Source organism: Kogia breviceps, unplaced genomic scaffold, assembly GCF_026419965.1.
Source record: "Kogia breviceps isolate mKogBre1 unplaced genomic scaffold, mKogBre1 haplotype 1 scaffold_89, whole genome shotgun sequence".
Lineage (NCBI taxonomy): Eukaryota > Metazoa > Chordata > Mammalia > Artiodactyla > Physeteridae > Kogia > Kogia breviceps.
The window spans coordinates 6,155-150,333 of NW_026712108.1; the positions used below are offsets into that span (position 1 = coordinate 6,155).

Sequence of the window (144,179 nt, forward strand, 5' to 3'; positions counted from 1 at the left end):
GAGCCTCCGTGGAAGTCGTATTCTAGGTTGTCAATTAGAATGGACTGTGCCAGGAAAAAGCCCCTTATGTTTGTGCCTCACGACTGACTTGTTCGTTTTTTAATTCAATGTTTATTGTTTCTCACAGCAAGTTTGATTACAATGTTTTGCTTGTTGTAGGTGTGAAAGATGTGGCTCTTTTACACATAAACATGTATCTAGTCTTCTTTGGATCCTTTTCCCATGTAGCTTATGACACAATGTTGAGTACTCTTCTCTTGGTATTCCGTAGGCCTTTGGTGATTTTGTATTTCACCTGTGTTTGTATCTCTGTCTTAAACCCAATTTCCTAATGTACACAATTCTCACACCTGTCCATGGGTGAACCATAAATCTGTTTATTGCATCTGTGATTGCCTTTCTCTGTGGAAATATCTTCAGTGATATCAATTTTTAGGGAACACCTATAACTGATATCGTAGGCTATGTATCTTTCGCTCTGTGACTTACTGCAAGGTGCGTGATGAACTCTAGCCTCACCGATGGTGCCGTTGATGGCATTGTTTCCTTTTGTTCCTTGGCTAATATTCCATCTGTTCAGGTCCCTGTTCTTCTTTGTCCACTCATCTGTTGATGGACTTTCTGCTTGCTTCCATGTCCTGGCTATTGTAATACTCCTGCAATGCAGATTTGCCTGCCTGTGTCTTTCCACTTCTGTCTTCTTTCTTAGGTTATAGGCCCACGAGTGGGCCTGCTGGATCATATCGTAACTCAGTGTTTACCTTGTAAAGGCACCTCCATTCTGTTCCCATTAGTGCCTCTTACCAGGTGAAGTCCTGTGGCGAGCATTGCCCTCTGAGGAAGGCGCCACTAAGACCCTCCTAAGCCTCAGGGCCCGACTGTACTCTCCTTGGTATGCATCCTGGACTTTATGGTATGAACATACAAAAGGAGATGGCCTTTGGCCAAATCGCTCCAGGGACCTGCTCAGTTACTGGGAGTCCCTGGTTGTTCCCTAAAGCTAGGAAAAGCAACCCTGGAGGGGAAATTGGTGCCTTTGAGGGAGAAGCCGAGCAGCCAACCAACCAGCTGATGCTGATAAGGTGTGACTAAGCCGAGAAGCCAACCAACCAGATGATGCCGATAAGGCGTGACGAAGCAAAGTCCCTGCTTTAGGGGTATATATACGGCTAGGCTTTGTTATTAAACTTGCCTTGCAAGCGTCAGTTGCTTGTGCTCTTCTGATCCCATACCTTGGTGCGTGCAGTTCCCTACCCCGTCTCGTCGGTTGTTGCTACACTTTGAGGACCCGCCGCGGCTGGCGGCAAAGTCCCACTTAACCTAGAGGGTATGCACTTCTCCACAACCCCTTCAGCATGAATTGTTGGTAGTCTTGTTGCTGATGTTTCTTCTGACTGGTGTGAGCCGATACCTCTGTGGTTGGATTTGCATGCGTCTCATAAAGCCTTGAAATTGAGCTTTCAGGGATGTCCTTTTTTTCTTCAAACTGTGTGTGTAGCTTACCTCATCACATTCTTTTCTTGAACTATGGGCCGCCTTTTGAAATATTTTGGCCACTACCTCCCTCAAGACATTTTGAGGGCAGGTTTCATTGACAGCCCTCCAGGACTTGTGCACACGAAGTGACCATTAGCACGGGTTTTCAAGCTGCCGTTGCAGGTAACGGCCAGAGGGCTGCAGCATTTCTGCGTTTGCCACTCTGGTAACTAGTGAAACAGACCTTCCTGCCAGTGGTGTTCCTCGGTTATCAATGACGGTGGGATGTGTCTGGAGAAACCCCCCAAAGCTGATGTCTCCTTACTTATATCTGTTTTTAAAATGGAATTGCTACTTTTCACTGGAGTACTCTTCCATTGTGTCCATGGACCACTGCTCCTTTCTGCATTCCTCTGTGGCTGGGCATTTTCATTGCTTCCAAGTGTTGGCTATGGTAAACATTGCTGGATTGCAGGATTGCCAGCCCGTGTCTTTTTGATTCTCATCCTCTCAGGTGATAGACCCAGCAGTGGCTATGCTTGATTGAACGGTCGCTCAATGTTGACCCTTTCCAGGCAACTCCACTGTGTTTTCCTTAGGGGCTCTTACCACGTCCCACTTAGAACCGAGGGTACGCATTTCTTCACCACCCCGTCAGCATTTCTTGTTTGCAGAAGTTTTGCTGCTGGCCATGCTGAGTCGTGTGACATGATAGGTTTTTGTAACGTGTATTTTCGTGTCTAATAATTCCTAAGGTTCAGCATTTTTCCACGCCTTTTTTTATTCTGTTAAACAAAAACAGAAAAAAAAAAAAAAAAAAACCGTGAGTACAATAAACCTCTCGAAATTGTCTTCTTGGAAGGTTGCCCTCTTTCGACTTTTTTGGTCGATTTCTGACCCCAGGATTTTGTTTTGGAGGGCAGGTGTCATTTACAAGCCTGCAATGGGTGTGAATATTGAGTGACCATTAGCACTGACTTTAAAGCTGCTGCTGTGGGAAACGGCCACAAGGCGTCAGCATTGCTACATTCCCACATCTGGTTACTAGGGCAGCAGAGCCTTCTGGAAGTCCTGTTCCCAGGTTGTCAATTAGAATGGAATGTGCCAGAAAAAAACCCCAGAAGTGTATGTCACATTACTTCTTGTTCGCTCTTTTAATTTGTTTAAATCGGGGTAATGATTAGAATACTGTTGGTCCTATATGTACAGAATCTGGTTCATTTGTACGTTTTATATATATATATATATTCTTGTACAGATCCTCTTCCCATGTAAATTATTGCAGAGTGTTCTGGTGACCTCCCTTGCTATATGGTCGGTCTGTTTGATATATATATTTAATACGTATTTGTACACATATGGTGACACTAATCTTAATTTATCCATTCCCCCCACCTTTCATTTTACTTAAGCTTAGTTTGTTTTCTAAGTGTGTGAGTGTCTTTCTTTGTGGAAATATGTTCATTTGTGTCAGCTGTTAGATAACGCCTATAGGTGATGTCATACGGTATGCCTTTTGCTTTCCGACTTAACTCATGTTCTGTGATGATCTCTAGGCTCATCTCGGGTGCCTCAAAGAGCAGTGTTTCCTTGTTTTCCATGGCTAATACTCCACTCTGTCCACGGACCAGCTCTTCTTATCCATTCATCTGTTGATGGACATTTGGGTTGCTTCGGTGTCTTGGCTACTGTGAAAACTCGTGGAGTGCAGCTCTTGCAGCCCGTCTTCTCAGGTGAGAGGCTCGGCTGTGGGTGTTCTGGATGGAAGGGTGGCTCAATTTTTAATTGAAAACGCAGCTCCTTTCGGTTCTCATTATTGGCTGTTACAACTAGACATGTCCTCCGCAGACAGAGGGAACAGAGTTCTCTAAAACCCCTTCAGCATTTATTGTTTGTAGTCTTTTGGCTGACGGTAGTTAACTTGGGTGAGCTGAAAGCTTTTTGTAGCTTAGAGGAGTCTGATCATTCCTGAGGTTGAGCTTTTCTCCATTTTGCTTTTTTTGATAAAGAGTGAGTAAAACTTACCTCTATCATACTATCTCTTTGACACATTTGCCTGCTTTGAAATTTTTTGGCCACGGCCGAGCTCAGGACATTTTTTTTTTTTGAGGGCAGGTGTCTTTTAGAGGCCTGAGTCCTTGTGAATGTTAAGTGACCCATAGCTATGCGTTTGAAGCCGCTCTTGCGGGCAACGGCCACAAGGCGGCAGCATTTCTCCATTTCCAACTCTGGGTTTTCCTGCAACAGAGGCTTCCTGGAAATTGTGTTAGTAGGCTGCAAATGAGAGTGCAGTGTGTCAGGGCAAACCCCCAAGAGCTTATATCTCCTTACTTCTTGTGTGTTTTTTAAAATTTAATTGTTATCTAGTATCACAGCCAATTGGATAAAAATGTGGTGTGTGTTCTAGGTGTACTGCATCTGGTTCATCATATGTATGTATCAATCTATTCATCTTTGGATCCTTTCCCGTGTAGGTTATTACAGAGTGTTGAGTCGACCTCTCTTGGTATTCCTTAGGTATTTTGTGATTATATATTTCATATGTATCAGTACATGTCTGTAAACCCCCATATCCAAATTCATACATTCCTTACACCTTTCCACTTGGTTAAGCATAGTTGGTTTTCTGCATCTATGCACGGCCTTGTCTTGGAAATGCCTTCATGGGTATCAATGTTGAAGTAACAGCTATAAGTGATGTCATAGGATATTTCTATTTCGGTTTCTTTCGTACTTCCTTTTGGGTGGGTATCTCTAGATCCTTCTACGGTGGTGCCAGCGGCACTGTTGCATGCTCTTCCGTGGCTCATGTTCCATTGTGCACATGGGCCCCTTTCTTCTTGGTGCATTGTTCTGTTGATGGACATTTGGGTTTCTTCCAAGTCTTGGCTATGGTACATGTTGCTGCAGTGCAGGATGGCCAGCCTGTGTCTTTTTGATTTTGGTCTACTCGGGAGATAGGCCCATCAGTGGGCCTACCCGATTACAGGTTAGCGCAATTTTTACCTTTCAACGCACCTCCACGGTGTTCTCACTACTAGCTGTTCCCAGGTTACGTCCCAGCGGCCGCTAGAGGGCACAGAGTTCTCTAAAACACCTTGAGCATTTATTCTTTGTAGACTCTGTGGCTGATGATCATTCTGACGACGGTGGGTGAACGTTTCTGTCGACTGGATTTGCATGGCTTTATTAATTCCTGATGTTGAGCATTTTTCCATGCCCTTTTATTTATCACAAGAGAAAGAAAGAAAGAGAAGACAAAATGTGCACAAAATATGCCTCTTGAGATTGTCGTTTTGAAATGTGCACGTCTTTTGAGTTGTTTTCCTCGATGGACGACCCAAGAATCGTTTTTGAGGGCAGGTGTCATTTATAGGCCTGCAATGATTTTGAATATCAAGTGACCATTAGCACTGGGTTTAAAGCTGCTGTTTTGAGAAACGGCCACAAGGCGGCAGCAGGTCTCCTTTACCAAACCTGGTTACTCGGGCAACAGAGCCTCCGTGGAAGTCGTATTCTAGGTTGTCAATTAGAATGGACTGTGCCAGGAAAAAGCCCCTTATGTTTGTGCCTCACGACTGACTTGTTCGTTTTTTAATTCAATGTTTATTGTTTCTCACAGCAAGTTTGATTACAATGTTTTGCTTGTTGTAGGTGTGAAAGATGTGGCTCTTTTACACATAAACATGTATCTAGTCTTCTTTGGATCCTTTTCCCATGTAGCTTATGACACAATGTTGAGTACTCTTCTCTTGGTATTCCGTAGGCCTTTGGTGATTTTGTATTTCACCTGTGTTTGTATCTCTGTCTTAAACCCAATTTCCTAATGTACACAATTCTCACACCTGTCCATGGGTGAACCATAAATCTGTTTATTGCATCTGTGATTGCCTTTCTCTGTGGAAATATCTTCAGTGATATCAATTTTTAGGGAACACCTATAACTGATATCGTAGGCTATGTATCTTTCGCTCTGTGACTTACTGCAAGGTGCGTGATGAACTCTAGCCTCACCGATGGTGCCGTTGATGGCATTGTTTCCTTTTGTTCCTTGGCTAATATTCCATCTGTTCAGGTCCCTGTTCTTCTTTGTCCACTCATCTGTTGATGGACTTTCTGCTTGCTTCCATGTCCTGGCTATTGTAATACTCCTGCAATGCAGATTTGCCTGCCTGTGTCTTTCCACTTCTGTCTTCTTTCTTAGGTTATAGGCCCACGAGTGGGCCTGCTGGATCATATCGTAACTCAGTGTTTACCTTGTAAAGGCACCTCCATTCTGTTCCCATTAGTGCCTCTTACCAGGTGAAGTCCTGTGGCGAGCATTGCCCTCTGAGGAAGGCGCCACTAAGACCCTCCTAAGCCTCAGGGCCCGACTGTACTCTCCTTGGTATGCATCCTGGACTTTATGGTATGAACATACAAAAGGAGATGGCCTTTGGCCAAATCGCTCCAGGGACCTGCTCAGTTACTGGGAGTCCCTGGTTGTTCCCTAAAGCTAGGAAAAGCAACCCTGGAGGGGAAATTGGTGCCTTTGAGGGAGAAGCCGAGCAGCCAACCAACCAGCTGATGCTGATAAGGTGTGACTAAGCCGAGAAGCCAACCAACCAGATGATGCCGATAAGGCGTGACGAAGCAAAGTCCCTGCTTTAGGGGTATATATACGGCTAGGCTTTGTTATTAAACTTGCCTTGCAAGCGTCAGTTGCTTGTGCTCTTCTGATCCCATACCTTGGTGCGTGCAGTTCCCTACCCCGTCTCGTCGGTTGTTGCTACACTTTGAGGACCCGCCGCGGCTGGCGGCAAAGTCCCACTTAACCTAGAGGGTATGCACTTCTCCACAACCCCTTCAGCATGAATTGTTGGTAGTCTTGTTGCTGATGTTTCTTCTGACTGGTGTGAGCCGATACCTCTGTGGTTGGATTTGCATGCGTCTCATAAAGCCTTGAAATTGAGCTTTCAGGGATGTCCTTTTTTTCTTCAAACTGTGTGTGTAGCTTACCTCATCACATTCTTTTCTTGAACTATGGGCCGCCTTTTGAAATATTTTGGCCACTACCTCCCTCAAGACATTTTGAGGGCAGGTTTCATTGACAGCCCTCCAGGACTTGTGCACACGAAGTGACCATTAGCACGGGTTTTCAAGCTGCCGTTGCAGGTAACGGCCAGAGGGCTGCAGCATTTCTGCGTTTGCCACTCTGGTAACTAGTGAAACAGACCTTCCTGCCAGTGGTGTTCCTCGGTTATCAATGACGGTGGGATGTGTCTGGAGAAACCCCCCAAAGCTGATGTCTCCTTACTTATATCTGTTTTTAAAATGGAATTGCTACTTTTCACTGGAGTACTCTTCCATTGTGTCCATGGACCACTGCTCCTTTCTGCATTCCTCTGTGGCTGGGCATTTTCATTGCTTCCAAGTGTTGGCTATGGTAAACATTGCTGGATTGCAGGATTGCCAGCCCGTGTCTTTTTGATTCTCATCCTCTCAGGTGATAGACCCAGCAGTGGCTATGCTTGATTGAACGGTCGCTCAATGTTGACCCTTTCCAGGCAACTCCACTGTGTTTTCCTTAGGGGCTCTTACCACGTCCCACTTAGAACCGAGGGTACGCATTTCTTCACCACCCCGTCAGCATTTCTTGTTTGCAGAAGTTTTGCTGCTGGCCATGCTGAGTCGTGTGACATGATAGGTTTTTGTAACGTGTATTTTCGTGTCTAATAATTCCTAAGGTTCAGCATTTTTCCACGCCTTTTTTTATTCTGTTAAACAAAAACAGAAAAAAAAAAAAAAAAACCGTGAGTACAATAAACCTCTCGAAATTGTCTTCTTGGAAGGTTGCCCTCTTTCGACTTTTTTGGTCGATTTCTGACCCCAGGATTTTGTTTTGGAGGGCAGGTGTCATTTACAAGCCTGCAATGGGTGTGAATATTGAGTGACCATTAGCACTGACTTTAAAGCTGCTGCTGTGGGAAACGGCCACAAGGCGTCAGCATTGCTACATTCCCACATCTGGTTACTAGGGCAGCAGAGCCTTCTGGAAGTCCTGTTCCCAGGTTGTCAATTAGAATGGAATGTGCCAGAAAAAAACCCCAGAAGTGTATGTCACATTACTTCTTGTTCGCTCTTTTAATTTGTTTAAATCGGGGTAATGATTAGAATACTGTTGGTCCTATATGTACAGAATCTGGTTCATTTGTACGTTTTATATATATATATATATTCTTGTACAGATCCTCTTCCCATGTAAATTATTGCAGAGTGTTCTGGTGACCTCCCTTGCTATATGGTCGGTCTGTTTGATATATATATTTAATACGTATTTGTACACATATGGTGACACTAATCTTAATTTATCCATTCCCCCCACCTTTCATTTTACTTAAGCTTAGTTTGTTTTCTAAGTGTGTGAGTGTCTTTCTTTGTGGAAATATGTTCATTTGTGTCAGCTGTTAGATAACGCCTATACGTGATGTCATACGGTATGCCTTTTGCTTTCCGACTTAACTCATGTTCTGTGATGATCTCTAGGCTCATCTCGGGTGCCTCAAAGAGCAGTGTTTCCTTGTTTTCCATGGCTAATACTCCACTCTGTCCACGGACCAGCTCTTCTTATCCATTCATCTGTTGATGGACATTTGGGTTGCTTCGGTGTCTTGGCTACTGTGAAAACTCGTGGAGTGCAGCTCTTGCAGCCCGTCTTCTCAGGTGAGAGGCTCGGCTGTGGGTGTTCTGGATGGAAGGGTGGCTCAATTTTTAATTGAAAACGCAGCTCCTTTCGGTTCTCATTATTGGCTGTTACAACTAGACATGTCCTCCGCAGACAGAGGGAACAGAGTTCTCTAAAACCCCTTCAGCATTTATTGTTTGTAGTCTTTTGGCTGACGGTAGTTAACTTGGGTGAGCTGAAAGCTTTTTGTAGCTTAGAGGAGTCTGATCATTCCTGAGGTTGAGCTTTTCTCCATTTTGCTTTTTTTGATAAAGAGTGAGTAAAACTTACCTCTATCATACTATCTCTTTGACACATTTGCCTGCTTTGAAATTTTTTGGCCACGGCCGAGCTCAGGACATTTTTTTTTTTTGAGGGCAGGTGTCTTTTAGAGGCCTGAGTCCTTGTGAATGTTAAGTGACCCATAGCTATGCGTTTGAAGCCGCTCTTGCGGGCAACGGCCACAAGGCGGCAGCATTTCTCCATTTCCAACTCTGGGTTTTCCTGCAACAGAGGCTTCCTGGAAATTGTGTTAGTAGGCTGCAAATGAGAGTGCAGTGTGTCAGGGCAAACCCCCAAGAGCTTATATCTCCTTACTTCTTGTGTGTTTTTTAAAATTTAATTGTTATCTAGTATCACAGCCAATTGGATAAAAATGTGGTGTGTGTTCTAGGTGTACTGCATCTGGTTCATCATATGTATGTATCAATCTATTCATCTTTGGATCCTTTCCCGTGTAGGTTATTACAGAGTGTTGAGTAGACCTCTCTCTGTATTCCTTAGGTGTTTTTTGATTATGTCTTTCATATGTATCAGTACTTATCTGTTAACCCCCATATCCTAATTCATGCATTCCTTACAGATGAAATGAGAATTCTCCACATTATACTAGTCATTTCAGAGAGTGGGAAAGGATGGCAAGTGGTAAAATATTATCTTTTCCCTTAATCTTTTTAAATTTCCCTTGTTACAACATAGGATTATTATCCCTGAATCATAATTCTGTCAGTACACCAGTATAGAGATTATTTCTTAATAGTTAGGTGAGAACCATTTCCTTCTGTTTTTGAGAAAAATTCTGCTACCTCCTTTCAGTAATGGCACTCTTCCCCAAATCAACGGTTTAACAAGGGAGATGGAAGCAGAATAATCATGCAAATACAAAACAATACAACAGCAAGAGAAAATGTCTAACTTCCAATAAGAGCTCAATTTAGAAGAGGGTTTATATCTTCAGAACAAAAGCATGCCTCCTTGACTTGCTAACCAGTCAAAATCTGTGTATTCTACAGAAAATCTGTGATGTTATTCCCATAAAACTACCCTTTACTGCTTCTGCCTCCAATAGATTTCCTAAGCACTAGTGTTTTAATGTACAGGTTACAAACAAAATCCTAATGAGATTTATTTATAATGTGTGTGTTATTTGTCTTATCCTAGCGTCTATATTCTTCTCCATTCCTGGAGTCGAAATAATATTACTTTACCTGCTAAGTGATATCGGGAGAGTGGGAGAGGTTTCATAAATACCCCAACCCTAAAGCATACCCTAAACCTAACCCATACACTAACGCTAACCCATAGACATACCTTAAACTATACCCTAATCCTAACCCGTGCCCTAACCCTAAACTTAACTCTAACCTGTACGCTAATCCTAACTCGTACACTAACACGTATCCATACCCCAATCTTTACCCTAATCCTAACCTGTGCCCTAACCCTAACCCAAATGCTTAAACCTAAGCCATACCCTAATCCTAAACCGTGCCCTAACCCTAACTGACCCTTTCCCTAAGTAAGCCCTGACACTGTCCCGAAGTGAGGCCCTGAGGTTGTCCCTAACTCACATCCTCATGCTAGGCCTAACCCTGGCCTTGTCATTGTCCCTAACAAAGGCCCTGACCCTAGTCTTAGCCTAGGCCTTGATATTTGGTCTATCTCAGGTTCTGATGCTGTCCCTAACTAAGGCCCTAAAGCTGTCCCTAACATCAGCCTTGCTGCCGCCAATAACTAACGTGCTGACACTATCCTGAGCTAATATCTTGATCCATCTCTTACCATGGTCCTGACACTGTCCTTACTAAAGTCCTGATGCCATCCCAAAGTGTGCATCCCCTTAGGAATTCAGCAGAATAAGCCTGAAACCTGGTCTGGAACTGGCACTTCAGAGAGATTTCGTAGCAAGTTGTCTAATTCTACCTAAGTAGGTTTTAACTTCTGATGTAGTATTGACATATCCATAACAGGAGCTACTGAACACTACACATATGTCTCATCTTTCTAATAGTATCTGATCTAAAGTCACTGTTTGAAATTTAATAGTTAAGATAGGAGTCCTTGAAAACGTACGGTTGCAGCTACCAGCAGACATTGTTTTCAGAATGGCTAGTGGCATCCTGAGTCTGATGTAGCTCAGAAATTCAATTTCAACAATACAGTTATGCGGGGACTTACCTGGTGGCTCAATGGTTAAGACTTCGCCTTCTAACACAGAGGGTGCCAGTTTGAGCCCTGGGCAGGGAGCTAAGATCTCACATGCCTCGTGGCCTAAAAACCAAAACATGAAACAATATTGTAACAAATTCAATAGACTTAAAAAATGGTCCACATCCAAAAAAAACTTAAAAAGAAAACAGAAAAAGAATTCAGGAATGCATCTAAATCACATCTACAAAGGTCACTTAGGTTTATCTTGGATGTCTGAACCATAGTTACTACTCCTTTTTGACTGTAAAATGCATTCCCTTCCTCAATGCCAAAGCAGATGTACAATTCGTATCTAAAAGGCCACAAAACAGGCCACTCTGGTCAGTATAATTTAAGTTAAACCATGTATAAGCCAGAGAGATTTCCTCACACCTCAATACGTGAAGTTTTTTTCCTTTTGATTCCAAGTCTTTCAATAGAAAGCACTGATGATCAAAATGTCAATCCCTCAGTGCCAGAATGATTCAGCTGTTTGGCCCTGGTGTAGATCATGTCCCTCAGTGCTAGGCCTCCTTGTTATTTGCCTAGTTAATCCACTTTGGGGGAATACTGATCAGGTATCGTGAACATGCTCAGAGGTATGTTAATGACAAAACGCTTTCTATAGGCCATACATTTTATTATTCATACCCAATTGTCACACAAGCATTGTACATGTGCTTTTAGCAGTAGACCTAAAGCAAACAGTGATACATCATGAGTCATTACATTCTGATAACTTCACTATGTAATTTTCCTTTCCTCTTAAACATCGGGGCAAAATGAAGCCAACACAGTAACTTTCATAAATACACACTTCAATACAGAGGTGTCATTTATCCAATTGCTCCAAGTCCTAAGTAGCTTGAGGGGAAGGACTTCCAATTTTACCAGGACATACTAGATTTTTAGGAATTCCATGTAATTTAATATACTAATCAAACATTTCTCTCTGAGATAGCTCAAGGGCCTTCTAAAGCATCCCAAAGTTAGCTGGAGATCAAAAGAACGGTTAGAATTGGCCAAAAAACACTTATTCACTGAACCAAAGTAAAGAGATTTCAAACAAAAATACAGATCACAGACACAGGCAAAGGAACTCACCAGCTGTTCACAATCAAAAGCAGCATTCTAAGAAAACTTTGGAGGGAGAAACAAAATGCAGGCTTGCCCTAACCCACTTCCAACAAAATCCATCTTAGAATATCGTGGTCAGGCACAACTCTTCCCTCCATGTTCCCTTTTCACAAATGTTCACCACCTTCTGTATCCATCTTATGTTGTCCCTTATTTTTTTCTGCATTCAGACACAACGAGCTCTAGTACAAAGTGACTTTCTTTTCTCTTTGTACCATCAGCCTGTTACCTAGCCGCTCACCTTCTTTATTACGTAGTTTCATAAATGCTTGAACGTATGGAATTTCTTTTGTCTTTCTCCTCCTGTGACAAAATAACTCTAGCTGAAGGATAGTATAGTCATTTAGGCTATCATTCAAAGACCACCTTTCCTCATTTTTCAAGAATGTATCCATACATTGGCCAGACAAAATTACAATAGAATTTCATTCTTTTCTTACTCTTAGGTTTACAACTATAGGTTGACCAGTCTGCCAGGATTTTGCCCATTGGCTCTCAGATGGAACTGAAGAAGAAGCACTTCTTACGTTTGAACCATGGAACACTCACACCACGGACTAAGAACACAACAAAATCCTAAACACCAATGGAAGCCTCACACCAAAGGAACCAGAAACCAAAGAGAAACCAACAACCAAACAGCACAAGACTCAAATCAGCTTCCAAGTCTCAACTTAGCCTGTGACCTCTGTCCAAGTGGTTCACCTTCCAAATGAGATTTCCTGGAATGAAAAGTCACCCAAATGGGAACCAAGGTTCCCCCAAATGTACAGGGCTAAAAGGACCTCAGACTGCTTGCCAGGGGAGTTACCACACACTGGCTGAGGTGCTGCAACATCCCAAATGCTATTTTTCTGGTTCCCCAAAATAATCCCTTGGAGTAGGACATTCAGGGCAGTCCAGGCAGGAGGAACAGAGGAACGTCCTCAAGGCAAAGACGGCCTCGGCAGCTGCTAGGGTGGTTCCTCTTCCACCATCTACTCCTGCCCTAGAGTTCTAACTGCTGGGATGACTGGGGCTTGGCCTTTCCAGGCAAGGGTCCCAGGTGGTTTGGCCTCTAAAGGAATTCTCCAACCTTACACTCTCTCGAAAGAGACTAGTGTGGAGAAAATCTCAGTGTCCGATCAAGTCAGGGGACCCACAGGGGGATCCCCAAGTCAGCCCCACATTGGGTACTAAATTTGATGTCGAAAACTCAACCTCTGTGCACCAGTGCCAAATCAAATCTCAGAGAGAGAGGTTTGCAGGAAGTAGAGAAGAATAGCTTTACTCCTTTGGCAGCCAAAGGGGGACACAGAAAACTCCGACCCTCAAAAACCGTGTGTCCCAATGCAGGAGGATCTGGTGAGGAGTTTTACAGCAATGGTTTAAGGAGACAGGTATCCTAAGGATTACTGTGTGTACAGGGCCTTAACTAAATATAACCTGACCTCAGATGGTCTCTTGAGGACCTTCTCTGGAATGAAGACTAAAATCTTCTATTTTGTGGGGGGGTTTAGGTTGCTAAAGAGCCCAAAGATGCTCTTAACTGTATCCCTTGAGGCAAAACCAGAATCTTGGCCCAAGGCTGCACTGTTCATTCTATTCTGTTCTTCTTTGGTCTGTGCAGTCCCTCCTTTCCATGATTAGCAACTGTTCGAATCAGCCCTTTAGAACTCAGGGAAGGTCTTGGAGTCTCTAGCATAACTAAGGCCCTGAAATTCTCCCTAACTCAGTCCCTGACGCTGTCTCTAACTAAGGCCCAGATGCCAACAATATCTAAAGCCCTGACATTATCCTGAGCTAATATCCTGACCCAGGTCTTACCAAGCTCCTGAAACTGACCCAAAGTAAGCCTTGATGCTGTCCATAAATGGGGGCATGAGGCTATCCCTAAAAGAATCCCTGATAATGTCTTCAAAGATCCTCACATTGATCCCACAGAGGCCCTTATGCTGCTCCTAAGACATGTCCTGACAGTGGCACTAACTCAGGCCCTAAAGACAGGCCTCACTTAGGCCCTTTAGCTGTACTTTAGATAGGCTCTGACGCTATCTGTATACAAAACGCTGGAAGACGTCCGGATTTAGGGCCCTGTCACTGGGCCTAACTAAGGTCCTGATGCTCTCAATAATTTTTTGGCACTATGCCTGGAACGGACCTAACTCTGTCCCAAGCTAATGTCGGGCATCTTTTCCTAACTGAAACCCTAATACACTCCATGACAAAGGCACAGACTAATCCTAACTAAGGCCTTAACACTATATCTCACTACGGCCCAGAATCTGTCCCTAATGGTCCCTGCTGCAAACAATAACTAAAATGCGGACACTGTCCTGAGATAATTTCCTGACACATTTCTATGAACCATCCTGACTGTCCCAAAAAAAGCCCTGTCGGTATCCTTAAGTGAAGACCTGAGGCTGTGCCTAACTCAGGCCCTGAAGCTTTCCTTAACCGAGGCCTTGATTCTGTGACTCACTCAAGCCCTGCTCATGTCTCACTATAACCTTTCGCTGACCCAACCAAGGCCCTGATGCTGCTCCTAAGTCATGCCCTGACAGTGTCTGCAGCTAGGGGGCTGACGCTAGGCCTCACTCAGGCCTTGACGTTCTACATAAGTCAGGACTGAATCGGTCCCTACCCAAAACACTGACCCAGATCCTAAATTAGGCCTTGATTCTCTAAGTAATTAAGGTCGTGACACCAAATCTAGGTCATTAAATGACACTACCCCTAGACCTTAATCTAATCTTGACTTTAGCTAATGTCAAGTTTAGAAAAAGAGATTCTTTACGATGAAATTCTTTCATCATATGAATATTGCTTTCTTAAAACAATAATTTTTAAACTCTTGTTAACCTTAAACAAAGTGTACTCAACTGCTGTGGAATATTCCTTCATAGCAGCGTGCATGGTTCACTTTTACATTCTTGTGTGTTGGCCTTCAGGGTTCTTGCAGGAATGGCTCCTCTTATGCTAACTAAATCATCCCTGATGCTGAACATAAATAAGGCGCTGAAATTACTCCCGATGCTGTGAACCGCTCCCTAACTACGGCCTGGAGACTCGTGCTAACCCAGGCGCTGACACTGTCCCTAACCAAGACCCTGACATTACACGTAACTCGGACCCTGACACTACTCCTAGCTCACTCCCTGACACTATACCTAACAAAGGCCATAATGATATTCCTAACTCAGACCCTGACACTGACTCTAACTAAGGCCCTACTGCCGCCAATATCTAAAGTCCTGATGCTATCCTGAGTTAATATCCTGACCCAGGTCTTACCAAGGTCCTGAAACTGACCCAAAGTAAGCCTTGATGCTGTCCGAAAATGAGGTCCTGAGGCTCTCCCTAACAGAGGCCCTGATAATGTCTTTAATGAAGACCCTCAGGCTGATCCCACAGAGGCCCTTCTGCTGCTCCTAAGTCATGCCCTGACACTTTCCCTAACTCAGATCCTAAAGATAGGCCTCACTTAGGCACTTGGGCTGTACCTTACTTAGGCTCTGATGCTGTCCTTATATGAAGCCAGGGCAGTGGTCGTGATTTAGGGCCTGACTCTGGTCCTAAGTCAGGCCCCGATGCTCTCAATAACTAAGGTTTTAACGCTTTCTCTTGGTCGTTTCCTGACACTATCCCTGGCCCGGAACCTGACTCTGTCCCAAGCTCATGTCCTGCATCTTATCCTAAATGAAACCCTAACACTCTCCGTAACTAGGGCCCTGAATAATCCTGCCTAAGGCCTTGACACGACTTCTCACTAAGGCCCGGAACCTGACATTGTCCCTAGAAAAGGCCCTGACTATACCTAACAAAGGCTATAATGCTAGTCCTAACTCAGGCCCTGACACTGTTTCTAACTAAAGCCCAGCTGCCGCCAATATCTAAAATCCTGATATTATCCTGAGTTAATATCCTGACCCAGGTCTTACTAAGGTCCTGAAACTGACCCAAAGTAAGCCTTGATGCTGTCTGAAAATGAGGCCCTGAGGCTCTCCCTAACAGAGGCCCTGAGAATGTCTTTAGTGAAGACCCTCACGCTGATGCCACAGAGGCCCTTCTGCTGCTCCTAAGTCATGCCCTGACAGTGTCCCGAACTCAGGCCCTAAAGATAAGCCTCACTTAGGCCCTTTGGCTGTACCTTCCTTATGCTCTGACGCTGTCTGTATAGGAAGCCCTGGCAGTGGTCCTGATTTAGGCCCTCACGCTGGTTCTAAGTAAGGCCCTGAGGCTCTCAATAACGAAGGTCTTCACGCTTTTCCTGGGTCATTTCGTGACGCTATCCCTGGCCCGGAACCTGACTCTGTCCCAAGCTCATGTCCTGCATCTTATCCTAAATGAAACCCTAATACTCTCCCTAACTAAGCCCTGACGAAACCTAACAAAGGCCTTCACACTATCTCTCACGAGCGCCCGGAATCTGTCCCTAATGGTCCCTGCTGCAATTAATAGCTAAAAAAAGGACACTGTCCTGAGCTAATATCCTGACACATTTCTAGCCACTGTCCTGATACTTTCCAAAAGAAAGCCTGTTGCCGTCCTTAAGTGAAGACCTGAGGCTGTTCCTAACTCAGGCCCTGAAGCTTTCCCTAACTGAGGCCTTGATTCTGTGACTAACACAGGCCCTGTTCATGTCTTTCACTATGACCTGCATGCTGACCCCACAAAGGCCCTGATGCTGTTCCTACGTCATGCCCTGACTGTGTCTCCAGCAGGTGGGCTGGCACTAGGCCTCACTCAGGCCTAGACGTTCTCCCTAAGTCAGGCTCTGACGATGTCCCTACCCGAAGCCCTGACACAGGTCCTAAATTAGGCCCTGTTTCTCTAAATAACTAAGGTCTTGACACCAACCCAGGTCATTTTCTGACACTATCCCTGGCTCGGATCATGAGTCTGTCCCAAGCTCATGTCCTGCATCTTATCCTAAATGAAACCCTAATAGTATCCCTAACTAAGCCCTGACTAATCCGAACAAAGGCCTTGACACTATCTCTCACTAAAGCCCGGAATCTGTCCCTAACATGGCACCTGTTGCAATCAATAACTAAAATCCGGACACTGTCCTGAGGTAATTTCCTGACACATTTCTATGCACGATCCTGACACTGTCCCAAACCGGTCGGTGTCTGTAAGTGAAGACCTGACACTGTGCCTAACTCAGGCCCTGAAGCTTTCCCTAAGTGAGGCCTTGATTCTGTGACTCACTCAAGGCCTGCTTATGTCTTTCACTATGACCTTTCGCTGACCCAACCAAGGTGTTTATGCTGCTCCTAAGTCGTACCCTGACTGTGTCTGCAGCTAGGGGGCTGACGCTAGGCCTCACTCAGGCCCTGACGTTCTCCATAAGTCAGGTCTGACGCTGTCCCTACCGAAAATCTTGACGCAGGTCCTAAATTTTAGGCCTTGATTCTCTAAGTAACTAAGGTCTTGACACCAAATCTAGGTCATTAACTGACACTACCCCTAGACCTTAATCTAATCTTGACTTTAGCTAATGTCAAGTTTAGGGAAAGAGATTCTTTACGATGAAATTCTTTCATCATATGAATATTGGTTTCTTAAAACAATAATTTTTAAACTCTTGTTAACCTTAAACAAAGTGTACTCAACTGCTGTGGAATATTCCTTCATAGCAGCGTGCATGGTTTACTTTTACATTCTTGTGTGTTGGCCTTCAGTGTTCTTGCAGGAATGGCTCCTCTTATGCTAACTAAATCATCCCTGATGCTGAACATAAATAAGGCGCTGAAATTACTCCCGATGCTCTGAACCTGTCCCTAACTACGGCCTGGAGACTCGTGCTAAACCAGGCCCTGACACTGTCCCAAACCAAGACCCTGACATTACACGTAACTCGGACCCTGACACTACTCCTAGCTCAGTCCCTGACACTATTACCTAACAAAGCCCATAATGATATTCCTAACTCAGACCCTGACACTGACTCTAACTAAGGCCCTACTGCCGCCAATATCTAAAGTCCTGATGCTATCCTGAGTTAATATCCTGACCCAGGTCTTACCAAGGTCTTGAAACTGACCCAAAGTAAGCCTTGATGCTGTCTGAAAATGAGGCCCTGAGGCTCTCCCTAACAGAGGCCCTGATAATGTCTTTAGTGAAGACCCTCACGCTGATGCCACAGAGGCCCTTCTGCTGCTCCTATGTCATTCCCTGACAGTGTCCCGAACTCAGGCCCTAAACATAAGCCTCACTTAGGCCCTTTGGCTGTACCTTCCTTATGCTCTGACGCTGTCTGTATAGGAAGCCCTGGCAGTGGTCCTGATTTAGGCCCTCACGCTGGTCCTAAGTAAGGCCCTGAGGCCCTCAATAACGAAGGTCTTCACGCTTTTCCTGGGTCATTTCGTGACGCTATCCCTGGCCCGGAACCTGACTCTGTCCCAAGCTCATGTCCTGCATCTTATCCTAAATGAAACCCTAATACTCTCCCTAACTAAGCCCTGACGAAACCTAACAAAGGCCTTCACACTATCTCTCACGAGCGCCCGGAATCTGTCCCTAATGGTCCCTGCTGCAATTAATAACTAAAAAAAGGACACTGTCCTGAGCTAATATCCTGACACATTTCTAGCCACTGTCCTGATACTTTCCAAAAGAAAGCCTGTTGCCGTCCTTAAGTGAAGACCTGAGGCTGTTCCTAACTCAGGCCCTGAAGCTTTCCCTAACTGAGGCCTTGATTCTGTGACTAACACAGGCCCTGTTCATGTCTTTCACTATGACCTGCATGCTGACCCCACAAAGGCCCTGATGCTGTTCCTACGTCATGCCCTGACTGTGTCTCCAGCAGGTGGGCTGGCACTAGGCCTCACTCAGGCCTAGACGTTCTCCCTAAGTCAGGCTCTGACGATGTCCCTACCCGAAGCCCTGACACAGGTCCTAAATTAGGCCCTGATTCTCTAAATAACTAAGGTCTTGACACCAACCCAGGTCATTTTCTGACACTATCCCTGGCTCGGATCATGACTCTCTCCCAAGGTAATGTCCTGCATCTTATCCTAATTGAAACCCTAATACTCTCCCTAACTAAGGCCCGGACTAATCCTAATTAAGGCATTGACCCTATCTCTCACTAAGGCCCAGAATCTATCCCTAACATGGGCCCTGCTGCAATCAATAATGAAAATCCGGACACTATCCTGAGCTAATATGCTGACACATTTCTTTTTTTTTTTTTTTTTTTTCGGTATGCGGGCCTCTCACTGTTGTGGCCTCTCCCGTTGCGGAGCACAGGCTCCGGATGCGCAGGCCTAGCGGCCATGGCTCACGGGCTTAGTTGCTCCGCGGCATGTGGGATCTTCCCGGACCAGGGCACGAACCCGTGTCTCCTGCATCGGCAGGCGGACTCTCAACCACTGCGCCACCAGGGAAGCCCATGCTGACACATTTCTATCCACGGACCTGACACAGTCCCAAAGAAAGGCCTGTCGCTGTCCTTAAATGAAGACCTGAGGCTGTGCCTAACTCAGGCCCTGAAGCTTTCCCTAACGGAGGCCTCGATTCTCTGACTCACTCAGGCCCTGCTCATGTCCTTAACTATGACCCGAATGCTGACCCAACAAAGGCCCGGATGCTGCTTCGACGTCATGCCCTGACACTGTCTCCAGCTAGGGGCCTGAAGCTGGGCCTCACTCAGGCCCTGTTTCTTGCCCAATTCCGGCCCTGATGCTGGTCCTAAATAAGGCCCTCAGGTTCTCAGTAACTAAGGTCTTGACACTATCCCGAGGTCATTTGCTGACACAATCCCTAGACTTTACCCTAACCCTGTCCCTAGCTAATGTCCTGCCTCTTATGCTAACTGAAGCCCTTATGCTGTGCCCATGTCAGGACCTGAATTGAGTCCCCATGCCGTGACACTGTCCCTAACTAAGGCCTGGATGTTAGGCCTAACTCAAGGCCTGACACTGTCCCTAACTAAGGCCCTGATGCCATCAATATCTAAAGTCCTCACACTATCCTCAGCTAATTTACTATCCCATCTCTTACTAAGGTCCTGAAAATATCGCTAAGTAAGCCGTGACGCTGTCCCTAACAGAAGGCCTGCTCATGTCTTTAACGAAGACCATAATGCTGATCCAACAATGGCACTGATGCTGCTCCTGTGTCACGCCCTGACAGTGTCCCCACCTACAGGAATGACGCTAGGCCTCACTCAGGCCCTGTCGCTCACCCCAAGCCAGTCCGGGATGCGATTTTTACATGAAGCCCTAACATTGCTTCTAAAGAAGGCCCTGATGCTCTCAGTAACTAAGGTCTTGACACTATCTCTCACTAAGGCCTGGAATCTGTCCCTAACATGGGTCCTGCTGCAATCAATAACTAAAATCCGGACACTATCCTGAGCTAATATGCTGACACATTTCTATCCAAGGTTCTGACACTGTCGCAAAGAGAGCCCTGTCGCTCTCCTTAACTGAAGACGTGAGGCTGTGCCTAACTCAGGCCCTGAAGCTTTCCTTAACCCAGGCCTTGATTCTGTGACTCACTCAAGCCCTGCTCATGTCTTTCACTATGACCCGAATGCTGACTCCACAAACGCCCTGATGCTGCTCCTAAGTCATGCCCTGACAGTGTCTGCATCTAGGGGCCTGATGCTAGGCCTCACTCAGGCCCTCACTTTCTCCCTATACCAGGCTCTGACACTGTCCCTACCCGAAGCCCTGGCACAGATCCTAAATTAGGCCCTGATTCTATAAGTAACTAAGGGCTTGATTCCAAACCTAGGTCATTACCTGACACTAGCCCTAGACCTGAACGTAAACTTCTCTTTTGCTAATGTTAAATTTAGCTAGGATGAAATTCTTTCATCTTCTGAATAGAGTTTTCTGAAAAAAATAATGTTTAAACTCTTACTGAACTTAAACAAAATGTACTCAACTTCTGTGGAATATTCCTTTATACCAGCCTGCCTGGTTTACTTCTGCATTTGCCTGTGTTGGCTTTCAGGGTGCTTGTAGGAATACCTCCTCTTATGCTAACGAACTAACTCTTATTATGCTAAATCCCTGATGTTTTCCCTAGTTAAATTCAGGAAACTCCTCCCAAGGCTGTGAACCCCTCCCAAACTGAGGCCTGGAGGCTCATCCTAGCTCAGGCCCTGACAAAACTCCTAGCTCAGTCCCTGACACTATACCTAACAAAGGCTATAATGCTAGTCCTAACTCAGGCCCTGACACTGTTTCTAACTACAGCCCAGCTGCCGCCAATATCTAAAATCCTGATACTATCCTGAGTTAATATCCTGACCCAGGTCTTACCAAGGTCCTGAAACTGACCCAAAGTAAGCCTTGATGCTGTCCATAAATGAGGCCCTGAGGCTCTCCCTAACAGAGGCCCTGATAATGTCTTTAATGAAGAACCTGACGCTGATCCCACAGAGGCCCTTCTGCTGCTCCTAAGTCATGCCCTGACAGTGTCCCGAACTCAGGCCCTAAAGATAAGCCTCACTTAGGCCCTTTGGCTGTACCTTCCTTATGCTCTGACGCTGTCTGTATAGGAAGCGCTGGCAGTGGTCCTGATTTAGGCCCTCACGCTGGTCCTAAGTAAGGCCCTGAGGCTCTCAATAACGAAGGTCTTCACGCTTTTCCTGGGTCATTTCGTGACGCTATCCCTGGCCCGGAACCTGACTCTGTCCCAAGCTCATGTCCTGCATCTTATCCTAAATGAAACCCTAATACTCTCCCTAACTAAGCCCTGACCAATCCGAACAAAGGCCTTGACACTATCTCTCACTAAAGCCCGGAATCTGTCCCTAACATGGCACCTGTTGCAATCAATAACTAAAATCCGGACACTGTCCTGAGATAATTTCCTGACACATTTCTATGCACGATCCTGACACTGTCCCAAACCTGTCGGTGTCTTTAAGTGAAGACTTGACACTGTGCCTAACTCAGGCCCTGAAGCTTTCCCTAAGTGAGGCCTTGATTCTGTGACTCACTCAAGGCCTGCTCATGTCTTTCACTATGACCTTTCGCTGACCCAACCAAGGTGTTTATGCTGCTCCTAAGTCGTACCCTGACTGTGTCTGCAGCTAGGGGGCTGACGCTAGGCCTCACTCAGGCCTTGACGTTCTCCATAAGTCAGGTCTGAATCTGTCCCTACCGAAAATCTTGACGCAGGTCCTAAATTTTAGGCCTTGATTCTCTAAGTAACTAAGGTCTTGACACCAAATCTAGGTCATTAACTGACACTACCCCTAGACCTTAATCTAATCTTGACTTTAGCTAATGTCAAGTTTAGGGAAAGAGATTCTTTACGATGAAATTCTTTCATCATATGAATATTGGTTTCTTAAAACAATAATTTTTAAACTCTTGTTAACCTTAAACAAAGTGTACTCAACTGCTGTGGAATATTCCTTCATAGCAGCGTGCATGGTTCACTTTTACATTCTTGTGTGTTGGCCTTCAGGGTTCTTGCAGGAATGGCTCCTCTTATGCTAACTAAATCATCCCTGATGCTGAACATAAATAAGGCGCTGAAATTACTCCCGATGCTGTGAACCGCTCCCTAACTACGGCCTGGAGACTCGTGCTAACCCAGGCGCTGACACTGTCCCTAACCAAGACCCTGACATTACACGTAACTCGGACCCTGACACTACTCCTAGCTCACTCCCTGACACTATACCTAACAAAGGCCATAATGATATTCCTAACTCAGACCCTGACACTGACTCTAACTAAGGCCCTACTGCCGCCAATATCTAAAGTCCTGATGCTATCCTGAGTTAATATCCTGACCCAGGTCTTACCAAGGTCCTGAAACTGACCCAAAGTAAGCCTTGATGCTGTCCGAAAATGAGGTCCTGAGGCTCTCCCTAACAGAGGCCCTGATAATGTCTTTAATGAAGACCCTCAGGCTGATCCCACAGAGGCCCTTCTGCTGCTCCTAAGTCATGCCCTGACACTTTCCCTAACTCAGATCCTAAAGATAGGCCTCACTTAGGCACTTGGGCTGTACCTTACTTAGGCTCTGATGCTGTCCTTATATGAAGCCAGGGCAGTGGTCGTGATTTAGGGCCTGACTCTGGTCCTAAGTCAGGCCCCGATGCTCTCAATAACTAAGGTTTTAACGCTTTCTCTTGGTCGTTTCCTGACACTATCCCTGGCCCGGAACCTGACTCTGTCCCAAGCTCATGTCCTGCATCTTATCCTAAATGAAACCCTAACACTCTCCGTAACTAGGGCCCTGAATAATCCTGCCTAAGGCCTTGACACGACTTCTCACTAAGGCCCGGAACCTGACATTGTCCCTAGAAAAGGCCCTGACTATACCTAACAAAGGCTATAATGCTAGTCCTAACTCAGGCCCTGACACTGTTTCTAACTAAAGCCCAGCTGCCGCCAATATCTAAAATCCTGATATTATCCTGAGTTAATATCCTGACCCAGGTCTTACTAAGGTCCTGAAACTGACCCAAAGTAAGCCTTGATGCTGTCTGAAAATGAGGCCCTGAGGCTCTCCCTAACAGAGGCCCTGAGAATGTCTTTAGTGAAGACCCTCACGCTGATGCCACAGAGGCCCTTCTGCTGCTCCTAAGTCATGCCCTGACAGTGTCCCGAACTCAGGCCCTAAAGATAAGCCTCACTTAGGCCCTTTGGCTGTACCTTCCTTATGCTCTGACGCTGTCTGTATAGGAAGCCCTGGCAGTGGTCCTGATTTAGGCCCTCACGCTGGTTCTAAGTAAGGCCCTGAGGCTCGCAATAACGAAGGTCTTCACGCTTTTCCTGGGTCATTTCGTGACGCTATCCCTGGCCCGGAACCTAACTCTGTCCCAAGCTCATGTCCTGCATCTTATCCTAAATGAAACCCTAATACTCTCCCTAACTAAGCCCTGACGAAACCTAACAAAGGCCTTCACACTATCTCTCACGAGCGCCCGGAATCTGTCCCTAATGGTCCCTGCTGCAATTAATAGCTACAAAAAGGACACTGTCCTGAGCTAATATCCTGACACATTTCTAGCCACTGTCCTGATACTTTCCAAAAGAAAGCCTGTTGCCGTCCTTAAGTGAAGACCTGAGGCTGTTCCTAACTCAGGCCCTGAAGCTTTCCCTAACTGATGCCTTGATTCTGTGACTAACACAGGCCCTGTTCATGTCTTTCACTATGACCTGCATGCTGACCCCACAAAGGCCCTGATGCTGTTCCTACGTCATGCCCTGACTGTGTCTCCAGCAGGTGGGCTGGCACTAGGCCTCACTCAGGCCTAGACGTTCTCCCTAAGTCAGGCTCTGACGATGTCCCTACACGAAGCCCTGACACAGGTCCTAAATTAGGCCCTGATTCTCTAAATAACTAAGGTCTTGACACCAACCCAGGTCATTTTCTGACACTATCCCTGGCTCGGATCATGAGTCTGTCCCAAGCTCATGTCCTGCATCTTATCCTAAATGAAACCCTAATAGTATCCCTAACTAAGCCCTGACTAATCCGAACAAAGGCCTTGACACTATCTCTCACTAAAGCCCGGAATCTGTCCCTAACATGGCACCTGTTGCAATCAATAAGTAAAATCCGGACACTGTCCTGAGGTAATTTCCTGACACATTTCTATGCACGATCCTGACACTGTCCCAAACCGGTCGGTGTCTGTAAGTGAAGACCTGACACTGTGCCTAACTCAGGCCCTGAAGCTTTCCCTAAGTGAGGCCTTGATTCTGTGACTCACTCAAGGCCTGCTTATGTCTTTCACTATGACCTTTCGCTGACCCAACCAAGGTGTTTATGCTGCTCCTAAGTCGTACCCTGACTGTGTCTGCAGCTAGGGGGCTGACGCTAGGCCTCACTCAGGCCCTGACGTTCTCCATAAGTCAGGTCTGACGCTGTCCCTACCGAAAATCTTGACGCAGGTCCTAAATTTTAGGCCTTGATTCTCTAAGTAACTAAGGTCTTGACACCAAATCTAGGTCATTAACTGACACTACCCCTAGACCTTAATCTAATCTTGACTTTAGCTAATGTCAAGTTTAGGGAAAGAGATTCTTTACGATGAAATTCTTTCATCATATGAATATTGGTTTCTTAAAACAATAATTTTTAAACTCTTGTTAACCTTAAACAAAGTGTACTCAACTGCTGTGGAATATTCCTTCATAGCAGCGTGCATGGTTTACTTTTACATTCTTGTGTGTTGGCCTTCAGTGTTCTTGCAGGAATGGCTCCTCTTATGCTAACTAAATCATCCCTGATGCTGAACATAAATAAGGCGCTGAAATTACTCCCGATGCTCTGAACCTGTCCCTAACTACGGCCTGGAGACTCGTGCTAAACCAGGCCCTGACACTGTCCCAAACCAAGACCCTGACATTACACGTAACTCGGACCCTGACACTACTCCTAGCTCAGTCCCTGACACTATTACCTAACAAAGCCCATAATGATATTCCTAACTCAGACCCTGACACTGACTCTAACTAAGGCCCTACTGCCGCCAATATCTAAAGTCCTGATGCTCTCCTGAGTTAATATCCTGACCCAGGTCTTACCAAGGTCCTGAAACTGACCCAAAGTAAGCCTTGATGCTGTCTGAAAATGAGGCCCTGAGGCTCTCCCTAACAGAGGCCCTGAGAATGTCTTTAGTGAAGACCCTCACGCTGATGCCACAGAGGCCCTTCTGCTGCTCCTATGTCATGCCCTGACAGTGTCCCGAACTCAGGCCCTAAACATAAGCCTCACTTAGGCCCTTTGGCTGTACCTTCCTTATGCTCTGACGCTGTCTGTATAGGAAGCCCTGGCAGTGGTCCTGATTTAGGCCCTCACGCTGGTCCTAAGTAAGGCCCTGAGGCCCTCAATAACGAAGGTCTTCACGCTTTTCCTGGGTCATTTCGTGACGCTATCCCTGGCCCGGAACCTGACTCTGTCCCAAGCTCATGTCCTGCATCTTATCCTAAATGAAACCCTAATACTCTCCCTAACTAAGCCCTGACGAAACCTAACAAAGGCCTTCACACTATCTCTCACGAGCGCCCGGAATCTGTCCCTAATGGTCCCTGCTGCAATTAATAACTAAAAAAAGGACACTGTCCTGAGCTAATATCCTGACACATTTCTAGCCACTGTCCTGATACTTTCCAAAAGAAAGCCTGTTGCCGTCCTTAAGTGAAGACCTGAGGCTGTTCCTAACTCAGGCCCTGAAGCTTTCCCTAACTGAGGCCTTGATTCTGTGACTAACACAGGCCCTGTTCATGTCTTTCACTATGACCTGCATGCTGACCTCACAAAGGCCCTGATGCTGTTCCTACGTCATGCCCTGACTGTGTCTCCAGCAGGTGGGCTGGCACTAGGCCTCACTCAGGCCTAGACGTTCTCCCTAAGTCAGGCTCTGACGATGTCCCTACCCGAAGCCCTGACACAGGTCCTAAATTAGGCCCTGATTCTCTAAATAACTAAGGTCTTGACACCAACCCAGGTCATTTTCTGACACTATCCCTGGCTCGGATCATGACTCTCTCCCAAGGTAATGTCCTGCATCTTATCCTAATTGAAACCCTAATACTCTCCCTAACTAAGGCCCGGACTAATCCTAATTAAGGCATTGACCCTATCTCTCACTAAGGCCCAGAATCTATCCCTAACATGGGCCCTGCTGCAATCAATAATGAAAATCCGGACACTATCCTGAGCTAATATGCTGACACATTTCTTTTTTTTTTTTTTTTTTTTCGGTATGCGGGCCTCTCACTGTTGTGGCCTCTCCCGTTGCGGAGCACAGGCTCCGGATGCGCAGGCCTAGCGGCCATGGCTCACGGGCTTAGTTGCTCCGCGGCATGTGGGATCTTCCCGGACCAGGGCACGAACCCGTGTCTCCTGCATCGGCAGGCGGACTCTCAACCACTGCGCCACCAGGGAAGCCCATGCTGACACATTTCTATCCACGGACCTGACACAGTCCCAAAGAAAGGCCTGTCGCTGTCCTTAAATGAAGACCTGAGGCTGTGCCTAACTCAGGCCCTGAAGCTTTCCCTAACGGAGGCCTCGATTCTCTGACTCACTCAGGCCCTGCTCATGTCCTTAACTATGACCCGAATGCTGACCCAACAAAGGCCCGGATGCTGCTTCGACGTCATGCCCTGACACTGTCTCCAGCTAGGGGCCTGAAGCTGGGCCTCACTCAGGCCCTGTTTCTTGCCCAATTCCGGCCCTGATGCTGGTCCTAAATAAGGCCCTCAGGTTCTCAGTAACTAAGGTCTTGACACTATCCCGAGGTCATTTGCTGACACAATCCCTAGACTTTACCCTAACCCTGTCCCTAGCTAATGTCCTGCCTCTTATGCTAACTGAAGCCCTTATGCTGTGCCCATGTCAGGACCTGAATTGAGTCCCCATGCCGTGACACTGTCCCTAACTAAGGCCTGGATGTTAGGTCTAAGTCAAGGCCTGACACTGTCGCTAACTAAGGCCCTGATGCCATCAATATCTAAAGTCCTCACACTATCCTCAGCTAATTTACTATCCCATCTCTTACTAAGGTCCTGAAAATATCGCTAAGTAAGCCGTGACGCTGTCCCTAACAGAAGGCCTGCTCATGTCTTTAACGAAGACCATAATGCTGATCCAACAACGGCACTGATGCTGCTCCTGTGTCACGCCCTGACAGTGTCCCCACCTACAGGAATGACGCTAGGCCTCACTCAGGCCCTGTCGCTCACCCCAAGCCAGTCCGGGATGCGATTTTTACATGAAGCCCTAACATTGCTTCTAAAGAAGGCCCTGATGCTCTCATTAACTAAGGTCTTGACACTATCTCTCACTAAGGCCTGGAATCTGTCCCTAACATGGGTCCTGCTGCAATCAATAACTAAAATCCGGACACTATCCTGAGCTAATATGCTGACACATTTCTATCCAAGGTTCTGACACTGTCCCAAAGAGAGCCCTGTCGCTCTCCTTAACTGAAGACGTGAGGCTGTGCCTAACTCAGGCCCTGAAGCTTTCCTTAACCCAGGCCTTGATTCTGTGACTCACTCAAGCCCTGCTCATGTCTTTCACTATGACCCGAATGCTGACTCCACAAAAGCCCTGATGCTGCTCCTAAGTCATGCCCTGACAGTGTCTGCATCTAGGGGCCTGATGCTAGGCCTCACTCAGGCCCTCACTTTCTCCCTATACCAGGCTCTGACACTGTCCCTACCCGAAGCCCTGGCACAGATCCTAAATTAGGCCCTGATTCTATAAGTAACTAAGGGCTTGATTCCAAACCTAGGTCATTACCTGACACTAGCCCTAGACCTGAACGTAAACTTCTCTTTTGCTAATGTTAAATTTAGCTAGGATGAAATTCTTTCATCTTCTGAATAGAGTTTTCTGAAAAAAATAATGTTTAAACTCTTACTGAACTTAAACAAAATGTACTCAACTTCTGTGGAATATTCCTTTATACCAGCCTGCCTGGTTTACTTCTGCATTTGCCTGTGTTGGCTTTCAGGGTGCTTGTAGGAATACCTCCTCTTATGCTAACGAACTAACTCTTATTATGCTAAATCCCTGATGTTTTCCCTAGTTAAATTCAGGAAACTCCTCCCAAGGCTGTGAACCCCTCCCAAACTGAGGCCTGGAGGCTCATCCTAGCTCAGGCCCTGACAAAACTCCTAGCTCAGTCCCTGACACTATACCTAACAAAGGCTATAATGCTAGTCCTAACTCAGGCCCTGACACTGTTTCTAACTACAGCCCAGCTGCCGCCAATATCTAAAATCCTGATACTATCCTGAGTTAATATCCTGACCCAGGTCTTACCAAGGTCCTGAAACTGACCCAAAGTAAGCCTTGATGCTGTCCATAAATGAGGCCCTGAGGCTCTCCCTAACAGAGGCCCTGATAATGTCTTTAATGAAGAACCTGACGCTGATCCCACAGAGGCCCTTCTGCTGCTCCTAAGTCATGCCCTGACAGTGTCCCGAACTCAGGCCCTAAAGATAAGCCTCACTTAGGCCCTTTGGCTGTACCTTCCTTATGCTCTGACGCTGTCTGTATAGGAAGCGCTGGCAGTGGTCCTGATTTAGGCCCTCACGCTGGTCCTAAGTAAGGCCCTGAGGCTCTCAATAACGAAGGTCTTCACGCTTTTCCTGGGTCATTTCGTGACGCTATCCCTGGCCCGGAACCTGACTCTGTCCCAAGCTCATGTCCTGCATCTTATCCTAAATGAAACCCTAATACTCTCCCTAACTAAGCCCTGACCAATCCGAACAAAGGCCTTGACACTATCTCTCACTAAAGCCCGGAATCTGTCCCTAACATGGCACCTGTTGCAATCAATAACTAAAATCCGGACACTGTCCTGAGATAATTTCCTGACACATTTCTATGCACGATCCTGACACTGTCCCAAACCTGTCGGTGTCTTTAAGTGAAGACTTGACACTGTGCCTAACTCAGGCCCTGAAGCTTTCCCTAAGTGAGGCCTTGATTCTGTGACTCACTCAAGGCCTGCTCATGTCTTTCACTATGACCTTTCGCTGACCCAACCAAGGTGTTTATGCTGCTCCTAAGTCGTACCCTGACTGTGTCTGCAGCTAGGGGGCTGACGCTAGGCCTCACTCAGGCCTTGACGTTCTCCATAAGTCAGGTCTGAATCTGTCCCTACCGAAAATCTTGACGCAGGTCCTAAATTTTAGGCCTTGATTCTCTAAGTAACTAAGGTCTTGACACCAAATCTAGGTCATTAACTGACACTACCCCTAGACCTTAATCTAATCTTGACTTTAGCTAATGTCAAGTTTAGGGAAAGAGATTCTTTACGATGAAATTCTTTCATCATATGAATATTGGTTTCTTAAAACAATAATTTTTAAACTCTTGTTAACCTTAAACAAAGTGTACTCAACTGCTGTGGAATATTCCTTCATAGCAGCGTGCATGGTTCACTTTTACATTCTTGTGTGTTGGCCTTCAGTGTTCTTGCAGGAATGGCTCCTCTTATGCTAACTAAATCATCCCTGATGCTGAACATAAATAAGGCGCTGAAATTACTCCCGATGCTGTGAACCGCTCCCTAACTACGGCCTGGAGACTCGTGCTAACCCAGGCGCTGACACTGTCCCTAACCAAGACCCTGACATTACACGTAACTCGGACCCTGACACTACTCCTAGCTCACTCCCTGACACTATACCTAACAAAGGCCATAATGATATTCCTAACTCAGACCCTGACACTGACTCTAACTAAGGCCCTACTGCCGCCAATATCTAAAGTCCTGATGCTATCCTGAGTTAATATCCTGACCCAGGTCTTACCAAGGTCCTGAAACTGACCCAAAGTAAGCCTTGATGCTGTCCGAAAATGAGGTCCTGAGGCTCTCCCTAACAGAGGCCCTGATAATGTCTTTAATGAAGACCCTCAGGCTGATCCCACAGAGGCCCTTCTGCTGCTCCTAAGTCATGCCCTGACACTTTCCCTAACTCAGATCCTAAAGATAGGCCTCACTTAGGCACTTGGGCTGTACCTTACTTAGGCTCTGATGCTGTCCTTATATGAAGCCAGGGCAGTGGTCGTGATTTAGGGCCTGACTCTGGTCCTAAGTCAGGCCCCGATGCTCTCAATAACTAAGGTTTTAACGCTTTCTCTTGGTCGTTTCCTGACACTATCCCTGGCCCGGAACCTGACTCTGTCCCAAGCTCATGTCCTGCATCTTATCCTAAATGAAACCCTAACACTCTCCGTAACTAGGGCCCTGAATAATCCTGCCTAAGGCCTTGACACGACTTCTCACTAAGGCCCGGAACCTGACATTGTCCCTAGAAAAGGCCCTGACTATACCTAACAAAGGCTATAATGCTAGTCCTAACTCAGGCCCTGACACTGTTTCTAACTAAAGCCCAGCTGCCGCCAATATCTAAAATCCTGATATTATCCTGAGTTAATATCCTGACCCAGGTCTTACTAAGGTCCTGAAACTGACCCAAAGTAAGCCTTGATGCTGTCTGAAAATGAGGCCCTGAGGCTCTCCCTAACAGAGGCCCTGAGAATGTCTTTAGTGAAGACCCTCACGCTGATGCCACAGAGGCCCTTCTGCTGCTCCTAAGTCATGCCCTGACAGTGTCCCGAACTCAGGCCCTAAAGATAAGCCTCACTTAGGCCCTTTGGCTGTACCTTCCTTATGCTCTGACGCTGTCTGTATAGGAAGCCCTGGCAGTGGTCCTGATTTAGGCCCTCACGCTGGTTCTAAGTAAGGCCCTGAGGCTCGCAATAACGAAGGTCTTCACGCTTTTCCTGGGTCATTTCGTGACGCTATCCCTGGCCCGGAACCTGACTCTGTCCCAAGCTCATGTCCTGCATCTTATCCTAAATGAAACCCTAATACTCTCCCTAACTAAGCCCTGACGAAACCTAACAAAGGCCTTCACACTATCTCTCACGAGCGCCCGGAATCTGTCCCTAATGGTCCCTGCTGCAATTAATAGCTAAAAAAAGGACACTGTCCTGAGCTAATATCCTGACACATTTCTAGCCACTGTCCTGATACTTTCCAAAAGAAAGCCTGTTGCCGTCCTTAAGTGAAGACCTGAGGCTGTTCCTAACTCAGGCCCTGAAGCTTTCCCTAACTGAGGCCTTGATTCTGTGACTAACACAGGCCCTGTTCATGTCTTTCACTATGACCTGCATGCTGACCCCACAAAGGCCCTGATGCTGTTCCTACGTCATGCCCTGACTGTGTCTCCAGCAGGTGGGCTGGCACTAGGCCTCACTCAGGCCTAGACGTTCTCCCTAAGTCAGGCTCTGACGATGTCCCTACCCGAAGCCCTGACACAGGTCCTAAATTAGGCCCTGATTCTCTAAATAACTAAGGTCTTGACACCAACCCAGGTCATTTTCTGACACTATCCCTGGCTCGGATCATGAGTCTGTCCCAAGCTCATGTCCTGCATCTTATCCTAAATGAAACCCTAATAGTATCCCTAACTAAGCCCTGACCAATCCGAACAAAGGCCTTGACACTATCTCTCACTAAAGCCCGGAATCTGTCCCTAACATGGCACCTGTTGCAATCAATAACTAAAATCCGGAAACTGTCCTGAGGTAATTTCCTGACACATTTCTATGCACGATCCTGACACTGTCCCAAACCGGTCGGTGTCTGTAAGTGAAGACCTGACACTGTGCCTAACTCAGGCCCTGAAGCTTTCCCTAAGTGAGGCCTTGATTCTGTGACTCACTCAAGGCCTGCTCATGTCTTTCACTATGACCTTTCGCTGACCCAACCAAGGTGTTTATGCTGCTCCTAAGTCGTACCCTGACTGTGTGTGCAGCTAGGGGGCTGACGCTAGGCCTCACTCAGGCCCTGACGTTCTCCATAAGTCAGGTCTGACGCTGTCCCTACCGAAAATCTTGACGCAGGTCCTAAATTTTAGGCCTTGATTCTCTAAGTAACTAAGGTCTTGACACCAAATCTAGGTCATTAACTGACACTACCCCTAGACCTTAATCTAATCTTGACTTTAGCTAATGTCAAGTTTAGGGAAAGAGATTCTTTACGATGAAATTCTTTCATCATATGAATATTGGTTTCTTAAAACAATAATTTTTAAACTCTTGTTAACCTTAAACAAAGTGTACTCAACTGCTGTGGAATATTCCTTCATAGCAGCGTGCATGGTTTACTTTTACATTCTTGTGTGTTGGCCTTCAGTGTTCTTGCAGGAATGGCTCCTCTTATGCTAACTAAATCATCCCTGATGCTGAACATAAATAAGGCGCTGAAATTACTCCCGATGCTCTGAACCTGTCCCTAACTACGGCCTGGAGACTCGTGCTAAACCAGGCCCTGACACTGTCCCAAACCAAGACCCTGACATTACACGTAACTCGGACCCTGACACTACTCCTAGCTCAGTCCCTGACACTATTACCTAACAAAGCCCATAATGATATTCCTAACTCAGACCCTGACACTGACTCTAACTAAGGCCCTACTGCCGCCAATATCTAAAGTCCTGATGCTCTCCTGAGTTAATATCCTGACCCAGGTCTTACCAAGGTCCTGAAACTGACCCAAAGTAAGCCTTGATGCTGTCTGAAAATGAGGCCCTGAGGCTCTCCCTAACAGAGGCCCTGAGAATGTCTTTAGTGAAGACCCTCACGCTGATGCCACAGAGGCCCTTCTGCTGCTCCTATGTCATGCCCTGACAGTGTCCCGAACTCAGGCCCTAAACATAAGCCTCACTTAGGCCCTTTGGCTGTACCTTCCTTATGCTCTGACGCTGTCTGTATAGGAAGCCCTGGCAGTGGTCCTGATTTAGGCCCTCACGCTGGTCCTAAGTAAGGCCCTGAGGCCCTCAATAACGAAGGTCTTCACGCTTTTCCTGGGTCATTTCGTGACGCTATCCCTGGCCCGGAACCTGACTCTGTCCCAAGCTCATGTCCTGCATCTTATCCTAAATGAAACCCTAATACTCTCCCTAACTAAGCCCTGACGAAACCTAACAAAGGCCTTCACACTATCTCTCACGAGCGCCCGGAATCTGTCCCTAATGGTCCCTGCTGCAATTAATAACTAAAAAAAGGACACTGTCCTGAGCTAATATCCTGACACATTTCTAGCCACTGTCCTGATACTTTCCAAAAGAAAGCCTGTTGCCGTCCTTAAGTGAAGACCTGAGGCTGTTCCTAACTCAGGCCCTGAAGCTTTCCCTAACTGAGGCCTTGATTCTGTGACTAACACAGGCCCTGTTCATGTCTTTCACTATGACCTGCATGCTGACCTCACAAAGGCCCTGATGCTGTTCCTACGTCATGCCCTGACTGTGTCTCCAGCAGGTGGGCTGGCACTAGGCCTCACTCAGGCCTAGACGTTCTCCCTAAGTCAGGCTCTGACGATGTCCCTACCCGAAGCCCTGACACAGGTCCTAAATTAGGCCCTGATTCTCTAAATAACTAAGGTCTTGACACCAACCCAGGTCATTTTCTGACACTATCCCTGGCTCGGATCATGACTCTCTCCCAAGGTAATGTCCTGCATCTTATCCTAATTGAAACCCTAATACTCTCCCTAACTAAGGCCCGGACTAATCCTAATTAAGGCATTGACCCTATCTCTCACTAAGGCCCAGAATCTATCCCTAACATGGGCCCTGCTGCAATCAATAATGAAAATCCGGACACTATCCTGAGCTAATATGCTGACACATTTCTTTTTTTTTTTTTTTTTTTTCGGTATGCGGGCCTCTCACTGTTGTGGCCTCTCCCGTTGCGGAGCACAGGCTCCGGATGCGCAGGCCTAGCGGCCATGGCTCACGGGCTTAGTTGCTCCGCGGCATGTGGGATCTTCCCGGACCAGGGCACGAACCCGTGTCTCCTGCATCGGCAGGCGGACTCTCAACCACTGCGCCACCAGGGAAGCCCATGCTGACACATTTCTATCCACGGACCTGACACAGTCCCAAAGAAAGGCCTGTCGCTGTCCTTAAATGAAGACCTGAGGCTGTGCCTAACTCAGGCCCTGAAGCTTTCCCTAACGGAGGCCTCGATTCTCTGACTCACTCAGGCCCTGCTCATGTCCTTAACTATGACCCGAATGCTGACCCAACAAAGGCCCGGATGCTGCTTCGACGTCATGCCCTGACACTGTCTCCAGCTAGGGGCCTGAAGCTGGGCCTCACTCAGGCCCTGTTTCTTGCCCAATTCCGGCCCTGATGCTGGTCCTAAATAAGGCCCTCAGGTTCTCAGTAACTAAGGTCTTGACACTATCCCGAGGTCATTTGCTGACACAATCCCTAGACTTTACCCTAACCCTGTCCCTAGCTAATGTCCTGCCTCTTATGCTAACTGAAGCCCTTATGCTGTGCCCATGTCAGGACCTGAATTGAGTCCCCATGCCGTGACACTGTCCCTAACTAAGGCCTGGATGTTAGGTCTAAGTCAAGGCCTGACACTGTCGCTAACTAAGGCCCTGATGCCATCAATATCTAAAGTCCTCACACTATCCTCAGCTAATTTACTATCCCATCTCTTACTAAGGTCCTGAAAATATCGCTAAGTAAGCCGTGACGCTGTCCCTAACAGAAGGCCTGCTCATGTCTTTAACGAAGACCATAATGCTGATCCAACAACGGCACTGATGCTGCTCCTGTGTCACGCCCTGACAGTGTCCCCACCTACAGGAATGACGCTAGGCCTCACTCAGGCCCTGTCGCTCACCCCAAGCCAGTCCGGGATGCGATTTTTACATGAAGCCCTAACATTGCTTCTAAAGAAGGCCCTGATGCTCTCATTAACTAAGGTCTTGACACTATCTCTCACTAAGGCCTGGAATCTGTCCCTAACATGGGTCCTGCTGCAATCAATAACTAAAATCCGGACACTATCCTGAGCTAATATGCTGACACATTTCTATCCAAGGTTCTGACACTGTCCCAAAGAGAGCCCTGTCGCTCTCCTTAACTGAAGACGTGAGGCTGTGCCTAACTCAGGCCCTGAAGCTTTCCTTAACCCAGGCCTTGATTCTGTGACTCACTCAAGCCCTGCTCATGTCTTTCACTATGACCCGAATGCTGACTCCACAAAAGCCCTGATGCTGCTCCTAAGTCATGCCCTGACAGTGTCTGCATCTAGGGGCCTGATGCTAGGCCTCACTCAGGCCCTCACTTTCTCCCTATACCAGGCTCTGACACTGTCCCTACCCGAAGCCCTGGCACAGATCCTAAATTAGGCCCTGATTCTATAAGTAACTAAGGGCTTGATTCCAAACCTAGGTCATTACCTGACACTAGCCCTAGACCTGAACGTAAACTTCTCTTTTGCTAATGTTAAATTTAGCTAGGATGAAATTCTTTCATCTTCTGAATAGAGTTTTCTGAAAAAAATAATGTTTAAACTCTTACTGAACTTAAACAAAATGTACTCAACTTCTGTGGAATATTCCTTTATACCAGCCTGCCTGGTTTACTTCTGCATTTGCCTGTGTTGGCTTTCAGGGTGCTTGTAGGAATACCTCCTCTTATGCTAACGAACTAACTCTTATTATGCTAAATCCCTGATGTTTTCCCTAGTTAAATTCAGGAAACTCCTCCCAAGGCTGTGAACCCCTCCCAAACTGAGGCCTGGAGGCTCATCCTAGCTCAGGCCCTGACAAAACTCCTAGCTCAGTCCCTGACACTATACCTAACAAAGGCTATAATGCTAGTCCTAACTCAGGCCCTGACACTGTTTCTAACTACAGCCCAGCTGCCGCCAATATCTAAAATCCTGATACTATCCTGAGTTAATATCCTGACCCAGGTCTTACCAAGGTCCTGAAACTGACCCAAAGTAAGCCTTGATGCTGTCCATAAATGAGGCCCTGAGGCTCTCCCTAACAGAGGCCCTGATAATGTCTTTAATGAAGAACCTGACGCTGATCCCACAGAGGCCCTTCTGCTGCTCCTAAGTCATGCCCTGACAGTGTCCCGAACTCAGGCCCTAAAGATAAGCCTCACTTAGGCCCTTTGGCTGTACCTTCCTTATGCTCTGACGCTGTCTGTATAGGAAGCGCTGGCAGTGGTCCTGATTTAGGCCCTCACGCTGGTCCTAAGTAAGGCCCTGAGGCTCTCAATAACGAAGGTCTTCACGCTTTTCCTGGGTCATTTCGTGACGCTATCCCTGGCCCGGAACCTGACTCTGTCCCAAGCTCATGTCCTGCATCTTATCCTAAATGAAACCCTAATACTCTCCCTAACTAAGCCCTGACCAATCCGAACAAAGGCCTTGACACTATCTCTCACTAAAGCCCGGAATCTGTCCCTAACATGGCACCTGTTGCAATCAATAACTAAAATCCGGACACTGTCCTGAGATAATTTCCTGACACATTTCTATGCACGATCCTGACACTGTCCCAAACCTGTCGGTGTCTTTAAGTGAAGACTTGACACTGTGCCTAACTCAGGCCCTGAAGCTTTCCCTAAGTGAGGCCTTGATTCTGTGACTCACTCAAGGCCTGCTCATGTCTTTCACTATGACCTTTCGCTGACCCAACCAAGGTGTTTATGCTGCTCCTAAGTCGTACCCTGACTGTGTCTGCAGCTAGGGGGCTGACGCTAGGCCTCACTCAGGCCTTGACGTTCTCCATAAGTCAGGTCTGAATCTGTCCCTACCGAAAATCTTGACGCAGGTCCTAAATTTTAGGCCTTGATTCTCTAAGTAACTAAGGTCTTGACACCAAATCTAGGTCATTAACTGACACTACCCCTAGACCTTAATCTAATCTTGACTTTAGCTAATGTCAAGTTTAGGGAAAGAGATTCTTTACGATGAAATTCTTTCATCATATGAATATTGGTTTCTTAAAACAATAATTTTTAAACTCTTGTTAACCTTAAACAAAGTGTACTCAACTGCTGTGGAATATTCCTTCATAGCAGCGTGCATGGTTCACTTTTACATTCTTGTGTGTTGGCCTTCAGTGTTCTTGCAGGAATGGCTCCTCTTATGCTAACTAAATCATCCCTGATGCTGAACATAAATAAGGCGCTGAAATTACTCCCGATGCTGTGAACCGCTCCCTAACTACGGCCTGGAGACTCGTGCTAACCCAGGCGCTGACACTGTCCCTAACCAAGACCCTGACATTACACGTAACTCGGACCCTGACACTACTCCTAGCTCACTCCCTGACACTATACCTAACAAAGGCCATAATGATATTCCTAACTCAGACCCTGACACTGACTCTAACTAAGGCCCTACTGCCGCCAATATCTAAAGTCCTGATGCTATCCTGAGTTAATATCCTGACCCAGGTCTTACCAAGGTCCTGAAACTGACCCAAAGTAAGCCTTGATGCTGTCCGAAAATGAGGTCCTGAGGCTCTCCCTAACAGAGGCCCTGATAATGTCTTTAATGAAGACCCTCAGGCTGATCCCACAGAGGCCCTTCTGCTGCTCCTAAGTCATGCCCTGACACTTTCCCTAACTCAGATCCTAAAGATAGGCCTCACTTAGGCACTTGGGCTGTACCTTACTTAGGCTCTGATGCTGTCCTTATATGAAGCCAGGGCAGTGGTCGTGATTTAGGGCCTGACTCTGGTCCTAAGTCAGGCCCCGATGCTCTCAATAACTAAGGTTTTAACGCTTTCTCTTGGTCGTTTCCTGACACTATCCCTGGCCCGGAACCTGACTCTGTCCCAAGCTCATGTCCTGCATCTTATCCTAAATGAAACCCTAACACTCTCCGTAACTAGGGCCCTGAATAATCCTGCCTAAGGCCTTGACACGACTTCTCACTAAGGCCCGGAACCTGACATTGTCCCTAGAAAAGGCCCTGACTATACCTAACAAAGGCTATAATGCTAGTCCTAACTCAGGCCCTGACACTGTTTCTAACTAAAGCCCAGCTGCCGCCAATATCTAAAATCCTGATATTATCCTGAGTTAATATCCTGACCCAGGTCTTACTAAGGTCCTGAAACTGACCCAAAGTAAGCCTTGATGCTGTCTGAAAATGAGGCCCTGAGGCTCTCCCTAACAGAGGCCCTGAGAATGTCTTTAGTGAAGACCCTCACGCTGATGCCACAGAGGCCCTTCTGCTGCTCCTAAGTCATGCCCTGACAGTGTCCCGAACTCAGGCCCTAAAGATAAGCCTCACTTAGGCCCTTTGGCTGTACCTTCCTTATGCTCTGACGCTGTCTGTATAGGAAGCCCTGGCAGTGGTCCTGATTTAGGCCCTCACGCTGGTTCTAAGTAAGGCCCTGAGGCTCGCAATAACGAAGGTCTTCACGCTTTTCCTGGGTCATTTCGTGACGCTATCCCTGGCCCGGAACCTGACTCTGTCCCAAGCTCATGTCCTGCATCTTATCCTAAATGAAACCCTAATACTCTCCCTAACTAAGCCCTGACGAAACCTAACAAAGGCCTTCACACTATCTCTCACGAGCGCCCGGAATCTGTCCCTAATGGTCCCTGCTGCAATTAATAGCTAAAAAAAGGACACTGTCCTGAGCTAATATCCTGACACATTTCTAGCCACTGTCCTGATACTTTCCAAAAGAAAGCCTGTTGCCGTCCTTAAGTGAAGACCTGAGGCTGTTCCTAACTCAGGCCCTGAAGCTTTCCCTAACTGAGGCCTTGATTCTGTGACTAACACAGGCCCTGTTCATGTCTTTCACTATGACCTGCATGCTGACCCCACAAAGGCCCTGATGCTGTTCCTACGTCATGCCCTGACTGTGTCTCCAGCAGGTGGGCTGGCACTAGGCCTCACTCAGGCCTAGACGTTCTCCCTAAGTCAGGCTCTGACGATGTCCCTACCCGAAGCCCTGACACAGGTCCTAAATTAGGCCCTGATTCTCTAAATAACTAAGGTCTTGACACCAACCCAGGTCATTTTCTGACACTATCCCTGGCTCGGATCATGAGTCTGTCCCAAGCTCATGTCCTGCATCTTATCCTAAATGAAACCCTAATAGTATCCCTAACTAAGCCCTGACCAATCCGAACAAAGGCCTTGACACTATCTCTCACTAAAGCCCGGAATCTGTCCCTAACATGGCACCTGTTGCAATCAATAACTAAAATCCGGAAACTGTCCTGAGGTAATTTCCTGACACATTTCTATGCACGATCCTGACACTGTCCCAAACCGGTCGGTGTCTGTAAGTGAAGACCTGACACTGTGCCTAACTCAGGCCCTGAAGCTTTCCCTAAGTGAGGCCTTGATTCTGTGACTCACTCAAGGCCTGCTCATGTCTTTCACTATGACCTTTCGCTGACCCAACCAAGGTGTTTATGCTGCTCCTAAGTCGTACCCTGACTGTGTGTGCAGCTAGGGGGCTGACGCTAGGCCTCACTCAGGCCCTGACGTTCTCCATAAGTCAGGTCTGACGCTGTCCCTACCGAAAATCTTGACGCAGGTCCTAAATTTTAGGCCTTGATTCTCTAAGTAACTAAGGTCTTGACACCAAATCTAGGTCATTAACTGACACTACCCCTAGACCTTAATCTAATCTTGACTTTAGCTAATGTCAAGTTTAGGGAAAGAGATTCTTTACGATGAAATTCTTTCATCATATGAATATTGGTTTCTTAAAACAATAATTTTTAAACTCTTGTTAACCTTAAACAAAGTGTACTCAACTGCTGTGGAATATTCCTTCATAGCAGCGTGCATGGTTTACTTTTACATTCTTGTGTGTTGGCCTTCAGTGTTCTTGCAGGAATGGCTCCTCTTATGCTAACTAAATCATCTCTGATGCTGAACATAAATAAGGCGCTGAAATTACTCCCGATGCTCTGAACCTGTCCCTAACTACGGCCTGGAGACTCGTGCTAAACCAGGCCCTGACACTGTCCCAAACCAAGACCCTGACATTACACGTAACTCGGACCCTGACACTACTCCTAGCTCAGTCCCTGACACTATTACCTAACAAAGCCCATAATGATATTCCTAACTCAGACCCTGACACTGACTCTAACTAAGGCCCTACTGCCGCCAATATCTAAAGTCCTGATGCTATCCTGAGTTAATATCCTGACCCAGGTCTTACCAAGGTCCTGAAACTGACCCAAAGTAAGCCTTGATGCTGTCTGAAAATGAGGCCCTGAGGCTCTCCCTAACAGAGGCCCTGAGAATGTCTTTAGTGAAGACCCTCACGCTGATGCCACAGAGGCCCTTCTGCTGCTCCTATGTCATGCCCTGACAGTGTCCCGAACTCAGGCCCTAAACATAAGCCTCACTTAGGCCCTTTGGCTGTACCTTCCTTATGCTCTGACGCTGTCTGTATAGGAAGCCCTGGCAGTGGTCCTGATTTAGGCCCTCACGCTGGTCCTAAGTAAGGCCCTGAGGCCCTCAATAACGAAGGTCTTCACGCTTTTCCTGGGTCATTTCGTGACGCTATCCCTGGCCCGGAACCTGACTCTGTCCCAAGCTCATGTCCTGCATCTTATCCTAAATGAAACCCTAATACTCTCCCTAACTAAGCCCTGACGAAACCTAACAAAGGCCTTCACACTATCTCTCACGAGCGCCCGGAATCTGTCCCTAATGGTCCCTGCTGCAATTAATAACTAAAAAAAGGACACTGTCCTGAGCTAATATCCTGACACATTTCTAGCCACTGTCCTGATACTTTCCAAAAGAAAGCCTGTTGCCGTCCTTAAGTGAAGACCTGAGGCTGTTCCTAACTCAGGCCCTGAAGCTTTCCCTAACTGAGGCCTTGATTCTGTGACTAACACAGGCCCTGTTCATGTCTTTCACTATGACCTGCATGCTGACCCCACAAAGGCCCTGATGCTGTTCCTACGTCATGCCCTGACTGTGTCTCCAGCAGGTGGGCTGGCACTAGGCCTCACTCAGGCCTAGACGTTCTCCCTAAGTCAGGCTCTGACGATGTCCCTACCCGAAGCCCTGACACAGGTCCTAAATTAGGCCCTGATTCTCTAAATAACTAAGGTCTTGACACCAACCCAGGTCATTTTCTGACACTATCCCTGGCTCGGATCATGACTCTCTCCCAAGGTAATGTCCTGCATCTTATCCTAATTGAAACCCTAATACTCTCCCTAACTAAGGCCCGGACTAATCCTAATTAAGGCATTGACCCTATCTCTCACTAAGGCCCAGAATCTATCCCTAACATGGGCCCTGCTGCAATCAATAATGAAAATCCGGACACTATCCTGAGCTAATATGCTGACACATTTCTTTTTTTTTTTTTTTTTTTTTCGGTATGCGGGCCTCTCACTGTTGTGGCCTCTCCCGTTGCGGAGCACAGGCTCCGGATGCGCAGGCCTAGCGGCCATGGCTCACGGGCTTAGTTGCTCCGCGGCATGTGGGATCTTCCCGGACCAGGGCACGAACCCGTGTCTCCTGCATCGGCAGGCGGACTCTCAACCACTGCGCCACCAGGGAAGCCCATGCTGACACATTTCTATCCACGGACCTGACACAGTCCCAAAGAAAGGCCTGTCGCTGTCCTTAAATGAAGACCTGAGGCTGTTCCTAACTCAGGCCCTGAAGCTTTCCCTAACTGAGGCCTTGATTCTGTGACTAACACAGGCCCTGTTCATGTCTTTCACTATGACCTGCATGCTGACCCCACAAAGGCCCTGATGCTGTTCCTACGTGATGCCCTGACTGTGTCTCCAGCAGGTGGGCTGGCACTAGGCCTCACTCAGGCCTAGACGTTCTCCCTAAGTCAGGCTCTGACGATGTCCCTACCCGAAGCCCTGACACAGGTCCTAAATTAGGCCCTGATTCTCTAAATAACTAAGGTCTTGACACCAACCCAGGTCATTTTCTGACACTATCCCTGGCTCGGATCATGACTCTCTCCCAAGGTAATGTCCTGCATCTTATCCTAATTGAAACCCTAATACTCTCCCTAACTAAGGCCCGGACTAATCCTAATTAAGGCATTGACCCTATCTCTCACTAAGGCCCAGAATCTATCCCTAACATGGGCCCTGCTGCAATCAATAATGAAAATCCGGACACTATCCTGAGCTAATATGCTGACACATTTCTTTTTTTTTTTTTTTTTTTTTCGGTATGCGGGCCTCTCACTGTTGTGGCCTCTCCCGTTGCGGAGCACAGGCTCCGGATGCGCAGGCCTAGCGGCCATGGCTCACGGGCTTAGTTGCTCCGCGGCATGTGGGATCTTCCCGGACCAGGGCACGAACCCGTGTCTCCTGCATCGGCAGGCGGACTCTCAACCACTGCGCCACCAGGGAAGCCCATGCTGACACATTTCTATCCACGGACCTGACACAGTCCCAAAGAAAGGCCTGTCGCTGTCCTTAAATGAAGACCTGAGGCTGTGCCTAACTCAGGCCCTGAAGCTTTCCCTAACGGAGGCCTCGATTCTCTGACTCACTCAGGCCCTGCTCATGTCCTTAACTATGACCCGAATGCTGACCCAACAAAGGCCCGGATGCTGCTTCGACGTCATGCCCTGACACTGTCTCCAGCTAGGGGCCTGAAGCTGGGCCTCACTCAGGCCCTGTTTCTTGCCCAATTCCGGCCCTGATGCTGGTCCTAAATAAGGCCCTCAGGTTCTCAGTAACTAAGGTCTTGACACTATCCCGAGGTCATTTGCTGACACAATCCCTAGACTTTACCCTAACCCTGTCCCTAGCTAATGTCCTGCCTCTTATGCTAACTGAAGCCCTTATGCTGTGCCCATGTCAGGACCTGAATTGAGTCCCCATGCCGTGACACTGTCCCTAACTAAGGCCTGGATGTTAGGCCTAACTCAAGGCCTGACACTGTCCCTAACTAAGGCCCTGATGCCATCAATATCTAAAGTCCTCACACTATCCTCAGCTAATTTACTATCCCATCTCTTACTAAGGTCCTGAAAATATCGCTAAGTAAGCCGTGACGCTGTCCCTAACAGAAGGCCTGCTCATGTCTTTAACGAAGACCATAATGCTGATCCAACAATGGCACTGATGCTGCTCCTGTGTCACGCCCTGACAGTGTCCCCACCTACAGGAATGACGCTAGGCCTCACTCAGGCCCTGTCGCTCACCCCAAGCCAGTCCGGGATGCGATTTTTACATGAAGCCCTAACATTGCTTCTAAAGAAGGCCCTGATGCTCTCAGTAACTAAGGTCTTGACACTATCTCTCACTAAGGCCTGGAATCTGTCCCTAACATGGGTCCTGCTGCAATCAATAACTAAAATCCGGACACTATCCTGAGCTAATATGCTGACACATTTCTATCCAAGGTTCTGACACTGTCGCAAAGAGAGCCCTGTCGCTCTCCTTAACTGAAGACGTGAGGCTGTGCCTAACTCAGGCCCTGAAGCTTTCCTTAACCCAGGCCTTGATTCTGTGACTCACTCAAGCCCTGCTCATGTCTTTCACTATGACCCGAATGCTGACTCCACAAACGCCCTGATGCTGCTCCTAAGTCATGCCCTGACAGTGTCTGCATCTAGGGGCCTGATGCTAGGCCTCACTCAGGCCCTCACTTTCTCCCTATACCAGGCTCTGACACTGTCCCTACCCGAAGCCCTGGCACAGATCCTAAATTAGGCCCTGATTCTATAAGTAACTAAGGGCTTGATTCCAAACCTAGGTCATTACCTGACACTAGCCCTAGACCTGAACGTAAACTTCTCTTTTGCTAATGTTAAATTTAGCTAGGATGAAATTCTTTCATCTTCTGAATAGAGTTTTCTGAAAAAAATAATGTTTAAACTCTTACTGAACTTAAACAAAATGTACTCAACTTCTGTGGAATATTCCTTTATACCAGCCTGCCTGGTTTACTTCTGCATTTGCCTGTGTTGGCTTTCAGGGTGCTTGTAGGAATACCTCCTCTTATGCTAACGAACTAACTCTTATTATGCTAAATCCCTGATGTTTTCCCTAGTTAAATTCAGGAAACTCCTCCCAAGGCTGTGAACCCCTCCCAAACTGAGGCCTGGAGGCTCATCCTAGCTCAGGCCCTGACAAAACTCCTAGCTCAGTCCCTGACACTATACCTAACAAAGGCTATAATGCTAGTCCTAACTCAGGCCCTGACACTGTTTCTAACTACAGCCCAGCTGCCGCCAATATCTAAAATCCGGATACTATCCTGAGTTAATATCCTGACCCAGGTCTTACCAAGGTCCTGAAACTGACCCAAAGTAAGCCTTGATGCTGTCCATAAATGAGGCCCTGAGGCTCTCCCTAACAGAGGCCCTGATAATGTCTTTAATGAAGAACCTGACGCTGATGCCACAGAGGCCCTTCTGCTGCTCCTAAGTCATGCCCTGACAGTGTCCCGAACTCAGGCCCTAAAGATATGCCTCACTTAGGCCCTTTGGCTGTACCTTCCTTATGCTCTGACGCTGTCTGTATAGGAAGCCCTGGCAGTGGTCCTGATTTAGACCCTCACGCTGGTCCTAAGTAAGGCCCTGAGGCTCTCAATAACGAAGGTCTTCACGCTTTTCCTGGGTCATTTCGTGACGCTATCCCTGGCCCGGAACCTGACTCTGTCCCAAGCTCATGTCCTGCATCTTATCCTAAATGAAACCCTAATAGTATCCCTAACTAAGCCCTGACCAATCCGAACAAAGGCCTTGACACTATCTCTCACTAAAGCCCGGAATCTGTCCCTAACATGGCACCTGTTGCAATCAATAACTAAAATCCGGACACTGTCCTGAGATAATTTCCTGACACATTTCTATGCACGATCCTGACACTGTCCCAAACCTGTCGGTGTCTTTAAGTGAAGACTTGACACTGTGCCTAACTCAGGCCCTGAAGCTTTCCCTAAGTGAGGCCTTGATTCTGTGACTCACTCAAGGCCTGCTCATGTCTTTCACTATGACCTTTCGCTGACCCAACCAAGGTGTTTATGCTGCTCCTAAGTCGTACCCTGACTGTGTCTGCAGCTAGGGGGCTGACGCTAGGCCTCACTCAGGCCTTGACGTTCTCCATAAGTCAGGTCTGAATCTGTCCCTACCGAAAATCTTGACGCAGGTCCTAAATTTTAGGCCTTGATTCTCTAAGTAACTAAGGTCTTGACACCAAATCTAGGTCATTAACTGACACTACCCCTAGACCTTAATCTAATCTTGACTTTAGCTAATGTCAAGTTTAGGGAAAGAGATTCTTTACGATGAAATTCTTTCATCATATGAATATTGGTTTCTTAAAACAATAACTTTTAAACTCTTGTTAACCTTAAACAAAGTGTACTCAACTGCTGTGGAATATTCCTTCATAGCAGCGTGCATGGTTCACTTTTACATTCTTGTGTGTTGGCCTTCAGGGTTCTTGCAGGAATGGCTCCTCTTATGCTAACTAAATCATCCCTGATGCTGAACATAAATAAGGCGCTGAAATTACTCCCGATGCTGTGAACCGCTCCCTAACTACGGCCTGGAGACTCGTGCTAACCCAGGCGCTGACACTGTCCCTAACCAAGACCCTGACATTACACGTAACTCGGACCCTGACACTACTCCTAGCTCACTCCCTGACACTATACCTAACAAAGGCCATAATGATATTCCTAACTCAGACCCTGACACTGACTCTAACTAAGGCCCTACTGCCGCCAATATCTAAAGTCCTGATGCTATCCTGAGTTAATATCCTGACCCAGGTCTTACCAAGGTCCTGAAACTGACCCAAAGTAAGCCTTGATGCTGTCCGAAAATGAGGTCCTGAGGCTCTCCCTAACAGAGGCCCTGATAATGTCTTTAATGAAGACCCTCAGGCTGATCCCACAGAGGCCCTTCTGCTGCTCCTAAGTCATGCCCTGACACTTTCCCTAACTCAGATCCTAAAGATAGGCCTCACTTAGGCACTTGGGCTGTACCTTACTTAGGCTCTGATGCTGTCCTTATATGAAGCCAGGGCAGTGGTCGTGATTTAGGGCCTGACTCTGGTCCTAAGTCAGGCCCCGATGCTCTCAATAACTAAGGTTTTAACGCTTTCTCTTGGTCGTTTCCTGACACTATCCCTGGCCCGGAACCTGACTCTGTCCCAAGCTCATGTCCTGCATCTTATCCTAAATGAAACCCTAACACTCTCCGTAACTAGGGCCCTGAATAATCCTGCCTAAGGCCTTGACACGACTTCTCACTAAGGCCCGGAACCTGACATTGTCCCTAGAAAAGGCCCTGACTATACCTAACAAAGGCTATAATGCTAGTCCTAACTCAGGCCCTGACACTGTTTCTAACTAAAGCCCAGCTGCCGCCAATATCTAAAATCCTGATATTATCCTGAGTTAATATCCTGACCCAGGTCTTACTAAGGTCCTGAAACTGACCCAAAGTAAGCCTTGATGCTGTCTGAAAATGAGGCCCTGAGGCTCTCCCTAACAGAGGCCCTGAGAATGTCTTTAGTGAAGACCCTCACGCTGATCCCACAGAGGCCCTTCTGCTGCTCCTAAGTCATGCCCTGACAGTGTCCCGAACTCAGGCCCTAAAGATAAGCCTCACTTAGGCCCTTTGGCTGTACCTTCCTTATGCTCTGACGCTGTCTGTATAGGAAGCCCTGGCAGTGGTCCTGATTTAGACCCTCACGCTGGTCCTAAGTAAGGCCCTGAGGCTCTCAATAACGAAGGTCTTCATGCTTTTCCTGGGTCATTTCGTGACGCTATCCCTGGCCTGGAACCTGACTCTGTCCCAAGCTCATGTCCTGCATCTTATCCTAAATGAAACCCTAATAGTATCCCTAACTAAGCCCTGACTAATCCGAACAAAGGCCTTGACACTATCTCTCACTAAAGCCCGGAATCCCTCCCTAACATGGGACCTGTTGCAATCAATAACTAAAACCCAGACACTGTCCTGAGCTAATATCCTGACTCATTTCTATCCACTGTTCTGATACTTTCCAAAAGAAAGCCTGTTGCCATCCTTAAGTGAAGACCTGAGGCTGTTCCTAACTCAGGCCCTGAAGCTTTCCCTAACTGAGGCCTTGATTCTGTGACTAACACAGGCCCTGTTCATGTCTTTCACTATGACCTGCATGCTGACCCCACAAAGGCCCTGATGCTGTTCCTACGTCATGCCCTGACTGTGTCTCCAGCAGGTGGGCTGGCACTAGGCCTCACTCAGGCCTAGACGTTCTCCCTAAGTCAGGCTCTGACGCTGTCCCTACCCGAAGCCCTGACACAGGTCCTAAATTAGGCCCTGATTCTCTAAATAACTAAGGTCTTGACACCAACCCAGGTCATTTTCTGACACTATCCCTGGCTCGGATCATGAGTCTGTCCCAAGCTCATGTCCTGCATCTTATCCTAAATGAAACCCTAATAGTATCCCTAACTAAGCCCTGACCAATCCGAACAAAGGCCTTGACACTATCTCTCACTAAAGCCCGGAATCTGTCCCTAACATGGCACCTGTTGCAATCAATAACTAAAATCCGGACACTGTCCTGAGGTAATTTCCTGACACATTTCTATGCACGATCCTGACACTGTCCCAAACCGGTCGGTGTCTGTAAGTGAAGACCTGACACTGTGCCTAACTCAGGCCCTGAAGCTTTCCCTAAGTGAGGCCTTGATTCTGTGACTCACTCAAGGCCTGCTCATGTCTTTCACTATGACCTTTCGCTGACCCAACCAAGGTGTTTATGCTGCTCCTAAGTCGTACCCTGACTGTGTGTGCAGCTAGGGGGCTGACGCTAGGCCTCACTCAGGCCCTGACGTTCTCCATAAGTCAGGTCTGACGCTGTCCCTACCGAAAATCTTGACGCAGGTCCTAAATTTTAGGCCTTGATTCTCTAAGTAACTAAGGTCTTGACACCAAATCTAGGTCATTAACTGACACTACCCCTAGACCTTAATCTAATCTTGACTTTAGCTAATGTCAAGTTTAGGGAAAGAGATTCTTTACGATGAAATTCTTTCATCATATGAATATTGGTTTCTTAAAACAATAATTTTTAAACTCTTGTTAACCTTAAACAAAGTGTACTCAACTGCTGTGGAATATTCCTTCATAGCAGCGTGCATGGTTTACTTTTACATTCTTGTGTGTTGGCCTTCAGTGTTCTTGCAGGAATGGCTCCTCTTATGCTAACTAAATCATCCCTGATGCTGAACATAAATAAGGCGCTGAAATTACTCCCGATGCTCTGAACCTGTCCCTAACTACGGCCTGGAGACTCGTGCTAAACCAGGCCCTGACACTGTCCCAAACCAAGACCCTGACATTACACGTAACTCGGACCCTGACACTACTCCTAGCTCAGTCCCTGACACTATTACCTAACAAAGCCCATAATGATATTCCTAACTCAGACCCTGACACTGACTCTAACTAAGGCCCTACTGCCGCCAATATCTAAAGTCCTGATGCTATCCTGAGTTAATATCCTGACCCAGGTCTTACCAAGGTCCTGAAACTGACCCAAAGTAAGCCTTGATGCTGTCTGAAAATGAGGCCCTGAGGCTCTCCCTAACAGAGGCCCTGAGAATGTCTTTAGTGAAGACCCTCACGCTGATGCCACAGAGGCCCTTCTGCTGCTCCTATGTCATGCCCTGACAGTGTCCCGAACTCAGGCCCTAAACATAACCCTCACTTAGGCCCTTTGGCTGTACCTTCCTTATGCTCTGACGCTGTCTGTATAGGAAGCCCTGGCAGTGGTCCTGATTTAGGCCCTCACGCTGGTCCTAAGTAAGGCCCTGAGGCCCTCAATAACGAAGGTCTTCACGCTTTTCCTGGGTCATTTCGTGACGCTATCCCTGGCCCGGAACCTGACTCTGTCCCAAGCTCATGTCCTGCATCTTATCCTAAATGAAACCCTAATACTCTCCCTAACTAAGCCCTGACGAAACCTAACAAAGGCCTTCACACTATCTCTCACGAGCGCCCGGAATCTGTCCCTAATGGTCCCTGCTGCAATTAATAACTAAAAAAAGGACACTGTCCTGAGCTAATATCCTGACACATTTCTAGCCACTGTCCTGATACTTTCCAAAAGAAAGTCTGTTGCCGTCCTTAAGTGAAGACCTGAGGCTGTTCCTAACTCAGGCCCTGAAGCTTTCCCTAACTGAGGCCTTGATTCTGTGACTAACACAGGCCCTGTTCATGTCTTTCACTATGACCTGCATGCTGACCCCACAAAGGCCCTGATGCTGTTCCTACGTCATGCCCTGACTGTGTCTCCAGCAGGTGGGCTGGCACTAGGCCTCACTCAGGCCTAGACGTTCTCCCTAAGTCAGGCTCTGACGATGTCCCTACCCGAAGCCCTGACACAGGTCCTAAATTAGGCCCTGATTCTCTAAATAACTAAGGTCTTGACACCAACCCAGGTCATTTTCTGACACTATCCCTGGCTCGGATCATGACTCTCTCCCAAGGTAATGTCCTGCATCTTATCCTAATTGAAACCCTAATACTCTCCCTAACTAAGGCCCGGACTAATCCTAATTAAGGCATTGACCCTATCTCTCACTAAGGCCCAGAATCTATCCCTAACATGGGCCCTGCTGCAATCAATAATGAAAATCCGGACACTATCCTGAGCTAATATGCTGACACATTTCTTTTTTTTTTTTTTTTTTTTTCGGTATGCGGGCCTCTCACTGTTGTGGCCTCTCCCGTTGCGGAGCACAGGCTCCGGATGCGCAGGCCTAGCGGCCATGGCTCACGGGCTTAGTTGCTCCGCGGCATGTGGGATCTTCCCGGACCAGGGCACGAACCCGTGTCTCCTGCATCGGCAGGCGGACTCTCAACCACTGCGCCACCAGGGAAGCCCATGCTGACACATTTCTATCCACGGACCTGACACAGTCCCAAAGAAAGGCCTGTCGCTGTCCTTAAATGAAGACCTGAGGCTGTGCCTAACTCAGGCCCTGAAGCTTTCCCTAACGGAGGCCTCGATTCTCTGACTCACTCAGGCCCTGCTCATGTCCTTAACTATGACCCGAATGCTGACCCAACAAAGGCCCGGATGCTGCTTCGACGTCATGCCCTGACACTGTCTCCAGCTAGGGGCCTGAAGCTGGGCCTCACTCAGGCCCTGTTTCTTGCCCAATTCCGGCCCTGATGCTGGTCCTAAATAAGGCCCTCAGGTTCTCAGTAACTAAGGTCTTGACACTATCCCGAGGTCATTTGCTGACACAATCCCTAGACTTTACCCTAACCCTGTCCCTAGCTAATGTCCTGCCTCTTATGCTAACTGAAGCCCTTATGCTGTGCCCATGTCAGGACCTGAATTGAGTCCCCATGCCGTGACACTGTCCCTAACTAAGGCCTGGATGTTAGGCCTAACTCAAGGCCTGACACTGTCCCTAACTAAGGCCCTGATGCCATCAATATCTAAAGTCCTCACACTATCCTCAGCTAATTTACTATCCCATCTCTTACTAAGGTCCTGAAAATATCGCTAAGTAAGCCGTGACGCTGTCCCTAACAGAAGGCCTGCTCATGTCTTTAACGAAGACCATAATGCTGATCCAACAATGGCACTGATGCTGCTCCTGTGTCACGCCCTGACAGTGTCCCCACCTACAGGAATGACGCTAGGCCTCACTCAGGCCCTGTCGCTCACCCCAAGCCAGTCCGGGATGCGATTTTTACATGAAGCCCTAACATTGCTTCTAAAGAAGGCCCTGATGCTCTCAGTAACTAAGGTCTTGACACTATCTCTCACTAAGGCCTGGAATCTGTCCCTAACATGGGTCCTGCTGCAATCAATAACTAAAATCCGGACACTATCCTGAGCTAATATGCTGACACATTTCTATCCAAGGTTCTGACACTGTCGCAAAGAGAGCCCTGTCGCTCTCCTTAACTGAAGACGTGAGGCTGTGCCTAACTCAGGCCCTGAAGCTTTCCTTAACCCAGGCCTTGATTCTGTGACTCACTCAAGCCCTGCTCATGTCTTTCACTATGACCCGAATGCTGACTCCACAAACGCCCTGATGCTGCTCCTAAGTCATGCCCTGACAGTGTCTGCATCTAGGGGCCTGATGCTAGGCCTCACTCAGGCCCTCACTTTCTCCCTATACCAGGCTCTGACACTGTCCCTACCCGAAGCCCTGGCACAGATCCTAAATTAGGCCCTGATTCTATAAGTAACTAAGGGCTTGATTCCAAACCTAGGTCATTACCTGACACTAGCCCTAGACCTGAACGTAAACTTCTCTTTTGCTAATGTTAAATTTAGCTAGGATGAAATTCTTTCATCTTCTGAATAGAGTTTTCTGAAAAAAATAATGTTTAAACTCTTACTGAACTTAAACAAAATGTACTCAACTTCTGTGGAATATTCCTTTATACCAGCCTGCCTGGTTTACTTCTGCATTTGCCTGTGTTGGCTTTCAGGGTGCTTGTAGGAATACCTCCTCTTATGCTAACGAACTAACTCTTATTATGCTAAATCCCTGATGTTTTCCCTAGTTAAATTCAGGAAACTCCTCCCAAGGCTGTGAACCCCTCCCAAACTGAGGCCTGGAGGCTCATCCTAGCTCAGGCCCTGACAAAACTCCTAGCTCAGTCCCTGACACTATACCTAACAAAGGCTATAATGCTAGTCCTAACTCAGGCCCTGACACTGTTTCTAACTACAGCCCAGCTGCCGCCAATATCTAAAATCCGGATACTATCCTGAGTTAATATCCTGACCCAGGTCTTACCAAGGTCCTGAAACTGACCCAAAGTAAGCCTTGATGCTGTCCATAAATGAGGCCCTGAGGCTCTCCCTAACAGAGGCCCTGATAATGTCTTTAATGAAGAACCTGACGCTGATGCCACAGAGGCCCTTCTGCTGCTCCTAAGTCATGCCCTGACAGTGTCCCGAACTCAGGCCCTAAAGATATGCCTCACTTAGGCCCTTTGGCTGTACCTTCCTTATGCTCTGACGCTGTCTGTATAGGAAGCCCTGGCAGTGGTCCTGATTTAGACCCTCACGCTGGTCCTAAGTAAGGCCCTGAGGCTCTCAATAACGAAGGTCTTCACGCTTTTCCTGGGTCATTTCGTGACGCTATCCCTGGCCCGGAACCTGACTCTGTCCCAAGCTCATGTCCTGCATCTTATCCTAAATGAAACCCTAATACTCTCCCTAACTAAGCCCTGACCAATCCGAACAAAGGCCTTGACACTATCTCTCACTAAAGCCCGGAATCTGTCCCTAACATGGCACCTGTTGCAATCAATAACTAAAATCCGGACACTGTCCTGAGATAATTTCCTGACACATTTCTATGCACGATCCTGACACTGTCCCAAACCTGTCGGTGTCTTTAAGTGAAGACTTGACACTGTGCCTAACTCAGGCCCTGAAGCTTTCCCTAAGTGAGGCCTTGATTCTGTGACTCACTCAAGGCCTGCTCATGTCTTTCACTATGACCTTTCGCTGACCCAACCAAGGTGTTTATGCTGCTCCTAAGTCGTACCCTGACTGTGTCTGCAGCTAGGGGGCTGACGCTAGGCCTCACTCAGGCCTTGACGTTCTCCATAAGTCAGGTCTGAATCTGTCCCTACCGAAAATCTTGACGCAGGTCCTAAATTTTAGGCCTTGATTCTCTAAGTAACTAAGGTCTTGACACCAAATCTAGGTCATTAACTGACACTACCCCTAGACCTTAATCTAATCTTGACTTTAGCTAATGTCAAGTTTAGGGAAAGAGATTCTTTACGATGAAATTCTTTCATCATATGAATATTGGTTTCTTAAAACAATAACTTTTAAACTCTTGTTAACCTTAAACAAAGTGTACTCAACTGCTGTGGAATATTCCTTCATAGCAGCGTGCATGGTTCACTTTTACATTCTTGTGTGTTGGCCTTCAGGGTTCTTGCAGGAATGGCTCCTCTTATGCTAACTAAATCATCCCTGATGCTGAACATAAATAAGGCGCTGAAATTACTCCCGATGCTGTGAACCGCTCCCTAACTACGGCCTGGAGACTCGTGCTAACCCAGGCGCTGACACTGTCCCTAACCAAGACCCTGACATTACACGTAACTCGGACCCTGACACTACTCCTAGCTCACTCCCTGACACTATACCTAACAAAGGCCATAATGATATTCCTAACTCAGACCCTGACACTGACTCTAACTAAGGCCCTACTGCCGCCAATATCTAAAGTCCTGATGCTATCCTGAGTTAATATCCTGACCCAGGTCTTACCAAGGTCCTGAAACTGACCCAAAGTAAGCCTTGATGCTGTCCGAAAATGAGGTCCTGAGGCTCTCCCTAACAGAGGCCCTGATAATGTCTTTAATGAAGACCCTCAGGCTGATCCCACAGAGGCCCTTCTGCTGCTCCTAAGTCATGCCCTGACACTTTCCCTAACTCAGATCCTAAAGATAGGCCTCACTTAGGCACTTGGGCTGTACCTTACTTAGGCTCTGATGCTGTCCTTATATGAAGCCAGGGCAGTGGTCGTGATTTAGGGCCTGACTCTGGTCCTAAGTCAGGCCCCGATGCTCTCAATAACTAAGGTTTTAACGCTTTCTCTTGGTCGTTTCCTGACACTATCCCTGGCCCGGAACCTGACTCTGTCCCAAGCTCATGTCCTGCATCTTATCCTAAATGAAACCCTAACACTCTCCGTAACTAGGGCCCTGAATAATCCTGCCTAAGGCCTTGACACGACTTCTCACTAAGGCCCGGAACCTGACATTGTCCCTAGAAAAGGCCCTGACTATACCTAACAAAGGCTATAATGCTAGTCCTAACTCAGGCCCTGACACTGTTTCTAACTAAAGCCCAGCTGCCGCCAATATCTAAAATCCTGATATTATCCTGAGTTAATATCCTGACCCAGGTCTTACTAAGGTCCTGAAACTGACCCAAAGTAAGCCTTGATGCTGTCTGAAAATGAGGCCCTGAGGCTCTCCCTAACAGAGGCCCTGAGAATGTCTTTAGTGAAGACCCTCACGCTGATCCCACAGAGGCCCTTCTGCTGCTCCTAAGTCATGCCCTGACAGTGTCCCGAACTCAGGCCCTAAAGATAAGCCTCACTTAGGCCCTTTGGCTGTACCTTCCTTATGCTCTGACGCTGTCTGTAGAGGAAGCCCTGGCAGTGGTCCTGATTTAGACCCTCACGCTGGTCCTAAGTAAGGCCCTGAGGCTCTCAATAACGAAGGTCTTCATGCTTTTCCTGGGTCATTTCGTGACGCTATCCCTGGCCTGGAACCTGACTCTGTCCCAAGCTCATGTCCTGCATCTTATCCTAAATGAAACCCTAATAGTATCCCTAACTAAGCCCTGACTAATCCGAACAAAGGCCTTGACACTATCTCTCACTAAAGCCCGGAATCCCTCCCTAACATGGGACCTGTTGCAATCAATAACTAAAACCCAGACACTGTCCTGAGCTAATATCCTGACTCATTTCTATCCACTGTTCTGATACTTTCCAAAAGAAAGCCTGTTGCCGTCCTTAAGTGAAGACCTGAGGCTGTTCCTAACTCAGGCCCTGAAGCTTTCCCTAACTGAGGCCTTGATTCTGTGACTAACACAGGCCCTGTTCATGTCTTTCACTATGACCTGCATGCTGACCCCACAAAGGCTCTGATGCTGTTCCTACGTCATGCCCTGACTGTGTCTCCAGCAGGTGGGCTGGCACTAGGCCTCACTCAGGCCTAGACGTTCTCCCTAAGTCAGGCTCTGACGCTGTCCCTACCCGAAGCCCTGACACAGGTCCTAAATTAGGCCCTGATTCTCTAAATAACTAAGGTCTTGACACCAACCCAGGTCATTTTCTGACACTATCCCTGGCTCGGATCATGAGTCTGTCCCAAGCTCATGTCCTGCATCTTATCCTAAATGAAACCCTAATAGTATCCCTAACTAAGCCCTGACCAATCCGAACAAAGGCCTTGACACTATCTCTCACTAAAGCCCGGAATCTGTCCCTAACATGGCACCTGTTGCAATCAATAACTAAAATCCGGACACTGTCCTGAGGTAATTTCCTGACACATTTCTATGCACGATCCTGACACTGTCCCAAACCGGTCGGTGTCTGTAAGTGAAGACCTGACACTGTGCCTAACTCAGGCCCTGAAGCTTTCCCTAAGTGAGGCCTTGATTCTGTGACTCACTCAAGGCCTGCTCATGTCTTTCACTATGACCTTTCGCTGACCCAACCAAGGTGTTTATGCTGCTCCTAAGTCGTACCCTGACTGTGTGTGCAGCTAGGGGGCTGACGCTAGGCCTCACTCAGGCCCTGACGTTCTCCATAAGTCAGGTCTGACGCTGTCCCTACCGAAAATCTTGACGCAGGTCCTAAATTTTAGGCCTTGATTCTCTAAGTAACTAAGGTCTTGACACCAAATCTAGGTCATTAACTGACACTACCCCTAGACCTTAATCTAATCTTGACTTTAGCTAATGTCAAGTTTAGGGAAAGAGATTCTTTACGATGAAATTCTTTCATCATATGAATATTGGTTTCTTAAAACAATAATTTTTAAACTCTTGTTAACCTTAAACAAAGTGTACTCAACTGCTGTGGAATATTCCTTCATAGCAGCGTGCATGGTTTACTTTTACATTCTTGTGTGTTGGCCTTCAGTGTTCTTGCAGGAATGGCTCCTCTTATGCTAACTAAATCATCCCTGATGCTGAACATAAATAAGGCGCTGAAATTACTCCCGATGCTCTGAACCTGTCCCTAACTACGGCCTGGAGACTCGTGCTAAACCAGGCCCTGACACTGTCCCAAACCAAGACCCTGACATTACACGTAACTCGGACCCTGACACTACTCCTAGCTCAGTCCCTGACACTATTACCTAACAAAGCCCATAATGATATTCCTAACTCAGACCCTGACACTGACTCTAACTAAGGCCCTACTGCCGCCAATATCTAAAGTCCTGATGCTATCCTGAGTTAATATCCTGACCCAGGTCTTACCAAGGTCCTGAAACTGACCCAAAGTAAGCCTTGATGCTGTCTGAAAATGAGGCCCTGAGGCTCTCCCTAACAGAGGCCCTGATAATGTCTTTAGTGAAGACCCTCACGCTGATGCCACAGAGGCCCTTCTGCTGCTCCTATGTCATGCCCTGACAGTGTCCCGAACTCAGGCCCTAAACATAAGCCTCACTTAGGCCCTTTGGCTGTACCTTCCTTATGCTCTGACGCTGTCTGTATAGGAAGCCCTGGCAGTGGTCCTGATTTAGGCCCTCACGCTGGTCCTAAGTAAGGCCCTGAGGCCCTCAATAACGAAGGTCTTCACGCTTTTCCTGGGTCATTTCGTGACGCTATCCCTGGCCCGGAACCTGACTCTGTCCCAAGCTCATGTCCTGCATCTTATCCTAAATGAAACCCTAATACTCTCCCTAACTAAGCCCTGACGAAACCTAACAAAGGCCTTCACACTATCTCTCACGAGCGCCCAGAATCTGTCCCTAATGGTCCCTGCTGCAATTAATAACTAAAAAAAGGACACTGTCCTGAGCTAATATCCTGACACATTTCTAGCCACTGTCCTGATACTTTCCAAAAGAAAGCCTGTTGCCGTCCTTAAGTGAAGACCTGAGGCTGTTCCTAACTCAGGCCCTGAAGCTTTCCCTAACTGAGGCCTTGATTCTGTGACTAACACAGGCCCTGTTCATGTCTTTCACTATGACCTGCATGCTGACCCCACAAAGGCCCTGATGCTGTTCCTACGTCATGCCCTGACTGTGTCTCCAGCAGGTGGGCTGGCACTAGGCCTCACTCAGGCCTAGACGTTCTCCCTAAGTCAGGCTCTGACGATGTCCCTACCCGAAGCCCTGACACAGGTCCTAAATTAGGCCCTGATTCTCTAAATAACTAAGGTCTTGACACCAACCCAGGTCATTTTCTGACACTATCCCTGGCTCGGATCATGACTCTCTCCCAAGGTAATGTCCTGCATCTTATCCTAATTGAAACCCTAATACTCTCCCTAACTAAGGCCCGGACTAATCCTAATTAAGGCATTGACCCTATCTCTCACTAAGGCCCAGAATCTATCCCTAACATGGGCCCTGCTGCAATCAATAATGAAAATCCGGACACTATCCTGAGCTAATATGCTGACACATTTCTATCCACGGACCTGACACAGTCCCAAAGAAAGGCCTGTCGCTGTCCTTAAATGAAGACCTGAGGCTGTGCCTAACTCAGGCCCTGAAGCTTTCCCTAACGGAGGCCTCGATTCTCTGACTCACTCAGGCCCTGCTCATGTCCTTAACTATGACCCGAATGCTGACCCAACAAAGGCCCGGATGCTGCTTCGACGTCATGCCCTGACACTGTCTCCAGCTAGGGGCCTGAAGCTGGGCCTCACTCAGGCCCTGTTTCTTGCCCAATTCCGGCCCTGATGCTGGTCCTAAATAAGGCCCTCAGGTTCTCAGTAACTAAGGTCTTGACACTATCCCGAGGTCATTTGCTGACACAATCCCTAGACTTTACCCTAACCCTGTCCCTAGCTAATGTCCTGCCTCTTATGCTAACTGAAGCCCTTATGCTGTGCCCATGTCAGGACCTGAATTGAGTCCCCATGCCGTGACACTGTCCCTAACTAAGGCCTGGATGTTAGGCCTAACTCAAGGCCTGACACTGTCCCTAACTAAGGCCCTGATGCCATCAATATCTAAAGTCCTCACACTATCCTCAGCTAATTTACTATCCCATCTCTTACTAAGGTCCTGAAAATATCGCTAAGTAAGCCGTGACGCTGTCCCTAACAGAAGGCCTGCTCATGTCTTTAACGAAGACCATAATGCTGATCCAACAATGGCACTGATGCTGCTCCTGTGTCACGCCCTGACAGTGTCCCCACCTACAGGAATGACGCTAGGCCTCACTCAGGCCCTGTCGCTCACCCCAAGCCAGTCCGGGATGCGATTTTTACATGAAGCCCTAACATTGCTTCTAAAGAAGGCCCTGATGCTCTCAGTAACTAAGGTCTTGACACTATCTCTCACTAAGGCCTGGAATCTGTCCCTAACATGGGTCCTGCTGCAATCAATAACTAAAATCCGGACACTATCCTGAGCTAATATGCTGACACATTTCTATCCAAGGTTCTGACACTGTCGCAAAGAGAGCCCTGTCGCTCTCCTTAACTGAAGACGTGAGGCTGTGCCTAACTCAGGCCCTGAAGCTTTCCTTAACCCAGGCCTTGATTCTGTGACTCACTCAAGCCCTGCTCATGTCTTTCACTATGACCCGAATGCTGACTCCACAAACGCCCTGATGCTGCTCCTAAGTCATGCCCTGACAGTGTCTGCATCTAGGGGCCTGATGCTAGGCCTCACTCAGGCCCTCACTTTCTCCCTATACCAGGCTCTGACACTGTCCCTACCCGAAGCCCTGGCACAGATCCTAAATTAGGCCCTGATTCTATAAGTAACTAAGGGCTTGATTCCAAACCTAGGTCATTACCTGACACTAGCCCTAGACCTGAACGTAAACTTCTCTTTTGCTAATGTTAAATTTAGCTAGGATGAAATTCTTTCATCTTCTGAATAGAGTTTTCTGAAAAAAATAATGTTTAAACTCTTACTGAACTTAAACAAAATGTACTCAACTTCTGTGGAATATTCCTTTATACCAGCCTGCCTGGTTTACTTCTGCATTTGCCTGTGTTGGCTTTCAGGGTGCTTGTAGGAATACCTCCTCTTATGCTAACGAACTAACTCTTATTATGCTAAATCCCTGATGTTTTCCCTAGTTAAATTCAGGAAACTCCTCCCAAGGCTGTGAACCCCTCCCAAACTGAGGCCTGGAGGCTCATCCTAGCTCAGGCCCTGACAAAACTCCTAGCTCAGTCCCTGACACTATACCTAACAAAGGCTATAATGCTAGTCCTAACTCAGGCCCTGACACTGTTTCTAACTACAGCCCAGCTGCCGCCAATATCTAAAATCCGGATACTATCCTGAGTTAATATCCTGACCCAGGTCTTACCAAGGTCCTGAAACTGACCCAAAGTAAGCCTTGATGCTGTCCATAAATGAGGCCCTGAGGCTCTCCCTAACAGAGGCCCTGATAATGTCTTTAATGAAGAACCTGACGCTGATGCCACAGAGGCCCTTCTGCTGCTCCTAAGTCATGCCCTGACAGTGTCCCGAACTCAGGCCCTAAAGATATGCCTCACTTAGGCCCTTTGGCTGTACCTTCCTTATGCTCTGACGCTGTCTGTATAGGAAGCCCTGGCAGTGGTCCTGATTTAGACCCTCACGCTGGTCCTAAGTAAGGCCCTGAGGCTCTCAATAACGAAGGTCTTCACGCTTTTCCTGGGTCATTTCGTGACGCTATCCCTGGCCCGGAACCTGACTCTGTCCCAAGCTCATGTCCTGCATCTTATCCTAAATGAAACCCTAATACTCTCCCTAACTAAGCCCTGACCAATCCGAACAAAGGCCTTGACACTATCTCTCACTAAAGCCCGGAATCTGTCCCTAACATGGCACCTGTTGCAATCAATAACTAAAATCCGGACACTGTCCTGAGATAATTTCCTGACACATTTCTATGCACGATCCTGACACTGTCCCAAACCTGTCGGTGTCTTTAAGTGAAGACTTGACACTGTGCCTAACTCAGGCCCTGAAGCTTTCCCTAAGTGAGGCCTTGATTCTGTGACTCACTCAAGGCCTGCTCATGTCTTTCACTATGACCTTTCGCTGACCCAACCAAGGTGTTTATGCTGCTCCTAAGTCGTACCCTGACTGTGTCTGCAGCTAGGGGGCTGACGCTAGGCCTCACTCAGGCCTTGACGTTCTCCATAAGTCAGGTCTGAATCTGTCCCTACCGAAAATCTTGACGCAGGTCCTAAATTTTAGGCCTTGATTCTCTAAGTAACTAAGGTCTTGACACCAAATCTAGGTCATTAACTGACACTACCCCTAGACCTTAATCTAATCTTGACTTTAGCTAATGTCAAGTTTAGGGAAAGAGATTCTTTACGATGAAATTCTTTCATCATATGAATATTGGTTTCTTAAAACAATAACTTTTAAACTCTTGTTAACCTTAAACAAAGTGTACTCAACTGCTGTGGAATATTCCTTCATAGCAGCGTGCATGGTTCACTTTTACATTCTTGTGTGTTGGCCTTCAGGGTTCTTGCAGGAATGGCTCCTCTTATGCTAACTAAATCATCCCTGATGCTGAACATAAATAAGGCGCTGAAATTACTCCCGATGCTGTGAACCGCTCCCTAACTACGGCCTGGAGACTCGTGCTAACCCAGGCGCTGACACTGTCCCTAACCAAGACCCTGACATTACACGTAACTCGGACCCTGACACTACTCCTAGCTCACTCCCTGACACTATACCTAACAAAGGCCATAATGATATTCCTAACTCAGACCCTGACACTGACTCTAACTAAGGCCCTACTGCCGCCAATATCTAAAGTCCTGATGCTATCCTGAGTTAATATCCTGACCCAGGTCTTACCAAGGTCCTGAAACTGACCCAAAGTAAGCCTTGATGCTGTCCGAAAATGAGGTCCTGAGGCTCTCCCTAACAGAGGCCCTGATAATGTCTTTAATGAAGACCCTCAGGCTGATCCCACAGAGGCCCTTCTGCTGCTCCTAAGTCATGCCCTGACACTTTCCCTAACTCAGATCCTAAAGATAGGCCTCACTTAGGCACTTGGGCTGTACCTTACTTAGGCTCTGATGCTGTCCTTATATGAAGCCAGGGCAGTGGTCGTGATTTAGGGCCTGACTCTGGTCCTAAGTCAGGCCCCGATGCTCTCAATAACTAAGGTTTTAACGCTTTCTCTTGGTCGTTTCCTGACACTATCCCTGGCCCGGAACCTGACTCTGTCCCAAGCTCATGTCCTGCATCTTATCCTAAATGAAACCCTAACACTCTCCGTAACTAGGGCCCTGAATAATCCTGCCTAAGGCCTTGACACGACTTCTCACTAAGGCCCGGAACCTGACATTGTCCCTAGAAAAGGCCCTGACTATACCTAACAAAGGCTATAATGCTAGTCCTAACTCAGGCCCTGACACTGTTTCTAACTAAAGCCCAGCTGCCGCCAATATCTAAAATCCTGATATTATCCTGAGTTAATATCCTGACCCAGGTCTTACTAAGGTCCTGAAACTGACCCAAAGTAAGCCTTGATGCTGTCTGAAAATGAGGCCCTGAGGCTCTCCCTAACAGAGGCCCTGAGAATGTCTTTAGTGAAGACCCTCACGCTGATCCCACAGAGGCCCTTCTGCTGCTCCTAAGTCATGCCCTGACAGTGTCCCGAACTCAGGCCCTAAAGATAAGCCTCACTTAGGCCCTTTGGCTGTACCTTCCTTATGCTCTGACGCTGTCTGTAGAGGAAGCCCTGGCAGTGGTCCTGATTTAGACCCTCACGCTGGTCCTAAGTAAGGCCCTGAGGCTCTCAATAACGAAGGTCTTCATGCTTTTCCTGGGTCATTTCGTGACGCTATCCCTGGCCTGGAACCTGACTCTGTCCCAAGCTCATGTCCTGCATCTTATCCTAAATGAAACCCTAATAGTATCCCTAACTAAGCCCTGACTAATCCGAACAAAGGCCTTGACACTATCTCTCACTAAAGCCCGGAATCCCTCCCTAACATGGGACCTGTTGCAATCAATAACTAAAACCCAGACACTGTCCTGAGCTAATATCCTGACTCATTTCTATCCACTGTTCTGATACTTTCCAAAAGAAAGCCTGTTGCCGTCCTTAAGTGAAGACCTGAGGCTGTTCCTAACTCAGGCCCTGAAGCTTTCCCTAACTGAGGCCTTGATTCTGTGACTAACACAGGCCCTGTTCATGTCTTTCACTATGACCTGCATGCTGACCCCACAAAGGCCCTGATGCTGTTCCTACGTCATGCCCTGACTGTGTCTCCAGCAGGTGGGCTGGCACTAGGCCTCACTCAGGCCTAGACGTTCTCCCTAAGTCAGGCTCTGACGCTGTCCCTACCCGAAGCCCTGACACAGGTCCTAAATTAGGCCCTGATTCTCTAAATAACTAAGGTCTTGACACCAACCCAGGTCATTTTCTGACACTATCCCTGGCTCGGATCATGAGTCTGTCCCAAGCTCATGTCCTGCATCTTATCCTAAATGAAACCCTAATAGTATCCCTAACTAAGCCCTGACCAATCCGAACAAAGGCCTTGACACTATCTCTCACTAAAGCCCGGAATCTGTCCCTAACATGGCACCTGTTGCAATCAATAACTAAAATCCGGACACTGTCCTGAGGTAATTTCCTGACACATTTCTATGCACGATCCTGACACTGTCCCAAACCGGTCGGTGTCTGTAAGTGAAGACCTGACACTGTGCCTAACTCAGGCCCTGAAGCTTTCCCTAAGTGAGGCCTTGATTCTGTGACTCACTCAAGGCCTGCTCATGTCTTTCACTATGACCTTTCGCTGACCCAACCAAGGTGTTTATGCTGCTCCTAAGTCGTACCCTGACTGTGTGTGCAGCTAGGGGGCTGACGCTAGGCCTCACTCAGGCCCTGACGTTCTCCATAAGTCAGGTCTGACGCTGTCCCTACCGAAAATCTTGACGCAGGTCCTAAATTTTAGGCCTTGATTCTCTAAGTAACTAAGGTCTTGACACCAAATCTAGGTCATTAACTGACACTACCCCTAGACCTTAATCTAATCTTGACTTTAGCTAATGTCAAGTTTAGGGAAAGAGATTCTTTACGATGAAATTCTTTCATCATATGAATATTGGTTTCTTAAAACAATAACTTTTAAACTCTTGTTAACCTTAAACAAAGTGTACTCAACTGCTGTGGAATATTCCTTCATAGCAGCGTGCATGGTTCACTTTTACATTCTTGTGTGTTGGCCTTCAGGGTTCTTGCAGGAATGGCTCCTCTTATGCTAACTAAATCATCCCTGATGCTGAACATAAATAAGGCGCTGAAATTACTCCCGATGCTGTGAACCGCTCCCTAACTACGGCCTGGAGACTCGTGCTAACCCAGGCGCTGACACTGTCCCTAACCAAGACCCTGACATTACACGTAACTCGGACCCTGACACTACTCCTAGCTCACTCCCTGACACTATACCTAACAAAGGCCATAATGATATTCCTAACTCAGACCCTGACACTGACTCTAACTAAGGCCCTACTGCCGCCAATATCTAAAGTCCTGATGCTATCCTGAGTTAATATCCTGACCCAGGTCTTACCAAGGTCCTGAAACTGACCCAAAGTAAGCCTTGATGCTGTCCGAAAATGAGGTCCTGAGGCTCTCCCTAACAGAGGCCCTGATAATGTCTTTAATGAAGACCCTCAGGCTGATCCCACAGAGGCCCTTCTGCTGCTCCTAAGTCATGCCCTGACACTTTCCCTAACTCAGATCCTAAAGATAGGCCTCACTTAGGCACTTGGGCTGTACCTTACTTAGGCTCTGATGCTGTCCTTATATGAAGCCAGGGCAGTGGTCGTGATTTAGGGCCTGACTCTGGTCCTAAGTCAGGCCCCGATGCTCTCAATAACTAAGGTTTTAACGCTTTCTCTTGGTCGTTTCCTGACACTATCCCTGGCCCGGAACCTGACTCTGTCCCAAGCTCATGTCCTGCATCTTATCCTAAATGAAACCCTAACACTCTCCGTAACTAGGGCCCTGAATAATCCTGCCTAAGGCCTTGACACGACTTCTCACTAAGGCCCGGAACCTGACATTGTCCCTAGAAAAGGCCCTGACTATACCTAACAAAGGCTATAATGCTAGTCCTAACTCAGGCCCTGACACTGTTTCTAACTAAAGCCCAGCTGCCGCCAATATCTAAAATCCTGATATTATCCTGAGTTAATATCCTGACCCAGGTCTTACTAAGGTCCTGAAACTGACCCAAAGTAAGCCTTGATGCTGTCTGAAAATGAGGCCCTGAGGCTCTCCCTAACAGAGGCCCTGAGAATGTCTTTAGTGAAGACCCTCACGCTGATCCCACAGAGGCCCTTCTGCTGCTCCTAAGTCATGCCCTGACAGTGTCCCGAACTCAGGCCCTAAAGATAAGCCTCACTTAGGCCCTTTGGCTGTACCTTCCTTATGCTCTGACGCTGTCTGTAGAGGAAGCCCTGGCAGTGGTCCTGATTTAGACCCTCACGCTGGTCCTAAGTAAGGCCCTGAGGCTCTCAATAACGAAGGTCTTCATGCTTTTCCTGGGTCATTTCGTGACGCTATCCCTGGCCTGGAACCTGACTCTGTCCCAAGCTCATGTCCTGCATCTTATCCTAAATGAAACCCTAATAGTATCCCTAACTAAGCCCTGACTAATCCGAACAAAGGCCTTGACACTATCTCTCACTAAAGCCCGGAATCCCTCCCTAACATGGGACCTGTTGCAATCAATAACTAAAACCCAGACACTGTCCTGAGCTAATATCCTGACTCATTTCTATCCACTGTTCTGATACTTTCCAAAAGAAAGCCTGTTGCCGTCCTTAAGTGAAGACCTGAGGCTGTTCCTAACTCAGGCCCTGAAGCTTTCCCTAACTGAGGCCTTCATTCTGTGACTAACACAGGCCCTGTTCATGTCTTTCACTATGACCTGCATGCTGACCCCACAAAGGCCCTGATGCTGTTCCTACGTCATGCCCTGACTGTGTCTCCAGCAGGTGGGCTGGCACTAGGCCTCACTCAGGCCTAGACGTTCTCCCTAAGTCAGGCTCTGACGATGTCCCTACCCGAAGCCCTGACACAGGTCCTAAATTAGGCCCTGATTCTCTAAATAACTAAGGTCTTGACACCAACCCAGGTCATTTTCTGACACTATCCCTGGCTCGGATCATGACTCTCTCCCAAGGTAATGTCCTGCATCTTATCCTAATTGAAACCCTAATACTCTCCCTAACTAAGGCCCGGACTAATCCTAATTAAGGCATTGACCCTATCTCTCACTAAGGCCCAGAATCTATCCCTAACATGGGCCCTGCTGCAATCAATAATGAAAATCCGGACACTATCCTGAGCTAATATGCTGACACATTTCTATCCACGGACCTGACACAGTCCCAAAGAAAGGCCTGTCGCTGTCCTTAAATGAAGACCTGAGGCTGTGCCTAACTCAGGCCCTGAAGCTTTCCCTAACGGAGGCCTCGATTCTCTGACTCACTCAGGCCCTGCTCATGTCCTTAACTATGACCCGAATGCTGACCCAACAAAGGCCCGGATGCTGCTTCGACGTCATGCCCTGACACTGTCTCCAGCTAGGGGCCTGAAGCTGGGCCTCACTCAGGCCCTGTTTCTTGCCCAATTCCGGCCCTGATGCTGGTCCTAAATAAGGCCCTCAGGTTCTCAGTAACTAAGGTCTTGACACTATCCCGAGGTCATTTGCTGACACAATCCCTAGACTTTACCCTAACCCTGTCCCTAGCTAATGTCCTGCCTCTTATGCTAACTGAAGCCCTTATGCTGTGCCCATGTCAGGATCTGAATTGAGTCCCCATGCCGTGACACTGTCCCTAACTAAGGCCTGGATGTTAGGCCTAACTCAAGGCCTGACACTGTCCCTAACTAAGGCCCTGATGCCATCAATATCTAAAGTCCTCACACTATCCTCAGCTAATTTACTATCCCATCTCTTACTAAGGTCCTGAAAATATCGCTAAGTAAGCCGTGACGCTGTCCCTAACAGAAGGCCTGCTCATGTCTTTAACGAAGACCATAATGCTGATCCAACAATGGCACTGATGCTGCTCCTGTGTCACGCCCTGACAGTGTCCCCACCTACAGGAATGACGCTAGGCCTCACTCAGGCCCTGTCGCTCACCCCAAGCCAGTCCGGGATGCGATTTTTACATGAAGCCCTAACATTGCTTCTAAAGAAGGCCCTGATGCTCTCAGTAACTAAGGTCTTGACACTATCTCTCACTAAGGCCTGGAATCTGTCCCTAACATGGGTCCTGCTGCAATCAATAACTAAAATCCGGACACTATCCTGAGCTAATATGCTGACACATTTCTATCCAAGGTTCTGACACTGTCGCAAAGAGAGCCCTGTCGCTCTCCTTAACTGAAGACGTGAGGCTGTGCCTAACTCAGGCCCTGAAGCTTTCCTTAACCCAGGCCTTGATTCTGTGACTCACTCAAGCCCTGCTCATGTCTTTCACTATGACCCGAATGCTGACTCCACAAACGCCCTGATGCTGCTCCTAAGTCATGCCCTGACAGTGTCTGCATCTAGGGGCCTGATGCTAGGCCTCACTCAGGCCCTCACTTTCTCCCTATACCAGGCTCTGACACTGTCCCTACCCGAAGCCCTGGCACAGATCCTAAATTAGGCCCTGATTCTATAAGTAACTAAGGGCTTGATTCCAAACCTAGGTCATTCATTACCTGACACTAGCCCTAGACCTGAACGTAAACTTCTCTTTTGCTAATGTTAAATTTAGCTAAAGAGATTCTTTAGGATGAAATTCTTTCATCTTCTGAATAGAGTTTTCTGAAAAAAATAATGTTTAAACTCTTACTGAACTTAAACAAAATGTACTCAACTTCTGTGGAATATTCCTTTATACCAGCCTGCCTGGTTTACTTCTGCATTTGCCTGTGTTGGCTTTCAGGGTGCTTGTAGGAATACCTCCTCTTATGCTAACGAACTAACTCTTATTATGCTAAATCCCTGATGTTTTCCCTAGTTAAATTCAGGAAACTCCTCCCAAGGCTGTGAACCCCTCCCAAACTGAGGCCTGGAGGCTCATCCTAGCTCAGGCCCTGACAAAACTCCTAGCTCAGTCCCTGACACTATACCTAACAAAGGCTATAATGCTAGTCCTAACTCAGGCCCTGACACTGTTTCTAACTACAGCCCAGCTGCCGCCAATATCTAAAATCCTGATACTATCCTGAGTTAATATCCTGACCCAGGTCTTACCAAGGTCCTGAAACTGACCCAAAGTAAGCCTTGATGCTGTCCATAAATGAGGCCCTGAGGCTCTCCCTAACAGAGGCCCTGATAATGTCTTTAATGAAGAACCTGACGCTGATCCCACAGAGGCCCTTCTGCTGCTCCTAAGTCATGCCCTGACAGTGTCCCGAACTCAGGCCCTAAAGATAAGCCTCACTTAGGCCCTTTGGCTGTACCTTCCTTATACTCTGACGCTGTCTATATAGGAAGCGCTGGCAGTGGTCCTGATTTAGGCCCTCACGCTGGTCCTAAGTAAAGCCCTGAGGCTCTCAATAACGAAGGTCTTCACGCTTTTCCTGGGTCATTTCGTGACGCTATCCCTGGCCCGGAACCTGACTCTGTCCCAAGCTCATGTCCTGCATCTTATCCTAAATGAAACCCTAATAGTATCCCTAACTAAGCCCTGACCAATCCGAACAAAGGCCTTGACACTATCTCTCACTAAAGCCCGGAATCTGTCCCTAACATGGCACCTGTTGCAATCAATAACTAAAATCCGGACACTGTCCTGAGATAATTTCCTGACACATTTCTATGCACGATCCTGACACTGTCCCAAACCTGTCGGTGTCTTTAAGTGAAGACCTGACACTGTGCCTAACTCAGGCCCTGAAGCTTTCCCTAAGTGAGGCCTTGATTCTGTGACTCACTCAAGACCTGCTCATGTCTTTCACTATGACCTTTCGCTGACCCAACCAAGGTGTTTATGCTGCTCCTAAGTCGTACCCTGACTGTGTGTGCAGCTAGGGGGCTGACGCTAGGCCTCACTCAGGCCTTGACGTTCTCCATAAGTCAGGTCTGAATCTGTCCCTACCGAAAATCTTGACGCAGGTCCTAAATTTTAGGCCTTGATTCTCTAAGTAACTAAGGTCTTGACACCAAATCTAGGTCATTAACTGACACTACCCCTAGACCTTAATCTAATCTTGACTTTAGCTAATGTCAAGTTTAGGGAAAGAGATTCTTTACGATGAAATTCTTTCATCATATGAATATTGGTTTCTTAAAACAATAATTTTTAAACTCTTGTTAACCTTAAACAAAGTGTACTCAACTGCTGTGGAATATTCCTTCATAGCAGCGTGCATGGTTCACTTTTACATTCTTGTGTGTTGGCCTTCAGGGTTCTTGCAGGAATGGCTCCTCTTATGCTAACTAAATCATCCCTGATGCTGAACATAAATAAGGCGCTGAAATTACTCCCGATGCTGTGAACCGCTCCCTAACTACGGCCTGGAGACTCGTGCTAACCCAGGCGCTGACACTGTCCCTAACCAAGACCCTGACATTACACGTAACTCGGACCCTGACACTACTCCTAGCTCACTCCCTGACACTATACCTAACAAAGGCCATAATGATATTCCTAACTCAGACCCTGACACTGACTCTAACTAAGGCCCTACTGCCGCCAATATCTAAAGTCCTGATGCTATCCTGAGTTAATATCCTGACCCAGGTCTTACCAAGGTCCTGAAACTGACCCAAAGTAAGCCTTGATGCTGTCCGAAAATGAGGTCCTGAGGCTCTCCCTAACAGAGGCCCTGATAATGTCTTTAATGAAGACCCTCAGGCTGATCCCACAGAGGCCCTTCTGCTGCTCCTAAGTCATGCCCTGACACTTTCCCTAACTCAGATCCTAAAGATAGGCCTCACTTAGGCACTTGGGCTGTACCTTACTTAGGCTCTGATGCTGTCCTTATATGAAGCCAGGGCAGTGGTCGTGATTTAGGGCCTGACTCTGGTCCTAAGTCAGGCCCCGATGCTCTCAATAACTAAGGTTTTAACGCTTTCTCTTGGTCGTTTCCTGACACTATCCCTGGCCCGGAACCTGACTCTGTCCCAAGCTCATGTCCTGCATCTTATCCTAAATGAAACCCTAACACTCTCCGTAACTAGGGCCCTGAATAATCCTGCCTAAGGCCTTGACACGACTTCTCACTAAGGCCCGGAACCTGACATTGTCCCTAGAAAAGGCCCTGACTATACCTAACAAAGGCTATAATGCTAGTCCTAACTCAGGCCCTGACACTGTTTCTAACTAAAGCCCAGCTGCCGCCAATATCTAAAATCCTGATATTATCCTGAGTTAATATCCTGACCCAGGTCTTACCAAGGTCCTGAAACTGACTAAAAGTAAGCCTTGATGCTGTCCATAAATGAGGCCCTGAGGCTCTCCCTAACAGAGACCCTGATAATGTCTTTAATGAAGAACCTGACACTGATCCCACAGAGGCCCTTCTGCTGCTCCTAAGTCATGCCCTGACAGTGTCCCGAACTCAGGCCCTAAACATAAGCCTCACTTAGGCCCTTTGGCTGTACCTTCCTTATGCTCTGACGCTGTCTGTATAGGAAGACCTGGCAGTGGTCCTGATTTAGGCCCTGACGCTGGTCCTAAGTAAGGCCCTGATGCTCTCAATAACGAAGGTCTTCACGCTTTTCCTGGGCCATTTCGCGACGCTATCCCTGGCCCGGAACCTGACTCTGTCCCAAGCTCATGTCCTGCATCTTATCCTAAATGAAACCCTAATAGTATCCCTAACTAAGCCCTGATTAAACCTAACAAAGGCCTTCACAGTATCTCTCACCAACACCCAGAATATATCCCTAATGGTCCCTGCTGCAATCAATAACTAAAATCCGGACACTGTCCTGAGCTATTACCCTGACTCCTTTCTATCCACTGTCCTGATACTTTCCAAAAGAAAGCCTGTTGCCGTCCTTAGGTGAAGACCTGACGCTGTGCCTAACTCAGGCCCTGAAGCTTTCCCTAAGTGAGGCCTTGATTCTGTAACTCACTCAAGGCCTGCTCATGTCTTTCACTATGACCTTTCGCTGACCCAACCAAGGTGTTTATGCTGCTCCTAAGTCATGCCCTGACTGTGTCTACAGCTACGGGGCTGACGATAGGCCTCACTCAGGCCCTGACGTTCTCCATAAGTCAGGTCTGACGCTGTCCCTACCGAAAATCTTGACGCAGGTCCTAAATTTTAGGCCTTGATTCTCTAAGTAAGTAAGGTCTTGACACTAAATCTAGGTCACTAACTGACACTACCCCTAGACCTTAATCCAATCTTGACTTTAGCTAATGTCAAGTTTAGAGAAACAGATTCTTTATGACGAAATTCTTTCATCATATTAATATTGGTTTCGTAAAAAAAATAATTTTTAAACTCTTGTTAACCTTAAACAAAGTGTACTCAACTGCTGTGGAATATTCCTTCATAGCAGCGTGCATGGTTCACTTTTACATTCTTGTGTGTTGGCCTTCAGGGTTCTTGCAGGAATGGCTCCTCTTATGCTAACTAAATCATCCCTGATGCTGAACATAAATAAGGCGCTGAAATTACTCCCGATGCTCTGAACCTGTCCCTAACTACGGCCTGGAGACTCGTGCTAAACCAGGCCCTGACACTGTCCCAAACCAAGACCCTGACATTACACGTAACTCGGACCCTGACACTACTCCTAGCTCAGTCCCTGACACTGTAACTAACAAAGCCCATAATGATATTCCTAACTCAGACCCTGACACTGACTCTAATTAAGGCCCTACTGCCGCCAATATCTAAAGTCCTGATGCTATCCTGAGTTAATATCCTGACCCAGGTCTTACCAAGGTCCTGAAACTGACCCAAAGTAAGCCTTGATGCTGTCTGAAAATGAGGCCCTGAGGCTCTCCCTAACAGAGGCCCTGATAATGTCTTTAGTGAAGACCCTCACGCTGATCCCACAGAGGCCCTTCTGCTGCTCCTAAGTCATGCCCTGACAGTGTCCCGAACTCAGGCCCTAAAGATAAGCCTCACTTAGGCCCTGTGGCTGTACCTTCCTTATGCTCTGACGCTGTCTGTATAGGAAGCCCTGGCAGTGGTCCTGATTTAGGCCCTCACGCTGGTCCGAAGTAAGGCCCTGAGGCTCTCAATAAAGAAGGTCTTCACGATATTCCTGGGTCATTTCGTGACGCTATCCCTGGCCTGGAACCTGACTCTGTCCCAAGCTCATGTCCTGCATCTTATCCTAAATGAAACCCTAATACTCTCCCTAACTAAGCCCTGACTAATCCGAACAAAGGCCTTGATACTATCTCTCACTAAAGCCCAGAATCTGTCCCTAACATGGGACCTGTTGCAATCAATAACTAAAATCCGGAAACTGTCCTGAGGTAATTTCCTGACACATTTCTATGCAGGATCCTGACACTGTCCCAAACCGGTCGGTGTAATTAAATGAAGACATGATGCTGTGCCTAACTCAGGCCCTGAAGCTTTCCCTAAGTGAGGCCTTGATTCTGTGACTCACTCAAGGCCTGCTCATGTCTTTCACTATGACCTTTCGCTGATCCAACCAAGGTGTTTATGCTGCTCCTAAGTCGTACCCTGACTGTGTCTGCAGCTAGGGGGCTGACGCTAGGCCTCACTCAGGCCTTGACGTTCTCCATAAGTCAGGTCTGAATCTGTCCCTACCGAAAATCTTGACGCAGGTCCTAAATTTTAGGCCTTGATTCTCTAAGTAACTAAGGTCTTGACACCAAATCCAGGTCATTAACTGACACTACCCCTAGACCTTAATCTAATCTTGACTTTAGCTAATGTCAAGTTTAGGGAAAGAGATTCTTTACGATGAAAATTCTTTCATCATATGAATATTGGTTTCTTAAAACAATAATTTTTAAACTCTTGTTAACCTTAAACAAAGTGTACTCAACTGCTGTGGAATATTCCTTCATAGCAGCGTGCATGGTTCACTTTTACATTCTTGTGTGTTGGCCTTCAGGGTTCTTGCAGGAATGGCTCCTCTTATGCTAACTAAATCCTCCCTGATGCTGAACATAAATAAGGCGCTGAAATTACTTCCGATGCTGTGAACCGCTCCCTAACTACGACCTGGAGACTCGTGCTAACCCAGGCGCTGACACTGTCCCTAACGAAGACCCTGACATTACACGTAACTCGGACCCTGACACTACTCCTAGCTCACTCCCTGACACTATACCTGACAAAGGCCATAATGATATTCCTAACTCAGACCCTGACACTGACTCTAACTAAGGCCCTACTGCCGCCAATATCTAAAGTCCTGATACTATCCTGAGTTAATATCCTGACCCAGGTCTTACCAAGGACCTGAAACTGACCCAAAGTAAGCCTTGATGCTGTCCGAAAATGAGGTCCTGAGGCTCTCCCTAACAGAGGCCCTGATAATGTCTTTAATGAAGACCCTCAGGCTGATCCCACAGAGGCCCTTCTGCTGCTCCTAAGTCATGCCCTGACACTTTCCCTAACTCAGATCCTAAAGATAGGCCTCACTTAGGCACTTGGGCTGTACCTTACTTAGGCTCTGATGCTGTCCTTATATGAAGCCAGGGCAGTGGTCGTGATTTAGGGCCTGACTCTGGTCCTAAGTCAGGCCCCGATGCTCTCAATAACTAAGGTTTTAACGCTTTCTCTTGGTCGTTTCCTGACACTATCCCTGGCCCGGAACCTGACTCTGTCCCAAGCTCATGTCCTGCATCTTATCCTAAATGAAACCCTAACACTCTCCGTAACTAGGGCCCTGAATAATCCTGCCTAAGGCCTTGACACGACTTCTCACTAAGGCCCGGAACCTGACATTGTCCCTAGAAAAGGCCCTGACTATACCTAACAAAGGCTATAATGCTAGTCCTAACTCAGGCCCTGACACTGTTTCTAACTAAAGCCCAGCTGCCGCCAATATCTAAAATCCTGATATTATCCTGAGTTAATATCCTGACCCAGGTCTTACCAAGGTCCTGAAACTGACTAAAAGTAAGCCTTGATGCTGTCCATAAATGAGGCCCTGAGGCTCTCCCTAACAGAGACCCTGATAATGTCTTTAATGAAGAACCTGACACTGATCCCACAGAGGCCCTTCTGCTGCTCCTAAGTCATGCCCTGACAGTGTCCCGAACTCAGGCCCTAAAGATAAGCCTCACTTGGCCCTTTGGCTGTACCTTCCTTATGCTCTGACGCTGTCTGTATAGGAAGACCTGGCAGTGGTCCTGATTTAGGCCCTGACGCTGGTCCTAAGTAAGGCCTTGATGCTCTCAATAACGAAGGTATTCACGCTTTTCCTGGGTCATTTCGCGACGCTATCCCTGGCCCGGAACCTGACTCTGTCCCAAGCTCATGTCCTGCATCTTATCCTAAATGAAACCCTAATAGTATCCCTAACTAAGCCCTGATTAAACCTAACAAAGGCCTTCACAGTATCTCTCACCAACACCCAGAATATATCCCTAATGGTCCCTGCTGCAATCAATAACTAAAATCCGGACACTGTCCTGAGCTATTACCCTGACTCCTTTCTATCCACTGTCCTGATACTTTCCAAAAGAAAGCCTGTTGCCGTCCTTAGGTGAAGACCTGAGGCTGTGCCTAACTCAGGCCCTGAAACTTTCCCTAACTGAGGCCTTGATTCTGTGACTAACACAGGCCCTGCTCATTTCTTTCGCTATGACCCGAATGCTGACCCAACAAAGGCCCTGATGCTGTTCCTACGTCATGCCCTGTGTCTCCAGCTAGTGGGCTGACACTAGGCCGCACAGAGGCCTAGATGTTCTCCCTAAGTCAGGCTCTGACGCTTTCCCTACCCGAAACCCTGACACAGGTCCTAAATTAGGCCCTGATTCTCTAAGTAACTAAGGTCTTGACACCAACCCAGGTCATTGGCTGACACTATCCCTGGCTCGGATCGTGACTCTGTCCCAAGCTAATGTCCTGCATCTTATCCTAATTGAAACCCTAATACTCTCCCTAACTAAGTCGCTCACTGATCCTAACTAAGACTTTCACCCTATCTCTCACTAAGGCCCAGAATCTGTCCCTAACATGGGACCTTCTGCAGTCAATAATGAAAATCCGGACACTATCCTGAGCTAATATCCTGACACATTTCTATCCACCCACCAGACACAGTCCCAAAGAAAGGCCTGTCGCTGTCCTTAACTGAAGACGAGAGGCTGTGCCTAACTCAGGACCTCAAGATTTCCCTAACTGAGGCCTCGATTCTCTGACTCACTCAGGCCCTGCTCCTGTCTTTCACTATGACCCGAATGCTGACTCCACAAACGCCCTGAATGCTGCTCCTAAGTCATGCCCTGACAGTGTCTGCATCTAGGGGCCTCACTCAGGCCCTCACCTTCTCCCTATATCAGGCTCTGACGCTGTCCCTACCCGAAGCCCTGGCACAGGTCTTCAATTAGGCCCTGATTCTCTAAGTACCTAAGGGCTTGATTCCAAACCTAGGTCATTACCTGACACTAGCCCTAGACCTGAATGTAACCTTGTCTGTTGCTAATGTCAAATTTATCTAAAGAGATTCTTTAGGATGAAATTCTTTCATCTTCTGAATAGAGTTTTCTGAAAAAAATAATGTTTAAACTCTTACTGACCTTAAACAAAATGAACTCAACTTCTGTGGAATATTCCTTTATACCAGCGTGTATGGTATCCTTCTGCATCTGCGTGTGTTGGCTTAAAGGGTGCTTGTAGGAATGCCTACTGTTATGCTAACTAAATCCCTGATGCTGTCCCTAAATAACGTCCTGAAATTAGTCTCCAGACTGTGAACCTGTCCCAAACTGAGGCCTGGAGGCTCATCCTAGCTCAGAACCTGACACTGTCCCTAGCAAAGGCCCTCACACAACTCCTAGCTCAGTCCCTGACACTATACCTAACAAAGGCTATAATGCTAGTCCTAACTCAGACCCTGACACTGTTTCTAACTACAGCCCAGCTGCCGCCAATATCTAAAATCCTGATACTATCCTGAGTTAATATCCTGACCCAGGTCTTACCAAGGTCCTGAAACTGACCCAAAGTAAGCCTTGATGCTGTCCATAAATGAGGCCCTGAGGCTCTCCCTAACAGAGGCCCTGATAATGTCTTTAATGAAGACCCTCAGGCTGATCCCACAGAGGCCCTTCTGCTGCTCCTAAGTCATGCCCTGACACTTTCCCTAACTCAGATCCTAAAGATAGGCCTCACTTAGGCACTTGGGCTGTACCTTACTTAGGCTCTGATGCTGTCCTTATATGAAGCCAGGGCAGTGGTCGTGATTTAGGGCCTGACTCTGGTCCTAAGTCAGGCCCCGATGCTCTCAATAACTAAGGTTTTAACGCTTTCTCTTGGTCGTTTCCTGACACTATCCCTGGCCCGGAACCTGACTCTGTCCCAAGCTCATGTCCTGCATCTTATCCTAAATGAAACCCTAACACTCTCCGTAACTAGGGCCCTGAATAATCCTGCCTAAGGCCTTGACACGACTTCTCACTAAGGCCCGGAACCTGACATTGTCCCTAGAAAAGGCCCTGACTATACCTAACAAAGGCTATAATGCTAGTCCTAACTCAGGCCCTGACACTGTTTCTAACTAAAGCCCAGCTGCCGCCAATATCTAAAATCCTGATATTATCCTGAGTTAATATCCTGACCCAGGTCTTACCAAGGTCCTGAAACTGACCCAAAGTAAGCCTTGATGCTGTCCATAAATGAGGCCCTGAGGCTCTCCCTAACAGAGGCCCTGATAATGTCTTTAATGAAGAACCTGACACTGATCCCACAGAGGCCCTTCTGCTGCTCCTAAGTCATGCCCTGACAGTGTCCCGAACTCAGGCCCTAAAGATAAGCCTCACTTAGGCCCTTTGGCTGTACCTTCCTTATGCTCTGACGCTGTCTATATAGGAAGCGCTGGCAGTGGTCCTGATTTAGGCCCTCACGCTGGTCCTAAGTAAAGCCCTGAGGCTCTCAATAACGAAGGTCTTCACGCTTTTCCTGGGTCATTTCGTGACGCTATCCCTGGCCCGGAACCTGACTCTGTCCCAAGCTCATGTCCTGCATCTTATCCTAAATGAAACCCTAATAGTATCCCTAACTAAGCCCTGACCAATCCGAACAAAGGCCTTGACACTATCTCTCACTAAAGCCCGGAATCTGTCCCTAACATGGCACCTGTTGCAATCAATAACTAAAATCCGGACACTGTCCTGAGATAATTTCCTGACACATTTCTATGCACGATCCTGACACTGTCCCAAACCTGTCGGTGTCTTTAAGTGAAGACCTGACACTGTGCCTAACTCAGGCCCTGAAGCTTTCCCTAAGTGAGGCCTTGATTCTGTGACTCACTCAAGACCTGCTCATGTCTTTCACTATGACCTTTCGCTGACCCAACCAAGGTGTTTATGCTGCTCCTAAGTCGTACCCTGACTGTGTGTGCAGCTAGGGGGCTGACGCTAGGCCTCACTCAGGCCTTGACGTTCTCCATAAGTCAGGTCTGAATCTGTCCCTACCGAAAATCTTGACGCAGGTCCTAAATTTTAGGCCTTGATTCTCTAAGTAACTAAGGTCTTGACACCAAATCTAGGTCATTAACTGACACTACCCCTAGACCTTAATCTAATCTTGACTTTAGCTAATGTCAAGTTTAGGGAAAGAGATTCTTTACGATGAAATTCTTTCATCATATGAATATTGGTTTCTTAAAACAATAATTTTTAAACTCTTGTTAACCTTAAACAAAGTGTACTCAACTGCTGTGGAATATTCCTTCATAGCAGCGTGCATGGTTCACTTTTACATTCTTGTGTGTTGGCCTTCAGGGTTCTTGCAGGAATGGCTCCTCTTATGCTAACTAAATCATCCCTGATGCTGAACATAAATAAGGCGCTGAAATTACTCCCGATGCTGTGAACCGCTCCCTAACTACGGCCTGGAGACTCGTGCTAACCCAGGCGCTGACACTGTCCCTAACCAAGACCCTGACATTACACGTAACTCGGACCCTGACACTACTCCTAGCTCACTCCCTGACACTATACCTAACAAAGGCCATAATGATATTCCTAACTCAGACCCTGACACTGACTCTAACTAAGGCCCTACTGCCGCCAATATCTAAAGTCCTGATGCTATCCTGAGTTAATATCCTGACCCAGGTCTTACCAAGGTCCTGAAACTGACCCAAAGTAAGCCTTGATGCTGTCCGAAAATGAGGTCCTGAGGCTCTCCCTAACAGAGGCCCTGATAATGTCTTTAATGAAGACCCTCAGGCTGATCCCACAGAGGCCCTTCTGCTGCTCCTAAGTCATGCCCTGACACTTTCCCTAACTCAGATCCTAAAGATAGGCCTCACTTAGGCACTTGGGCTGTACCTTACTTAGGCTCTGATGCTGTCCTTATATGAAGCCAGGGCAGTGGTCGTGATTTAGGGCCTGACTCTGGTCCTAAGTCAGGCCCCGATGCTCTCAATAACTAAGGTTTTAACGCTTTCTCTTGGTCGTTTCCTGACACTATCCCTGGCCCGGAACCTGACTCTGTCCCAAGCTCATGTCCTGCATCTTATCCTAAATGAAACCCTAACACTCTCCGTAACTAGGGCCCTGAATAATCCTGCCTAAGGCCTTGACACGACTTCTCACTAAGGCCCGGAACCTGACATTGTCCCTAGAAAAGGCCCTGACTATACCTAACAAAGGCTATAATGCTAGTCCTAACTCAGGCCCTGACACTGTTTCTAACTAAAGCCCAGCTGCCGCCAATATCTAAAATCCTGATATTATCCTGAGTTAATATCCTGACCCAGGTCTTACCAAGGTCCTGAAACTGACTAAAAGTAAGCCTTGATGCTGTCCATAAATGAGGCCCTGAGGCTCTCCCTAACAGAGACCCTGATAATGTCTTTAATGAAGAACCTGACACTGATCCCACAGAGGCCCTTCTGCTGCTCCTAAGTCATGCCCTGACAGTGTCCCGAACTCAGGCCCTAAACATAAGCCTCACTTAGGCCCTTTGGCTGTACCTTCCTTATGCTCTGACGCTGTCTGTATAGGAAGACCTGGCAGTGGTCCTGATTTAGGCCCTGACGCTGGTCCTAAGTAAGGCCCTGATGCTCTCAATAACGAAGGTCTTCACGCTTTTCCTGGGCCATTTCGCGACGCTATCCCTGGCCCGGAACCTGACTCTGTCCCAAGCTCATGTCCTGCATCTTATCCTAAATGAAACCCTAATAGTATCCCTAACTAAGCCCTGATTAAACCTAACAAAGGCCTTCACAGTATCTCTCACCAACACCCAGAATATATCCCTAATGGTCCCTGCTGCAATCAATAACTAAAATCCGGACACTGTCCTGAGCTATTACCCTGACTCCTTTTTATCCACTGTCCTGATACTTTCCAAAAGAAAGCCTGTTGCCGTCCTTAGGTGAAGACCTGACGCTGTGCCTAACTCAGGCCCTGAAGCTTTCCCTAAGTGAGGCCTTGATTCTGTAACTCACTCAAGGCCTGCTCATGTCTTTCACTATGACCTTTCGCTGACCCAACCAAGGTGTTTATGCTGCTCCTAAGTCATGCCCTGACTGTGTCTACAGCTACGGGGCTGACGATAGGCCTCACTCAGGCCCTGACGTTCTCCATAAGTCAGGTCTGACGCTGTCCCTACCGAAAATCTTGACGCAGGTCCTAAATTTTAGGCCTTGATTCTCTAAGTAAGTAAGGTCTTGACACTAAATCTAGGTCACTAACTGACACTACCCCTAGACCTTAATCCAATCTTGACTTTAGCTAATGTCAAGTTTAGAGAAACAGATTCTTTATGACGAAATTCTTTCATCATATTAATATTGGTTTCGTAAAAAAAATAATTTTTAAACTCTTGTTAACCTTAAACAAAGTGTACTCAACTGCTGTGGAATATTCCTTCATAGCAGCGTGCATGGTTCACTTTTACATTCTTGTGTGTTGGCCTTCAGGGTTCTTGCAGGAATGGCTCCTCTTATGCTAACTAAATCATCCCTGATGCTGAACATAAATAAGGCGCTGAAATTACTCCCGATGCTCTGAACCTGTCCCTAACTACGGCCTGGAGACTCGTGCTAAACCAGGCCCTGACACTGTCCCAAACCAAGACCCTGACATTACACGTAACTCGGACCCTGACACTACTCCTAGCTCAGTCCCTGACACTGTAACTAACAAAGCCCATAATGATATTCCTAACTCAGACCCTGACACTGACTCTAATTAAGGCCCTACTGCCGCCAATATCTAAAGTCCTGATGCTATCCTGAGTTAATATCCTGACCCAGGTCTTACCAAGGTCCTGAAACTGACCCAAAGTAAGCCTTGATGCTGTCTGAAAATGAGGCCCTGAGGCTCTCCCTAACAGAGGCCCTGATAATGTCTTTAGTGAAGACCCTCACGCTGATCCCACAGAGGCCCTTCTGCTGCTCCTAAGTCATGCCCTGACAGTGTCCCGAACTCAGGCCCTAAAGATAAGCCTCACTTAGGCCCTGTGGCTGTACCTTCCTTATGCTCTGACGCTGTCTGTATAGGAAGCCCTGGCAGTGGTCCTGATTTAGGCCCTCACGCTGGTCCGAAGTAAGGCCCTGAGGCTCTCAATAAAGAAGGTCTTCACGATATTCCTGGGTCATTTCGTGACGCTATCCCTGGCCTGGAACCTGACTCTGTCCCAAGCTCATGTCCTGCATCTTATCCTAAATGAAACCCTAATACTCTCCCTAACTAAGCCCTGACTAATCCGAACAAAGGCCTTGATACTATCTCTCACTAAAGCCCAGAATCTGTCCCTAACATGGGACCTGTTGCAATCAATAACTAAAATCCGGAAACTGTCCTGAGGTAATTTCCTGACACATTTCTATGCAGGATCCTGACACTGTCCCAAACCGGTCGGTGTAATTAAATGAAGACATGATGCTGTGCCTAACTCAGGCCCTGAAGCTTTCCCTAAGTGAGGCCTTGATTCTGTGACTCACTCAAGGCCTGCTCATGTCTTTCACTATGACCTTTCGCTGATCCAACCAAGGTGTTTATGCTGCTCCTAAGTCGTACCCTGACTGTGTCTGCAGCTAGGGGGCTGACGCTAGGCCTCACTCAGGCCTTGACGTTCTCCATAAGTCAGGTCTGAATCTGTCCCTACCGAAAATCTTGACGCAGGTCCTAAATTTTAGGCCTTGATTCTCTAAGTAACTAAGGTCTTGACACCAAATCCAGGTCATTAACTGACACTACCCCTAGACCTTAATCTAATCTTGACTTTAGCTAATGTCAAGTTTAGGGAAAGAGATTCTTTACGATGAAAATTCTTTCATCATATGAATATTGGTTTCTTAAAACAATAATTTTTAAACTCTTGTTAACCTTAAACAAAGTGTACTCAACTGCTGTGGAATATTCCTTCATAGCAGCGTGCATGGTTCACTTTTACATTCTTGTGTGTTGGCCTTCAGGGTTCTTGCAGGAATGGCTCCTCTTATGCTAACTAAATCATCCCTGATGCTGAACATAAATAAGGCGCTGAAATTACTCCCGATGCTGTGAACCGCTCCCTAACTACGGCCTGGAGACTCGTGCTAACCCAGGCGCTGACACTGTCCCTAACCAAGACCCTGACATTACACGTAACTCGGACCCTGACACTACTCCTAGCTCACTCCCTGACACTATACCTAACAAAGGCCATAATGATATTCCTAACTCAGACCCTGACACTGACTCTAACTAAGGCCCTACTGCCGCCAATATCTAAAGTCCTGATGCTATCCTGAGTTAATATCCTGACCCAGGTCTTACCAAGGTCCTGAAACTGACCCAAAGTAAGCCTTGATGCTGTCCGAAAATGAGGTCCTGAGGCTCTCCCTAACAGAGGCCCTGATAATGTCTTTAATGAAGACCCTCAGGCTGATCCCACAGAGGCCCTTCTGCTGCTCCTAAGTCATGCCCTGACACTTTCCCTAACTCAGATCCTAAAGATAGGCCTCACTTAGGCACTTGGGCTGTACCTTACTTAGGCTCTGATGCTGTCCTTATATGAAGCCAGGGCAGTGGTCGTGATTTAGGGCCTGACTCTGGTCCTAAGTCAGGCCCCGATGCTCTCAATAACTAAGGTTTTAACGCTTTCTCTTGGTCGTTTCCTGACACTATCCCTGGCCCGGAACCTGACTCTGTCCCAAGCTCATGTCCTGCATCTTATCCTAAATGAAACCCTAACACTCTCCGTAACTAGGGCCCTGAATAATCCTGCCTAAGGCCTTGACACGACTTCTCACTAAGGCCCGGAACCTGACATTGTCCCTAGAAAAGGCCCTGACTATACCTAACAAAGGCTATAATGCTAGTCCTAACTCAGGCCCTGACACTGTTTCTAACTAAAGCCCAGCTGCCGCCAATATCTAAAATCCTGATATTATCCTGAGTTAATATCCTGACCCAGGTCTTACCAAGGTCCTGAAACTGACCCAAAGTAAGCCTTGATGCTGTCCATAAATGAGGCCCTGAGGCTCTCCCTAACAGAGGCCCTGATAATGTCTTTAATGAAGAACCTGACACTGATCCCACAGAGGCCCTTCTGCTGCTCCTAAGTCATGCCCTGACAGTGTCCCGAACTCAGGCCCTAAAGATAAGCCTCACTTAGGCCCTTTGGCTGTACCTTCCTTATGCTCTGACGCTGTCTATATAGGAAGCGCTGGCAGTGGTCCTGATTTAGGCCCTCACGCTGGTCCTAAGTAAAGCCCTGAGGCTCTCAATAACGAAGGTCTTCACGCTTTTCCTGGGTCATTTCGTGACGCTATCCCTGGCCCGGAACCTGACTCTGTCCCAAGCTCATGTCCTGCATCTTATCCTAAATGAAACCCTAATAGTATCCCTAACTAAGCCCTGACCAATCCGAACAAAGGCCTTGACACTATCTCTCACTAAAGCCCGGAATCTGTCCCTAACATGGCACCTGTTGCAATCAATAACTAAAATCCGGACACTGTCCTGAGATAATTTCCTGACACATTTCTATGCACGATCCTGACACTGTCCCAAACCTGTCGGTGTCTTTAAGTGAAGACCTGACACTGTGCCTAACTCAGGCCCTGAAGCTTTCCCTAAGTGAGGCCTTGATTCTGTGACTCACTCAAGACCTGCTCATGTCTTTCACTATGACCTTTCGCTGACCCAACCAAGGTGTTTATGCTGCTCCTAAGTCGTACCCTGACTGTGTGTGCAGCTAGGGGGCTGACGCTAGGCCTCACTCAGGCCTTGACGTTCTCCATAAGTCAGGTCTGAATCTGTCCCTACCGAAAATCTTGACGCAGGTCCTAAATTTTAGGCCTTGATTCTCTAAGTAACTAAGGTCTTGACACCAAATCTAGGTCATTAACTGACACTACCCCTAGACCTTAATCTAATCTTGACTTTAGCTAATGTCAAGTTTAGGGAAAGAGATTCTTTACGATGAAATTCTTTCATCATATGAATATTGGTTTCTTAAAACAATAATTTTTAAACTCTTGTTAACCTTAAACAAAGTGTACTCAACTGCTGTGGAATATTCCTTCATAGCAGCGTGCATGGTTCACTTTTACATTCTTGTGTGTTGGCCTTCAGGGTTCTTGCAGGAATGGCTCCTCTTATGCTAACTAAATCATCCCTGATGCTGAACATAAATAAGGCGCTGAAATTACTCCCGATGCTGTGAACCGCTCCCTAACTACGGCCTGGAGACTCGTGCTAACCCAGGCGCTGACACTGTCCCTAACCAAGACCCTGACATTACACGTAACTCGGACCCTGACACTACTCCTAGCTCACTCCCTGACACTATACCTAACAAAGGCCATAATGATATTCCTAACTCAGACCCTGACACTGACTCTAACTAAGGCCCTACTGCCGCCAATATCTAAAGTCCTGATGCTATCCTGAGTTAATATCCTGACCCAGGTCTTACCAAGGTCCTGAAACTGACCCAAAGTAAGCCTTGATGCTGTCCGAAAATGAGGTCCTGAGGCTCTCCCTAACAGAGGCCCTGATAATGTCTTTAATGAAGACCCTCAGGCTGATCCCACAGAGGCCCTTCTGCTGCTCCTAAGTCATGCCCTGACACTTTCCCTAACTCAGATCCTAAAGATAGGCCTCACTTAGGCACTTGGGCTGTACCTTACTTAGGCTCTGATGCTGTCCTTATATGAAGCCAGGGCAGTGGTCGTGATTTAGGGCCTGACTCTGGTCCTAAGTCAGGCCCCGATGCTCTCAATAACTAAGGTTTTAACGCTTTCTCTTGGTCGTTTCCTGACACTATCCCTGGCCCGGAACCTGACTCTGTCCCAAGCTCATGTCCTGCATCTTATCCTAAATGAAACCCTAACACTCTCCGTAACTAGGGCCCTGAATAATCCTGCCTAAGGCCTTGACACGACTTCTCACTAAGGCCCGGAACCTGACATTGTCCCTAGAAAAGGCCCTGACTATACCTAACAAAGGCTATAATGCTAGTCCTAACTCAGGCCCTGACACTGTTTCTAACTAAAGCCCAGCTGCCGCCAATATCTAAAATCCTGATATTATCCTGAGTTAATATCCTGACCCAGGTCTTACCAAGGTCCTGAAACTGACTAAAAGTAAGCCTTGATGCTGTCCATAAATGAGGCCCTGAGGCTCTCCCTAACAGAGACCCTGATAATGTCTTTAATGAAGAACCTGACACTGATCCCACAGAGGCCCTTCTGCTGCTCCTAAGTCATGCCCTGACAGTGTCCCGAACTCAGGCCCTAAACATAAGCCTCACTTAGGCCCTTTGGCTGTACCTTCCTTATGCTCTGACGCTGTCTGTATAGGAAGACCTGGCAGTGGTCCTGATTTAGGCCCTGACGCTGGTCCTAAGTAAGGCCCTGATGCTCTCAATAACGAAGGTCTTCACGCTTTTCCTGGGCCATTTCGCGACGCTATCCCTGGCCCGGAACCTGACTCTGTCCCAAGCTCATGTCCTGCATCTTATCCTAAATGAAACCCTAATAGTATCCCTAACTAAGCCCTGATTAAACCTAACAAAGGCCTTCACAGTATCTCTCACCAACACCCAGAATATATCCCTAATGGTCCCTGCTGCAATCAATAACTAAAATCCGGACACTGTCCTGAGCTATTACCCTGACTCCTTTTTATCCACTGTCCTGATACTTTCCAAAAGAAAGCCTGTTGCCGTCCTTAGGTGAAGACCTGACGCTGTGCCTAACTCAGGCCCTGAAGCTTTCCCTAAGTGAGGCCTTGATTCTGTAACTCACTCAAGGCCTGCTCATGTCTTTCACTATGACCTTTCGCTGACCCAACCAAGGTGTTTATGCTGCTCCTAAGTCATGCCCTGACTGTGTCTACAGCTACGGGGCTGACGATAGGCCTCACTCAGGCCCTGACGTTCTCCATAAGTCAGGTCTGACGCTGTCCCTACCGAAAATCTTGACGCAGGTCCTAAATTTTAGGCCTTGATTCTCTAAGTAAGTAAGGTCTTGACACTAAATCTAGGTCACTAACTGACACTACCCCTAGACCTTAATCCAATCTTGACTTTAGCTAATGTCAAGTTTAGAGAAACAGATTCTTTATGACGAAATTCTTTCATCATATTAATATTGGTTTCGTAAAAAAAATAATTTTTAAACTCTTGTTAACCTTAAACAAAGTGTACTCAACTGCTGTGGAATATTCCTTCATAGCAGCGTGCATGGTTCACTTTTACATTCTTGTGTGTTGGCCTTCAGGGTTCTTGCAGGAATGGCTCCTCTTATGCTAACTAAATCATCCCTGATGCTGAACATAAATAAGGCGCTGAAATTACTCCCGATGCTCTGAACCTGTCCCTAACTACGGCCTGGAGACTCGTGCTAAACCAGGCCCTGACACTGTCCCAAACCAAGACCCTGACATTACACGTAACTCGGACCCTGACACTACTCCTAGCTCAGTCCCTGACACTGTAACTAACAAAGCCCATAATGATATTCCTAACTCAGACCCTGACACTGACTCTAATTAAGGCCCTACTGCCGCCAATATCTAAAGTCCTGATGCTATCCTGAGTTAATATCCTGACCCAGGTCTTACCAAGGTCCTGAAACTGACCCAAAGTAAGCCTTGATGCTGTCTGAAAATGAGGCCCTGAGGCTCTCCCTAACAGAGGCCCTGATAATGTCTTTAGTGAAGACCCTCACGCTGATCCCACAGAGGCCCTTCTGCTGCTCCTAAGTCATGCCCTGACAGTGTCCCGAACTCAGGCCCTAAAGATAAGCCTCACTTAGGCCCTGTGGCTGTACCTTCCTTATGCTCTGACGCTGTCTGTATAGGAAGCCCTGGCAGTGGTCCTGATTTAGGCCCTCACGCTGGTCCGAAGTAAGGCCCTGAGGCTCTCAATAAAGAAGGTCTTCACGATATTCCTGGGTCATTTCGTGACGCTATCCCTGGCCTGGAACCTGACTCTGTCCCAAGCTCATGTCCTGCATCTTATCCTAAATGAAACCCTAATACTCTCCCTAACTAAGCCCTGACTAATCCGAACAAAGGCCTTGATACTATCTCTCACTAAAGCCCAGAATCTGTCCCTAACATGGGACCTGTTGCAATCAATAACTAAAATCCGGAAACTGTCCTGAGGTAATTTCCTGACACATTTCTATGCAGGATCCTGACACTGTCCCAAACCGGTCGGTGTAATTAAATGAAGACATGATGCTGTGCCTAACTCAGGCCCTGAAGCTTTCCCTAAGTGAGGCCTTGATTCTGTGACTCACTCAAGGCCTGCTCATGTCTTTCACTATGACCTTTCGCTGATCCAACCAAGGTGTTTATGCTGCTCCTAAGTCGTACCCTGACTGTGTCTGCAGCTAGGGGGCTGACGCTAGGCCTCACTCAGGCCTTGACGTTCTCCATAAGTCAGGTCTGAATCTGTCCCTACCGAAAATCTTGACGCAGGTCCTAAATTTTAGGCCTTGATTCTCTAAGTAACTAAGGTCTTGACACCAAATCCAGGTCATTAACTGACACTACCCCTAGACCTTAATCTAATCTTGACTTTAGCTAATGTCAAGTTTAGGGAAAGAGATTCTTTACGATGAAAATTCTTTCATCATATGAATATTGGTTTCTTAAAACAATAATTTTTAAACTCTTGTTAACCTTAAACAAAGTGTACTCAACTGCTGTGGAATATTCCTTCATAGCAGCGTGCATGGTTCACTTTTACATTCTTGTGTGTTGGCCTTCAGGGTTCTTGCAGGAATGGCTCCTCTTATGCTAACTAAATCCTCCCTGATGCTGAACATAAATAAGGCGCTGAAATTACTTCCGATGCTGTGAACCGCTCCCTAACTACGACCTGGAGACTCGTGCTAACCCAGGCGCTGACACTGTCCCTAACGAAGACCCTGACATTACACGTAACTCGGACCCTGACACTACTCCTAGCTCACTCCCTGACACTATACCTGACAAAGGCCATAATGATATTCCTAACTCAGACCCTGACACTGACTCTAACTAAGGCCCTACTGCCGCCAATATCTAAAGTCCTGATACTATCCTGAGTTAATATCCTGACCCAGGTCTTACCAAGGACCTGAAACTGACCCAAAGTAAGCCTTGATGCTGTCCGAAAATGAGGTCCTGAGGCTCTCCCTAACAGAGGCCCTGATAATGTCTTTAATGAAGACCCTCAGGCTGATCCCACAGAGGCCCTTCTGCTGCTCCTAAGTCATGCCCTGACACTTTCCCTAACTCAGATCCTAAAGATAGGCCTCACTTAGGCACTTGGGCTGTACCTTACTTAGGCTCTGATGCTGTCCTTATATGAAGCCAGGGCAGTGGTCGTGATTTAGGGCCTGACTCTGGTCCTAAGTCAGGCCCCGATGCTCTCAATAACTAAGGTTTTAACGCTTTCTCTTGGTCGTTTCCTGACACTATCCCTGGCCCGGAACCTGACTCTGTCCCAAGCTCATGTCCTGCATCTTATCCTAAATGAAACCCTAACACTCTCCGTAACTAGGGCCCTGAATAATCCTGCCTAAGGCCTTGACACGACTTCTCACTAAGGCCCGGAACCTGACATTGTCCCTAGAAAAGGCCCTGACTATACCTAACAAAGGCTATAATGCTAGTCCTAACTCAGGCCCTGACACTGTTTCTAACTAAAGCCCAGCTGCCGCCAATATCTAAAATCCTGATATTATCCTGAGTTAATATCCTGACCCAGGTCTTACCAAGGTCCTGAAACTGACTAAAAGTAAGCCTTGATGCTGTCCATAAATGAGGCCCTGAGGCTCTCCCTAACAGAGACCCTGATAATGTCTTTAATGAAGAACCTGACACTGATCCCACAGAGGCCCTTCTGCTGCTCCTAAGTCATGCCCTGACAGTGTCCCGAACTCAGGCCCTAAAGATAAGCCTCACTTGGCCCTTTGGCTGTACCTTCCTTATGCTCTGACGCTGTCTGTATAGGAAGACCTGGCAGTGGTCCTGATTTAGGCCCTGACGCTGGTCCTAAGTAAGGCCTTGATGCTCTCAATAACGAAGGTATTCACGCTTTTCCTGGGTCATTTCGCGACGCTATCCCTGGCCCGGAACCTGACTCTGTCCCAAGCTCATGTCCTGCATCTTATCCTAAATGAAACCCTAATAGTATCCCTAACTAAGCCCTGATTAAACCTAACAAAGGCCTTCACAGTATCTCTCACCAACACCCAGAATATATCCCTAATGGTCCCTGCTGCAATCAATAACTAAAATCCGGACACTGTCCTGAGCTATTACCCTGACTCCTTTCTATCCACTGTCCTGATACTTTCCAAAAGAAAGCCTGTTGCCGTCCTTAGGTGAAGACCTGAGGCTGTGCCTAACTCAGGCCCTGAAACTTTCCCTAACTGAGGCCTTGATTCTGTGACTAACACAGGCCCTGCTCATTTCTTTCGCTATGACCCGAATGCTGACCCAACAAAGGCCCTGATGCTGTTCCTACGTCATGCCCTGTGTCTCCAGCTAGTGGGCTGACACTAGGCCGCACAGAGGCCTAGATGTTCTCCCTAAGTCAGGCTCTGACGCTTTCCCTACCCGAAACCCTGACACAGGTCCTAAATTAGGCCCTGATTCTCTAAGTAACTAAGGTCTTGACACCAACCCAGGTCATTGGCTGACACTATCCCTGGCTCGGATCGTGACTCTGTCCCAAGCTAATGTCCTGCATCTTATCCTAATTGAAACCCTAATACTCTCCCTAACTAAGTCGCTCACTGATCCTAACTAAGACTTTCACCCTATCTCTCACTAAGGCCCAGAATCTGTCCCTAACATGGGACCTTCTGCAGTCAATAATGAAAATCCGGACACTATCCTGAGCTAATATCCTGACACATTTCTATCCACCCACCAGACACAGTCCCAAAGAAAGGCCTGTCGCTGTCCTTAACTGAAGACGAGAGGCTGTGCCTAACTCAGGACCTCAAGATTTCCCTAACTGAGGCCTCGATTCTCTGACTCACTCAGGCCCTGCTCCTGTCTTTCACTATGACCCGAATGCTGACTCCACAAACGCCCTGAATGCTGCTCCTAAGTCATGCCCTGACAGTGTCTGCATCTAGGGGCCTCACTCAGGCCCTCACCTTCTCCCTATATCAGGCTCTGACGCTGTCCCTACCCGAAGCCCTGGCACAGGTCTTCAATTAGGCCCTGATTCTCTAAGTACCTAAGGGCTTGATTCCAAACCTAGGTCATTACCTGACACTAGCCCTAGACCTGAATGTAACCTTGTCTGTTGCTAATGTCAAATTTATCTAAAGAGATTCTTTAGGATGAAATTCTTTCATCTTCTGAATAGAGTTTTCTGAAAAAAATAATGTTTAAACTCTTACTGACCTTAAACAAAATGAACTCAACTTCTGTGGAATATTCCTTTATACCAGCGTGTATGGTATCCTTCTGCATCTGCGTGTGTTGGCTTAAAGGGTGCTTGTAGGAATGCCTACTGTTATGCTAACTAAATCCCTGATGCTGTCCCTAAATAACGTCCTGAAATTAGTCTCCAGACTGTGAACCTGTCCCAAACTGAGGCCTGGAGGCTCATCCTAGCTCAGAACCTGACACTGTCCCTAGCAAAGGCCCTCACACAACTCCTAGCTCAGTCCCTGACACTATACCTAACAAAGGCTATAATGCTAGTCCTAACTCAGACCCTGACACTGTTTCTAACTACAGCCCAGCTGCCGCCAATATCTAAAATCCTGATACTATCCTGAGTTAATATCCTGACCCAGGTCTTACCAAGGTCCTGAAACTGACCCAAAGTAAGCCTTGATGCTGTCCATAAATGAGGCCCTGAGGCTCTCCCTAACAGAGGCCCTGATAATGTCTTTAATGAAGACCCTCAGGCTGATCCCACAGAGGCCCTTCTGCTGCTCCTAAGTCATGCCCTGACACTTTCCCTAACTCAGATCCTAAAGATAGGCCTCACTTAGGCACTTGGGCTGTACCTTACTTAGGCTCTGATGCTGTCCTTATATGAAGCCAGGGCAGTGGTCGTGATTTAGGGCCTGACTCTGGTCCTAAGTCAGGCCCCGATGCTCTCAATAACTAAGGTTTTAACGCTTTCTCTTGGTCGTTTCCTGACACTATCCCTGGCCCGGAACCTGACTCTGTCCCAAGCTCATGTCCTGCATCTTATCCTAAATGAAACCCTAACACTCTCCGTAACTAGGGCCCTGAATAATCCTGCCTAAGGCCTTGACACGACTTCTCACTAAGGCCCGGAACCTGACATTGTCCCTAGAAAAGGCCCTGACTATACCTAACAAAGGCTATAATGCTAGTCCTAACTCAGGCCCTGACACTGTTTCTAACTAAAGCCCAGCTGCCGCCAATATCTAATATCCTGATACTATCCTGAGTTAATATCCTGACCCAGGTCTTACCAAGGTCCTGAAACTGACCCAAAGTAAGCCTTGATGCTGTCCATAAATGAGGCCCTGAGGCTCTCCCTAACAGAGGCCCTGATAATGTCTTTAATGAAGAACCTGACACTGATCCCACAGAGGCCCTTCTGCTGCTCCTAAGTCATGCCCTGACAGTGTCCCGAACTCAGGCCCTAAAGATAAGCCTCACTTAGGCCCTTTGGCTGTACCTTCCTTATGCTCTGACGCTGTCTATATAGGAAGCGCTGGCAGTGGTCCTGATTTAGGCCCTCACGCTGGTCCTAAGTAAAGCCCTGAGGCTCTCAATAACGAAGGTCTTCACGCTTTTCCTGGGTCATTTCGTGACGCTATCCCTGGCCCGGAACCTGACTCTGTCCCAAGCTCATGTCCTGCATCTTATCCTAAATGAAACCCTAATAGTATCCCTAACTAAGCCCTGACCAATCCGAACAAAGGCCTTGACACTATCTCTCACTAAAGCCCGGAATCTGTCCCTAACATGGCACCTGTTGCAATCAATAACTAAAATCCGGACACTGTCCTGAGATAATTTCCTGACACATTTCTATGCACGATCCTGACACTGTCCCAAACCGGTCGGTGTCTTTAAGTGAAGACCTGACACTGTGCCTAACTCAGGCCCTGAAGCTTTCCCTAAGTGAGGCCTTGATTCTGTGACTCACTCAAGACCTGCTCATGTCTTTCACTATGACCTTTCGCTGACCCAACCAAGGTGTTTATGCTGCTCCTAAGTCGTACCCTGACTGTGTCTGCAGCTAGGGGGCTGACGCTAGGCCTCACTCAGGCCTTGACGTTCTCCATAAGTCAGGTCTGAATCTGTCCCTACCGAAAATCTTGACGCAGGTCCTAAATTTTAGGCCTTGATTCTCTAAGTAACTAAGGTCTTGACACCAAATCTAGGTCATTAACTGACACTACCCCTAGACCTTAATCTAATCTTGACTTTAGCTAATGTCAAGTTTAGGGAAAGAGATTCTTTACGATGAAATTCTTTCATCATATGAATATTGGTTTCTTAAAACAATAATTTTTAAACTCTTGTTAACCTTAAACAAAGTGTACTCAACTGCTGTGGAATATTCCTTCATAGCAGCGTGCATGGTTCACTTTTACATTCTTGTGTGTTGGCCTTCAGGGTTCTTGCAGGAATGGCTCCTCTTATGCTAACTAAATCATCCCTGATGCTGAACATAAATAAGGCGCTGAAATTACTCCCGATGCTGTGAACCGCTCCCTAACTACGGCCTGGAGACTCGTGCTAACCCAGGCGCTGACACTGTCCCTAACCAAGACCCTGACATTACACGTAACTCGGACCCTGACACTACTCCTAGCTCACTCCCTGACACTATACCTAACAAAGGCCATAATGATATTCCTAACTCAGACCCTGACACTGACTCTAACTAAGGCCCTACTGCCGCCAATATCTAAAGTCCTGATGCTATCCTGAGTTAATATCCTGACCCAGGTCTTACCAAGGACCTGAAACTGACCCAAAGTAAGCCTTGATGCTGTCCGAAAATGAGGTCCTGAGGCTCTCCCTAACAGAGGCCCTGATAATGTCTTTAATGAAGACCCTCAGGCTGATCCCACAGAGGCCCTTCTGCTGCTCCTAAGTCATGCCCTGACACTTTCCCTAACTCAGATCCTAAAGATAGGCCTCACTTAGGCACTTGGGCTGTACCTTACTTAGGCTCTGATGCTGTCCTTATATGAAGCCAGGGCAGTGGTCGTGATTTAGGGCCTGACTCTGGTCCTAAGTCAGGCCCCGATGCTCTCAATAACTAAGGTTTTAACGCTTTCTCTTGGTCGTTTCCTGACACTATCCCTGGCCCGGAACCTGACTCTGTCCCAAGCTCATGTCCTGCATCTTATCCTAAATGAAACCCTAACACTCTCCGTAACTAGGGCCCTGAATAATCCTGCCTAAGGCCTTGACACGACTTCTCACTAAGGCCCGGAACCTGACATTGTCCCTAGAAAAGGCCCTGACTATACCTAACAAAGGCTATAATGCTAGTCCTAACTCAGGCCCTGACACTGTTTCTAACTAAAGCCCAGCTGCCGCCAATATCTAAAATCCTGATATTATCCTGAGTTAATATCCTGACCCAGGTCTTACCAAGGTCCTGAAACTGACTAAAAGTAAGCCTTGATGCTGTCCATAAATGAGGCCCTGAGGCTCTCCCTAACAGAGACCCTGATAATGTCTTTAATGAAGAACCTGACACTGATCCCACAGAGGCCCTTCTGCTGCTCCTAAGTCATGCCCTGACAGTGTCCCGAACTCAGGCCCTAAACATAAGCCTCACTTAGGCCCTTTGGCTGTACCTTCCTTATGCTCTGACGCTGTCTGTATAGGAAGACCTGGCAGTGGTCCTGATTTAGGCCCTGACGCTGGTCCTAAGTAAGGCCCTGATGCTCTCAATAACGAAGGTCTTCACGCTTTTCCTGGGCCATTTCGCGACGCTATCCCTGGCCCGGAACCTGACTCTGTCCCAAGCTCATGTCCTGCATCTTATCCTAAATGAAACCCTAATAGTATCCCTAACTAAGCCCTGATTAAACCTAACAAAGGCCTTCACAGTATCTCTCACCAACACCCAGAATATATCCCTAATGGTCCCTGCTGCAATCAATAACTAAAATCCGGACACTGTCCTGAGCTATTACCCTGACTCCTTTCTATCCACTGTCCTGATACTTTCCAAAAGAAAGCCTGTTGCCGTCCTTAGGTGAAGACCTGACGCTGTGCCTAACTCAGGCCCTGAAGCTTTCCCTAAGTGAGGCCTTGATTCTGTAACTCACTCAAGGCCTGCTCATGTCTTTCACTATGACCTTTCGCTGACCCAACCAAGGTGTTTATGCTGCTCCTAAGTCATGCCCTGACTGTGTCTACAGCTACGGGGCTGACGATAGGCCTCACTCAGGCCCTGACGTTCTCCATAAGTCAGGTCTGACGCTGTCCCTACCGAAAATCTTGACGCAGGTCCTAAATTTTAGGCCTTGATTCTCTAAGTAAGTAAGGTCTTGACACTAAATCTAGGTCACTAACTGACACTACCCCTAGACCTTAATCCAATCTTGACTTTAGCTAATGTCAAGTTTAGAGAAACAGATTCTTTATGACGAAATTCTTTCATCATATTAATATTGGTTTCGTAAAAAAAATAATTTTTAAACTCTTCTTAACCTTAAACAAAGTGTACTCAACTGCTGTGGAATATTCCTTCATAGCAGCGTGCATGGTTCACTTTTACATTCTTGTGTGTTGGCCTTCAGGGTTCTTGCAGGAATGGCTCCTCTTATGCTAACTAAATCATCCCTGATGCTGAACATAAATAAGGCGCTGAAATTACTCCCGATGCTCTGAACCTGTCCCTAACTACGGCCTGGAGACTCGTGCTAAACCAGGCCCTGACACTGTCCCAAACCAAGACCCTGACATTACACGTAACTCGGACCCTGACACTACTCCTAGCTCAGTCCCTGACACTGTAACTAACAAAGCCCATAATGATATTCCTAACTCAGACCCTGACACTGACTCTAATTAAGGCCCTACTGCCGCCAATATCTAAAGTCCTGATGCTATCCTGAGTTAATATCCTGACCCAGGTCTTACCAAGGTCCTGAAACTGACCCAAAGTAAGCCTTGATGCTGTCTGAAAATGAGGCCCTGAGGCTCTCCCTAACAGAGGCCCTGATAATGTCTTTAGTGAAGACCCTCACGCTGATCCCACAGAGGCCCTTCTGCTGCTCCTAAGTCATGCCCTGACAGTGTCCCGAACTCAGGCCCTAAAGATAAGCCTCACTTAGGCCCTGTGGCTGTACCTTCCTTATGCTCTGACGCTGTCTGTATAGGAAGCCCTGGCAGTGGTCCTGATTTAGGCCCTCACGCTGGTCCGAAGTAAGGCCCTGAGGCTCTCAATAAAGAAGGTCTTCACGATATTCCTGGGTCATTTCGTGACGCTATCCCTGGCCTGGAACCTGACTCTGTCCCAAGCTCATGTCCTGCATCTTATCCTAAATGAAACCCTAATACTCTCCCTAACTAAGCCCTGACTAATCCGAACAAAGGCCTTGATACTATCTCTCACTAAAGCCCAGAATCTGTCCCTAACATGGGACCTGTTGCAATCAATAACTAAAATCCGGAAACTGTCCTGAGGTAATTTCCTGACACATTTCTATGCAGGATCCTGACACTGTCCCAAACCGGTCGGTGTAATTAAATGAAGACATGATGCTGTGCCTAACTCAGGCCCTGAAGCTTTCCCTAAGTGAGGCCTTGATTCTGTGACTCACTCAAGGCCTGCTCATGTCTTTCACTATGACCTTTCGCTGATCCAACCAAGGTGTTTATGCTGCTCCTAAGTCGTACCCTGACTGTGTCTGCAGCTAGGGGGCTGACGCTAGGCCTCACTCAGGCCTTGACGTTCTCCATAAGTCAGGTCTGAATCTGTCCCTACCGAAAATCTTGACGCAGGTCCTAAATTTTAGGCCTTGATTCTCTAAGTAACTAAGGTCTTGACACCAAATCCAGGTCATTAACTGACACTACCCCTAGACCTTAATCTAATCTTGACTTTAGCTAATGTCAAGTTTAGGGAAAGAGATTCTTTACGATGAAAATTCTTTCATCATATGAATATTGGTTTCTTAAAACAATAATTTTTAAACTCTTGTTAACCTTAAACAAAGTGTACTCAACTGCTGTGGAATATTCCTTCATAGCAGCGTGCATGGTTCACTTTTACATTCTTGTGTGTTGGCCTTCAGGGTTCTTGCAGGAATGGCTCCTCTTATGCTAACTAAATCCTCCCTGATGCTGAACATAAATAAGGCACTGAAATTACTTCCGATGCTGTGAACCGCTCCCTAACTACGACCTGGAGACTCGTGCTAACCCAGGCGCTGACACTGTCCCTAACGAAGACCCTGACATTACACGTAACTCGGACCCTGACACTACTCCTAGCTCACTCCCTGACACTATACCTGACAAAGGCCATAATGATATTCCTAACTCAGACCCTGACACTGACTCTAACTAAGGCCCTACTGCCGCCAATATCTAAAGTCCTGATACTATCCTGAGTTAATATCCTGACCCAGGTCTTACCAAGGACCTGAAACTGACCCAAAGTAAGCCTTGATGCTGTCCGAAAATGAGGTCCTGAGGCTCTCCCTAACAGAGGCCCTGATAATGTCTTTAATGAAGACCCTCAGGCTGATCCCACAGAGGCCCTTCTGCTGCTCCTAAGTCATGCCCTGACACTTTCCCTAACTCAGATCCTAAAGATAGGCCTCACTTAGGCACTTGGGCTGTACCTTACTTAGGCTCTGATGCTGTCCTTATATGAAGCCAGGGCAGTGGTCGTGATTTAGGGCCTGACTCTGGTCCTAAGTCAGGCCCCGATGCTCTCAATAACTAAGGTTTTAACGCTTTCTCTTGGTCGTTTCCTGACACTATCCCTGGCCCGGAACCTGACTCTGTCCCAAGCTCATGTCCTGCATCTTATCCTAAATGAAACCCTAACACTCTCCGTAACTAGGGCCCTGAATAATCCTGCCTAAGGCCTTGACACGACTTCTCACTAAGGCCCGGAACCTGACATTGTCCCTAGAAAAGGCCCTGACTATACCTAACAAAGGCTATAATGCTAGTCCTAACTCAGGCCCTGACACTGTTTCTAACTAAAGCCCAGCTGCCGCCAATATCTAAAATCCTGATATTATCCTGAGTTAATATCCTGACCCAGGTCTTACCAAGGTCCTGAAACTGACTAAAAGTAAGCCTTGATGCTGTCCATAAATGAGGCCCTGAGGCTCTCCCTAACAGAGACCCTGATAATGTCTTTAATGAAGAACCTGACACTGATCCCACAGAGGCCCTTCTGCTGCTCCTAAGTCATGCCCTGACAGTGTCCCGAACTCAGGCCCTAAAGATAAGCCTCACTTGGCCCTTTGGCTGTACCTTCCTTATGCTCTGACGCTGTCTGTATAGGAAGACCTGGCAGTGGTCCTGATTTAGGCCCTGACGCTGGTCCTAAGTAAGGCCTTGATGCTCTCAATAACGAAGGTATTCACGCTTTTCCTGGGTCATTTCGCGACGCTATCCCTGGCCCGGAACCTGACTCTGTCCCAAGCTCATGTCCTGCATCTTATCCTAAATGAAACCCTAATAGTATCCCTAACTAAGCCCTGATTAAACCTAACAAAGGCCTTCACAGTATCTCTCACCAACACCCAGAATATATCCCTAATGGTCCCTGCTGCAATCAATAACTAAAATCCGGACACTGTCCTGAGCTATTACCCTGACTCCTTTCTATCCACTGTCCTGATACTTTCCAAAAGAAAGCCTGTTGCCGTCCTTAGGTGAAGACCTGAGGCTGTGCCTAACTCAGGCCCTGAAACTTTCCCTAACTGAGGCCTTGATTCTGTGACTAACACAGGCCCTGCTCATTTCTTTCGCTATGACCCGAATGCTGACCCAACAAAGGCCCTGATGCTGTTCCTACGTCATGCCCTGTGTCTCCAGCTAGTGGGCTGACACTAGGCCGCACAGAGGCCTAGATGTTCTCCCTAAGTCAGGCTCTGACGCTTTCCCTACCCGAAACCCTGACACAGGTCCTAAATTAGGCCCTGATTCTCTAAGTAACTAAGGTCTTGACACCAACCCAGGTCATTGGCTGACACTATCCCTGGCTCGGATCGTGACTCTGTCCCAAGCTAATGTCCTGCATCTTATCCTAATTGAAACCCTAATACTCTCCCTAACTAAGTCGCTCACTGATCCTAACTAAGACTTTCACCCTATCTCTCACTAAGGCCCAGAATCTGTCCCTAACATGGGACCTTCTGCAGTCAATAATGAAAATCCGGACACTATCCTGAGCTAATATCCTGACACATTTCTATCCACCCACCAGACACAGTCCCAAAGAAAGGCCTGTCGCTGTCCTTAACTGAAGACGAGAGGCTGTGCCTAACTCAGGACCTCAAGATTTCCCTAACTGAGGCCTCGATTCTCTGACTCACTCAGGCCCTGCTCCTGTCTTTCACTATGACCCGAATGCTGACTCCACAAACGCCCTGAATGCTGCTCCTAAGTCATGCCCTGACAGTGTCTGCATCTAGGGGCCTCACTCAGGCCCTCAACTTCTCCCTATATCAGGGTCTGACGCTGTCCCTACCCGAAGCCCTGGCACAGGTCTTCAATTAGGCCCTGATTCTCTAAGTACCTAAGGGCTTGATTCCAAACCTAGGTCATTACCTGACACTAGCCCTAGACCTGAATGTAACCTTGTCTGTTGCTAATGTCAAATTTATCTAAAGAGATTCTTTAGGATGAAATTCTTTCATCTTCTGAATAGAGTTTTCTGAAAAAAATAATGTTTAAACTCTTACTGACCTTAAACAAAATGAACTCAACTTCTGTGGAATATTCCTTTATACCAGCGTGTATGGTATCCTTCTGCATCTGCGTGTGTTGGCTTAAAGGGTGCTTGTAGGAATGCCTACTGTTATGCTAACTAAATCCCTGATGCTGTCCCTAAATAACGTCCTGAAATTAGTCTCCAGACTGTGAACCTGTCCCAAACTGAGGCCTGGAGGCTCATCCTAGCTCAGAACCTGACACTGTCCCTAGCAAAGGCCCTCACACAACTCCTAGCTCAGTCCCTGACACTATACCTAACAAAGGCTATAATGCTAGTCCTAACTCAGACCCTGACACTGTTTCTAACTACAGCCCAGCTGCCGCCAATATCTAAAATCCTGATACTATCCTGAGTTAATATCCTGACCCAGGTCTTACCAAGGTCCTGAAACTGACCCAAAGTAAGCCTTGATGCTGTCCATAAATGAGGCCCTGAGGCTCTCCCTAACAGAGGCCCTGATAATGTCTTTAATGAAGACCCTCAGGCTGATCCCACAGAGGCCCTTCTGCTGCTCCTAAGTCATGCCCTGACACTTTCCCTAACTCAGATCCTAAAGATAGGCCTCACTTAGGCACTTGGGCTGTACCTTACTTAGGCTCTGATGCTGTCCTTATATGAAGCCAGGGCAGTGGTCGTGATTTAGGGCCTGACTCTGGTCCTAAGTCAGGCCCCGATGCTCTCAATAACTAAGGTTTTAACGCTTTCTCTTGGTCGTTTCCTGACACTATCCCTGGCCCGGAACCTGACTCTGTCCCAAGCTCATGTCCTGCATCTTATCCTAAATGAAACCCTAACACTCTCCGTAACTAGGGCCCTGAATAATCCTGCCTAAGGCCTTGACACGACTTCTCACTAAGGCCCGGAACCTGACATTGTCCCTAGAAAAGGCCCTGACTATACCTAACAAAGGCTATAATGCTAGTCCTAACTCAGGCCCTGACACTGTTTCTAACTAAAGCCCAGCTGCCGCCAATATCTAATATCCTGATACTATCCTGAGTTAATATCCTGACCCAGGTCTTACCAAGGTCCTGAAACTGACCCAAAGTAAGCCTTGATGCTGTCTGAAAATGAGGCCCTGAGGCTCTCCCTAACAGAGACCCTGATAATGTCTTTAATGAAGAACCTGACACTGATCCCACAGAGGCCCTTCTGCTGCTCCTAAGTCATGCCCTGACAGTGTCCCGAACTCAGGCCCTAAACATAAGCCTCACTTAGGCCCTTTGGCTGTACCTTCCTTATGCTCTGACGCTGTCTGTATAGGAGGCCCTGGCAGTGGTCCTGATTTAGGCCCTCACGCTGGTCCTAAGTAAGGCCCTGAGGCTCTCAATAACAGAGGTCTTCACGCTTTTCCTGGGTCATTTCACGACGCTATCCCTGGCCCGGAACCTGACTCTGTCCCAAGCTCATGTCCTGCATCTTATCCTAAATGAAACCCTAGTACTCTCCCTAACTAAGCCCCGACTAAACCTAACAAAGGCCTTCACACTATCTGTCACCAACACCCAGAATCTATCCCTAATGGTCCCTGCTGCAATCAATAACTAAAATCCGGACACTGTCCTGAGCTATTACCCTGACTCCTTTCTATCCACTGTCCTGATACTTTCCAAAAGAAAGCCTGTTGCAGTCCTTAAGTGAAGACCTGAGGCTGTGCCTAACTCAGGCCCTGAAACTTTCCCTAACTGAGGCCTTGATTCTGTGACTAACACAGGCCCTGCTCATGTCTTTCACTATGACCCGAATGCTGACCCAGCAAAGGCCCTGATGCTGTTCCTACGTCATGCCCTGACTGAATCTCCAGCTAGTGGGCTGACACTAGGGCTCCCTCAGGCCTAGACGTTCACCCTAAGTCAGGCTCTGATGCTGTCCCTACCCGAAGCCCTGACACAGGTCCTAAATTAGGCCCCGATTCTCTAAGTAACTAAGGTCTTGACACCAACCCAGGTCATTGGCTGACACTATCCCTGGCTCGGATCATGAGTCTGTCCCAAGCTAATGTCCTGCATCTTATCCTAATTGAAACCCTAATACTCTCCCTAACTAAGGCGCTCACGGATCCTAACTAAGACTTTCACCTTATCTCTCATTAAGGCCCAGAATCTGTCCCTGACATGGGCCCTGCTGCAGTCAATAATGAAAATCCCGACACTATCCTGAGCTAATATCCTGACACATTTCTATCCACGGACCTGACACAGTCCCAAAGAAAGGCCTGTCGCTGTCCTTAAATGAAGACGAGAGGCTGTGCCTAACTCAGACCCTGAAGCTTTCCCTAACGGAGGCCTCGATTCTCTGACTCACTCAGGCCCTGCTCATATCTTTAACTATGACCCGAATGCTGACCCAACAAAGGCCCTGATGCTGCTTCGACGTCATGCCCTGACACTGTCTCCAGCTAGGAGCCTGAAGCTGGGCCTCACTCAGGCCCTGTTTCTTGCCCAATTCCGGCCCTGATGCTGGTCCTAAATAAGGCCCTCAGGTTCTCAGTAACTAAGGTCTTGACACTATCCCGAGGTCATTTGCTGACACAATCCCTAGACTTTACCCTAACCCTGTCCCTAGCTAATGTCCTGCCTCTTATGCTAACTGAAGCCCTTATGCTGTGCCCATGTCAGGACCTGAATTGGTTCCCCATGCCGTGACACTGTCCCTAACTAAGGCCTGGATGTTAGGCCTAACTCACAGCCTGACACTGTCCCTAACTAAGGCCCTGATGCCATCAATATCTAAAGTCCTCACACTATCCTCAGCTAATTTACTATTCCATCTCTTACTAAGGTCCTGAAAATATCGCTAAGTAAGCCGTGACGCTGTCCCTAACAGAAGGCCTGCTCATGTCTTTAACGAAGACCATAATGCTGATCCAACAATGGCACTGATGCTGCTCCTGTGTCACGCCCTGACAGTGTCCCCACCTACAGGAATGACGCTAGGCCTCACTCAGGCCCTGTCGCTCACCCCAAGCCAGTCCGGGATGCGATTTTTACATGAAGCCCTAACATTGCTTCTAAAGAAGGCCCTGATGCTCTCAGTAACTAAGGTCTTGACACTATCTCTCACTAAGGCCTGGAATCTGTCCCTAACATGGGTCCTGCTGCAATCAATAACTAAAATCCGGACACTATCCTGAGCTAATATGCTGACACATTTCTATCCAAGGTTCTGACACTGTCCCAAAGAGAGCCCTGTCGCTCTCCTTAACTGAAGACGTGAGGCTGTGCCTAACTCAGGCCCTGAAGCATTCCTTAACCGAGGCCTTGATTCTGTGACTCACTCAAGCCCTGCTCATGTCTTTCACTATGATCTGAATGCTGACTCCACAAACGCCCTGATGCTGCTCCTAAGTCATGCCCTGACAGTGTCTGCATCTAGGTGCCTGACGCTAGGCCTCACTCAGGCTCTCACATTCTCCCTATATCAGGCTCTGACACTGTCCCTACCCGAAGCCCTGGCACAGGTCCTAAATTAGGCCCTGATTCTCTACGTAACTAAGGGCTTGATTCCAAACCTAGGTCATTACCTGACACTAGCCCTAGACCTGAACGTAAACTTCTCATTTGCTAATGTTAAATTTAGCTAAAGAGATTCTTTAGGATGAAATTCCTTCATCTTCTGAATACAGTTTTCTGAAAAAAATAATGTTTAAACTCTTACGCACCTTAAACAAAATGTACTCAACTTCTGTGGAATATTCCTTTATACCAGCGTGCATGGTTTACTTCTGCATCTGCGTGTGTTGGCTTAAAGGGTGCTTGTAGGAATTCCTCCTGTTATGCTAACTAAATCCCTGATGCTGTCCCTAAATAACGCCCTGAAATTAGTCCCGAGGCTGTGAATCTGTCCCAAACTTAGGCCTGGAGGCTCCTCCTAGCTCAGTCCCTGACACTATACCTAACAAAGGCTATAATGCTACTCCTAACTCAGGCCCTGACACTGTGTCTAACTAAGGCCCTAGTGCCGCCAATATCTAGAGTCCTGATACTATCCTGAGTTAATATCTTGACCCAGGTCTTACCAAGGTCCTGAAACTGACCCAAAGTTAGCCTTGATGCTGTCCATAAATGAGGCCCTGAGGCTCTCCCTAACAGAGGCCCTGATAATGTCTTTAATGAAGAACCTGACGCTGATCCCACAGAGGACCTTCTGCTGCTCCTAAGTCATGCCCTGACAGTGTCCCGAACTCAGGCCCTAAAGATAAGCCTCACTTAGGCCCTTTGGTTGTACCTTCCTTATGCTCTGATGGTGTCTGTATAGGAAGCCCTGGCAGTGGTCCTGATTTAGGCCCTCACGCTGGTCCTGACTACGGCCCTGAGGCTCTCAATAACGAAGGTCTTCACGCTTCTCCTGGGTCATTTCGTGACGCTATCCCTGGCCCGCAACCTGACTCTGTCCCAAGCTAATATCCTGCATCTTATCCTAACTGAAACCCTAATAGTCTCCCTAACTAAGCCCTGACTAACCCTAAATAAGTCCTTCACACTCGCTCTCACTAAGGCCTGGAATCTGTCCCTAACATGGGACCTGTTGAAATCAATAACTAAAATCTGGACACTCTCCTGAGATAATTTCCTGCCACATTTCTATGCACGTTCCTGACTCTGTCCCAAAGAAAGCCCTGTCAGTGTCCTTAAATGAAGTCCTGAGGCTGTGCCTAACTCAGGCCCTGAAGCTTTTCCTAAATGAAGCCTTGATGTTCTTAGTAACTCAGGTTCTGATCATATCTTTCACTGAGACCATAATGTTGACCCAACAAAGGCCCTGATGCTGCTCTTAAGTCATGCCCTGACAGTTTCTCCAGCTAAGATCCTGTTAATGTACACATTCAACGCAATCCTTACCAAAAGTCCAATGACATTTTCCATAGAAACAGGACGAACCATCTTAGGTTGTGTGTGGAACCACAAAGGACCCAGAAGAACCAAAGCGACCCTGAGGCAGGGGAATGTGTGGAGACATCTCGTTCCCTGACTTCACACTTCATTATGAAGCTAGTCCCCCAAAATTGTGGCATTGGCAGAAAAACAGGCACACAGACCAGAGGAATAGAGCAGAGAGCCCAGGAATCAACCTACAGGTATGTGATCAGTTAATTCACAAGAAAGGAGCCAAGAACATACACCAGGGAAAGGACAGGCCCCTCAATAAACGGTGCTGGGAAAACCAGACACTACACGCCAAAGAACAACATTCAACTGTCTACACCCCACACAAAATGGGCCAAAAACCCAGTTTTCCACATCAAGCCCTTCCTCTCCTGGGTCCTCTGGAGACAGACACCCACAGCGGTCAGCCCTGCACAGGAACCTTCTCCCCACTTTTCCTCACCTTCTCCCTCAGCGGCATCACCTCCTAGCAGGTCCTGAGGAGATCAGGCTCATGTCAGCCTGAACTGGACCCCCCAGTGTCCCAGAGCTGAAGCCTCGGCGGGTCCTGAGGAGACCCGGTTTCCGTTAGTGTGGACTTGACCCCGGGTTGTACCGAAGCCAGGCCATCAGCGTGGACTCAGCCCCGCGTGTTCCTGAAGCCAAAGCCCCAGCAGGTCCCGAGGAGACAGGGCTCCTCCCAGCATGAACATGAACAGCGTGATCTGAACAGACATCCTGCCAAAAAAGTTACAGATAGTAAAAGTCATACAGAAAAAAGCTCAACATCATATACCATTAGGGAACTACAAATTAAAATCATGAGACACCATAGCACACCAATTGGGACTGCTAAGCTCCAAAAATATGACAATACCAATTGCTAGAGGGTGAGGAACAAAAGGAACTCTCCCTCATAGCTGGGGGGATGCCTGTGCAGCCACTTTGTAAGACAATTTGGCAGTTTTTTCCAAAGCTAAACAAGTCTCACGTTGGGATCCAACAATCATACTTCCAGTATTTAGGCAACTGCTTTGAAAATCTATGTCCAAATGCAAACAAGGATGCAATTATGCACAGCAGCACTTCCATAATGGCTAAAAACTTGAAATCAGGATATCCTTCAAAAGATGAATGCATAAGCAAATTGGGATACATCCATGTCAAGGCGAGTAGAATATGCCACCTCAAAATATGTCTCTCTGGCATAAGGGTTATTGGTCTGCTTTAAAAAGAATAGGGCTTCCCTGGTGGCTCAGTGAGTAAGAGTCCACCTGCCGATTCAGGGGACACAGGTTCGAGGCCCGGTCCGGGAAGATCCCACATGCCGCAGAGCAACTAAGCCTGTGCGCCACAACTACTGAGCCTGTGCTCTAGAGCCCGCGAGCCACAACTACTGAGCCCGTGTGCCACAACTACTGAAGCCTGCATGCCTAGAGCCTGTGCTCCGTGACAAGAAAAGCCACCACAATGAGAAGCCCCTGCTCGCCAACACCCAGAGAAAAGACTGCACGCAGCAACGAAGACCCAATGAAGCCAAAAATAAAATAATAAATTTATTTTTTAAAAAAATCTCAGAAAACTGAGATTGCCGTTTTATGAAGGGCATTTACAATAGAGAAATCTCCATTTATAAGGGTATGTCCCTCTTTGCACCAAACATAGAAGGATAATTAAATCTTAAGTAACTCTTTTCAATGGGGAAGTCCTGACTTAAATGTGCACACAGCCATACCCTTGTTTACTGTGCTTTGCATGATAACCTTCCATAACTGGCCTTCCCCCCTTCCCCAGCATCTTTTCTGTTTTTAGCTGAAGACCGTATTGAAGGGGATGGTTTGGGGAGTGACTCAGTTTTCCGTGGTATCCCCCCTCTATTCAGAAGGTATACATGTTATTAAACTTCTGCTTTTCTCCTGGTAATCTGTCTTTTATTACAGGGGCGGGGGGGGGGCCTCAACCAAGAACCTAGAAAAGTAGAGGGAAAATTGTTTTTCCTCCCATACACATGCAGTGGAATACTACTCAGCAGAAAGGAATGCACCATCCACCTATGGAAAGACATGGATAAACCTTCAGCGTGTACTGCTAAGTGAAAAATCCAGCCTGAGCAGGCTGCACACATTATGACCCCATTGATGACATCCCGGGAAAGGCAAAGCTACATAGATGATAAGCAGATCATGGGGTGGGGGGTTTGAAGTAGTCCATGTGATACTCTAGGATGGATACCTGTCACTATGCATTTGTCTAAGCCCATAGATGTGTGTAGCCCAAGGGGCCAATCATAATCTACTCAAATTTAGTTATTTAGGGTGTAGGATGTTGCACGATGGAATACGTCATGTGACAGAATCTAACTGTATTAGAAATATATGGAAACAACTCACTGTAGGGGATGGGGTAAAAGCTGCTGACTTAAGTTACCTTTGGAAGTGAATGGAATCTGTAGGCTAAAGGCAAAATGGCCCGTATATATACAGTGGGCTTTGTTTTATGAAGTTCTTTCCAGGGTGTAGTAGCTAACAATTCTGAAACCTCTGCACATGTAATGTGGAAAGGAGCAATGCATAGATAAATGGCAGATGGTGGGAGCCAGGCTCCTTGCTGTGGGAGTGCGAAGTTACAGGTACGCAAGGGGAGAGCCTCTGCCCTCGTAATCCTGGATCTGGGCTTCCTGGGAGGATGCCGACTGGCCGGGGGGAACACACAGATCTTCACGCCGGGAAGACCCTGCAGACATAGGAACTTCGCACCCCATCTTTCCATCCACACCTGCTGGAAACACTCAGCACTCCGTAATCAGTCAACTGCAGCGGTTAAGACATTCTCACCCCTAAGCAAATAAAGGAGCGTGAGGGTCTTGCTTACCCCTAAGCTGTCCCAGAATCTAGGCCCTGGGTGGAGACAGTTTGGGGATTCCTGGGACACTGAATCCAGGCTCTGGGGGTGGAGCCAAGTTGGGGGCTCCTGGGCCTCTGAATCCAGGCCCTGGGGGTGGAGCCAGGTTGGGGGTTCCTGGGCCTCTGACCAGCAGGTGAGAGGAAGGAGGAAGACCAGTCCTGAGGACAGAGGTGCCCTGAAGTCTGTGAGCCCAGGAGCCCCGATGGGACTCATTCCCAGGGAGGACATGGGCGGGGCCTGCAGTGGTTCTGTGTTCCCCCTGGGCCCTTTGATGAAGCCATGGCAGCACTGGGCCCAGACGTCTCCTGGCGGCGTCTCAAACTCTGACACAGTGGTTTTACAAAGGAACAAGAGAATGGAGCTGAGCCCCTGACGGCCACTCCTTTCTGGCTCTGAGTTGCTTCCAACAAGACCGCAGTCACCTGCATTAGTCTGCTGTGACCCATCTGCCCCCACTTTGCCTTTCCTCTCCCTCCCTGCCATGATTCCAGTGACATTTCCAGCCCGGACCCCTCTCCCAGGCCAGACGCCTCCGTCCAGTCACTGCACACCCATCTCACCTTGGGGGCTTAGCAGGGTTTCAGAGGACTGGGATCCTGCAGCTCCCCACACCCAGGAGCAGCCCCACCTTCCCAGGTTGCTGAGCCCAGGCACCAGGTGTAACCGAGCAGGACCCTGTGGGGCCTTCGCAGGACAGAGCCCTCCCCCACACCCTCTGCTGTAGCTCCTCTCTGAAGTACCTGGATAACAGTGCCCGATGCATGCTTCCTCCACCACCAAGTGGAAGAAATTAACTACTTGATGATCAGGAACAGGTAACCCCGGAGCTCCTGGTGCTTAAGAATTTATAACGTTAACCGCCTGTTACCTCACCATCAATCAGAGAATTGTGCACCAGCTGATCACATACCCTGCGACCCCCCTCCTTCACTTGGCCTTGAAAATTGCTTTGCTGAAATCCTTCAGGGAGCTCGGGGTTTTAGAGCACAGGCCACCTGGCCTCCTTGTATCCGCACTTTGACAATTTAGGCTGCACCTTCCTCCACCACCCCCGGTGTCAGTAGACTGGCTCTGCTGCCCTCGGGCGAGCGGACCCACGTTCGGTTCGGTAACACTGGGGCCTCCCAGGCTCCCACTCGCCTTGTGCCCCAGTGACTGTCAGCTCCTCCTCCACAGTCTTGTTGCAGCAAAAACAGAAACGAAGTTTCCCTGCCCTGAGAACAAGGGGACAGCGAAAAGACTAGAGAAGAAACGTAACCTGGCCTGAAAGAGCTCATCACTCCTTGTTTCACTTTGTCATTCATTTGTAGTAACTAGATTTGTATTCTACAAAGCTAACCTCACTCCGACACTATGGAATTTACCTTCGGCACCCATCACCCCTCACTGTGTGTGTTACAGCCCCTGCTTCTCACTCCCTAACCTTATTATGTAACGCACTTAGATTCTATACGCTCCTCATAACAAATCACCCCCTAGTTTTTCATTTCAGAAACAAGGTCACTGGCCAATAAACCAGAGGCAAACGGACGCAATTACCAGTCTGCTGGACCCCAATTACCGGCGACCTGATGCCAGCGATGACTGTTTTGAAATAATGCAAAGGAAAGGAGGAATGCAAGACCTTCACTACTTTGATCCTTATCCTCTACCCTGGACTGCAGAAGCCCCACATATAAAATCTTCCCTGATTCTCAAAGAGGGGTGCCCAGTTCTTGAGGTGCTAGCCAGCTGTGTCTTCCCTGCTGCCTGGCAGAAAAATAAAGCCATCTGTCTCTTCCTCCAAAACCCCTGTCTCCGTATTTCTGTTCGGCCTCGGTGCACAGGGAAACCGATATTTCGACAACAGCCTGTGGCCAGTTCCCACACTAATTCCCCTCTACGCCCACAGCCGTGGCCCAAGCCCGATCTTGTGCCTGGTTCCTCCATCAGACCTGACAAACCTCCCTGCCCCACGGTGCGTCTCACATCCCACCCCAACGTGGTCTTTCTGAAGCATAAACGAGACTGTGACTCTCTCCCTCCTGTAATCCCCCAAAGTTTCCCCACTTTCGCTAGGGTATCTGCCAAGGCCCTGAGAGTCCCCGGCAGCCCCACTAGGCTGCTGACTCCTGGGTTCCCAGACACTGAGCACCTCAGCAGGCCAGGTGACACGGCAGGAAACCCCAGAACTGCTCACCTCAGGAGGGGGCTGGCACTGCCACTGCCTGATCAAAGAGAGCAGAGAAGGGTTCCCCAGCTGGGACACAAACTCTGCACGAGTGGCCTCTCCTTGAGCCATTAGCTCACCTCGTATGACTTGAGGGAAGGAAGGACCGAGGCACACTTGCTTCCTAAGGAGGATGCTATAGGCTCAGTCATGTCTCCCCAAATCCACATGCTGAATGTCTAACCCCCAGGACCCCAGGATGTGTCTGTATTTGGAGATGGGATTTTTAAAGAGATGATCAAAGTAAAAATGACGTCACTAGGGTGGATCCTAATCCAATAGGATTGATGTCCTACAAGAAGAGATTAGGGGGGCTTCCCTGGTGGCGCAGTGGTTGAGAATCTGCCTGCCGATGCAGGAGACACGGGTTCGTGCCCTGGTCCGGGAAGATCCCACATGCCGCGGAGCAACTAAGCCCGTGAGCCATGGCCGCTGAGCCTGTGCGTCCGGAGCCTGTGCTCCGCAACGGGAGAGGCCACAACAGTGAGAGGCCCGCATACCGAAAAAAAAAAAAAAAAAAAAAAAAAAAAAAAAAAAAAAAGAAGAGATTAGGACACAGATAGGCACAGGGGGAGACCAATGTGAGGACCTGGGGAGAAGGTGGCTGTCTAAGCACCAAGGAGCGAGGCCTCAGGAGAAGCCAGCGTGCAGACACCTTGATCTCCGACAGCATCCAGGACTGGGAGATAGGCCTGTTATTCAAGCTGCGCAGTCTGTGGTATTTGTTACGGTGGTCCCGAGCAGACTCACAGGGTAACTCAGGGCTCAGACTGGACAGACCCCGCTCTCCATCCCCTTGTACGTGAGTTACAGGAGCCCCAGGCACTGAGGAGGGGGTCCCTGAGGAGGCACAAGATAGAAGATGCTAGGCATTAACACGACTGCATTCATGTTAAACGTGCCTGAAGTCCATTCACCTGAGATGGTTTTGTCCTGCATGTACATCGGCACCTTTAGTCTGAACTGCAGACCTTTGGCTTCACCACCTCCACTGCGAGCATTAGCTTCACCTGCTGTGGACCATCTCCTATAGGATTTCCAGAACCACAGAGCATCGAAGCTTCACAGAACCCAGAATCTGTGCGCTAGTGTCTGGGCGACCCTCACAACAGAGCCGCACAGCTGCCCATCAGAACCCATTTCCCTTTTTCCTGTGCACAGCTACCCTGCACATCCCAGCCTTCCCACCCCTTACAGCTGGGGCACAGTATCTCGTGTTACCAAGGGGAAGGGGTGGAGGTGGTGAGGGCCTTGGCCAGCCTGCATCCTAGGACGGAGGGCACGATGTCCCTGTGGTCACCCCACCCCGCTGGTTGAAACACTCACCTGGAAGCAGGGAGGAGAAACAAAGTGGGGGCAGAGCCTGGGAACTGACACCCACCTGCCCTGGACTCTCACAGGAAGGGGACAGAGACATCTTGAGCTTCAGCCCAGTCTTGGGAGACACTATGTTCCAGCAACAAACTTGGCCTTAAACGCTAAGTTGCTTTACAAACCCCTCCCCAGCTGTCACAGAAAGTCAGGCTTCATCTCATCACACGTTTCTCAAACACCAGCTCACGCTGAGACCCCCTCTCAGGTGATGGTGTTTCAGAGCAGCCCCTTTAAAAGATCCCTGGATTTCAGCTCTCCCAGCCCTGCCTTCAGTTTAAACGAGAAGTTTCCTTGACAACCTTGACAAACCTGCTCAGTTTCCTTAACAACCAAGCTTCGCAATCTCCCAAACTCTTCTCCTTCAAACATTCCTATTCTAAGCTTGATGAGCCTAAAGTGACAGTGCTGTCATCACGTGCCACAGGGTGACTCCTCCAAGCCCGTAGTTACTGGTTACATGATGCTACTGATGATGACATCCCAGAAGAGCCAGCTTTGCAATATCACCATTTCTGGACTCGGCACTGGGTCCCTTTCCACGGACAGAGTGGAGTGGCTGTTTCCACGGGCCCCGTGGTGGAAGAGCTCACCTAATGCAGCCAGGACTTCATCCTTTCCAGGTGATTCCAGGGTCCTCATTCTCCCCAGACCCCCACCCACATGGCTGCTGGCTGCTATCTATACGGGACCTTGGTAATCTCCTAAAATTAGGGTTATTTTATACACAGGTAATGGGTTGAATGCTGGTCCCAAAATATGTTCCCCCCAGAACACAGGAACCGGACCATATCTGGGAAAAGCGTCTTTGTATATGTAGTTAAGGGTCTCAAGGTGAGGCCATCTGGGGTTAGCGTGGCCCCCAATCCAATTGAGAGAGTCCTTATGAGACAAAAGAGGAGAAACACAAACATAGAGGAGAAGCCACGTGAAGGCAGAGACAGGAGGGCTGCAGCCGCAAGCCTGGGGATGCCTGGAGCCCCCCAAAGCTGGAAAAGGCAGGAAGAGCCCTATCCTGGAGCCTCTGGAGGGACGTCCATCCTGGAACACCTTGATCTCAGATGTCTGGTCTCCAGGACTGGGGGAGGATGAATTCCTGTTGTTTTAAACCACCCAGCTTGTGGTCACTTGTTACAGAAGCCACAGAACAGTCACACGGACCCTGCTGTGTGGGACCCTGGAAGTGCGGGTCTCATTAAAGACCAACAGAGGCTGGGTTACAGAACCCTTAGAGTCAGCACTGGGCCCCAGAAATTCTAAAGCAGTGGCTGGACACCAGAACGTTGAGGGGTCAGTCGGAAGCCAATCCCTAAGGGTGCCGGCTGCACACGGCCTCCCCAGGTTTTTATGCCTGCCTGTACAAGTTGGGGATAAGTATTTCCATCCTGATTCGGGACCTCTGATATCACCGTTCACGCTGCCAATTAAGAACCCACTAGTTACACAGAGGAAAACCCTATCAGGAAAACCCTTGCTCCAGTGGTAAACAATTCTGAAGTTGGTCAGAGGTGGGGAATCATCTCTCATGCAGCCAGCAGCCCCCCCGCAAGGAACGTCCTCATTGCAAAGCTGGGGGACCATGTCAAGGCGTCCCTGAGTAAACATGAGCTGACCCCCAGGCCAGCTGCTGCTGAACTGTTCCCACCCTTCCCAGCTAAAACACCTGAATGTGTGCAAGGACTTGAAAGCCTAGAGGAAGGGCCATGGAGCCACACCAGCACGGAGGCCGACTTGGGGCCTGCAGGCCAGCCAGCATGGTCCTGGCCCCGGGCGCTCTTCTGGAAGCTTTCCATCTCCCTGCCCAATGTACCCCTCCTGTCCCGGCGCCCACCGCTTTTCTCCGTCCTCACCTCTGCCCGGGGAGAAATTCCAGCGGCAGGTATGGGTGACACATCCTCTTCTTTAGCAGGTGGCAGCGCGGCAACTCCTGCAGAAAGTCCACCAGAGCCCCACTCGCACCGGGCCACGCACAGAGCCGTGGGCCCTACTCCCTCCCACCAGCCCAGCCCCGAGACTGCCGATGGGGCAGAGAATATGGCGTCAGGCACAGCTGCAGGGGCTCTTGCTGCCTGGAGCGGTGTTTATATTGACCTCAGCCCAGGCACACCTGGGGAGGACTGGCCGGCCGGGTCAGACTGCCCAGGTCAGCCACTCCTCGCCCCTCAGGGGCTCACAGTTGCATAAAATGGACCTTGCTGCACCGGTCAGTTCCAAGGAACACGTGTAGGTCCTGAGGGTCAGGATAGACAAGGGGCTGCAGCCCTGGCTTGTTTTCTAACCATTTTATCTGGCCCATGAGTGGGAGACAACTTCAAGAAGACCCTCTCCTAATAAGAGGAACCCAGGAGTCAGGGAGAGGAGGGGTGGTGGGTGGAGACAGAGACCTGGTGCCCCGGCTGCAGTGGAAGTCTCTGGAAGACCAGGAGGAGGGAGGCCACACAGAGTGAAGCCCAGGGTCACAGACCTGTCGGAGCTGCTGTTTGTTAGTTCAAGTCCTGCTCTGAGGTGCTCTGTGTCAGCTCTGAGGGACAGGTGAGATGGGGGTGCTCTGCAATGAGGGCTATGCGCACGGTTCCTGTGTGCCCAGCCCTGCCGTGGTACCTGCACAAGGGTGTTCCGTATCCAAGGAGGGGCCTGACCACGAGAGCCCCGTGGGCTGCTGGGTAGCTGCACAGGTGAGCTCCATATCCTGGGAGGGGCCTGACCACGAGAGCCCCGTGGGCTGCTGGGTACCTGCCCAGGTGAGCTGTATATCCTGCGAGGGGCCTGACCACGAGAGCCCCGTGGGCTACTGGGGAACTGGTAAAGATGTCGGGACAGTCAGTGAAGCCACTGAGGATATGCATCCAATAGTTCCTAATTCCTACACCCTGCTGGTCATTGTACCATCCCCCAGGACATAGTATTCTGTATGAGACGTACATGATGCTTTCTTCTGTATTCCATTAGTCCCAGAGGTCACAGAAATTTTGGCTTGTGACTGGCAGGACTCAACATACAAGGAAGACAGTACTGCTGGGCCGTCCTCCCCCAAGGGTTCAAAACTTCCCGCACCACCTTTGGGGAAACTTAACTAAAACCTCAAAGATCTACCTCTGGAGAAGGGAACCCTCCTTCAATATGCAGACGACATTCTGATCCCCAGCCCTACTAAGGAGGCCTCTGAACTACCTAGCCAATAAAGGATAGAAGGTGTCCAAGACAAAGGCTCAAATATCACAGACTAAGGTGACCTGCCTGGGCTTCATTCTCACAGAAGGTCAGAGAAGCCCATCCCAGGAAAGGGAAGAAGTCATTTGCAGCCTTACCCCTTCTAAACCTAGAAGACAGCTTAAGGGTTCCTAGGGAGGTCGGGGTTTGCTGCATCTGGATCCCTAACTACAGTCTAATAGCTGGGCCTCTATAGGAAACATTGAAAGGAAAAGATGATGATCTGTTCGAATAGAATCCAGAAGCGGTCTTTCAAGAATGGAAAGAGCAGTTAATTCAGACCCTTGCCCTGGACCTCCCTAATTTAGCTAAACCCTTTGACCTTTACATTCTGGGTAGAAAGTGAATCGCCCTTGGAGTATTAGTGCAAAAACTGGGACCTCTTGAAATGGAACAATGCAAGAATGCCCTCCAGGTAGGAGAAAGTACGGTCACCAAGGGCTTGGCCCGCCGCCCCATCCAGCCAAGATACTGGGGGTATCTAAAAACCTGGAATCCGCAGCCCGCAAGGCCAACTCCCTCCTAAGGGGAAAGGACCGCACACGGTGATCCTAACCACCCACCATGCCCTGAAGTTGCAGGCATCGCTCCGTGGGCACACTGACCTCGAGTGAGGAAGCCCTCCAACTCCAACCTCCAGAGGGACAACTGGGGGCAACGGGTCCCCATGATGACCCGTGTGACCATCACTTGACATGGATCTTCTCTCAGAAAACAACAAGAGCGTGCCCCAAAAGAGCAGACTACTGCTTGCAGGACTTACTGCACCCAGAGCGGAGCTCATAAGCTTGGCGGGGGAACCCTAAATAACGCTGTCACCATAGAAACGCCTACAGACACCGCGGTGACGGCGGCGGCCGATGAGACCGGCTGCACTCCTGGCTACTTGAAAAGGCCGTTGACTCAGTGGCCGTCATGGGTCTGGATCACCACCGGCCCTGGACTGTGTGGGAGTTGAGCAGGCAGGGCTCTGACACCTGGTGCTGTTTGTACGTTAATTCAGGGGCCTAATTGAAGAAAGCGCAGACTACTGGTCAGAGCATCTAGGCTGGCAGAAACCGTCTGCCTAAGGTGGCCGAACAAATGTGGGCGGGGTAAAACCGGCCCCCCCAGCGTCTCTGCGCATCTCTTTCCTGCACCCTTAAAGGTCATTAGAATCTATAACACTTCAAATGCTGGGGCTCAGGCGGACGAGCAGTGAGGGAAGAGCCCTGGGGACAGTCAACCTCACCTGGAGGCTGCTGGGGAGAAGTTCTGCCCCTCCCCGCGGGTATGAGGCCTCCCGACTCAGCACGAAGCAGTTACAGAAGCGGGGTCTGCACCCTCAGCGTCCCAACAATGAGGAATGGGACAAAAGGCAGAGGAGGGGTTTGTCACCGGCAGAGCCCATGAAAAAATCCTGGGAGATAAAAATAGAATCCGGGCAATAAAGTAAAGTCTAACGTTGATTCCTTTGTGCTTTGTCTAATTTCACTTGCTCCTAGGTTTCCACATGCAGAGGTCCCACACCCGGCACTTCAGAACCTATTTCCTGGTGCAAAATGGCTGGGCCGACACCTCAGCTCGCGGGGCCCCATGCAGACTCCGCGACATGGAGCCTGAGCTCCAGCCAACCCGGCCCTCGAGACTCCGCCCCTTCTGTCCCGCTGACGCTGCCGGGATCCCCACACAGCAGCCCCGCCCACAGCCCTCGGGGGAGCGCACGCTCTCACCTTTCCCCGTTCTCTGATCAGAATCTAAAGTTTCCTTTGCTTCTGAACCAAACTCAGTCTCGTTCTCTTGGCTCCAATGACACGGGGCAGGGGACCCTTGTTGGGGCCCACTCTGCAGGATCAGTGACAGAAATTGAGAACATTGTAACTTCAATGAACAGATGTGTGAGCCAAACTGTAATTAACCTAGAGCCGTGTATAAGGCTCGGGTAAAATAAGATGTTTCCAACACTTCCATTTGATATTTCCATCACTTTAGTATAGGCAAGTTCAGTGAAGGGGATTGTCTTATTTGTCAGGTCAACATTGGAGAAATGAAGTGATTTCTTTCCAAGGATGTACATCGAATAATCTTGACTGAAGCTTCAATATAGTTTTGAATGCTTTTCCATTGAAAATGATACCTCTCTTTCAGCTCCCCCATTTCTGAGAAGCATAAAATCTTATAATTTATTATTACCAAAGGGGAAAGGTGCAGGGAGGGATAAATGAACAGTTTGGGATTAACACGTACACACTGCTATGTATAAATAGATCATCAACACAGAACTACTGTACAGCACAGGGAACTACACTCAATATTTTGTAATAACCTAGAAGCGGAAATAATCTGAAAACGAATAGATATTTTTATTGACATCATCTATCAATGACAGATACAATGGACCCTAAGGGAGGCCGATGGTCAGCGCTTCTGACCCTGAAGACTTTAATCATCTTAAGTTCGGACTCTGCCTACTGCCCAAGGCCCTTAATGAACATACGTGTAGCCATAGCGTAAAATTCCCCAGTTTAGGGTTCAGGGAGACACTGATTTGGAAACATCCCTGGTGTTCTCTTACCATGCACGGGACCCTTCCTACAGCTAAAACATGACTCTGACACCCAGAAGGTGGTACACCATTTGATCGGGAAGAGTTTGGAAAAGGCATCTCATCTCCTCATCTCCAGGGAGTCGGGTTCACCCCTCCAGCGTCTTTCCTAACAATCTCCCCACTTGGGGATGTCAGCACCTTCAACCTCCTGTTGCGCACAGTTTGGAATTTGTCCAGAGGATGAAGCGGAAGGATGAGAAACAATGAGAGAAAAGTCCTAGGTGTTCGGACAGGCACATGTCACTCTCATTTCCAATCAGGAAGACGAAATGACCAAAGGCTAAGATTGCCCATGGAAAAAGAATACGGTTTGAGGAAATCCCACTATTTTGTGGCCAGTTCCAAAAAACACAAGTTGAAAAATGGAACTCAGGATCACTAAAATTCACGAAACTGCAGAGTTGAAAATATCTATCATTGAAAAATGTCTTGAGGGAAGTCACCGAAAAGGAATTGTAAACAAGGGAGAATGGCAGGAAAGGGATTTGAAGAGGTAAAAAGGACTCATCATGAAAGCACAAAAACGGGGCTGAACATCGCCAACGGTGCAGTTAGCCAAAAAGGGCGTATGCTTTTTTCCTGAATATATTAAAGAAAAGGGCATACACCCTTTTTAGCCAACCAAACAGTGGGCATTGCAAATCAATACTACAAAAAGTATCACACTTCGCATCAGTCAGAAGAGCCATCCTCATAAAGTGTAAACACCAGAAATGCAGGACAGGGCGAGGAGTGAAGGGAGCCCTGTGAGGCTGATAGTGGAAATGTAAATTGCCAACGGGCACACTGAAGAAGTGTACTGTGTTTACTAAAACATCTAAACAGATGAGCTACAGAGCATAGGGCACTTGCACTCATGGGCGAATATCTTGGGAAAAACAAAAATCGTCAGGATACAGGCACCCCAACGTTTACCGCCTCTCTGTTTAAAAGAGCCTCGACTTGGATAAAACCTAAATATACCTGGAAGGAAAAAATGGATAAAAGAGATGTGGTACATATGTAGAGTGGAATATAACTCAGCCAGGAAATCAATGAAATAAGGCCAGTTGCATCAACTCAGGAGGAGTTATGTAAGATCATTCTAGGTAACATAAGTCAGAAAGAAAAAGACACATATCGTAAGATATAACTTAAAGGTAGAATCAACAATGGCTACACATGAAACAAATTACAAAACAGAAACATAGTCAAATATGTAGAAAACACACATAAGGCTGCCAAAGGGGAAAGGTGGGGAGGGGTGAGGCATTATCCAGGAGGTTGAAATTAGCAAAGATACCGTTCCAAATACCAAATTGATAATAGACGAGGCCTACACAGAACCTCAAAGAACTGCACTCAGCACACTCAAGTCACCAGAAAAAATTCTATACGACTGTTAAGAATCTGAAAAAGAATTTATTGATGTCTGTTTCTACGTGAATCAAGTGGATGTAGAACAGCAACAAACAGCGTTGAAAATCAGCTGTAACCAATATAACAATAGTAGAAAAAGACAGTGACAGACATAAAAACCCTTATAACTTTTGCCCAGGGGCTATGATGCAACACGGATTGAACACACCTAGACACACAGCAGGATGAGACATAAGGTTGGACACTCTTGGGACTGAGAGGATTGGTGAGGTTGAGTGAGCAAATGCAGACCCTTTAAAGTAATACTGTGTGCTACCCATTCCATGGGTCCCAACTCTCCAGGTGCAACGCAACCTCCCTACAGCTAAAAGCTGCATGGGAAGCCCAGAGGATGATACACCGTGTGATCATGAAAGGTTTCGACAGCGCACCTCATTTTTCATCTCCTGGTGCTCGGGTTCACCATTCCAGCCGCTTTACTAACAATCTCCCCACTTGGAGAATCGGCACCTTTAACCTCCTGTTTCGAACAGTTTGCAATATGTGCCGAGGATGAACGGGAAAAGGGGGAACCAATGAGAGACTCGCTGGAGGTGTTTGGTCGGGCACATGTTACTCTCATTTCCCATCACGAAGAAGAATTCACCAAAGGCTCAGCCTGACGCCCCGAAACCAGGATAGGGCCTGAGGCGATGCTGTGGTTTTCTGGGCCAGCTCACAAAAAGGGCAGTTGAAACATGGAGCTCAGGGGCACTGCAACTCACAAACCTGCACAGTGATAAATGACAACTACCATCCAAAAATACATTGAGTTAAGGCAACGAAGAGGATTTGAAAGCAAGGCAGAATTGCAGGAAACAGATTTCAAGAGGTAGATTGAAGTTTCCTTGAAAGCACATGAAAAGCGGCAGAACTTGGACAATGATGCAGTTGGCCAAAAAGGGAGTATGTGTTCCTTCCTGAATATATTCAGGTAAAAAAGCATACACACGTTTTGGCCAACCAAGCAAGCTGGGAGAGCAAATCAGCACTACAAAGAAGTCTCACTTCCCCCCGGTCAAAACGGCCATCTGAAAAAAGTGTAAAAAACCACAAATGCAGGACAGGCCATGGAGAACAGGAAACCTTGTTATGCTGACGGGCGGGATGAAAATTGCCGCAGACACTCTACAAAAGTGTATGGTGTTTCCTAAAACATCTAAACAACAGAGCTACAGAGCATAGGGCACTTCCACTCATGGGCGTATATCTTGGGAAGACTAAAAATCAACAAGACACAGGCACCCCAAAGCTTAGGGCTGCTCTGTTTACAAGAACCTCGACTTCGGTACCCGTTCCATATCCCAGGAAAGAGAAAAATGGATACAGAAGTTGTGAAACTTATGTACAATGGAATATCACTCAGCCATGAAATCAATGTCATAAGGCTAGTAGCAGCATAATGAGTGGATTTAGGTACGATAATTCAAAGTGAAAAAGGTCACACAGAAAAAGAAATTTATCAAAACATATCACTTATAGAGGGAATGTAAACATGGCTACAAAGAACTGAATTAAAACAGAACAGAGTCACGCTTTTAGGAAACACACTTATGCCTGCTTCAGGGGAAAGGTGAGGGGGGGTTTTCATAAAACAAGAGTTTGAAATTAGCACAGATACCGTTCCAAAAACCAAATATGTAATAGACAAGACCTACTCCTTGCTCAATGAACTGGACTCAACAGCTCCTATTCATCGCAGAAGAAAAAATCCAGCCCTTGTTTCTCAGGAGCTCTGGGGTCTACCTGCGAGGTAAACTTAACTCACCTGGCACAAGGCGGCCATCCCGGGTTTCACATCAACATGATCTCAGGCACAAACCTCCTGGCTTTTCCATTGTGTCTTTAAGTTACTTGTTGAAACAACTGCACAAATATGACAAAGATATAAAATCAGGCATCTTCTGCCCCAGTGCCTGCTCATAAATGATTTTCTGCCACTTTAATGATAAAGATAGAACATTTCAACATTCTGCTGCCCTTATTATTTGTCATTTTTCTTGATATTTCTATTGAATACTCTTTCAATATTTTAACAATGGAACATTTATTTACCTTGTTCCAGACCCAGCCTGTAGTGGTAAAGGTTTTGTTGTTATATTTCTATTATGTTTCCTTTAAAAATCATTATGCTATTTAACTGGATTAAGTCAATTCTACAGGCATTTATCTTATGATATTGATGAAATTAATACATAGAGGGCAGTAGTACAAGTTGATTGTACTCCAGAGCCTCTATTAGCACAGTTAAGTAAGTATAACTATTATCTATATGTAAACCAAAGTACATGCCAAGTGAGACTCTCCGACGCTTCTTCACTGTCTGCCCCTCAAGCCTGTGAGAAATGGAATATTTCTTGCCACCTCAGTAAACAAAAGATGCCACAGTCATCCTCTCCAATGTGAGCGGGCAGGCTGAGGAACTCAGGATATGCAAATACAGGATGCAGGCCCCAGAGAGCTGAGGTGCATATCAAAGGAAGGAATTAGTGAGCCTGACTCCGGCATCTTCGCATAAGGAAAGCCCTGCATTCCTGTAGAACCTGGGAGAGCAGGTTCTCCTTAGCTGACAATCACCTTTTCACGTCCCCCATCAACTGCGCCAGCCCCCCGCCCCGTCCCCTCCCCCCCCCCCCCGGGTGCTTTAGCTCAGGGAGGAAGGGGCGCACAGGGCCTCGGCTGAACAAGAGGCCTGGGAGCCTCGGGAGGAACTTTCGGCCGCTTTCCCCGCCGTCGGGAGGAGGGTCGCTGACGCTGCGGCCGGACCCTGCGCCTCCCTCGCCCCGTGTCCCCTCAGGACGTTCAGCCGCCCTCTCCCCACGCCCCCCGGGCCCCGCGAGCCAGGCCGAGGGCAGGGCCGAGAGGAGGGGCCGAAGTTCCCCGGGACCAGACCCCGAGGCCGCTCGTTCTGCACAGCAGCGGCGGGTGGCCGCGAAACCCTTCCCCTCAGAAGCTGCTCTTGCGCGGCCGCCCGGGCACCAGACCCACTTACCCGGCCCGCCGTCCCCACGACTGTCGCAGCTTCGGCCGCCGGGGCCCCTCCGCAGCCGGCAGCGTCAGTGAGGCCGCCCTCCCCTCGGGCTCCAGGGCAGCTCCGTGACGGCGGACGGAAGAGACCCCGAGCCGGGAACTCCAGCTCTGAGGAAACGCGGGCTCCGTTCTGGACGCAGTGGGTGGGGCCGTTCTGCCCCGAGGCCTCCTGGGAGGGAGCGGGGCGCCGGGGGAGGAGCCGCCAGGAGCTCAGGGCCCCGTCGGGGGTCCTGGAGGGGCGGCCCGGCCTGAGGGCCCCGCCCACTGTGGCCGCAGCGCAGGCCTTTTTCCTGCAATCCTACACAAAAAGTCAGAAAGATACACACGGTCTACAGTGAATGTTCACAAATGGTGGTTGCTGCTGTGCTTACTATCCTATTAAACGTGGGAAATCCATAACACACTTGAAGTTAGAAGTTAACCATGAATGTTTACCTTTCCTTATTATGTCTCTGCTATTCACAATTGTCGTTAATGAATCAGAGACTGTGGCATCACTAGTTAAAAATGAGCTCGTTAAAAAAATAGAACTCAGGCCCACCGGCCCTACGGTATCACAATCTGCAATTTTACACTCTCTCCAGTGTACTTGTGGACCCATGAATAGTTGAAAGGTACATTTCTACCTCGACATGTCTTTTCTGTCTGAGAAATACGCACATTTTATCCAGTTTGATATAAATAAAACACTCAAAAATGCATATGTCCGTGTTGAAACCACCATTTTATCATTTTTTTCCAGATGACTATAGTCTCTTTACTGGTTTTATGGATCACATGACATACTCTTTTTTGTAGTTAGAAATAGAGAAAGTTACTTTGTGAAAAAAAAAATATATGTATATATATATATATTAGTGGATGATTGAAGACACTCTTCTAAATTAAAACCAGTTCTCTTAATTTGCTCTTTTCTTCTTGCGTCACATTATGAACTCTTCCCGTGGCCACATGTCATGTGTACTTTTAATTTCAGGGACTGCTGACATCCCAGGATGTGCCCATAGATTTCTCTCAAGAGAACTGGGAATGCCTGGACCGAGATCAATGGGAATTGTACAGGGATGTGATGTGACAAAAGTATAGGATCATGCTCTCCTTGAGTGAGGATACCTTCCTTCCAGAATTCCTTATCCACCCACAGGGTTTAGAGTCCTTCATTTGTAGAATGTCTCCTGGAATGTTCTGCTTCCTACAATAGGGTTTCAGATTGCAACGATTCAGGAAATATTGGGAGTTTGTGGGTATAATTTATGTTATTCTTTGAAAATTGCAGCCTTCTTTATAATATACTTTGTAACTGCTTGGGATGTGTCTATATGAACAGTGTACTATATGCTTCTGTTATAGTCCTTACAATATTTTATTCTCTTATTATCTGTAACAATCTTCCATGGATTCTTTGGGCTTAAGGTGTATTAAAAGGGAGACGGCGATTCTGGGACTTCCCTGGTGATGCAGTGGTTAAGACTGCGCCTGCCAATTCAGGGGACACGGGTTCGATCCCTAGTCTGGGAAGATCCCACGTGCAACGGAGCAACTAACCCAGTGGGCCACAACTACTGAGCCTGCGTGCCACAACTACTGAAGCTGGTGCACCTTGAGCCCGTGTGCCATTTATTTTTAGAGAATAAAATCACCTCTGAGTGATTACAATTTAGACCAGCTAGTCAAAATTCTTTATCACCTGTTCTTCTCAAACACTGATCAATGGAACAAGTTTTACTAGGGATAAGAGTGTAATTGTATTCTAGAGTTCATATCGGCAATATGGTTTTTGACCTTGATGCTGGATCACGACATTTCAATGGTATAACTGCTATTAATTGTCTCTTTGTTCAATGATTAAAGTCTCACATGATCTGAGTTCAGACTGGAGCCATCCTGCTTGGTTTCTGTCTATTGCAGATTTCTTCCAGTATGAAAGGACAAGAGCAATACGGCTTACTTTACACAATGTCTTCAAACTAAATGATGACATAATCTACATTCAATTAATTTATACATACCCTACTGTAGAGCAGGGTTTGTTACGGTGGCAGAGCCCGGTAATTATGTAAAACTGAAACTTTTATCTGCACTGGTTCAAGTCCTCTTCCTAAGAATATGTTTATAATCAACACTCTTTCACAAGTTACCCAATTTAATTCACCATAGCATTCCTCATATTAACTAAATGGAAAATCCTAAGCTATATACAAATCCAGAAAGGGCCAAAAATCATCTGCCCACATGGATTATTACAACCCATTGCTGAGGCATTCAAATTACTTATTAAATACCCACTATGTCCATCAACAGCATCAATTTATATATTATTGCCCCAATGCTAGCCTTAACCCTGGCTCTCACAACATGAATTCCTCTTCCCATATCTTAGCCACTAATTAATATAAATGTAGGCATACTCTTTATATTAGCCATATCACACCTAGCCATTTATTCCATCCTCAGTTCTGGATGAGCTTCACATTCACCATACTCACTCACTGGAGCTCTAGGGACAGTAGCATAGACACTCTCATATGAAGTAATGTAGCAGTTATTCTATCCTCAGTCTTACTGATAAATGGATCATTTACACTTTCAACAGTAATTATTACACAGGAACACCTATGACTATTTTCTTCTGACCCCTACTCAGAATTTTATTATCTCCGCAGTAGCAGAAATTCAATGAAGCCTCACTTGATTCAACAGAAGTAGAATCAAAACCTGTATATGACTTCAATGTAGAAGATGTAGCAGGCCCATTCACCTCTTCCTTGCTAGACAATATGTCAATTTCCTTATAATAAACATTTCCACAACAATCCATTTGTAGGAGCATTCGACAATCCCTAGGTGCCAGAATTATATACACCCCAAGTCATCATTAAAACACATCTAACAATCTCCTTTCTATGAATTTGAGCATCCTACCCACAATTTTGATATGATCAACGTCTACATCTCGTATAAAAATTTTTTTTCTACTAACATTAGCCCGATGTATATGAGAGTTTTCACCACCTGTCATCATACCAGCAACCCACCACAAACTTAAGAAATATGTCTGACAAAAGAGTTACTGTGATAGAGTAAATTATAGAGGTTTCAATGCTCTTATTCCTGGAATTGAATTCTTCCTAAGAATTTTATATTCTCCATGTTACCACATTACAGCACATGCTATATACTAAGGTTCACTAGGTAAGCTTCAGGCCCATACCCCCAACATGTTGTCGTAGATCCTTCCTGTACTAATAAACTCTCATTGTTTTTACTATCATTCTACTGACCATTATCACAGGAAATATAATTGTATAAGAAGCTCACACTGGTTAATGGTATCCCCATTCTAATAAAAAACACAAACCCATAAGCTACAGAAGCATCCAACAAATATTTCCTAAAACAATCCACCACACCAATACTACTTATAATGGCTAGTATCATTAATCTAATATACTCTGGTCATGGAACACAATGAATAACAAAAATCTTTCATCCAGCAGCATCCACCCTCATGACAATCGCCCTTGTCACAAAAGTAGGACTTTCCCCATTTCACTTCTGAGTGCCTCACGTCACACAAGGCGTCCCATGAACAGCAGGCCTGATGCTATTAATATGACAAAAGTGCACCCCTGTCACTTTTATACCACATGTCACCATCCATCAACCTAAATATACTATTAATCATAGTGATATTATAAATCATAGCTGGGGGCTGAGGGAGATTTAGTCAGACTCACCTGGAAAAAATTACACCCTCCTCATCAAGTGCCCATATAGGATGAATAACAGCCGTTATAAAGTATATTCCGATTATAACAATCCTAAACATACTAATTTATATCATAACAACACTCTCTTCTTATTATTTATGCCCAGAGCCTGTACTACAAGAGTGTCATTATCACACACATGAGGTAAAACACCTCCCATCACAATCCTTTTCCTCACCATTATAGTATCATTAGGACATAGTCCATCACTATCAGGGTTTTTACCCAAATGAATACTTATCCAACAGATAACGAAAATGACAACATCATTCTACCAACATTAATAGCCATCACAGCAGTGCTCAGCATATATTTCTACTTGCAGCTAACATACTCCACATCACTAACTGTATTCCCTTCATGAAACAACACAAAAACAAATCACATTGAACATTCAAAGAAATAACCTTCCTATCATTACTAATCATAAAACCCAGACAATTATTCCACATAACACCCATTCCATCCGTGCTGGACTAGGAATTTAGGTTAGTTCAGACCAAGAGCTTTCATAACCCAAAACAAGTAAAATTTACTTAATTTCTAAAAATAAGGATTGAAAGACTTCATCCTACATCAATTGAATGTAAAGCAAACATTGTAGTTAAGCCAAATCTTTACGAGACTGATGAGTTTTAACCCCAGGAAACTTTAGTTAACAGGCAAATCCTCTGGTCAACTGGCTTCAATCTGCTTCTTCTTCATTTGAGAAAGAAAAAAAGAAAAAAGGCAGGAAAATCTCTGGCAGAATTGAAGCTGCTTCTCTGAAATTACAATTCAATTTGTTGATTCACCACAGGGTTTGTGAGAAAGAGGGCTCAATCTCTGTCTTCAGATTTACAGTCGAATGCTAGCTCAGTCATTTTACCTCTGTTCATACACTGTTGATTATTTTCAACAAATCACAAAGATATCGGCATCTTATAATTACTATTTGGTGCTTGAGCTGGAGTAGCAGGCAGCACCTTAAGAATATTAATCCAGGCTGAGCTATGCTAACCTGGAGCGCCACTTGGAGATGCACAAATCTGTAACGTGGTCATAACAGTCCCTGCACTTGTAATAATTTTCTTTATTGTTGTACCCCTTATATTGCAGGGTTTGAAAACTCACTTGGGCCACTAATAACTCGCACACCTGAGGTAGCATTTCCCCGAGTAAACCATGTAAATTTTTGACTACTTCCCCCATCGTTCTTACTCCTACTCATGTCACCAATAGTAGAAGCTTGTTCTGGTACCAGTGGACCGTGTATTCAGCTCTAGCCTGCAACCTGGCCCACGCAGGAGCCTCTGTCGACATAACCATTTCCTCCTTACATTTATCAGGTGTCTCCTCAATTCTTGGTGCTATTGCTTTTATTACTATAGTCTTTCATACAAAACCAGCAGTCATAACCCAATACCAAACACCATTATTTGTTTAATCTTCACCAACTATAGCCATATTACTATAATTACCACTCTCAGTCCGAGCAGCCAGAATTGCCATACTCTTAAGAGATAGAAATCTCAACACTACTTTCTCTGACCCTGCAGGAGGAGGCCGAATCCTTTACCAACACCTATTTTGATTCTTTGGTCACCCTGAAGTCTGTATTCATGGCCTACCAGGGTTTGTTATAAATTCACACATCATTACACACTATTTAGGACAAAAGGTGCCTTTCAGCTATTTAGGAATAGTATGAGTCATGCCCACTGGCTTTTTAGGATTTCTCTTGTGGGCCCATCATATATTTACCATAGGGAGAGCTGTCCACTCAGGAGCATACTTTGCAAAAGCTACCATAATTGCTTCTATCCCGACAGGAGTGTGCTTTCTCTGGTTGCAGGGAGCAGTTGAGACTCTACGCTGCGGTGCATTGCCTTTTCACTGAAAAGGCTTTCTTTATTGCAGAGCATGGCTTTCACACTCTAGAGGGCAGGCTCAGTAGTTGTGGCACATGGGCTTTTTGCTCCACGGCAGGTGGAATATTCCCACACGATGGCTCGAACGCGTGTCCCCTGCATTGGCAGGCAAATTCTTAACCACTGCACCACCAGGGAAGTCCCTGGTTAGCAACTGTTCACGGAGGTAATATTATATGACCTCCAATATATTATGAGTTTTAGGCTTTAGTTTTTCTTTTTACAGTAGGAGGTTTCACAGGAATCATCTTAGTGAACTCATCCCCGGACACTATCCTCCAGGATACATACTATGTAGCAGCACACTTCCATGACCTAATGTCCATGGGAGCGGGCTTCACTATTACGGGAGGCTTCCTACACGGATTCCCACTATTCTCAGGTTACACAGTGAACTCAGCATGAGCAAAAAGTCACTTCACGCGTATATTTGTAGTAGTAAATATGACTTCCCGCAGCACTTTCTGGCCTCTCAGGAATGTCATTACTTTAGTCTCACTACTCGGAGGCACACACAACATGAAATATTGTGTCTTTTGGCTCACTCATCTCAATAGCAGCAGTAATGCTAATCATAATCTTCATACTTTGAAAAGCATTTGCATCTAAACAAGAAGGCTAAGCACTAGAAACTGATACTCCTAACCTAGAATTGTTACATAAATGCCCTCCACCATATCCTATGTTTCAAGATCCTACCTATGTAAATATAAAATAAGGAAGGTCTCAAGTCCTTTTCAACCACTTTCAAGCCAACACCATAACAATTATGTCTTTCTCAATAAATGAGAGAAAAGTAAAAAGTGATGTAGCTTTGTCAAACTTAAATCAGAGGCTAAAATCCTGTATATCACGAAGGCATATCAATTTCATCTAGGATCTCAAGATATAACATCACCGATTATGGAAGAACATTTACATTCTCATCATCACACATTAATAGTGATTTTTGAAACTAGTTCTCTATATTATTTCTCTAACATTGACAACTAAACTAACTCATATACATATAATAGATGCACAGGTAGAGAAAATGTGAACAGTTTACCCGCCATTATTGTAATCTTAATTGCTCTATCATCATTGTGAATCCTTTACATGATACATGAAATCAATAACTCTTCCCAAACCATAAAATCGATGGGTCAGTAATGATACTGAAGCTACAAATACACAGATTATGAAGATTTAAATGTTGGCTCCTCTGTAATCCCCACATCAGGGCTAAAACCAGGAGAATAATGACTAATAGAAGTCAACAACCACGGAGTTAGAGAGAGTCATAGAATATTAGTTTCATCTGAAATTGTTGTACACTCCTGAGCTGTTCCTTCTCAGGCCTAAAAAGGGCTGCTATCCCAGGACGCCTAAATTAAAGAATCCTAATACCAACAGGACCAGGCCTATGTTGTAGACAAGAGAGCACATTTTCCTGAGTTCAAAGACAGGCCAGAGGGATATGGCTGAGATGAGGGGTGAATCTGGAGCCCATGGGGATGCACTCTCCAAGCTCCAGGATAGGAATGGGCCATTATTGGTTTAATGGACGTCTGGGGTCCCAGGCCACCCACACCACACCCTCCCGAGCAGGATCTTGGCAACATTCCCTGTCAGTGATGAGGCAACCTAGCACTTGTCACGCCCCGATGTTGTGTCCTATGTGGGCACCATGCTGTGGGGACCACACCCACACTCTGCAGGTCCATGCTACAGGGTCCTTCTTGCCTCAGGAGTAGAGACCACCCAGCAAGCAGTTCGCTCCCCAACCAGCAGGAGGAGGGGAGGAGAGCAGGGGCACCAGGGGAATCTCACTCAGACAACAACACCCAGGGGTGCCAGCGGGGACAGTGATGATGCAGATGAGGCCCAGACCAAGAGATGCGACCAGAGGACACAAAAGGCAGCTGATCAGGTCCTGACTCAACTGCATCCCGGACACCTTTGTCCCTCCTACGCCCCTTCCTCATACATCCCCTCCTGAAATGCAGATTCTTCAGATGCAAACAGGCAGAGCCTCAGACTGAAAGTCAGCTCTTCCAAAATGACCCGTCAGCAAACACTGCAGGATTGTGCTCCAGTGGGGGCCCTGGAGTCCACAACTCAGGGACTGAAGGGGACATCGGTGCCAGGGCCAGTGTGAGGGGATGGGGAGGGAGACTTTCATGGTTGTGGAATGTTGGTTTTGCAAGATGAAAAGTTCTAGGCGTGGTGGTGATGGCTCCACGAGAAAGTGAATAGATCTGATGCCTCAGAAACGTGCACTTAAAATGGTGACGATGGTAAAGGGTATGTGACGTGTGTTTTATTTCACTTAAATTCATAAAATAATGTCTTTTTAAATCAGATTCCATTTCGACTCCCGTTCATCACAAATGTCGGAGACCCAAACACATTCCCCTACCTTAGGGGCCATCACGGTGCCCTCACATGGCACATGGGAGACCGTTCTCACGGGGGCCTAGTCTGTGCTCACCTCACCTCTGTCCAGGGAGACCCAGGCAGTGGTGACCCCCATAGATTAGACATATGATATGCTATGATATTCATATGACACCACCGAACATTGTCACTCAGCAGCACACAGAGCAGCACCCCACTCAAACATGCATGACCTCATATGAATGCGACAAGATTAAGGGAAGAAAAGGAACCACCGGTTAATCAGGGCAACACCCTTAACGCAGAGGTTGGAAATGTCAAAGGGGTAAAGACACACTGCAGGCAAAGAGCACATAGGGGTCTCCCCATACATGTGATCCTGACCCATGCAGATGTGGTGAGACCCATACAGTGCCCGTACCCTATAGCTGGTGTAGCACATCCACACTCACCAGGGTGACCCACCTCCCCAGACCCTGCACCTAAAGTCACACGTTCTCTCTCAACACGTGACCCCACCTCCTCAGACCGCTCCACCTGGGTCACATGTCCACAGTCCCAGGGTGAACCGCCCTCTGCAGACGTCCCCAACTGGGGTCACACGTGCACATCCTCCAGGGTGACCTCACCTCACCAGACCGTGCACCTGGGGTCACATGTCCCCTTGGTCAGGGCACCATGGCTCTGTTGCTTGCTCCCCTAATGTAGAAACAACCTGGGTTCCTGGGCTCTGCTGGGATGAGAAAAAGTGTAAGGTGGGTCTCCTGTCCCCACACTTGTCCCACAGAAGTCCTCCTCTTTTCACTTTGGTTCTGTGTGATTTTACCTTTTTTAAAGCTTTCATGCTAGAGTTGAACATATTACTTGGTTCTGGCAGGCGCAGTCTCACTTGTCTCACTTACTTGTTGAGAAAACTCACAGGACAGCAGGGCTGAAAGCCGAAGGGCAGCTCTGGACGCTGCTGACTAGGGACGGCAGACAGGAAGGAGAGCTCAGCAGCAGCCTCAGCTGTTACCCATCGGCCTTTTGCCCGATCTGCGTGCCCTGCAATCAATTCACCAGCTAAACCTGCCTCCCTTCGCACCATGCACGTGCTGGTAAATTGGAATAATCAGCAGGTAGCCCTCCTGAGGATTATCCACGAGCCCCAAGGAAGGTGAACCTTGCAGGAATAAAGACAAAGGCCCTGCCCATAGCACTGCCCTTGGGAGGACCAGGTCACCACACTCAGAAGAGAGGGTGTTACCTAGACAAGCCCACCTCGGCTCCAGACCCAGACATCTAAGCACTGACTTTCAAATGCAGGCACGGAGCTTCCCAGTACTGAGGCCAGGCCGGCTCTCTTCCCAGCTCTCCATACTCCTAGCGTACACGGAACATGGTCAGGTCTAAATCTTCTTATTATAGACAACACATGGTCAGCTCTAAACATAAACAGTAGACAGCACATGGAGAGGTCTGAATTTACCGTGTAGACAGAACTTGATCATGTTTCAACTAGCTTAGGGCTGAGCTCATAGGAGGTACAGATCACACATATGAGTCTCTCATCTTTGGACACCCACATCAGGAAACTGAACAATATCGTTGTCATTAAACATTTCAACAGGCAAAACAGAAATGTTACCAGTGTCTCTGGCCATCTGATGGTCAGGATCCTCATGTGATCCAAGAACTTCTTAGAGTGCAGCCCAGTCTGCGGCCAGGCCAGACAAGAAGTGGCCTGATTCCAGCCTCCCAGGCTTCCAGAAGGAGGCGGCCACACAGGAGGCCCAGGCAGGACAGTTCTGCATGGTGCGGGCCAGGAGAGCCTGTCTGTCCATTCCACTGGCCGATTCCGGGCGGGGTGCTCAGGGCCGCGCTCAGGCCCTGTGCGTGTGCGTGTGTGTGTGTGTGTGTGTGTGTGTGTGTGTGTAGAGGGGGCAGCGGCTGACGGCTCCCACGGCTCCCGTCCCGGGCACCGTGATGACTTCGAGGGTAGGTACGGGGAGAGGTAGGGGCACAGAAGCCATTGGAGAGGAGAACCCACCACGGAGCTCCTTGCACACTGGCTCGCCCCACCCGGGAACCAGCCTACCCATCGTGGGCCACATGCCACCCCCCAGCCCCGCACCCCCAAAGGCAGGGCGCCTGCTCTTTCAACAGCACAGGGTCTCACATGAAGGAGACTCAGTGGGGAATGTCACCCACTCCCCCACTCCTGATGCTCAGTTTGGGGAGAATGAACCCCCTTGACTGGGCGATGGGACGCTGTGAAGAAACATGTGGTGCCCCATCCAAGTCAGGGCCTGCCTGAGAGATGGGAACACAGGAGCCACGTGCAGGGCCTGGAGGCCAGGCCAACAGGACAAGCACCTCCAGCCTTGGTCTAGCTCTCCAACTGTGACATTGTAGCATTAAGGGACCTGAGGCAGGTGACTGAATGTAATGGGGTCTAAACTGGACCCTGAATGGGGCTTAAAGAACGTGTGAAGGATGTCACTCAGACAGTGACAGTCACTGGAAGACAGACGCTGTGTGAGGACATCCTGCTCCATCCATTTAAATCCCTGCGATCTCTGAACTTTACGTGGCTACGCAGGATTGTTAGAGCAGGTGCGTGCGGACATATCTGGGGCACAATTCAGTCTGCAATCAACTTGCAAGTGGTTCCAGAAAACACACAGGTGTGCGCAAAGGTAGACACAGCACACACACAAACATACGCATGCTCACAGCACAAATATATTCACACACTAGCCTATGAACACACACGCTCGCGTGTACCCACGTGCACACTAACGTGTGCCGGTGCACATACCTATGCACATGCACAGCACATGTACGCATACAGGCACATGCACACACGTAGCGCACACACAGGGAATAAAGTGAATCCGTAAAGCATTAATTCCTGAAAGCAAGTGAAGCTGACATGTATTTTTCCCTTTTTCTTAGCTTTGATGTTTTTCACAATAAAAACTTTAAGAAAAGAGTTAATGGCGAATGACTTTTTTTTTTTGCACAGGTGTCGCGGACTCCTCAGAGGCAGTGACCCAGGACTGAGGCCCCCGAGCGTCCTTCTGAGGGTCGTGGCCCCGGTGTCCCTCTCACGGGAGTTGCTGTCAGCCTTGATGGTCGAAGCAGCCATGGTATCTAGATTTCACTGGTAGAAACTATTCCTTTTCTTCCCTGGGAGGAGCAGGTCTCCTTCTACTTTGTTGGGGAGACTCCCTTTTTACTAAACAAAAATGATAAGCTGTAAGTACATATTAAGGTTTAGGTTATATACATGTAAAGAATAATCATAAAGATCAAGGAACAGAACACGATGAGTGGACACCCAGGAGTGCCCTTCCCTCGTCACAGCCTCCTCCCCACCGTGAGGGAGCTGTTCTCCTGATTTTGTGCCAGTGACTTGTCCTCAGAGTTTTCGCCCAGGGACGCATCTCTGCGCAACGCAGCCCAGCTTTGCCTAGTTCCAAAGTCGGTAAATGCGTGTACCCTGCATGCTGCCTTATTGCTCTTGATGGCGCAGCATCGTGTCCATGGGATTCCTTCACCTTGTGAATAGAGATTTTTTAAAAATAATTTTTATAGTTTTACGAACTTTAAACAAAATGTACTCCATTGCTGTGGAATATTCCTTCATAGGAGCGTGCATGGTTCATTTCTGCATCCGCTTGTGATGGCCTTCATGTTCTTTCCAGTTTGGCTCCTGTGGCTGCGGAGTCCATGTCCGTGTGTCCTGGTGCAGTGCCGGTAGGTTTGTGTTCAGCTGGGAGGAGCCCTGCGGGTCTGCGTGCGTGCGCGGACTTCGCTCTCTGAGGCCCGATTGTTTCAGAAGCGGTTGCATCGGCCCGCTGCGTGCCAGGCTTTCCATTGCCCCACAGCCTGCTGATATCTGATACTATGTCTTTCATGTCTGCATTCTGGTAGGTGTATGCACAGTATTTTTCTTATGGTTTTAATCCCTCGGTGGTTAGTGAAGTTGTGCATCTAGTAGTATTCATACACTATTTCCTGTTCGTTTTTAAAAAGTTTTTAAAATTGTGGTTCAATACACATAACATAAAATTTAGTATCTTAACCATTTTTAAATGCCATTTCAGGGTCAAGAAGTAATTGGTGCTGTTGTGCAAACCTTACCGCCATCGTCCTCCAGAACTTTCTCATCTTGCAACATTGAAACAGTCCCCATTAAACACGCACTCCCCATGCTCCCTCCCTCAGCCCCTGGCACTCAACATGCTACTTTCTGTCTCTATGTTTCTGACTGCTCTAGGGGCCTCGTGTGAATGGAGCCAGCACTGCGTGTTGTTTTGTGTCTAGCTTACATCACTGAGCAGAATGCCCTCGAGGCTCATCCCTGCTGAAGGCTGTGTCAGAATTGCCTTCCTTTTTAGGCTGAACAACATTCCCTTGTATCGATGGACCGTGTTTTTCTTCTCCATTCATCCATTAGTGGACACGTGTAATATCTACATTCATTTCTCATGTCATAATAATTGTGGAATAACGTCAGAAAGTCCTTTGAATCTAAAGTCATCTGCCATTAACTCTTTTCTTAAACTTTTTACTGTGAACAACATCAAAGCTAAGAAAAAGGGAAAATACATGTCAGCTTCACCTGTGTTCAGGAATTAATGCTTTACGGATTCACTTTATTCCCTGTGTGTGTGCTACGTGTGAGCATGTGCCTGTTTGCCTACATATGCTGTGCATGTGCATAGGTATGTGCACTGGCACACGTTAGTGTGTGCATGGGTACATGCGTGCGTGTGTGTTCATATGCTAGTGTGTGAATATATTTGTGCTGTGCACGTGCGTATGTTTGTGTGTGTGCTGTGTCTACCTGTGTGCACACCTGTGTGTTTTCTGCAACCACTTGGAAGTTGGTTGCAGACTGAATTGTGCCCCAGATATGTCCGCACGCATCTGCTCTAACATTCCTGCTTTTCCACATAAAGATCAGAGCTGTCAGGGATTTAAATGGATGAAGCAGGATGTCCTGACACAGGGTCTGTCTTCCAATGACTGTCACTGTCTGAGTGACATCCTTCCCACCTTCTCTAAGTCCCATTCAGGGTCCACCTGAGGCCCCCATTACATTCAGTCACCTGCCCCAGGTCCCCTATAAACTACAATGTCACAGTTGGAGAGCTAGACCAAGGCTGGAGGTGCTCGTCCTGTTGGCCTGGCCTCCAGGCCATGCACGTGGCTCCTGTGTTCCCATCTGTCAGCCAGACCCCGACTTGGATGGGGCACCACATGTTTCATCACAGGGTCCCATCGCCCAGTCAAGGGGGTTCATTCTCCCCAAACTGAGCATTAGGAGTGGGAGGGGTGAAGTCCCCACTGAGTCTACTTCATGTGAGACCCTGTGCTGTTGAAAGAGCAGGTGCCCTGCCCTCGGGGGTGGGGGTTGGGGGGGACATTTGGCCCACGATGGGCTCTCGGGTCACCGGGTGGGGCCAGCCAGTGTGCAAGCGTTTCCACGGTGGGTTCTCCTCTCCAACGGCTTCTGTGCCCCTACCTCTCCCCGTGCCTCCCGTCGAAGACAGCACGGTGCCCGGGACGGGAGCCGTGGGAGCCGTCAGCCACTGCCCCCTCTACACACACACACACACACACACACACACACGCACACGCACACGCACACGCACATGCTTCAGGGAGGCAGGACTTGAGCGCGGGGCTCTCAGCAGCCCTGAGCACCCCACGCGGAATCGGCCAGTGGAATGGACAGACAGGCTCTCCTGGCCCGCACCATGCAGAACTGTCCTGCCTGGGCCTCCTGTGCGGCCGCCTCCTTCTGGAAGCCTGGGAGGCTGGAATCAGGCCACTTCTTGTCTGGCCTGGCCGCAGACTGGGCTGCACTCTAAGAAATTCTTGGATCACATGAGGATCCTGACCATCAGATGGCCAGAGACACTGGTAACATTTCTGTTTTGCCTGTTGAAATGTTTAATGACAACGATATTGTTCAGTTTCCTGATGTGGGTGTCCAAAGATGAGAGACTCATATGTGTGATCTGTACCTCCTATGAGCTCAGCCCTAAGCTAGTTGAAACATGATCAAGTTCTGTCTACACGGTAAATTCAGACCTCTCCATGTGCTGTCTACTGTTTATGTTTAGAGCTGACCATGTGTTGTCTATAATAAGAAGATTTAGACCTGACCATGTTCCGTGTACGCTAGGAGTATGGAGAGCTGGGAAGAGAGCCGGCCTGGCCTCAGTACTGGGAAGCTCCGTGCCTGCATTTGAAAGTCAGTGCTTAGATGTCTGGGTCTGGAGCCGAGGTGGGCTTGTCTAGGTAACACCCTCTCTTCTGAGTGTGGTGACCTGGTCCTCCCAAGGGCAGTGCTATGGGCAGGGCCTTTGTCTTTATTCCTGCAAGGTTCACCTTCCTTGGGGCTCGTGGATAATCCTCAGGAGGGCTACCTGCTGATTATTCCAATTTACCAGCACGTGCATGGTGCGAAGGGAGGCAGGTTTAGCTGGTGAATTGATTGCAGGGCACGCAGATCGGGCAAAAGGCCGATGGGTAACAGCTGAGGCTGCTGCTGAGCTCTCCTTCCTGTCTGCCGTCCCTAGTCAGCAGCGTCCAGAGCTGCCCTTCGGCTTTCAGCTCTGCTGTCATGTGAGTTTTCTCAACAAGTAAGTGAGACAAGTGAGACTGCGCCTGCCAGAACCAAGTAATATGTTCAACTCTAGCATGAAAGCTTTAAAAAGAGATAAAATCACACAGAACCAAAGTGAAAAGAGGAGGACTTCTGTGGGACAAGTGTGGGGACAGGAGACCCACCTTACACTTTTTCTCATCCCAGCAGAGCCCAGGAACCCAGGTTGTTTCTACATTAGGGGAGCAAGCAGCAGAGCCATGGTGCCCTGACCAAGGGGACATGTGACCCCAGGTGCACGGTCTGGTGAGGTGAGGTCACCCTGGAGGATGTGCACGTGTGACCCCAGTTGGGGACGTCTGCAGAGGGCGGTTCACCCTGGGACTGTGGACATGTGACCCAGGTGGAGCGGTCTGAGGAGGTGGGGTCACGTGTTGAGAGAGAACGTGTGACTTTAGGTGCAGGGTCTGGGGAGGTGGGTCACCCTGGTGAGTGTGGATGTGCTACACCAGCTATAGGGTACGGGCACTGTATGGGTCTCACCACATCTGCATGGGTCAGGGTCACATGTATGGGGAGACCCCTATGTGCTCTTTGCCTGCAGTGTGTCTTTACCCCTTTGACATTTCCAACCTCTGCGTTAAGGGTGTTGCCCTGATTAACCGGTGGTTCCTTTTCTTCCCTTAATCTTGTCGCATTCATATGAGGTCATGCATGTTTGAGTGGGGTGCTGCTCTGTGTGCTGCTGAGTGACAATGTTCGGTGGTGTCATATGAATATCATAGCATATCATATGTCTAATCTATGGGGGTCACCACTGCCTGGGTCTCCCTGGACAGAGGTGAGGTGAGCACAGACTAGGCCCCCGTGAGAACGGTCTCCCATGTGCCATGTGAGGGCACCGTGATGGCCCCTAAGGTAGGGGAATGTGTTTGGGTCTCCGACATTTGTGATGAACGGGAGTCGAAATGGAATCTGATTTAAAAAGACATTATTTTATGAATTTAAGTGAAATAAAACACACGTCACATACCCTTTACCATCGTCACCATTTTAAGTGCACGTTTCTGAGGCATCAGATCTATTCACTTTCTCGTGGAGCCATCACCACCACGCCTAGAACTTTTCATCTTGCAAAACCAACATTCCACAACCATGAAAGTCTCCCTCCCCATCCCCTCACACTGGCCCTGGCACCGATGTCCCCTTCAGTCCCTGAGTTGTGGACTCCAGGGCCCCCACTGGAGCACAATCCTGCAGTGTTTGCTGACGGGTCATTTTGGAAGAGCTGACTTTCAGTCTGAGGCTCTGCCTGTTTGCATCTGAAGAATCTGCATTTCAGGAGGGGATGTATGAGGAAGGGGCGTAGGAGGGACAAAGGTGTCCGGGATGCAGTTGAGTCAGGACCTGATCAGCTGCCTTTTGTGTCCTCTGGTCGCATCTCTTGGTCTGGGCCTCATCTGCATCATCACTGTCCCCGCTGGCACCCCTGGGTGTTGTTGTCTGAGTGAGATTCCCCTGGTGCCCCTGCTCTCCTCCCCTCCTCCTGCTGGTTGGGGAGCGAACTGCTTGCTGGGTGGTCTCTACTCCTGAGGCAAGAAGGACCCTGTAGCATGGACCTGCAGAGTGTGGGTGTGGTCCCCACAGCATGGTGCCCACATAGGACACAACATCGGGGCGTGACAAGTGCTAGGTTGCCTCATCACTGACAGGGAATGTTGCCAAGATCCTGCTCGGGAGGGTGTGGTGTGGGTGGCCTGGGACCCCAGACGTCCATTAAACCAATAATGGCCCATTCCTATCCTGGAGCTTGGAGAGTGCATCCCCATGGGCTCCAGATTCACCCCTCATCTCAGCCATATCCCTCTGGCCCGTCTTTGAACTCAGGAAAATGAGCTCTCTTGTCTACAACATAGGCCTGGTCCTGTTGGTATTAGGATTCTTTAATTTAGGCGTCCTGGGATAGCAGCCCTTTTTAGGCCTGAGAAGGAACAGCTCAGGAGTGTACAACAATTTCAGATGAAACTAATATTCTATGACTCTCTCTAACTCCGTGGTTGTTGACTTCTATTAGTCATTATTCTCCTGGTTTTAGCCCTGATGTGGGGATTACAGAGGAGCCAACATTTAAATCTTCATAATCTGTGTATTTGTAGCTTCAGTATCATTACTGACCCATCGATTTTATGGTTTGGGAAGAGTTATTGATTTCATGTATCATGTAAAGGATTCACAATGATGATAGAGCAATTAAGATTACAATAATGGCGGGTAAACTGTTCACATTTTCTCTACCTGTGCATCTATTATATGTATATGAGTTAGTTTAGTTGTCAATGTTAGAGAAATAATATAGAGAACTAGTTTCAAAAATCACTATTAATGTGTGATGATGAGAATGTAAATGTTCTTCCATAATCGGTGATGTTATATCTTGAGATCCTAGATGAAATTGATATGCCTTCGTGATATACAGGATTTTAGCCTCTGATTTAAGTTTGACAAAGCTACATCACTTTTTACTTTTCTCTCATTTATTGAGAAAGACATAATTGTTATGGTGTTGGCTTGAAAGTGGTTGAAAAGGACTTGAGACCTTCCTTATTTTATATTTACATAGGTAGGATCTTGAAACATAGGATATGGTGGAGGACATTTATGTAACAATTCTAGGTTAGGAGTATCCGTTTCTAGTGCTTAGCCTTCTTGTTTAGATGCAAATGCTTTTCAAAGTATGAAGATTATGATTAGCATTACTGCTGCTATTGAGATGAGTGAGCCAAAAGACACAATATTTCATGTTGTGTGTGCCTCCGAGTAGTGAGACTAAAGTAATGACATTCCTGAGAGGCCAGAAAGTGCTGCGGGAAGTCATATTTACTACTACAAATATACGCGTGAAGTGACTTTTTGCTCATGCTGAGTTCACTGTGTAACCTGAGAATAGTGGGAATCCGTGTAGGAAGCCTCCCGTAATAGTGAAGCCCGCTCCCATGGACATTAGGTCATGGAAGTGTGCTGCTACATAGTATGTATCCTGGAGGATAGTGTCCGGGGATGAGTTCACTAAGATGATTCCTGTGAAACCTCCTACTGTAAAAAGAAAAACTAAAGCCTAAAACTCATAATATATTGGAGGTCATATAATATTACCTCCGTGAACAGTTGCTAACCAGGGACTTCCCTGGTGGTGCAGTGGTTAAGAATTTGCCTGCCAATGCAGGGGACACGCGTTCGAGCCATCGTGTGGGAATATTCCACCTGCCGTGGAGCAAAAAGCCCATGTGCCACAACTACTGAGCCTGCCCTCTAGAGCGTGAAAGCCATGCTCTGCAATAAAGAAAGCCTTTTCAGTGAAAAGGCAATGCACCGCAGCGTAGAGTCTCAACTGCTCCCTGCAACCAGAGAAAGCACACTCCTGTCGGGATAGAAGCAATTATGGTAGCTTTTGCAAAGTATGCTCCTGAGTGGACAGCTCTCCCTATGGTAAATATATGATGGGCCCACAAGAGAAATCCTAAAAAGCCAGTGGGCATGACTCATACTATTCCTAAATAGCTGAAAGGCACCTTTTGTCCTAAATAGTGTGTAATGATGTGTGAATTTATAACAAACCCTGGTAGGCCATGAATACAGACTTCAGGGTGACCAAAGAATCAAAATAGGTGTTGGTAAAGGATTCGGCCTCCTCCTGCAGGGTCAGAGAAAGTAGTGTTGAGATTTCTATCTCTTAAGAGTATGGCAATTCTGGCTGCTCGGACTGAGAGTGGTAATTATAGTAATATGGCTATAGTTGGTGAAGATTAAACAAATAATGGTGTTTGGTATTGGGTTATGACTGCTGGTTTTGTATGAAAGACTATAGTAATAAAAGCAATAGCACCAAGAATTGAGGAGACACCTGATAAATGTAAGGAGGAAATGGTTATGTCGACAGAGGCTCCTGCGTGGGCCAGGTTGCAGGCTAGAGCTGAATACACGGTCCACTGGTACCAGAACAAGCTTCTACTATTGGTGACATGAGTAGGAGTAAGAACGATGGGGGAAGTAGTCAAAAATTTACATGGTTTACTCGGGGAAATGCTACCTCAGGTGTGCGAGTTATTAGTGGCCCAAGTGAGTTTTCAAACCCTGCAATATAAGGGGTACAACAATAAAGAAAATTATTACAAGTGCAGGGACTGTTATGACCACGTTACAGATTTGTGCATCTCCAAGTGGCGCTCCAGGTTAGCATAGCTCAGCCTGGATTAATATTCTTAAGGTGCTGCCTGCTACTCCAGCTCAAGCACCAAATAGTAATTATAAGATGCCGATATCTTTGTGATTTGTTGAAAATAATCAACAGTGTATGAACAGAGGTAAAATGACTGAGCTAGCATTCGACTGTAAATCTGAAGACAGAGATTGAGCCCTCTTTCTCACAAACCCTGTGGTGAATCAACAAATTGAATTGTAATTTCAGAGAAGCAGCTTCAATTCTGCCAGAGATTTTCCTGCCTTTTTTCTTTTTTTCTTTCTCAAATGAAGAAGAAGCAGATTGAAGCCAGTTGACCAGAGGATTTGCCTGTTAACTAAAGTTTCCTGGGGTTAAAACTCATCAGTCTCGTAAAGATTTGGCTTAACTACAATGTTTGCTTTACATTCAATTGATGTAGGATGAAGTCTTTCAATCCTTATTTTTAGAAATTAAGTAAATTTTACTTGTTTTGGGTTATGAAAGCTCTTGGTCTGAACTAACCTAAATTCCTAGTCCAGCACGGATGGAATGGGTGTTATGTGGAATAATTGTCTGGGTTTTATGATTAGTAATGATAGGAAGGTTATTTCTTTGAATGTTCAATGTGATTTGTTTTTGTGTTGTTTCATGAAGGGAATACAGTTAGTGATGTGGAGTATGTTAGCTGCAAGTAGAAATATATGCTGAGCACTGCTGTGATGGCTATTAATGTTGGTAGAATGATGTTGTCATTTTCGTTATCTGTTGGATAAGTATTCATTTGGGTAAAAACCCTGATAGTGATGGACTATGTCCTAATGATACTATAATGGTGAGGAAAAGGATTGTGATGGGAGGTGTTTTACCTCATGTGTGTGATAATGACACTCTTGTAGTACAGGCTCTGGGCATAAATAATAAGAAGAGAGTGTTGTTATGATATAAATTAGTATGTTTAGGATTGTTATAATCGGAATATACTTTATAACGGCTGTTATTCATCCTATATGGGCACTTGATGAGGAGGGTGTAATTTTTTCCAGGTGAGTCTGACTAAATCTCCCTCAGCCCCCAGCTATGATTTATAATATCACTATGATTAATAGTATATTTAGGTTGATGGATGGTGACATGTGGTATAAAAGTGACAGGGGTGCACTTTTGTCATATTAATAGCATCAGGCCTGCTGTTCATGGGACGCCTTGTGTGACGTGAGGCACTCAGAAGTGAAATGGGGAAAGTCCTACTTTTGTGACAAGGGCGATTGTCATGAGGGTGGATGCTGCTGGATGAAAGATTTTTGTTATTCATTGTGTTCCATGACCAGAGTATATTAGATTAATGATACTAGCCATTATAAGTAGTATTGGTGTGGTGGATTGTTTTAGGAAATATTTGTTGGATGCTTCTGTAGCTTATGGGTTTGTGTTTTTTATTAGAATGGGGATACCATTAACCAGTGTGAGCTTCTTATACAATTATATTTCCTGTGATAATGGTCAGTAGAATGATAGTAAAAACAATGAGAGTTTATTAGTACAGGAAGGATCTACGACAACATGTTGGGGGTATGGGCCTGAAGCTTACCTAGTGAACCTTAGTATATAGCATGTGCTGTAATGTGGTAACATGGAGAATATAAAATTCTTAGGAAGAATTCAATTCCAGGAATAAGAGCATTGAAACCTCTATAATTTACTCTATCACAGTAACTCTTTTGTCAGACATATTTCTTAAGTTTGTGGTGGGTTGCTGGTATGATGACAGGTGGTGAAAACTCTCATATACATCGGGCTAATGTTAGTAGAAAAAAAATTTTTATACGAGATGTAGACGTTGATCATATCAAAATTGTGGGTAGGATGCTCAAATTCATAGAAAGGAGATTGTTAGATGTGTTTTAATGATGACTTGGGGTGTATATAATTCTGGCACCTAGGGATTGTCGAATGCTCCTACAAATGGATTGTTGTGGAAATGTTTATTATAAGGAAATTGACATATTGTCTAGCAAGGAAGAGGTGAATGGGCCTGCTACATCTTCTACATTGAAGTCATATACAGGTTTTGATTCTACTTCTGTTGAATCAAGTGAGGCTTCATTGAATTTCTGCTACTGCGGAGATAATAAAATTCTGAGTAGGGGTCAGAAGAAAATAGTCATAGGTGTTCCTGTGTAATAATTACTGTTGAAAGTGTAAATGATCCATTTATCAGTAAGACTGAGGATAGAATAACTGCTACATTACTTCATATGAGAGTGTCTATGCTACTGTCCCTAGAGCTCCAGTGAGTGAGTATGGTGAATGTGAAGCTCATCCAGAACTGAGGATGGAATAAATGGCTAGGTGTGATATGGCTAATATAAAGAGTATGCCTACATTTATATTAATTAGTGGCTAAGATATGGGAAGAGGAATTCATGTTGTGAGAGCCAGGGTTAAGGCTAGCATTGGGGCAATAATATATAAATTGATGCTGTTGATGGACATAGTGGGTATTTAATAAGTAATTTGAATGCCTCAGCAATGGGTTGTAATAATCCATGTGGGCAGATGATTTTTGGCCCTTTCTGGATTTGTATATAGCTTAGGATTTTCCATTTAGTTAATATGAGGAATGCTATGGTGAATTAAATTGGGTAACTTGTGAAAGAGTGTTGATTATAAACATATTCTTAGGAAGAGGACTTGAACCAGTGCAGATAAAAGTTTCAGTTTTACATAATTACCGGGCTCTGCCACCGTAACAAACCCTGCTCTACAGTAGGGTATGTATAAATTAATTGAATGTAGATTATGTCATCATTTAGTTTGAAGACATTGTGTAAAGTAAGCCGTATTGCTCTTGTCCTTTCATACTGGAAGAAATCTGCAATAGACAGAAACCAAGCAGGATGGCTCCAGTCTGAACTCAGATCATGTGAGACTTTAATCATTGAACAAAGAGACAATTAATAGCAGTTATACCATTGAAATGTCGTGATCCAGCATCAAGGTCAAAAACCATATTGCCGATATGAACTCTAGAATACAATTACACTCTTATCCCTAGTAAAACTTGTTCCATTGATCAGTGTTTGAGAAGAACAGGTGATAAAGAATTTTGACTAGCTGGTCTAAATTGTAATCACTCAGAGGTGATTTTATTCTCTAAAAATAAATGGCACACGGGCTCAAGGTGCACCAGCTTCAGTAGTTGTGGCACGCAGGCTCAGTAGTTGTGGCCCACTGGGTTAGTTGCTCCGTTGCACGTGGGATCTTCCCAGACTAGGGATCGAACCCGTGTCCCCTGAATTGGCAGGCGCAGTCTTAACCACTGCATCACCAGGGAAGTCCCAGAATCGCCGTCTCCCTTTTAATACACCTTAAGCCCAAAGAATCCATGGAAGATTGTTACAGATAATAAGAGAATAAAATATTGTAAGGACTATAACAGAAGCATATAGTACACTGTTCATATAGACACATCCCAAGCAGTTACAAAGTATATTATAAAGAAGGCTGCAATTTTCAAAGAATAACATAAATTATACCCACAAACTCCCAATATTTCCTGAATCGTTGCAATCTGAAACCCTATTGTAGGAAGCAGAACATTCCAGGAGACATTCTACAAATGAAGGACTCTAAACCCTGTGGGTGGATAAGGAATTCTGGAAGGAAGGTATCCTCACTCAAGGAGAGCATGATCCTATACTTTTGTCACATCACATCCCTGTACAATTCCCATTGATCTCGGTCCAGGCATTCCCAGTTCTCTTGAGAGAAATCTATGGGCACATCCTGGGATGTCAGCAGTCCCTGAAATTAAAAGTACACATGACATGTGGCCACGGGAAGAGTTCATAATGTGACGCAAGAAGAAAAGAGCAAATTAAGAGAACTGGTTTTAATTTAGAAGAGTGTCTTCAATCATCCACTAATATATATATATATACATATATTTTTTTTTTCACAAAGTAACTTTCTCTATTTCTAACTACAAAAAAGAGTATGTCATGTGATCCATAAAACCAGTAAAGAGACTATAGTCATCTGGAAAAAAATGATAAAATGGTGGTTTCAACACGGACATATGCATTTTTGAGTGTTTTATTTATATCAAACTGGATAAAATGTGCGTATTTCTCAGACAGAAAAGACATGTCGAGGTAGAAATGTACCTTTCAACTATTCATGGGTACACAAGTACACTGGAGAGAGTGTAAAATTGCAGATTCTGATACAGTAGGGCCGGTGGGCCTGAGTTCTATTTTTTAAACGAGCTCATTTTTAACTAGTGATGCCACAGTCTCTGATTCATTAACGACAATTGTGAATAGCAGAGACATAATAAGGAAAGGTAAACATTCATAGTTAACTTCTAACTTCAAGTGTGTTATGGATTTCCCACGTTTAATAGGATAGTAAGCACAGCAGCAACTACCATTTGTGAACATTCACTGTAGACCGTGTGTATCTTTCTGACTTTTTGTGTAGGATTGCAGGAAAAAGGCCTGCGCTGCGGCCACAGTGGGCGGGGCCCTCAGGCCGGGCCGCCCCTCCAGGCCCCCCGACGGGGCCCTGAGCTCCTGGCGGCTCCTCCCCCGGCGCCCCGCTCCCTCCCAGGAGGCCTCAGGCAGAGCGGCCCCACCCGCAGCGCCCAGAACGGAGCCCGCGTTTCCTCAGAGCTGGAGCTCCCGGCTCGGGGTCTCTTCCCTCCGCCGTCACGGAGCTGCCCCGGAGCCCCAGGGGAGGGCGGCCTCACTGACGCTGCCGGCTGCGGAGGGGCCCCGGCGGCCGAAGCCGCGACAGTCGTGGGGACGGCGGGCCGGGTAAGTGGGTCTGGTGCCCGGGCGGCCGCGCAAGAGCAGCTTCTGAGGGGAAGGGTTTCGCGGCCACCCGCCGCTGCTGTGCAGAACGAGCGGCCTCGGGGTCTGGTCCCGGGGAACTTCGGCCCCTCCTCTCGGCCCTGCCCTCGGCCTGGCTCGCGGGGCCCGGGGGGCGTGGGGAGAGGGCGGCTGAACGTCCTGAGGGGACACGGGGCGAGGGAGGCGCAGGGTCCGGCCGCAGCGTCAGCGACCCTCCTCCCGACGGCGGGGAAAGCGGCCGAAAGTTCCTCCCGAGGCTTCCAGGCCTCTTGTTCAGCCGAGGCCCTGTGCGCCCCATCCTCCCTGAGCTAAAGCACCCGGGGGGCGGGAGGGGACAGGGCGGGGGGCTGGCGCAGGTGATGGGGGACGGGAAAAGGTGATTGTCAGCTAAGGAGAACCTGCTCTCCCAAGGTGAGCAATGCAGGGCTTTCCTTTGTATGCGAAGATGCTGGAGTCAGGCTCACGAATTCCTTCCTTTGATATGCACCTCAGCTCTCTGGGGCCTGCATCCTGTATTTGCATATCCTGAGTTCCTCAGGGCCTGCCCGCTCACATTGGAGAGGATGACTGTGGCATCTTTTGTTTACTGAGGTGGCAAGAAATATTCCATTTCTCACAGGCTTGAGGGGCAGACAGTGAAGAAGCGTCGGAGAGTCTCACTTGGCATGTACTTTGGTTTACATATAGATAATAGTTATACTTACTTAACTGTGCTAATAGAGGCTCTGGAGTACAATCAACTTGTACTACTGCCCTCTATGTATTAATTTCATCAATATCATAAGATAAATGCCTGTAGAATTGACTTAATCCAGTTAAATAGCATAATGATTTTTAAAGGAAACATAATAGAAATATAACAACAAAACCTTTACCACTACAGGCTGGGTCTGGAACAAGGTAAATAAATGTTCCATTGTTAAAATATTGAAAGAGTATTCAATAGAAATATCAAGAAAAATGACAAATAATAAGGGCAGCAGAATGTTGAAATGTTCTATCTTTATCATTAAAGTGGCAGAAAATCATTTATGAGCAGGCACTGGGGCAGAAGATGCCTGATTTTATATCTTTGTCATAGTTGTGCAGTTGTTTCAACAAGTAACTTAAAGACACAATGGAAAAGCCAGGAGGTTTGTGCCTGAGATCATGTTGATGTGAAACCCGGGATGGCCGCCTTGTGCCAGGTGTGTTAAGTTTACCTCGCAGGTAGACCCCAGAGCTCCTGAGAAACAAGGGCTGGAATTTTCCTGCTGGGTGCCCCTTAGGTTCTGTGACTTGATTGATTGTGAGTCATGTTGGGAGAAAGACCTGATCACAGGAAGAGGGTGGGAATAGAGTGATTTGAGGAGCAGCTGACAACATTCATCACAGCTCATTGCCTGAATGAATTTTAAAGAAACAGGAAAACAAATGATTCTTATGGAATCAGAGAATGTGAGGGCTGGACAATCCCAGGAAATGAGGAACACCCATCCCGTTTTCCAGATGAGAAAACAGAGGCCCAGCAAGTTGAAATCCCTCAGCCAAGTTGCACCCGTCTCTCCTCCCCACTACATGGTTTGTGTAAGCAGGACTCTTCCTGTCTTGATCACTGCTGAACCCCG

General features: G+C 47.4%; 1 long non-coding RNA gene across 1 annotated transcript; it reads right to left on the reverse strand.

Annotated features, from left to right (window-relative positions):
* Positions 1 to 7,147: 7,147 nt before the first annotated feature.
* On the reverse strand, positions 7,148 to 117,644 carry LOC136793492 (uncharacterized). The gene is made up of 3 exons (XR_010838781.1): positions 117,576 to 117,644; positions 10,637 to 10,729; positions 7,148 to 7,232 (listed from the first exon to the last, which is right to left on the reverse strand). It is a non-coding gene; the product is annotated as an uncharacterized lncRNA (long non-coding RNA).
* Positions 117,645 to 144,179: the final 26,535 nt, after the last annotated feature.